The following is a 144,179-nucleotide window of genomic DNA, read 5'->3' on the forward strand; positions in this document are numbered from 1 at the left end:
CCCATTGAGAACCTGTGAGATTTACAAGGAGGGAAAACAGTACACCTCTCTGAACAGTGTCTGGGAGGCTGTGGTTGCTGCTGCACGCAATGTTGATGGTGAACAGATCAAAACACTGCCAGAATCCATGGATGGCAGGCTTTTGAGTGTCCTTGAAAAGAAAGGTGGCTATATTGGTCACTGATTTGTTTTTGTTTTGTTTTTGAATGTCAGAAATGTATATTTGTGAATGTTGAGATGTTATATTGGTTTCACTGGTAAAAATAAATAATTGAAATGGGTATATATTAGTTTTTTGTTAAGTTGCCTAATAATTATGCACAGTAATAGTCACCTGCACACACAGATATCCCCCTAAAATAGCTAAAACTAAAAACAAACTAAAAACTACTTCCAAAAATATTCAGCTTTGATATTAATGAGTTTTTTGGGTTCATTGAGAGCGTGGTTGTTGTTCAATAATAAAATTAATCCTCAAAAATAATACTTGCATATACCCTGTATATAGTGCTGAGAGCAGCCCAAACAATTCAATGTACTGAACACACCAAAAATTAGCACCAAACACATGTATATATAAACATGAAAGAGTCTTTATTTAACATACATTAATTTAACATGTGTAAAAAATAAACTTTATAAAAACAACAGCAAGGAAGGGGGAAACCTTCAGTGAGGAAAAAACAACCCTAGAGGAGGCTGAGGGGGTTAACACACAAGGGTATATCGATTGCAGAGAAAAGTCACACACAAGCAAGCCAGTAAGACAATACAGTAGAAGCCATCAGATATAAAAAATCCCAAAATAAGGCATAAACAGACCTATGTGTGAAAAAGATAAGCAAATAACTACCCAAGAATGTGTGTGGAACCCTCAGCCGCCTCCTCCCAACGTCGTTTCGCCAGTAACAACTGGCTTCTTCTATCTATTCGAATGGTAGTTTTATCCGCTTTCTTCTGCGTCTTTCAGGTTTTGTTTGCCATTTTAAAGCATTTGCGATCATTTTAGCTGAGCAGCCAATCATTTTCTGCACTTCTTGTTTTCCCCTCTCCAATCAACTTTTTAATCAAGATATGCTGTTCTTCTGAACAATGTCTGGAACGACCCAACTCCTCAGAATTTCAGAGGGAAATGCACTGTAACCAGCATGTACAACATTTGCTACCTTCCTTCGTCAAATAAGGGCAATAATTGCCACCTGTTTTTCAAAGAATGAATGACCTCACTCATTGAACTCCACACTGCTATTATTTTGAACATGCCCCTTTCAATTAGTGATTCAATTACACAGAATCAGCAGCATGCATGTCATGACTGTTGGGTCTGTTGGATTTCTATTACTCTACTACACCTGTTAGTAAATTATTTGCCAGGTAGAAATATAATTTCTACTAAAAACAGTGATTGATCAGGTTAGTGATGTCTGACTGCTATTTTTTTGTTGCAAATAAGTGTATATTGGAATCAATTGCAATAGAAATGAATAAGATCTGTGTAATGATTTGTCATTATACATGGAGCTATCCCATTGAAGTGAACGGGGATAGCAGAGTTGTAACTACACCTGCTCATCGCAGCAGTGTCAACGGTCAGCAGGTAAACAGATAAGAGAACATTCTCTTCAAACAGCTGATCAGTTGACCCCCCCCCCCACGATCTCATATTGATGACCTATCCTAAGGGTCATTAAAAAAGTGGATAAGCCCTTTAAAGTAAATTGTTGCTTTAATGTAATGTGCTTTTGTTGCATTAAAGTGCAACAAAAGCTTACCTGTGACCTATCCTCAGGATAGGTCATTAGTATCTGATGGGTGGGGGTCTGACACCCAGGAATCCCACTGATCAGCTGTTTGAGAAAACAAAAAGCTCCTGCGAGCGCCGCGGTCTTCTCTCTGCTTTTCCTACACTGAGTGATGACACTTTCATGTGTCAGGTGGCCTAGGAGCACTCAGCCCCATTCAACTGAATTGGGCTGAGTGCAATACCAAGCACAGCCGCTATACAATGTATGGCACTGTGCTTGGTAAGCTGCAATAAGGCAGCGGTGCTCACTGGAGGGCTGCTGCTTCTCAAAACAGCTGATCGGCGAGGGTCTTATCCAGAGGATAGGTCATCAGTAAAAAAAAAAAATCTGGAAAACCCTTTTAAGGGTCCATTCACACGTCCGTTGTTTCTTTCCTGATCTGTTCCGTTTTTTGCGGAACAGATCTGGACCAGATCTGGACCTATTCATTTTCAATGGGTCCTGAAAAAAAATCAGACATTGTGCTGTCCAATTTTTTTCAGGACCCATTGAAAATGAATGGGTACAGATCTGGTCCAGATCTGTTCCGCAAAAAACGGAACAGATCAGGAGAGAAACAACGGACATGTGAATGGACCCTTAGACTGTAATGATAACGTTATCTACATCCAATTACTATTTTGGGGAAAGGTGGAAAAAATAAGTGTAACAGCTATAATACCTCAAACAATAACTGTAAAGTACAACAAACATAGTGCTAACATATTGCTAACCAATAAGCAAATAATAGTGCCATACAGAACCCACACAATATAATAATGTCAAAATTATACTAGAGCTAGCACCTTGAATCAAATTTAAGATGATATGTGGTGGAAGTTAGCTGCAGAACCGTTGATAAAGACTCTAAATGGTGGAGACCCAGAGCACTTGCCCCTTTTGACCATTCTATGGTCCGACCTGATGAGACAACCAAAACCTATATAAACTCAGTGTAGGAAAAGGTAAAATGGGATGTGAATGGCAGTCCTAATTTTCATGGTTTTAAAATTATTAATATTGATCACTAAACAAATATAAAATCAATGTCTATTTTGCAATTTATCAACAACAGATAATGTATTTGTATTGGTCTACGATAATTACATTGTAATTACAGCATCAGTTTCCCAACTCTGAAAACGGTATTATTAACATTAATACACAGTGGAATAAGGATCTGAGCTTATTATGTTATACAGCACGTAACAAGGCAGTGTAATCCTTGGAGATCTGAGGTCTCGCCTGCTTTCATGTGATTAAAAACGAGCTCCTCACAGAGAGGTGTTAATCACCAGAGATATTATTTGGGATTTATCATTAAATGTGACTAATTAGATGCAGTGTATCTAATTATAGTGAGAAGAAATCATTTCAAAAATGAGATTGCAAATAATTGCTCAAGGGTATACAGCAATTACAGATAGTTACCCTGTTCTAATATAGATCAAGTTTTCCAAATCATTGTGATTACAAATGTGAATTTAAAGGGGTTATCTCATATATCCATTACAAAGGTGAGATGCAACACAGTTCCGTCCACCTTCAAGACAGGAAACAGCAGACCGCTCCGGCGCTCGCTGTTTCACTAGCTCCCATTGTGGTACATAAGAGCTACAGAAACAGCATAGCACAGCAGGGTCAAATGTTTCTGAGATAGGGAACAAGCATAGCATTATGCACCACAATGAAAGCTACTGAAACAGTAAGTGCCGGAGCGCTCTGCTATTTCCCGGCTGGGAAGTGGTCGGGACTGTGTCTCATCTCGCCTTAGTAAGGCGAGATGAGACAATCCCCTTTACAAACTGTATTCCACATCTGAAGTTGCAGCTAAATTGGCCCAAATTATTACTTATTTCATTTCAGATACTGCTTATTCTAAATAGCAATCATTTAAATTTTTGTTTCAGAATGCATCAAATCACAAGTTAAAGCAGCAGGCAAAGTTTAGTAATTATGTTTGTTTTACAGAGATATACAAGTGCAGGATACCGGTGCTAGACAACCTCAAATATAACTCTTATAAATCAGGTTGGGAGTGAGATCTGTTGGTAAAACAAGTCCTGGCTCATATGTGTGGCTGCGATACTGCCCGAGATATATCAGAGGGAAGTAGCCACCACCTTAGCCAGCAAGCCTGGAGGAGGAGAGTACGGGTTGGGCAGAGGGGAATGTGTTGACAGGCTGCAGGAAGAGGAGGAGAGGTATAGATCTTCCTGTCCCTGTGTAACTGTACATGATCCCAGGGGAGGGGTAAGGCTAGGTTCACATTGACATTTTTGAAAATAATGGATTTGAAATTTATGTCAAATGACAGAAATGAATGCCACCTGATGGACCCTACTGACTGTAATGGAATAAGGCATCCAGTAGAAAACTCATGGGGTAATTTATCAAACTGGTGTAAGGCTTAGTTTCATTTTTGACAGCACCTTTGGAAAATGAAAGGTGGAATCTGATTGGTTGGTATGGGCAATTACGCCAGATTTATTTTACAACAGTTTGATAAATGACCCATATGTGTCCCGCAAAAAACAAAGCCTTCATACAGCTTCATCAACAGAAATAAAAAATAAATAAAAAACTGTAATATTTCTATCTATTGTATTTCTAGGGTGGGCCCCCAGAATCGATTCCACTGGTGGGCCCTAGGCACCCCAGTCTGACACTGGATAGGAGGGAGCACCCTGCTTTTGTTGGGGATGGGAGGATGTCCATGGCAGAGAATGTGGAGTAGGCAGATACAAAACATTGACCCAGTAAGCCATTAAATGCACAACAGCTACCCAAGAGTCTATGATGGCATGCAACTTGCCACACAGAATTGCGCAACCCACATTCTTCGACACATGAGTGTAGAAGGCAGTGGCTTTTTAGGACAAATAATGGTGGCTAGGTATCTTACAGCGAGGGTGAGCGCAAGCCATCAGCTCCCTAACGGCAGCAGAATCCACTAAGTGGAATCGTAGCGACTTCACCGCCAGCAACTTTGCCACATGGGAGTTAAAGGGAACCTGTCACTATATAGATGCAAAATAAACTGCAGGTAGTGAGTTACAGAGTGGGAAGAGCTGGGCAGATTGATATATAGTTTTGTGGGAAAATATTCAGAAAAACGTTTCATTCATTTAAATTCCTGCTCATTCTAGGTTTTGAAGTCATGGAGGTGGTCCTATTAGTGATTGACAGCTAGTATACAAGGTCATAGAGGGAAGGCTGTCACTCATTGATAGGACATCCTCCTTGAATTCAAAGCCCAGAATAAGCAGGAATTTAAACAAATTAAACCTTTTGCCACAAATTGATCTTATATAGATATATACAGTGCTGCCCATAACTATTCATACCACTGGCAAATTTTGACTTAAAGTTACTTTTATTCAACCAGCAAGTAATATTTTGACGGGAAATGACATAGGTGTCTCCTAAAAGATAATAAGACGATGCACAAGAGGCATTATTGTGGAAAAAAAAACATTTCTCGGCTTTTATTTACATTTGAGCAAAAAATAAAAGATGTTCTGCACTGTGAAAAATCTCAGAGGACGTGGTTGGAAGACAAAAGTGACACCTGTGCTAGCCAGGAGGATAGTTAGAGAGGTGAAAAAGAATCCAAGGATCACCACCAAGGCCATCCTGGTGAATCTGGGCTCTGCTGGTGGCAATGTCTCAAGGCAGACAATCCAACTGACACTGCACACTGCAGACCAAGGAGGACGCCACTTCTCCAGATAAGGCACACAAAAGCTTGGCCTTTGAAAACGCTCATCTGGACAAAGAGGAAGACTTCTGGTCTTCTGTGTTATGGTCAGATGAAACAAAAATTGAATTGTTTGGTCACAATGATGTTTCCTTCATTTGGTGTAAAAAAAGGAGAAGCCTTCAACCCAAAGAACACCATGCCCACTGTCAAACATGGTGGTGGGAACCTAATGCTTTGGGGGTGTTTTTCAGCCAATGGACCAGGGAACCTAATCGCAGTAAACGGCACTATGAAAAAAGAGCAATACGTGAGGATTCTCAACGACAACATCAGGCAGTCTGCAGAGAAACTTGGCCTTGGGCACCAGTGGACATTTCAGCATGACAATGACCCAAAACACACAGCAAAAGTGGTGAAGAATTGGTTAGCAGACAACAACATGAATGTTTTGAAATGGCCCAGCCAGAGCCCAGAATTGAATCCAATTGAGAATCTGTGGAGGGAGCTAAAGATCAGGGTGATGGCAAGAAGACGCTCCAACCTGAAAGATTCGGAGCTCATTGCTAAAGATGAATGGGCAAAAATACCTGTGGAGACCTGCAAAAAGCTGGTCTGCAATTATAGGAAGCGTTTGATTGCTGTAATAACCAATAATGGCTTTTCTATTGATTATTGAGAAGGGTATGAGTAATTTTGGACTGGACACCTTTTGTTCAAATGCAAATAAAAGCTGAGAAATGTTTTTTTCCCCCACAATAATGTCTCTTGTACATCGTCTTATTATTAATATTATTATCTTTTGGGAGACACCTATGTCTAACTTTAAGTCAAAATTTGCCAGGGGTATGAATAATTATGGGCAGCACTGTATATATATATACAGTACAGACCAAAAGTTTGGACACACCTTCTCATTCAAAGAGTTTTCTTTATTTTTATGAAGGCATCAAAACTATGAATTAACACATGTGGAATTATATACATAACAAACAAGTGTGAAACAACTGAAAATATGTCATATTCTAGGTTCTTCAAGGTGGCCACCTTTTGCTTTGATTACTGCTTTGCACACTCTTGGCATTCTCTTGATGAGCTTCAAGAGGTAGTCACCTGAAATGGTCATCCAACAGTCTTGAAGGAGTTCCCAGAGATGCTTAGCACTTGTTGGCCCTTTTGCCTTCACTCTGTGGTCCAGCTCACCTCAAACCATCTTGATTGGGTTCAGGTCCGGTGACTGTGGAGGCCAGGTTATCTGGTGCAGCACCCCATCACTCTCCTTCATGGTCAAATAGCCCTTACTTTCAAAGTTTTCCCAATTTTTCAGCTGACTGACTGACCTTCATTTCTTAAAGTAATGATGGCCACTCATTTTTCTTTACTTAGCTGCTTTTTTCTTGCCATAATAAAAATTCTAACAGTCTATTCAGTAGGACTATCAGCTGTGTATCCAATTGACTTCTCCTCAACGCAACTGATGGTCCCAACCCCATTTATAAGGGAAGAAATCCCACTTATTAAACCTGACAGGGCACACCTGTGAAGTGAAAACCATTTCAGATGACTACCTCTTGAAGCTCATCAAAAGAATGCTAAGAGTGTGCAAAGCAGTAATCAAAGCAAAAGGTGGTTACTTTGAAGAACCTAGAATATGACATATTTTCAGTTGTTTCACACTTGTTTGTTATGTATATAATTCCACATGTGTTAATTCATAGTTTTGATGCCTTCAGTGTGAATCTACAATTTTCATAGTCATGAAAATAAAGAAAACTCCTTGAATGAGAAGGTGTGTCCAAACTTTTGGTCTGTACTGTATATATATATATATATATATATATATCAATCTGCTCAGCTCTTCCTGCTCTATAAAATGCTGCCTGCAGCTCTGACACCTTGTTCAACGTGACAGCTTGTGCACTAGGGGATTACTGGGCATGTAGAGTTGTTTCCTGGCCTCACATTCCACTATCAATGGCTGACGACGAGCAGAGTAGAAGGAGTAGTCTGAGTGGGGGAAGCAGCAAATGATGATGACAAGGACTGTACTGCATGTGGATGTGGCCTGGCTGCAGCAAATGAGGCAGGGAGAAGGAGGACACTCTCATTGAGCTAGCTGGTGGCTAATTTCCCACAGTAACTAGTGATGCCGCTTCATATGCTGCAATAGAGCCGTGGTGTCTACATTTGTGTTTGAACGCCCATGCCTTATTCTAATCCTGAACACAGCAATGATTTTGTCTTCCAGCACTGTGGAGAAAAACTGCCGGCTGGGAGATACTTGACTAACCATAATAGAAGCAGGTCTGGTCCTAGCATTTTTTTGGGGAGATTATGGCCATATATTGTCTCTGATGTTAACTCCTCCTCAGCAGCCCAATTGGGCTCCAAGGTCCTGTCCAACACAAATGTCATAGTTATACTCAACCTCCACTTTTATCAGTCTATATGTTATTGTGGGCCACTTGGTCCCCTCCCAATTCTTTGCTCTGTATTTTCCCCTAGTGCTACTGTTACTACCACTGCTCCTACCACCACCACCATGGTTAAAGGTGTCACTGCTACCACCACCACCACAGGCAACACAGCTATGTTTGGAGTCCCTGGCCTATGCTTGTCCCTCCGAGGAAGCAGTGAAGACTGTGGATGCAAATGAAAGGATTCTCTGGAGTTGCAATGAGGAGGAGCAAGAGAATGCTGTGGCTCCAAGGCACGGTGTTAGACTCAGAGGTGACATCCACATCATCCCCCTGTGAGGAGTGAACCAACCAGTCCATAATCTTATTCTCTTTGTCCTCAAAAATAATGTGGCATCTACTGGATGCAAGGGAGAACTATGGCCTACTACTACTGGCCAGATGGATGGTGCTGCTACTACCCATATTTTGACGACAAGGCCTGGGTCTTTTGTTTCGCACTCTTCTGATTTCCACATATTTTATTATGAGGCCTATAAATAAAAGGTTACGGGCCTGGGACACAGATTTTTAGAAAATATGAGATCTTGCAAGTTTGTTTTCTGTAATTTAAAAATAACTAAATGTCCCTCTCCTACTATAAAAACAATGCACACTGGTATTGACAATTTACTTTCGTAATAATAAAATTTTTGCAGTAAAATGTTTTTAAACTATGCGTTCAGCAACACAGGTATAAGAAGGAAATTTACGTAGTAAAATAAATTTCTGAACTACACTGTCTGATGCAGTATTGCATTCAATAACACAAGTATAGCAAAGCAATGTTTGAAGTAAAATGTCTTTGAACTATGTGTTCAATAGCACTGGTAGAACTGCAATTTTTGTAAAAATGTCTTTAAAGAGGACCTTTCACTGGTCCTGATATAATATTAGTACCTGGCAATATAGGGTATGATCAGTAGTTGTCCCTGTGATAAGGAGGAGACGGCAGTGTGTCTCTTTCTCCCTTGCTGGGAGCTGCCCAATTGTAGCAGAGAGTGTCACTGCCAGGGAGAAATAAAAGCTCACCTTCTCTCTGGCTGTGACACACTCCACTGCGATTGGGCAGCTCACAGCCAGGGAGAAGGAGACGCCCCTTGAGAAACATGGCAGTCTCCTCCTCCCTGTACCGATGCTACTAATTAGAATACAGGATGGCAAAAAAGAACAAGGGGAACAGCGCCCCAACGGAGCAGCCGATCTGAGAAAAAAAACTAGCACAGGGACATTTACTGATCATGCGCTACACAGTATTATTATATCAGGACCAGTGAAAGGTCTTCTTTAAACTATATGAGCTGATGCAATAAAGTGTTCAATAACACGGTTATAACAATGCAATGTTTGTGGTATAATGTCTTTGAAGTATGAGTTCAATAACAAGGGTATACCAAGACAGTTTTTGTAGTTAAAGGTCTTTGAACTATGTGATCTGATGCATTCATGATCTAAGGCGTTCAATAACAATTACATTTTGCAGTGAAATGTCTTTGAACTACATGGTCTGATTCAGTAATATGTTTGCTAACACGGCTATAACAATGGAATTCTTGCGCTAAAATACATTTGTCACTCTTACCAGTAATCTGTTTTCCATGAGTCCATGACAGCACCTGTGAGAGATCCTCCCGCTTCCGGACAGGAAACAGGAACTTCCCAGATCTTTAAATAGAGTTCTCGACAGTCCATCCGCAGTTTGTGACAATATTCCTAGGACCTTCCATTTTCTGAATAAGAAGAAACTAAAAACCAAAACAAACAATACAAATAAAACACCTGCCTGGCTGGGCTCTAACTAAACATGAGGACTCCCTACCTCACTGAAAGCCCCGTTCAGACACGGGAAGAACATGCGGCTTTCCCCAGCCTAACAATCCAGCACTTCCAGGCTGTAACAAAGTCCAGTACCTTTTGGGGGATTGTGGCCCAGAAGTCCTCCTGACTCTGGCCTAGCGACCGTCGATTCCAAGACCTCGCGGAGTCTCCCAAAGTTCAGGCTAACACCTAGCCCTGTGGCCCCTCAGCCAGCTCAGCTGAGCCCACTTGTTCAGAGCCTTCACAGGCCTCTGCTGCCCACAGACTCTTCCTCCTCCTAACAGTCTGGACTGGGCTCTTATCCCAGACTTATTTTTCCACCTGGTGCGGCCTCTGACCTGCTGATTGACAGCGAAGAAATGTAAACTCCTGCCATATCTCTCCCCTAGCAGCTGTGAGGCCTGTCACTGCCTCACAATATATATATATATATACACAGGGTGGAAATAAAGTAGGTGCTGTCATGGGCTCATGGAAAACAGATTACTGGTAAGAGTAATAAATATATTTCCATTACGCCCCATGACAGCACCTGTGAGAGAATAGACTAGATAACTTTAGGGTGGGACTACTGCCTGCAAGACTTTTCTCCCAAAGGCCAAGTCCTGAGCAGAAGATAGATCTAATCTATAATGTCTATAAAATGTGCTTGGAGAGCTCCATGTAGCTGCTCTACAAATTTGGTCAATTGTGGCACAGCCTTTTTCTGCCCAGGGAGCCGCTATAGCCCTTGTAGAATGGGCCGAGAATCCTGAAGGTACCTGAAGATCTGCAGAAGAGTAGGCTAGACTTATAGTTCTCATTATCCATCTGGCAATCGTACGGCTAGTAACTTTTAGACCTTTGTTTGGGCTCTGGAATTAAACAAATAATTGAGGGGCTTTTCTCCACCCTTTTGTTGCAACTAAGTATTTACACACGCATTTCCTTACATCTAGCGCATTACATTTTTCCTCCACTTCATTTTTGGTATTCCGGCAGAAGAAGGGCAAATTGATTTCTTGGGACCTGTGGAAATCGGAAACTACTTTAGGGAGAAAGGCTGGGTCCGTTCTCAACACAATTCTGTCCTCCAAAATCAAGGTATAATGAGGGGAGGCAGATAAGGCCGGAATTTCTCCTACTCACCTGACTGATGTAATAACTACAAGAAAGGCCATCTTGTAAGACAGCATCTTCAGGGAGATTAAGTCCAATGGTTCGAAAGGACTTTGCGTGAGCATGGAAAGGACAATATTTAAATCCCAGTGAGATGATCTGGGTTTAGGGAATGGATTTAATCTAATTGACGCCTTTATAAATCTTTTGATCCAAGGATGAAATGCCAAAGTACAGTCGAACAATACACTAAGGGCAGAGACCTGAACTTTAAGTGTACTAGGCCTTAATTTCTTATTCAAGAAATTTTAAATCAGAGGGATCTCTAGTGCCCGCAAACCAAATAAAGGTTTTCCAAGTTCTCAAATAAATGTCAGTGGTAACTTTTTTCCTACTGGCTAGTATTGTCTCTACTACCTGATCTGACAATCCCTTGGCTCTAAGGAAATTCCTTTCAATATCCATGCTGTTAAGTGTAGATTCCCTATCTCAGGGTGATGAAGGGGCCCCTGAGACAAGAAATCCTCTCTCTCTGTCCAGGGATCCGCAAGAGACAGCTTCATTAACCAAGTAAACCATACCCTCTTCCGCCAATAGGGGGCTATTAAGATTACCGTTACTTCCCCCTCCTTATTTTCTCGATCACTGGGTAAAAATGTGAGAGGTGGGAATACATACACTAGATTCTTACCCCAAGGTTGTGACAGCGCATTGATCCTTTGGGCCTGATTCATTCGGTTGAGGGAAAAAACTTTTTCCATTTCTTGTTTGTCTGGGAAACAAATAGGTCTATTGATGGGGACCCCCAGAGAAGCACTATCTGATCGAACACCTCCTGGCACAGGCAAAACTAACCCCCTGACTGACCTTGTGCCTGCTCAGGAAGTCAGCCTGGGAGTTTTCTAAACCTTTTTAGATGAACTGCTAAAAGAGAACAGACTTCATAAAAGGAAACAACACGGTAAAAGAGGACAGAATATTTAAAAGAAGAAAAATTGCTACAAGAGGACATAGTTTTAAATTAGAGGGGCAATGGTTTAAAAGTAATAGCAGGAAGTATTACTTTACTGAGAGAGTAGTCGATGCATGGAATTAGCCTTCCTGCAGAAGTGGTAGCTGTAAATACAGTGAAGGAGTTTAAGCATGCATGGGGTAGGCATAAGGCCATCCTTCATATAAGATAGGGCCAGGGACTATTCATAGTATTAAGTATATTGGGCAGACTAGTTGGGCCAAATAGTTCTTATCTGCCGACACATTCTATGTTTCTATGTTTCCCCTTCTAGCGACTAGAAGATCTTGGATGACAATTTTAGAAGTTGAGGAGATCTCGTCCCCCCAGCCTGTTGACGTAGGCTACCGCTGTTGCTACCCCCCTGACAGAATCTTGACATGTCTGTTTTTTCGGGAGGGAAACCATTCCATCAGGGCACAGTATATTGCCCTTAACTCTCTGTAGTTTTGGGATTGTTGGCTTTGGAACACTGACCACTGCACCTGGGAAAACCCCAAAACTGAGTGAACCCCCCACCCTTGGGGGCTGGCGTCGGTTGTGATGATTAGAGGATTGTCCTTTATCCATTCCACCCCTTGACTTAGGTTCTCTGAACTTGTCCACCATATCAGGAAGTCTCTTACCAACAAGGGTAGCGGAACTTTGAGATCTAGAGAAACTAGGTCCTTGTCCCAGAGAGAAAGGATGTGCATCTGAAGAATTCTGGATCTGAACTATGCCCATTTTACCGCCAGGATACAGGATGTCATTGATCCTAGGATTGACATGGCCTCCCTTAGAGTGGTCATTCTGGACCTGCTGAATTCCTCTATCCTTTGTTGAATTGACAGAAACTTCCCCCTCGGGAGGTATGACTTTGGGGATAAGGAATCTAGTTGAATTCCCAGGAAGGTGCATTAGAAACTCTGCGTCAGACACGATTTTTCGGTTCATTAATGTCTTCAATACTTCCTGAACTTGAGCTGAAAGGGATTCTGGAGATTGCCCCACCACTAGCAGGTCGTCTAGATAAGGAATAATTACAGTTCCTTGCAAAAGTATTCACCCCCTTGACTTTTTTCCTATTTTGGTGCCTCACAACCTGGAATTAACACGTATTGTTTGAGGATTTGCATTATTTAATTTACAGAACATGCCCACAACTTTGAAGATGTTTTTTTATTTTTATTGTGAAGCAAACAACAAATAGGACAAAATACCATAAAAAGTCAATGTGCATAACTATTCACCCCCCTAAAGTCAATACTTTGTAGAGACACCTTTTGCGGCAATCACAGCTCCAAGTCGCTTTGGATAAGTCTCTATGAGCTTGCCACAACTTACCACTGGAATTTTTGCCCATTCCTCCTTGCAAAACTACTCCAGCTCCTTCAAGTTGGATGGTTTGCGCTTGTGTACAGCAACTATAAGTCTGACCACAGATTTTCTATTGGATTGAGATCTGGGCTTTGACTAGGCCATTCCAACACATTTACATGTTTCCCCTTAAACCACTCAAGTGCTGCTTTAGCAGTGTGTTTGGGGTCATTGTCCTGCTGGAAGGTGAACCTCCGTCCTAGCCTCAAATCACGCACAGAGTGGTACAGGTTTTGCTCAAGAATATCCCTGCATTTAGCACCATCCATCTTTCCCTCAACTCTGACCAATTTCCCAGTCCCGGATGGTGTTCTTTGGGTGATGTGATGTGTTGCGTTTGCTCCAGACATAGCGTTTTCTTTGATGGTCGAAAAGTTAAATTTTAGTCTCATCAGACCAGAGCACCTTCATTCCAGAGCACCTTCCTCCACATGCCTTTTTGCAAACTCACGACATGCATTTTTGTTTTTTGCTGAAAGTAATGGCTTTCTTCTGACCATTCTGCCATAAAGCCCAACTCTATGGAGCGTACGGCTTATTGTCGTCCTATGTACAGATACTCTAGTCTCTGCTGTGGAACTCTGCAGCTCCTCCAGGGTTACCTTAGGTCTCTGTGCTGCCTCTCTGATTAATACCCTCCTTGCCCGGTCTGTGAATTTTCGTGGGCAGCCATCTCTTGGCAGGTCTGCTGTTGTACCATGTTCTTTCCACTTGGTTATGATAGATTTGATGGTGCTCCTGCGGATCATCAAAGATTTGTATATTTTTTATAACCTAACGCTGACTTGTACTTCTCAACAACATTGTCCCTTATTTGTATGGAGAGTTCCTTGGTCTTCATGGCAGTGTTTGGTTAGTAATGCCTCTTGCTTAGGTGTTGCAGCCTCTGGGGCCTTTCAAAAATGTGTGTATATGTAATGACAGATCATGTGACACTTAGATTGCACACAGGTGGACATCATTTCACTAATTATGTGACTTCTGAAGGTAATTGCACCAGGGCTTTTTATGGGCTTCCTAACAATAGGGATGGATACATACGTACATGCCAATTTTCTGTTTTCTATATCTAAACAATAGTTTTATTTATATATTTTTCTCATTTCACTTCACTAACTTAGACTATTGTGTTCTGATCCATCACATAAAATTCAGATTAACAAAACATTGAACTTAAGGCTGTAATGTAACAAAATATGAAAAAAGTCAAGCAAGGGGGGGGGGGGTGAATACTTTTGCAAGGTACTGTATAATGTCTGACCTCCTTATTTGGGCCATCACTTCCCCCATTAAATGCCAAACAGAAAAGAAGGGGCACACTCAAAAGGTATACACTTGATGAAAATGATGCACACTTTATTTATACTAAAACACAACCCCTAAAATCTATAAAACATACAAAGGGCTCAAATGACATAGATGCCCTCTAATACTGTGAGAAAGGAATCCCATATATCAAAACACCTTTGCCAAGCTGATTGCTACAACTCGATAAAAGCCGCACAATTCTGTGTAATGTGCAGGTCCTATATACAGATGCAGATACTCCTATCCCAAAATGATGATGGCTACACCTTCAATGCTGGCACTTGCCACGTTAATTCACAAAGCCATAAGTCCATCCACATCAATGGTATAGTACTTGGAATAAAGTTCTTAGTCCATATACATCAGTAATATACTACTAGGGATAACGCAGTATGCCACAGTAAATTTCGTATGTTTGTAACAATCGCAGCTGTCAGGGAGCACAGCTCAATTGTATAGCACTGCTCCACCTTTGATTGCACAGCAGAAAAGTCTCCTGGTATGTTAATGTAGACTTCACAGGAGTCGGGTTTTACCCGTCTTCACTGCCTAAATGCAGCGTTGATTCCAGGCGGCCGCACACCAGCGGCGTCCCACGTGGTGTGCTTGACCTCAGCGTGGCATCCTACGTGACCTGGTTGCTTAGGAGACCGACTGGAAGCTGTACTGACGTCACTGGTAGCCGACTGCTTCCTCCGGCACAGGATCCAGATAATTTCCTTTAGTCTTTCTGCTTGTTGCTTGTGACCTGGGAGATGTTTTATTCCTTTTTCTTTGTCACAGATGTGCATATAATGCTCACTCTGTACGCCAGACGCGTTTCGAGGTGCTGTACCCCTTCCTCAGTGGCCAACTGAGTGAGCGTGTCCTTACCACTTATAAATGGGACCCCTATCCCACTCCAGGAATTAGGGAATCCACTCCAGAAATTAGGGAATACACAATAGTGTGAAGCACCATGGGAATAGGGGTCCCATTTATAAGTGGTGAGGACACGCTCACTCAGTTGAAGGTGTTGCCATCATCATTTTGGGATAGGAGTATCTGCATCTGTATATGAGACTTGCGCATTACACAGAATTGTGTGGCTTTTATCGAGTTGTAGCAATCACCTTGGCAAAGGTGTTTTGAAATATGGGATTCCTTTCTCACAGTATCTATGTCATTTGAGCCCTTTGTATGTTTTATAGATTTTAGGGGTTGTGTTTTAGTATAAATAAAGTGTGCATCATTTTCATCTAGTGTATCCCTTTTGTGTGTGCCCCTTCTTTTCTGTTTGGCATTTACGTGGTGATTTTTGTCCTGAGGGTGGGACCTGAAGGTGAGCACCTTATCCATACGGTGAGAGGGTGGGCCGCTGAGTCTTTCAGATTTGTATTTTGTACTTCCTTCCCATTAATTTTGTAAAACTTCGGGGTGCCTGCGATATTCCAAAGGGAAGGGGCCTTAATTGAAGGTGGACAACTGATTCTTTCACCTGTACTGCCACCCTGAGATATTTTTGAGATGAGGGGTGAATGGGTACTGTGAGACAGTGACAGGTCTCACGCAGCTTAGAGGAAAGGAAGGCGTGGATAGTGCGGTCCACACCCCTATTCCACCACAGGTGAGGCAAGCTGGAGATAATAAGGGCTGGCATAAAGCACCTCCCAGGGTGTCAGCAAGGGGGAAGTGTTGTCTTGGGACAGAGACTGTGACAGAGGCCTGGAGGCTCTGTGAGTGTGGTCTCAGCCCGGCAAGGCTAAGGGGCCACGAGGCTGGGTGGTAGCCTGGAGTTGGGGGACGTAGCGACGCCTGGGAGGGTCGCACGGCCATAGTCAGGCAGACTACTGAGCCCAAATCCCCCACAAGAAACAGTTAACTGGAGTTTGTCAGGATGGCCGAGTGGTCTAAGGCGCCAGACTCAAGTGGGACATTGGCTGACAAAGCCGCATGAGTTCACAAGGTGTGAACTCTGACCTAGGTGAGTCAGGAAACTTTGTGTTTAGTTAGAGCCTGGGCGGGCGAGTATTTATTATTTTGTCATTTTTTGTTGCTGGTGTTGCACAATAAATGCAATGTTTGGACATTATATACGTGTCTGGTGAAGTAACTGGTGAAAATGACCCCCGGAGAAGAGCTAAACCCCCACAGTACATTGTAATAAGCGTCCTTGATATCTATTGGCGCCATAACACAGTTGAGAAACAAATGTAGAATTGTTGCCGATATCGATTCCATGCGAAATTTTTGGTATGTTAGATATAAATTCAGTTCTTCTGTTGGAACTGGGACTAGAACTGATTTGTCCATGAGGCTTCTTATTTCGCCTAATAATGCCGTTTCTTTTGGAGAGTGCTGATTTAAGGCCATCATTTTTTACCTTTCTGATGAGAGTCTTTTGAATTCCAGCCGGTAGCCTTCTTTTATAATATCCTTTACTCATGTACTTGATGTTATACTTTGCCAGGCTTGAATATAAGAAGACAGATGACCCCCCCCCCCCACCTGAGCCCTGGCATCATTGTTGAGGAGCATTGGAGGACTGGGGCTTGGACTTGAATAAAAGGTCTTTTGAGTTGTCCCTCCTCTAATCATTGCCTTTCTTTTGAAACCTATCTTCGTTCTTTTTGTCTCTGAAACAAAATGTTCTCTGTTTTGGAAAAACTAGCTACCAGAAATCCCTTTTTCCTATCAGATGCCTTGTCTAATATTTCGCCCAGTACTGGGCCAAATACAAAAAAATGTCCCTGGCAAAGAATGGCACACAACTTTGACTTGAAAGCAACATCTCCTTTCCAACCCTTGAGCCAAAAAAATCTTCTGGACGAGTTTGACAAGGCGGCTACTCTGGCAGATAACCTTAGAGCATCCAAAATAAAATTTACCGCTTTTATCATTGTTGGAATTGCTTCTAGTAGTTGCTCCCTCGGGGTTCTGTTAGAAATGTGTGACTCTAACTCCCTTAACCAGATTTTAAGTGACCGAGGCTGGAGGCTCACCCTTCACAGTCTGTCTCTTTTTCACAGGAAATAGGGATGTATTGAAGGGGCTTTTTATAGGGATTATTAACCCTTTCCCCAACAGATCTTTTAGATAATTTGCAATTGCATCTTTCTGTGAAGAATTTAGTGGGTACTGACGTACACATGGCGGCTTTGTGCCAGGTTTCAGCTGCACAACTACCGGAGTTACTGGTAGTCTGCCCACGTCTGTCTTGGAAGTCGCCCACAAATGTGATAGGACTTCAGACAGCCATTCTGGGAGGCACTAAATATCATTAAGGACATAAGTGCACAGAGTCTCCTTAGCTACAGGGGCTGTGATTTGGGGCTTTCTGAAGAGAAATCCACAGATGCTTTCATGGCACTAAGCACGTCAGTCCCCAGTAAATTGTATGGACTATCTGAGCTTACCAACACACGCATAACAATAGATAAAGCATCATGAATGTTAACCCATAGTCAAGCCAGAGCTGTTATAAAGCTGTGACATACAGTAGTCGGCTACAGTCTTGTGTTTGCATCATAAAGGTATCAGTCAGATTGTCCTGTTGCTCTTTCACCCAGGGTTCAAGGGCCATGATAAATTCCTGGCCAGACTGGTCTGTGGCCTTATCTATAGGGACAGTACCAGGGGCCTTTGCCAACATTTGATTCTTAAGTACCTCCCCTCCTTTTGTCTCTAGAAGACTCTCCAGATCCGCCCAAGTGGCTTTATGCGGTCTGCATACTGTCCAATTTTTATTTTTTAAACTCTTTTATTAACACAAAAGAAGAAACATCAACAACTTACAACCACAATGCATTTCATAGTATACACAGATAAATTGAGTCCAATACGTATATATATATATATATATATATATATATATATATATATTTCAGTTGTTCACTGCATAGTTATAATTTCTTAACCACTATCAAAGGGTGACATAAAACATTTTTGCGACTCCACTAAACCGACTAATCCGGAGGACCTTCGGCTGCCGACAGTGCCTGCTACATTCTTGGAGCTGAGTACAGTGTATGGGGAGAGGTACTCCAGAGGCCCCAAACTTTCTCAAATTTTTTAGGCTTATTACAGCGTGTGAACACCAACACTAAATATGGTATAATTTGGTTACTCTGTGATTTCCACATAGATATGGTTGGTGTATTGGGGTCATACCATCGCAGTGCAATACATTTGCCCGCCATGAATAGCGATTCTCTCAAGAATATCGTCATCTAGTGATCCCAGTTATCATCATCTATGAGTCCAAGCAGAGAAGTCTCAGGAGTGCATTCTATCTGTACCGCCAGCATATTGGAGAGAAAGGCAGTAACCTCTCTACAAAACGCTGCAATTGGACTGCAACTCCATATCATATGCCAGAAATCTGTGTCTAGCTCCCCGAATCTTGGGCATGCAGTAGATGGAACCCTGCCCATTCTATATAGCCTAGTTGGGGTTAAATATGTTTGATGAATGTATAGTTGTATAATTTTGTTATTAACTGCTGGTGATACTTGTAGATGTGATTCCAATAAATCTGTTATGGATTCTTCTGTGAGTGTGGGAATCTTTCTTTTCCACTTATCAATGACTTTGAGAGGGCTATTTTTGACCTTTGCTTGCACTAAGTGGGGCCTCTGGGGCCCTGGGTTTTAACTATCCCTATTAGCTGGTATTTTGAGATGGTGGTATTGGTGTTCGGGATTGTGGCTTGTATGGCTGACCTAAGTTGTAGGTATGAAAAGAAGTGAGCGCGGGGAATATTATATTTTTGAGTAAGTGCTTCAAATGTCATCAGTATACCCTGATCGTATACATCATCAAGAGTTCTTACCCCTGCCGCTCAATAGCTGTTATGCTATATTTATATAGCTCTTGTTAGAAGTGAGTAAAGGTGTGGAGTATCTCCTCTTGTGTGTTGTGCAATTGTCCCCTAGAGTCCCTAACTACGGTACTAAAATTGTTGAGGATGATGAGTCGTGACGGACTAATTGGGCTAATAATTTGGCTGACTGATTTCCCAGTTCACATGCTGTCTGTTTCAGGAAAAATAGTTTCCTGTCAGCCTTTTCTCTAAGTGTTGCTAAATATTGTCTGCCCGCTTGGAGCCACACGTTTCTATTGGTGTTAGATGGGTGATTAATATATCACTGCTCCAGTGTTTTACACTGGGATTCCAGCTCTGCCTCTGAACATTTAATGTTTTTTTTTAAATATAGGATATGCTGGATTGTAAGGTCCCTCTAAGGAACGCCTTTAAGGTGTCCTATACTAACGCCAGATTATGCTCATTTTCATGTGTCATTAGAAACTCTTGCAGTTGGTAAGGGATTCCGTCTGCTAATCGTAAAAGGTTCAACCAGAAGGGATGTACATTCATCCTTTACATAATTGAAGGAGTGCCTCTCATCAGAGTACCCAATATCGGTGAGTGATCCGATATTCCCCTGGGGAGATATCGCCTTCAGATATAACATCATTACTTCATTGCCCAACATATAATCTATTCGGGATAGGGAGTCATGTCCTCCGCTGTGGCAAGAGTATACCTTATGTATCTGTGGGGTACTTAGTTCTCCAGAGGTCTAGCCATCTAAATTCAGTCAGAAATCTACCCAGTCGTGAGGGAATCCCTGTAATTATTGGGTCCGCATTTCTCTGGTGACGGTCGAGTGAGGGGTCTAACATCATATTCAGGTCACCCATGCAGATTACCCTAGCTTGCGGATATGAAGCCACAAATGTAGCCGCCAGGTGAAGGACATGCATAGAGCCTGGGGGTGGATTATATATCCCTATTAATGTATACTGTATGTTATCAATTAGAAAGTGAACAAAGACAAATCTGCCTTCTGAATCAATGACCGAGTTTTTCACCTCCAAGCGCAGTTGCTTGTGTACTAATAGAGACACTCCTCGTGAGGAAGAGGAGTGATACGAATGCGTGGCCCATTGTACCCAGGGCCTCTTTAATACCCGAGAGGTATTTGCAGTGAGATGCATCTCCTGCAAGCATAGGATCTGTGGATTATAGTTTCTAATAAAGGCAAGCGCCATAGATCTCTTTTGCGGTGTCGCCAAGGCCCTAACATTCAGTGAAAGTACTTTTAACTCAGCCATGGATTCAGATGCAGATATGTGTTGACAGTAGTGGAGTCAAATGCAGTGGATGCAGTAATACGTTGCATTGCTACAGAAACAATTATATCTAATGAATAAAACATAGTATTTATAATACCAGAAAAACGTTTAAAGTTATTAACAGTCAACGTTTCCTAACGTTATACTGTCCAGGTATTAAGTCTGTAATCATTTCTTATTCCAGACTAACTGCCAGCAAATCCAGGATGCCTCCATCTATGATGTTGGGTGGCAGAGGCATGCGGGCTGCGGCCACAGAAATAATGTGTCCTTATTAGTAAAGTGCAGGCATATATCAAAGCCCTATATTATTAGCCAAGGTGTAACAAATCCTATAGGGTTTTGCCAGGAAAACTATAATTAACACATATTTTAATGCGAGCAAACCAGTCCGCTGGGATTGCCAGACGGCCACTTCTGGATATGTCAGATGCATCAAAGTCTCGGTGAACGTCGCCGCAGGGCCAGCCATTCGGACCTTCTCCAGGGGAAGTGAAGAACACCGCTCTGTCGCTGTCCACCACTCTAAGTCTAGCAGGGTAGCCCATTGAGTACGGGATATTGGCTTCTCTCAGGCGCCTTTTAACATCCATGAAGGTGGCGCGTTGTTTCTGTAGTTCCATAGAGAAGTCTGGGAAAATGGAGACTCTAGCATTGTCAAATTTAATCTCCTGCCGCCTTCTAGCTAGAGCTAATATCTTATCCCTGTCTTTGTAGTTGAGGAACCTTGCAAGCATGGGGCGAGGCGGTGCCCCTGGTGGAGGGGGTTTTGCGGGTACTCTGTGTGCCCTTTCCACCGCATAAGCCGAGAAGAAATTTGCATCTGGGAAATTTTCATCCAATTTTCTATAAATTCATCAGGCGCCCAGCCTTCAGCTCTTTCAGGCAATTCAATGATTCTGATATTGTTTCTTCGGAGTCTATTTTCTAGGTCATCTGCTTGCTGTTTCCATTGCTTCGCCTTGGTGTTTAGTTCGGAATTGGATCTCGGCATAGTAGCGGTGGAGTCTTCTATACAGGATATGCATTCTTCTGTGTGTTGAACTCGTTCTCGCAAATTCTGTAGATCCTGGCGTAGTAGACCCAGGTCTAGCTTGACTTCATCTAGTTTTCCTGTAAGGGAAGTCTTGCACGCGGTGATGGCTACCAAGATGTGAGTGGTTACTTGTTTGAGCGTGGGTTCTTTCTGGTCATCCTGGGGAGTTGGTTGAGACCGTTTTTCGGCTGCAGTACTCGCTCTAGTGTGCACATTCCTTTGCGGTAGTGGTGACCGCGTTCCATCTTCTGGCTGTCTGGCAAATTCCGTTTTTCAGTGGCACTTTGTTTTTTGCGGCCCCATTGTAATACCAAAATCGCAGAACTATATTAATAAAAGCCAGGTGCAGTGCTCAGTATAGTGTAGCGTACCACGCAGATACAGTGGAGTGGATAGAAATTTCAAGACTTGGCTTCTCTATGGATACTTGGTTGCTGGGTACATATAGGATTGAGTTTGTTGCCGAGTCATATAATTCGACTATGTTGCGAGAGTATCTTATGCACAGAGTTAAATGACAGAATTGCAAGTGTCTGGGGATGTTGTTACATGTGGAGCAGCAGGAGCCCAAGCCTGCATATGTTCCCACCTTCCTCCCCCGGCTCTGCAGAGGATTCCACAAGATGGCATCCTGGCGGGAAACTTCAGCTGGCTGGTTCTTTGCAGCCACGTCTTGCACCCACCGCTTCAGGTATATTTGTAGTGGTCTCCCTGGCTTGACCACATATGTTTCACCACCCGCTACGTAGTGGCAGGTCTTACTGACATTCCTAAGCTAGAGCTGGCATGTGCGCCGCTCATTCTGGTCTCAGAGCTGCGCTCCAACCAGACTGTAAGTGCAGCGCGAGGTGGGGTATGATGCTGGGCTGTCTCAGGGTCTCTGTTTCTCCTAAATGGTCACAAGTGAACTCGCTTCCAGCATGATTTGTCCTATTCTGTGGTCGCAGCCACGGAGCTCTCCTTACATGCGACCGGCCATGTCAGCTGCTGTTCACACCCCCGATACTTTCCAATTTACGAAGTAAAGTACTGGGGATAGTACGGGGGTCTGACAAAGTGTTACACATAGCCAGCAACTCATTTGGAGTCGATAAACATTATAATCATGTGTTTCCACTTGCCCAGCTCTGACTGTGGGGAGGGTCTTATTGACCAACAAGTACAAGCCCACACAGGAGCGTGGCTTGGGCCCCCCACAGGCTGAGCATCTCTCTCGAGCCTGGGTTTTGTTGTCCACACTTAGGAAAGTCCACCCCTCCGGGCCATTATATGGAGGTGGTGCTGTTGGATTTTTGTGGGTTATGGTGATTAATTATTTTGTTGGCAATCTAATCACATCCCATATTTCATATACGGTCCCTTTGTCAGTGTTTTTTGCCTTATGGGCAGTCATAGTCATTCCCTGGGGTACATCAAACCACATTGTAGCCTGGTCATATTTGTTATGGTTCTCCAACCACCCCTTAAAATTAGTGAGAAATTTCTGCCATACTGGTTCATCCAATGTTCTATTCACACCTGCTCCCAGTTTCTTTAACATTTATCTACAGTCGTTGGTTGCTTCAGTGCCCTTTGCGCATGCTACAATATCAATTGCAGATACCCATTTCTCTGCTCCCTTCTCAGAGGAACGCTTACTCTGTGTAGCCCCCATCCCGTGGGTGGCTCCTCGTAATTCACTATCCAGGTACTCACACACTTGGTGAACTACAACAGTGCTGTGGACACACTTCCAAGGCAGCACTATCAGTGGTTCCGTGGGTACACTTCCGAGGCGGCACCACTTTCTTGAACTACCAGTGGTGCTGTGGGCACACTTCCGAGGCAGCACTATCCACTCCTTGGCAACACTACAGTATAGTCTTGCCCACACACAGAGTAACTCACACGTCCTCTCTGGGGTTACACGCTAGAAACCTCTTAAACCCCTCTACGTTCTTTCTATGGCACAGTAAGCAAAAAAACACTGCTATAGAAATTATTATAACTGCAACAACTTAATCCAAGCTGGTATCATAATACCCACGCATGTATACACTATGCAGCACGGGAGTTAGCAGTAGCACAGTAATTCTTACAATGCAATATCAGCAGGCATGTGAAATCACACAGCATGACAAAACATTGGAACAACCCCTGACCTCAGGTGCCTTTTTAAGGTACCAACAAGGAACTGCAGGGCCCCTATCCAATCTTGCTGGACAGCATTATACACTGCCACTTCTCACAGCCTACATTAAGATAAGTCAGTCAACCTGTTTCTCCACCAAAACCAGAGTCCTTCAGAGACACGGATCGAACAAGCCAGTCATTGGGCTCTGGACTTTTAGCTTGGCTCAGGGTCAGACCTTCCTAGATTCAGCTTATTTCAGCCACTCACACTTTTGTGCATTCATACGCCTAGAGACACTTTTTCTCATATAGGGGAAATAGGCAAACATTCACCAGAACACGGTACAGGCATCACGTTCACACACCACACTGCAGAACAGCGTGCAGAGCTCAGCAAACAGGCAGTAACACAATGGGTTACTTACCGCGGTCTTCCTGGGTCCTGGTCTCCGTATCAGAGTCTGCAGGTAGGACCGTTGTTGTGGTGTCCGCATTCTCCACCAGAAAATGTTGTGGCAGACCAAGGGTCAGTCACATGTTGATCGTTGCCACATGTTCAGGTGAATGATGTCGACGGAGGAAAATGACAGAGGTCAGTGCATAGTTCAAAATTCTGCCAGGATCCCAAAAGGGAGTGTCCTAGCTCCTTTATTTATACACAGTTCAAAGGGTGTAACGTCTCAAAGTAAAACATGATTGGTTTACAGATATTTCAATAATGGCTTCTGATTGGTACCGTATTTTTCGCTTTATAAGACGCACGTGATGATAAGACGCACCTAGGTTTTTGAGGAGGAAAATAAGAAAAAAATATTTTGAACCAAAAGGTATGCTTTTGAACTAATGGTGGTCTGTGGATGCTGCACTGTTATGGGGGATCTGTGGATGACGCACTGTTATGGGGGATCTGTGGATGACGCACTGTTAGGGGGGATCTGTGGATGACGCACTGTTATTGGGGGATCTGTGGATGATGCACTATTATGGGGGGATCTGTGGACGATGCACTGTTATGGGGGGGATCTGTGGATGACACTGATGGGGGATCTGTGGGTGACACTGATGGGGGATCTGTGGATGACACTGATTGGGGATCTGTGGATGACACTGATTGGGGATCTGTGGATGACACTTATGTCATCCACAGATCCCCATAAGTGTCATTGTCACGGAAGGTGTACAGGAAACAAGACAACACAAAATGAATATACGACTCACTGGATCCAAAACTAAGGAACAAAAAACTGAGACCCCTGCATAAGACCTGGCACTCTCCCTGACTGCTCAGCCTATGCCAAAATCCCAATGGTAGATGATCGCATATCCTCGTACCTCGACTGTATAACACCTGAACACCCTATAATAGTGAGGGGACACGACCACCGGCTCCCTACACTAGATACGGAGGGAGTCAGGGTCACCTGGGATCCAGAAAACAGAAAAACACAAATGAATGCACAACACTTATCTTGTAGAAGACTGGGAAGTAGGATCAGCATGCACACACACTCCAGGAAGTAAAATAAACCGCAAACTGATGCACTATGGGGAGGAATTTAAAGGGATGCAATCAGTCCAACTACATGACAGCTGAGAGAGGCTAACGAGATGAGGAACTGAAAGCAAAACAAAGGAAGCTCAAGGAGGAGGTTCTGAAAGGCATCTGTCAGAGCTTCTCAGATGTCTGGTGGTGACAGTCATCTACAGATCCCCCATCAGATGCATCAATGTGGAGGCGAAGACACTCATGGCGGGGCCCGGTGCAGTGACTCTACTCTAATACACCGGGCCCCGCAACTGTTAAATACATTCAATCCGATCTATATCTAAATGTATACCGCACTGTTCGGTACTTACTGTAGTACTGTAAGTATAGCATTAAGACGGCGCAGACCGGCAGCTCCTTCGGTCATGCGCCGCCTGCCGCAGCTCCCTCCTCATGCGCCGCCTGCCTGCTTATCTCACTTTATGAATGAACAGGCAGGCGGGGCAGGCAGCACATGACCGAGGGAGCTCCGGCAGGCGGTGCATGAGGAGGGAGCTGCGGCAGGCGGCGCATGACCAAGGGTCTGCGCCGTCTTAATGCTATACTTACGGTACTACAGTAAGTACCGAACAGTGCGGTATACATTTATAGATCGGATTGAATGTATTTAACAGTTGCGGGACCCGGTGTATTAAGAGTAGAGTCACTGCACCAGCCCCGCCATGAGTGTCCCCGCCACTGATACTTCGCTGGCCGCACTGTGCAGCATAGCGGCTAGCGAAGTATCCACTTTATAAGACGCATGGCCATGTTCCCCCGACTTTTGGGGGGGTGGAAAGTGCGTCTTATAAAGCGAAAAATACGGTATATACAGTGTATATAAAAAGTCTATACACCGCTGTTAAAATGTCAGGTTTCTGTGCTGTAAAAAAATTAGACAAAGATAAATCATTTGAGAACTTTTTCCACCTTTAATGTGACCTATAAACTGTACAACTCAATTAAAAAAACGAACTGAAAATCTTTTAGGTAGAGGGAAGAAAAAATATAAAAATAAAATAATATGGTTGCATAAGTGTTTACAGCCTTAAACGAATACTTTGTTGAAGCACCTTTTGATTTTATTACAGCACTCAGTCTTTTTGGGTAGGAGTCTATCAGCATCGCACATTTTGACATGGCAAGATTTGCTCACTCTTCTTTGCAAAAACACTCTAAATCTGTCAGATTGCGAGGGCATCTCCTGTGCACCGCCCTCTTCAGATCACCCCATAGATTTTCTATCGGATTCAGGTCTGGGCTCTGGCTGGGCCATTCCAAAAGTTTAATCTTCTTCTGGTGAAGCCATTCCTTTGTTGATTTGAATATATGCTTTGGGTCGTTGTCATGCGGAAAGATGAAGTTCCTCTTCATATTCAGCTTTCTAGCAGAAGCCTGAAGGTTTTGTGCCAATATTGACTGGTATTTGGAACTGTTCATAATTCCCTCTAGTTTAACTAAGGCCCCAGTTCCAGCTGAAGAAAAGCAGCCCCAAAGCATGATGCTGCCACCACCATGCTTCACTGTGGGTATGGTGTTCTTTTTGTGATGTGCAGTGTTGTTTTTACGCCAAAGATCTCTTTTGGAATTATGGTCAAAAGGTTCAACCTTGGTTTCATCAGACCATAACACCTTTTCCACATGCTTTTGGGAGACTTCAGATGTGTTTTTGCAAAATGTAGCCTGGCTTGGATTTTTTTCTTCGTAAGAAAAGGCTGTCGTCTTGCCACTCTACCTCATAGCCCAGACATATGAAGAATACGGGAGATTGTTGTCATATGTACCACACAGCCAGTACTTGCCAGATATTCCTGCAGCTCATTTAATGTTGCTGTAGGCCTCTTGGTAGCCTCCCAGACCAGTTTTCTTCTAGTCTTTTCATAAATTTTGGAGGGAAATCCAGTTCTTTGTAACGTCACTGTTGTGCCATATTTTCTCCACTTGATGATGACTGTCTTCACTGTGTTCCATTGTATATCTAATGCCTTGGAAATTCTTTTGTACCCTTCTCCTGACTGATAACTTTTAACAACGAGATCCCTCTGATGCTTTGGAAGCTCTCTGTGGACCATGGCTTTTGCTGTGGGATGCGACTAAGACAATTTCAGGAAAGACCAACTAGAGCAGCTGAACTGTATTTGGGGTTAATCAGATGCACTTTAAATGATGGCAGGTGTATGCTGACTCCTATTTAACTCTTAATTCTGAACACAGCTACATCCCCAGTTATAAGAGGGTGTACACACTTATGCAACCACATTTTTTTTTATTTTTTTTTGTTTTCTTCCCTCCACCTAAAAGATTTCAGTTTGTTTTTAAATTGAGCGGTACAGTTTATAGTTCACATTAAAGGTAGTAAAAGTTCTAAAATGATTTATCTTTGTCTCATTTTTTTACAGCACAGAAACCTGACATTTTAACAGGGGTTGTAGGCTTTTTATATCCACTGTATATAGTACTTCTAATTGGTTAGAACTTAATCCATCTATTGATTGGTTAATATTCTGTAGGCCTTTTAATATTCCACTAACGGGTTAATAGCTAAGACTGTATTTTTAGCAAGGAATGCATATTTGGTTATTAGCATGCACACACGCTTATCTTATCTTAGCACACACAGATGCTAACATTGTCTTTCAGCTTAATTCTTGTTTTTCAGCTGTAAGCTGTCACCATTTTCTATTGCGCACACGGAGAAATGGAAACATAAAGTCCTTTATAATATCCACTTTCAGAAAGGCTGGATAATTTATTTAACAGCAGTAAAATGTCTTTGACCTATGGGTTCAGTAACATGGGTATAAAAATGCTATTTTTTTAGGTGAAATATCTTTGAACTACAGTTTGATGTAGTAATGCATTACCTAACATGAAATGTCTGAAGTATACGTTCAATAACACAGGGGAAAAAAATGGCATTTATTGCTGTAAAATGCTTTTGCCATAACTGAACATTATATTACAGTGATATGAAATGTGATTAATAATATGGGTATATTAATGGCTTTGTTGCCATAAAATGATATTTTTTATAGTGCAATGCCTTTAATAACACAGGTATAATGCACTGAAATATAGTTTGCAGCAGAATGCTATTGGGGTGCTGGCAATAGGTGTATGAACTGTATAAACGTGAGCTCCCCCCCCCCCCCAAGTTGTCTATCGCAGTGGCCCCCAACCTTTTTTGCACCAAGGACCAGTTTCATGTAAGACAATTTTTCCAGGGACCAGGTGGGGCTTAGGGGGGTGCTGGTCGGCACTGACTGATTCACGCGCACGACAAAACACAAGGTGCATATTAAAATATATAACACTATATAACGATTACATTTATTATTTAAATGTGACTCCAAAAAAAAGTATTGCAACACCAATTCGATACCATGAAAAAAAAAATACTCACACGTTAAACACATGTTGCATGGGGTTAACGTGTAAGTATTTTTTAATTTTTACTTTTTGCCCATTATGTGAGGAGGTACTTGATGGGGTCACTTACTATTAATGCGAAGCAAATAGAAGTCTAAATTGATAAAGCCATGTGCCTCATATTAATAGTAACACCAGCAAGTACTTCCTGACATAATGGACATTGAGCAGCATGGGGTTAATGTGTAGGCTGGTGTTGGGTACTACAGTATGATAAGGTTACTGGCTATTAATGTGAGGCACATGGAGTCTAAATTGATGAAACCATGTGCCACATATTAATAGCAACCTCGTCAAGTACCCCGCTTAACATAATGGACAACATGGGGTTAATGGCATCAGGTACATGCTGTTAATATGAGGCACATTGTTTTATCAATTTGGACCTGCATGTGCCTCACATTAATAGTAAGAAACCTCATTATGTGTACCTCATATTAATGGTTAACCCAATGTTGCCCATTATTTGATGATGTGCTTGGGGGCCACATACTTTTAATCTGAGGTACATGGGGGTACTAATGTAATAGCACCATGTACATCAGATTAATAATAGGTGACCCCATCTGTGGGACAGTGTGTGTGTACCTGCGCTTTCCAGATCACTAATGGCTGGGGACTGGTCTGAGAACACAAGTCAGGAGGAGGAGGAGGCTGCTGCTGCCGTTTGCCGAGCGCACTAGCTGAGACGGTGCGGTGGTAAACCCTCCCCCGTCCCTCCTCCTACTTTAATATTAGACACATTCATTGGTGGCAGTGGTGTGGCGCCTCAGAGCCCGCTCATTGTATTGGGCTCTGCAGCGGCCGCGTCATGGGAGGGATTTCCTCCGTCTCCACTAATGTTGGCAACATGTACGCGTCAGGCGCGCATGCGCTCCTCTCTCCTCTGCGGCCCGGCAACATATCTCCCAGGGCCCGGTCCTGGGCCGCGGTCCGGCGGTTAGGGACCGCTGGTCTATCGTATACAGAAAAAATGTGCTTCTTTTTCTTCCAGGGGATTTTGTAATGCAGAACTAGCTGCCAGCAACAGCTCTAGTAACACACAACTGGGTGACTGGCACCGCCCTCTGTAATAGCATTTTGTCAGACATTGCCATAAGACACCCTTTCAGGTCATAAGCTGCAGACAGAATGGTCTTAGAATCGTTTAGAATTGATTCACTAATCTCTAGTAGTAATCCTATATGAACTGTCACTTTAGTTCAATCCTATAACTAATATTATAATATATACTACTACTATGTTCACTGAGACAAGTTATTAATATTATGGGAAATATCTTTCAGGCATGCTAACTTCCCAATGTGAAAAAACATTTATTATATCGTGGCCAAATCTGCACTTCTATGGCCAATTTTTACTCCTTTTTCTACCAGCATTCTCTGGCCAAATTTCACACTTGTGACAAATAAAACCCAAGCAATAAAATAATTGATTTTAAACCTTAAAAGGGAACAGGTTCTGCATAACTTTTATTTTATACATTTAAAATATTGCTCATTCTGGGCTTCGAAGTCAAGGAAGCCGTCCTATCAGTGATTGACAGCCTTCTCTCTACGACTGTTCATACATAGATAGCTGCCAATCACTAATAGGACAGCCTCCTTGACGTTAAAGCCCAGAATGAGCAGGATATTATAGGTATAAAATACAAGTTATACAGAATCTGCTCAGCTCATCCTGCTCTATGACATGGCACCTGTAGCTTACATTGCATTTTCATGGTAACAGGTTCACTTTTAAATTATTCTGCAGACACTTGGGACATTGTAAAAATACCAACCATCACTTTACATTAATGAACATCTTTCATTTATAATGTTTGGTAAAACAATACATAATAGTATTGTTGATAAGGAGTTGACCCTAAACCCAATTTATACATATCAGAGTGCCGTGAACTGACTTCTGTTGGATGCTTACATGCACACATCTTCCCAAAGTAGAATTGAAGCGATCAAGGGGGTCATTTATGACCATATATACGCCACTCTTGTGGAGCAGATTCTGTTGCTTTTCCATGGTGCGGCAGAATCTGTGACTTATTCCCCGCTCATGCCAGGTCTAAAAAAGTGGGCGTGGTGTGGGTGGGGATGGGCCGGTAGGCCCATCTCATTCATCATTTTCTGTGTCTGGTTGAGGCATAGAAAATTGTCTAAATGTAAGATAGCAAGGAAGCTGTCTTACATTTGGAATAGGCAGTGGATACACCTGCACCTCTTCATAACTTCGGTGATCCATCCCCAGCTATAGGGCTTATTAAGATTGGCATTTTAATAATTTAATAAACGGACCACCCTATGTATTTCCAGAAAGAAGACAACATGAAGAACCTAAAATTCTTACCTAGTAATTTACAGTCAGGACCACCTTCACTGCAACAAACAAGACTCTGCTGGGAAAAAATGTATATTTCAACTTTATGAGTAAAATTGCTATACAAGCTGAGGCTTACACACAAAATACAGTGTAAAGGCATGTTCAAATAATGTTTTTGCTCTACATCGAGCATATATGTTTAAATATGAAAAAATTTATTTAAACATATTCCTCAACATATTCCTCAACAGACTCTAATTGGCCAAATGTAGTCCAAAGGAGTAGGCAGAGACTAGCTGCTATGATTTCTGCCATATACGAACCACAGAAGAGGAGTTCCTGCTCCCTTATCTTTCTGTAGAATCCCCTCAGAAACAACAGGAGTAAGTAGGAGAAGTGCAGCTATGAATACAGTACTCAAGTCAAATAGAAAACTTACCAGATCTTTCAGAAGGCTCTCTGTGTGTCTGTATTCAACTCTTTCACTCTGCAGCTGCTACCTACAGTCATGGCCAAAAGTTTTGAGACTGACACAAATTGTGGTTTTAACAAAGTATATATATATATATATTTTTGTCAGATGTTTCTAGGGTATACTTAAGGACAACTATAAGCATTTCATGAGTTCTTTAACTTTTATTGTTGACCCTTCCCTTTCAAGACTTCTGCAATTTCGCCCTGGCATGCTGGATATCAACTTCTGGGCCAAATTCTGATTGATGGCAATTGGCAACCCATTCTTGCATAATCTAATTTATTGCAATTTCTGTGTTTTTTGTTTGTCCACCAGCTTTTTAAGGATTGACCATAGGTTCTCAATGGGATTGAGATCTGGGGAGTTTCCTGGCCATGGATCAAAAATTCCAATGTTTTGTTCACCGAGCCACTTAGTCATCACTTGTTTTGTGACGTGGTGCACAATCATGCCGGAAAGAAAACATTGTTTATTACCAAAGTTCTCCTGGATCGTTTGGAGAAGAATCTCTTTGAGGATGTCTCATGGCAGCTTTCTTAGGCAAAATGAGTAAGCCCACTCCCTTGGATAAGAAGCAACCCCACACATTAGTGGTCTCAGGATGATTTACTGTTGGCATGACACAGGACTCATGGGAGTGCTCACCTTTTCTTCTGTGGACAATCATTTTTCTGGATATCTCAAATAGTCTGAAGGAGGCTTCATCAGAGAAAATAATTTTACCCAGTCCTTTGCAGTCCAATCTCTGTACTTCCTGCAGAATGTCAGTCATCCTTCAAAAGTCTTTGCCTAACTGTGCATGCACGTGCGCTCACTCCTGTAATTCCTGAACTCCCTGCACTGGTGGTGATCTGATCCCATAGCTGAGTCCTCTAGGAGACGGTCCTGGTACTTGCTAAACTTTCTTGGGTGCATTTAAAGGGGTTTTGCCATCACAGACAATGGGGGCCTATCGCTTATGCCGGCGTATAAGACGACCCCCAACTTTTACACTGAAAATATAGAGTTTAGGATATACTCGCCGTATAAGACTACCCCTTTTTCAACACACAGCAGTACATTACTGCATCCCACCACCATCCCTGGGTACCTCTGCCATCCCTGAATCCCACCACCATCCCTGGGTACCACTGCTATCCCTGCATCCCACCACCATCCCTGCATCCCACCACCATCCCTAGATACCACTGCCATCCCTGCATCCCACCACCATCCCTAGGTACCACCGCCATCCCATGGTATCACCACCATCCCTGCATCCCACCACCTTCCTTGTCCTCCCTCCCTGCCTCCCAGACCCTAAACATGTGCCACCTATACCCTGAACATGTTTTTGTTATGTTATTCTTCATATTCACATATGCACATCTGCGCCGCACTTAGATACGCTGCACGGAGATCTCGCACATGCGCAGGAGCGAGATGCGAGTGGCCGGGAGGATGGCGGTACAAGGTACAGAGCAGGGGGGAGGCATACAAGGTACAGAGCAGGGGGCGGTATACAAGGTACAGCGCAGGGGGGGCATATGCCGTGGGTTACATCGCAGCTCTCAGCTGCTGGGGATGCAAGGCAATAGCCCGGGCTCTCTCTGTTGATAATTTGGGTGTCCCGGCACTGCAGCGCCCGCCATACCCGGCGTATAAGACGACCCCCGACTTTTGAGAAGATTTTCATGTGTTAAAAAGTAGTCTTATACGCAGGAATATACAGTGCCTAAACGGAGAAAGAAGTGGAGGGCGCACTGCGCATGTGCAGCCGTCCTCCGTTTATTTCTGTGAGGCCTCTGAAAATAGCTGAGCGCTGGCTTGGCTGTTTCCGTTGGCCCCATAGAAATGAATAGGAGCGGGGTCCGCGGTGCGCTCCCATTCACTTGTATGGGAACAGCAGGGAGCAGTGCTTGGTGGTGGCTGGACCAAGGGAAACCTGGGGTCCTCCAGCCACAACTCTCCCTCTGATCTCGATGTAGGTGCGGGTCGCCCTTATGCACGACAGTTCGGCTGGCTTTGCCGAACTGCCGGCTGTCAGTCACAGCGAAGGGGCAGGGAAGGGGCGTGGTTACCGTGACTTGAAGCAAGGAGGCCGCTGCGACTTCAAGCATGTGTGGAGAAGCGCGCCGGCAGGGGATTAAAGATCGTTTTTACAGCTTTTGCTTCATCTGCCTGCAGGAAGAAAATGATTGTTACAAACACGCGGCTGTCTACTCTCAGGTACTGCTGCCGGCTTGGGATTTTTTTGGAGGTGACAGGTTCCCTTTACCTGCCTGGCTTCTTAGATTTGTAAATCCTTACATTAAAAAGTTGATGTCCAGTTGTAAACTCAATCGTATATGTAAGTCGGTACCTATAGGTCATTCTTACTCTACAGTTCTGCCTGCGTATTCACAGGCTCAGCACCCGCTCACCAGCAGGTCAGTGCACAGAGAGATTTTCAGTGCAGGGGGGCAGAATGATTCTAAGCTACTAACTACTGAACCACCAATAAGGAAAAGCTGAACATCAGGTAGTCAGGTTCCCCACAAATACTGAGGGATATTCTCCTAAGTAAAGGGTAAGACAGAAATTTGTAACAAAGACTTTTATTACAGATAATGAAAAAAGTACATGCTATATTTTTACAGTCTGTTCACACACACAAAAAATCATTAACAACAGTATGGATTAAAGAACACTTTTTTGGCAATTAACATTATTAGATTTACTAAAAGCATTAAAACAAATGCTAAAAGCAATGACATAAAATACGAAAATCAACTAAATGCGGAACTTGTTTATTTAAAATCTAAAAGTCTTAACAAAAAGTAAAAATGTGCCTTAAAGGGAACCAGTCACCGGGATTTTGTGTATAGAGCTGAGGACATGGGTTGCTAGATGGCCGCTAGCACATCCGCAATATCCAGTCCCCATAGCTCTGTGTGCTTTTATTGTGTAAAAAACCTGATTTGATACATATGCAAATTACCTGAGATGAGTCCTGTCCCTGACTCATCTCTGGTTAATTTGCATATGTATCAAATCAGTTTTTTTTACACAATAAAAGCACACAGAGCTATGGGGACTGGGTATTGCGGATGTGCTAGCGGCCATCTAGCAACCCATGTCCTCAGCTCTATACACAAAATCCCGGTAACAGGTTCCCTTTAAAGTAATGCTCCAACGTGGAGAAGCTTTAACCATATATTTGGAGATATATTGTTCCCTTAAAAGGGTTATTCCCATCTGGATATTTATAGCATATCCACAGGATGTCTACTAAATGTCTAATAGATGCAGGACCCTCCTTTCGGAAACACAACTAAGGCTACTTTCACGCTAGCGTTTTGGCTTTCTGTTTGTGATGTCCATTCAAGGCTTTCAAAAGCGGTTCAAAAACGGATCAGTTTTGCCCTTATGCATTCTGAATGGAAAAAGATCCACTCAGAATGCATCAGTTTGCCTTCGTTCAGTCACCATTCCGCTCTGGAGGCGGACACCAAAACTTTCAATGGTGTACATGACGGATCCGTCATGGCTATAGAAGACATAATACAACTGGTCTATTCATGACGGCTGCATGCAGTTGTATTATTGTAACGGAAGAGTTTTTGCTGATCCATGACGGTTCCGCAAAAAACGCTAGTGTGAAAGTAGCCTACCTTAAGAATGAGGGTCCCCCAATCCCTGTCTCGCAGCTGCTGTGAGTGGAGAGGTAATTCAGACAATACATTGCAAATAAATCTGTGACATAATAATAGGCAATGAAAATCTGCAAGGATCATTAACACTATTTGTGATTGTCACCTAAGGGCTTATTCAGATGGCCATATGAAAGCTCTATAAGGAAGCCCTGTATTTAAATGGTCACTAATCTTTCACACATCTGTGGACAAACCAATAATACCGGTGAATATAAGAAATGTTGTAATATATTTTACCAGAGGAAAATGGAGCTTTCTCCACTGATCAGCTTCCCCCTTCAAACTAACATTCACTGTCTCAGGAGGGGCTGTCAGTTCACTCCTACTCCCCCTCCTTTTAATATAGACTTGTATAGGAAGCATGCAATTTTACCTCAGCTGACATTCTGTTTCTCCATCTCACTAGACTGTTTAAGAGGGGTGAATAAAAGAGATATTCGGAAACAGACACTTCTTTGATAGGAATTACTCTTTTCGTATTACATGTTTTATTGCTTTATGCAAAGTGGAGTGAAATTTTAGTGATTAAGAACAGGACCGCATGGCATCCTGAGAATTAAAAGTGTTGTTCGAGATAATTCAAAAGCCTCCAATTGTTGTAAAATAAAAAATGAAGCTATACTTGCCCCTTTCTCTGGCGCTGTTCTCTGCACTGCCACTGCTTGTGTACAGACTGCAGCAGTGATGTGCTATAGAAATCAATGAGCCAGCTCCAGACCATTGTGTCTATGACCCATGGTGGCTGCTGCAAAGGATATCCCTAAATACTGTAGGGTTTTGTCACTTCAGTAAATAGCATTTATTATGTAGAGAAAGTTAATACAAGGCACTTCCTAATGTATTGTGATTGTCCATATTGCTTTCTTTGCTGGCTGGATTCATTTTTCCATCACATTATACACTGCTCGTTTCCATGGTTATGACCACTCTGCAAACCAGCTGTGGTGGCCGTGCTTAACTTTCTCTACATAATAAATGTCACTTACTACAGTCACACAACCCCTTTAGAAACAGCCCACGCAAGATGGCAGCATCCATAATCTTGTTCAGGAAACAGAATAAAAAAATGTGCAATCAGAACATAAAACAAATTAGAAAAAAGGGCATGTGTTACTATCTGGTTTTAATTGGCAGAAAAAAAAATTGGTGACACATTTCCTTTAAAGGGGGTTTCCACTGTAATCATTTATTGCTTATATACCTGACATGCTATAAAAGTCTTGGTGAGGATCCTACCACTGGAACATTTACTGTCTATTCTTATCCCCAGTGGACAAGTGGCCACACATAAGCTCTTCCATAGAAGACCTCCATTAATAAGAATAGGACCTGTGCATGATACTCATTGAACGATTGCATTGGGAATTGTAGCACCCCGCATGAGGTAGAGCCTCTTCATTGTCAGAACAGGTAGGAGATCATAAATGTAGGTATGTTTGTATGTATGTTATAAAGGTCACCTGTCAGCAGATTTGTACCCATGACACTGGCTGACCTGTTCCATGTGCTCTCGGCAGCTGAAGGCATCTGTGTTGGTCCCATGTTCAGATGTGCCCGCACTGCTGAGAACAATGCTTTCATACATGCAAATGAGCCTCTAGGAGCAACGGAGACTTATTAAAACATAATTTTTCTCAGCAATGCAGGCACATATGAACATGGATCCAACACAGAGGCCTTCAGCTGCCGAGAGCACATGCAACAGGTCAGTTTTATAGGTACAAATCTGCTGACAGATGCCATTTAACGTAGATTGATCACAGATGCATAGTCTCTTCTACATCAGGTACAAGGATTAGGTATCCTATCTTTGAATGGATGAATGACCCAACAGTAAGATTTTCATGGCATATCTAGTGGATATACCATACAAATATGTCAAAGGGAAAACCCTTTCCACTAAGAACTTAAAGGTGATGGCTGAATTAGTTCAAGGCAGAAACTATGGTAAAATGAAAGAACATATACTCACCTATCTCCTCCCCTGCTGCTCCCAGCGTAACTGCTCTGATCCTCCACATCGCAGTGATGACATTCACGTATAACTTGGACGCTGCTGCAGCCAATCACTGATCTCAGCAGCTGAGCTGATTGGCTGCAGCAGTCACTTGGAGTATGCAGGCACATCATTGCTGCAGCCAAGCAAACAACTCCTTCAGATAAGAGTAGCAGGGGATGAAATATGTATGTAAATATTCTTTCTTTATTGTATTGTGGCCTTGGGGATCATTTTTTTTTATTAAGTCAGACAAACCATTTTAATTAGAAAGCTTTGGTTTTCATGTTGCAAATTCTCTACTAAAAACAAGATTTGAAATGATTAGTTAAGTTTAAGTTCTGTTCCTAAGGCTCCTACACAAAAAAAGGGGAACATTTTTTCAGGCACTTGCATAAAATTAAATGTGTAAAGGTGCTCCAGGTTCAAAGCATTGTAAAAGGAAACATAGCTTTCATCACAGTTCAAGAAGACTCCAACTCTTTCCAGTTGTTCCTTAGGATTCAAGAGAGTATCAGGGTTGGTGAAAGCATAGTATCTATCTGTATACATGCCAAGTAGACCAATTGCCCATATTCCTCTACCTGGTTCAATTCTAAACATTCCTTTTCTGCAAACAGACTGTTTAGCTATCCCAGTGGTCCAGTATATGCCTCCTCCCACCTCCACCTCCCAATAATGTTTTCCTAATTTGAATCCGGTGGTTGCCAAAACACATGGTTTTGAGTCGAACCTCTCTGGACATGGGACCAAATGCAGTGCATCTTCCACATATTTCACACGTTGTCTGTTGCAGGTTACCAGAAGATTTTGGTTGACAGTTTTCAGGTCCAGGGACAATGGAACTAAACGTAAAAGGTTTAAATAGAATAATGTTAGCTGTAATTTTATTTGTGTGTGTTAGCTACAACAACATGCAGGTGATGAAGTATCCTTACCATGTAAAGACATAAAAAAGTCCAGTGTTGCTCTTCTTCCAGTGTGTCTGGGTGTCCTGTGTTTTGGATGAGGAAGTTCAGGAGAATGTCTAAAAGGAAATTAATAAATGTTACACAATACAAAAATCTGTTTTCAGTGGTTCAAATATCTATAGGAAAAAAAAGAAAAAAAAAAAAGACCATATACACAAATTCCTCCAGTGACGCACTTAAACCTGGTAGTCTTTAGGATATGCACCTCAGTGAAGAAAAGAAGTTTGAAATATTAATATTAAGAATTAAAATAGAAAAGGGCAGGATTGCTAATACAACTTGAAGATGTCTATGACTGCAGATAGACTCTGCTAGCTAATAAAGCTACCGTAGGATTGGCACTAATACAAACAGTTAGCCTCTCTCTCTGCTGTTAAGTAGGGCTAGGCAATTTTGCACAAACAAATAATCTCGATAATTTTCAACTTAAATGGTCAATAAATGATCATAAAACTTTGCATAAATCAATAGTACACACGACCACAATAAACTTTGTAATATGTTTTATTAGTAAGAAATATCTGTTTCATCTGTTTACCCCCTCCCAAAAGAGAATTGCTTTTCACTTTAAAGAAATGCCTTTTTCCTGCCCAAGACAGATTACCTCTGCAGGTAATCACATGTTAATACCATTCTACAGGGAGGAGGAGTGAGCAGGAGCTGAGGAGACAAGCACAAAGAGAGACTGCACAGCTATACAGGAAGGTTATATAGCTCAGCACAAGTTCTTCATTCATAAGCATACAGGTCAGTACATCTCTATAATATCATGCATTATATGGGGCTGCTTCTGAGTGACTGTGAGACAGGAAGGAGGTTCTCCTCTACTTTCTGTGTTCGCAGTGCATGGCACACACCATAAGATATTCATTATACACAGAAGAAAACCACAAAAAAAAAGATACAAGTGATATAATGGCCAGAAAAGTGTTATTTCTCATGTACACGCTGTACTATTGATTTATGCAAAGTTTGTCGCTGGCTCAGTAAGGACGATTCTCAATATTTTTTTTCTGGTGATAACCTTTCAATTTTGGCATACATATAACGTATTGATTAACTTGTATTATTTATTTGAAGTGCAGTAATGGAAAAAAAGCTATTCTACTATTGTTTTTTTTGCACACTGAATTTATGATATTCGCTGTGCAACATAATAAGTTACTTTTATTGTATGGGTCAGCATAATAATGGCCATACCAAATATGTATAGTTTTTTTTACTACTGTTACACAATTATAACATGTCTTATGCAAAAATAATTGGTTTTTATGTTGAAGCACTCTAAGATTTAGCACTTATTCATTTTATCAGCCGACATGATTTTTTTTTGCGGGGCAAGATGTAGTTTCATTAGTACCATTTTGGTAACAATGGGACTTAACGATTAACATTTCGTTTTTATGTAGAATAGGAACAATTCCATTATCTTTTGGTTTTTTATCTTTTTATGTAGTTAACAAGGCTTCACAACTCTTAGGCCATCTCTGGATTCCCGTGAGCTAAATCGGATTACTGTCCATGATCCTTACCCCCTTCCTTTGATTCCTGACTTGTTTAACCAGATTGTTGATGCCAAGGTGTTCTCCAAGTTGGACTTAAGGGGGGCATATAATCTGGTCAGGATCAAGGAAATGGATGAATGGAAGATGGCTTTTAATACCCCAGAGAGTCACTTTGAGAACCTGGTCATGCCTTTTGGGTTGACCAATGCTCCTGCGGTTTTCCAACATTTTGTGAATGACATTTTTCATCACCTGGTGGGGAGGTTTGTTGTTGTGTATTTGGCTGACATACTAATTTATTCTCCAGATGTGGAGACTCATCAGGATCACGTTAGACAGGTGTTACAGATCCTAAGAGATAATAAATTGTATGCAAAATTAGAGAAGTGTGTTTTTGCTGTACATGAGGTGAAATTCTTGGGCTACCCGCTGTCATCTTCAGGTTTTCGAATGGATCCAGAAAAAGTCTGTGCTGTATTGGACTGGGTTCACCAACTATTACCGAAAATATATTTAGAACTATTCGACAGTGGTGAAACCCTTAACGGTCTGTAAGGGACGGATGTTTCAGTGTAGTCTGATTCGGCATTGCGAGCTTTTTTTGCGGTTAAGGAGTGCTTCGCTTCTGCCCCTATATTGGTGCAGCCGGATGTATTGCAACTTTTCATTGTGGAAGTTGACGCGTCTGAGGTGGGGGTAGGAGCTGTCTTATTGCAGGGCCCGTTACCTGGTAAATAGCGCACCTGTGCATTTTTCTGTAAAAAACTCTGTGCCGCAGAGAGAAATTACGATGTGGGTAACAGAGAGTTACTGGCCATTAAGTTGGCTTTTGAGGAGTGGTGTCATTGGTTGGAAGGGGCGATTCATCCGATCACGGTGTTCACTGATCACAAAAATCTGGCTTACCTGGAGTCGGCTAAACGACAGAACCCGAGGCATGCCAGATGGCCTTTGTTTTTCACCAGATTCAATTTCATTGTCACTTATCGTCCTGGGGTTAAGAACGTCAAGACAGATGCCTTGTCACATAGTTTTCATGGAGGTGGCGATTTTAAAAATCCTAGTCTGATAATATCGGAGGGGGTGGTTCTTATGGAACACCCTGGGAGTAGATCCACTGCCAACCTCATCTCTCGTAGATTCTGGTGGCAGGGGTTGCATAAGTGTGTTGAGGACTATGTGTCGGCCTGTAGTATCTGTGCACGTGCTAAGGTGACACATACTCGACTTTCTGGATATCTACTTCTATTGCTCATACCGTCCAGACCATGGACTCACTCGTCTATGGATTTTTACTGACCTGCCTAATTTGTCTGAAAAGACTGTTATTCTGGTGGTAGCTGATCGTTTTAGTAAAATGGTGCACTTTATAGCATTGCCTGGCCAACCTAAAGCTAAAACACTTGCGCAAGTGTTTATTGACAACATTGTAAAACTTCATGGCATTCCCTCTGACGTGATCTTGGATCATGGGACTTAGTCTGTGTCCAGATTCTAGAAGGCGTTCTGTACTTGGTTGGGGGTGAAACTGTCTTTTTCTTCTGCTTTTCATCCTCAGATGAATGGACAGACGGAGCGCACTAATCAGAGTCTGGAGTTACTTCAGATGTTTTGTCTCTGAGAACCAGGAGGAATAGTCTTCGTTTTTGTCTTTGGCAGAGTTTGCCATAAACAATCGTAGACAGGAGTTCACTGGTAAGTCGCCATTTTTTGGGGCATATGGGTTTCACCCGCAATTTGGTACATTCTCTGGTTCAGATATTTCCAGTATCCCTAAGGAGGAACGTTTGTCTTCTATATGGCGGAAAATTCTAAAAAACTTGATGAATATGGGCAACAAGTATAAACGTGGGGCTGACAGGAAACGTATGAATGGTCTAGACCTAAGTGTGGGTGATTTTGTGTGGCTGTCCACAAGAAATATTAAGTTAAATGTTCCTTCTTGGAAATTGGGTCCAATGTTTATTGGTCCATATAAGATCACTGCCATCATTAATCCTGTAGCTTTTTGTCTTGAACTTCCTCAGGCTCTGAAAATTCATATTGTGCTTCACAAATCGTTGTTGAAGAGATATGTTGAACCTTTGGAGTCGTCCCCCGCTCCTTTCATGGTAGACGGTAGTTTGGAATTCCAGATCGCCAAGATTATTGACTCTCGAGTTCTCTGTAGATCTCTTCAGTATCTTGTTCACTGGAAGGGTTATGGACCAGAGCAGAGGATGTGGGTATCTGACGTGAATGCCAGTCGTTTGGTAAAAAGCTTTTCACAGGTCTCATCCGGAAAAGGTTGGTCCTGTAGAAGGGGGGTAAGTACTGTTATGGACGTTCCCGCGACAGGTGGCAGGAGATCGGTGAGACACGTGGTTTGATCTGACATGTTTTCCGTTTGGATTAAATCATGTCTGTGTTGTTTCTGGTGCTTGCCACACCTTATTTCCCCAGGTGTGGCTATTATGGTCATTTTTTGTTTTGCGCTCCCTGCCTTCCCAGAGCCATAACTCTTTTATTTGTCTGTTCACAAAGCCATATGAGGGCTTGTTTTTTGCGGGACAAATAGTACTTTCCAACGCCATCATTTAATATTGCATATCATGTAGTGGGAAGTGGGAAAGAAATTCCAAATGGGTTGAAATTGCAAAAAAAAAAAGCATTTGTACCACAGTTTTATTTTTATTTTATTTTTTATTTACGACGTTCGATGTGTGATAAAACTGGTCAGTACGAATCCGGCGATACCTTATATGTATAGTTTTTCTTGTTTCATTTTGTCGCCATATTTTGACCCCTATAACTTTTTTGTAATTATGTTTACAAAGCTGTATGGGGGCTCATTTTTTGGGGGGGCGATCTGACCTTTTCATTGATACCATTCTGGGGTGTTATGACTTTTTGATCACTTTTTTTTTTGTGAAAACGAAGCGATTAAAAATGGCGAATCGGCCATTTGGACGCTTTTTTCAGTTTTGCTGTTTGCCTTATGGGCAATTTATTTTTAGATTATGGGTGTTTTAGAGATTGCGCAAAAATGTGCGACTTTTTCACTCCATTATTTTGACTTGAGCTAATGATAAATCTGGCCCTATATGTACAAAAATGTTGTCAGGCACATCATAATACAATTATGCTTAAAATGCATCCTTATTTTTTACCCCTTAAGGATCCAGCCTAGTTTGGCACTTAAAGGGAATCTGTCACCGGTTTTATGGTGTCCTAATTAAGGGCAACATAAAAAAAGAAGAGATTTTTGTGAACTCACCTGTAAAATCTCTTTCTTGCTGAGTTCATTGGGGTACACAGGACCGTGGGTATAGCTACTGCTGCCGCCACTAAGAGGTGACACTAGGCTGTAAAAAAAAAGTGTTAGCTCCTCCCCTGCAGGCTATACCCCCTCCAGCCTGGAGAGAGCAACTCAGTTTGTGCCCAAGTAGTAGGAGTAGCAGAGAACAAAATACATATAACCGAACTAACAACCGATAACCCCAGTATGTCCGAACCGCAACAGAGGACACCACCGGGAACAAACCGCCCTATCTGTGGAAACAATGGTAACTAATGGATGGGTGCTGGGTCCCCAAATGAACTCACCAAGAAAGAGATTTTACAGGTGAGTTCACAAAAATCTTGTTTTCTCGCTCGTTCATTGGGGGACACAGGACCGTGGGACGTTCCAAAGCAGTCCACGGGGAGGAAAGAACTACACCCCATGGAACGAGCCGTTCAGACACTGCCGACCTGCAAGACTTTGCGGCCCAGAACCGTGTCCGATGCCAAGGAATGCACCTGGTACAATTTGGTAAAAGTGTGTAGGGAGGACCAAGTCGCAGCCTTACACAGTTGCGAAGCAAAAGCGTGGTGCAACAGAGCCCATGAAGCGCCTACCGCCCTGGTGGAATGCGCCGTGATCCGGATGGGCGGTACCTTGCCCCAGGAGTGGTACACACCTCAGCAAAATGATTCCACCTTGCAATGGTAACCTTAGAAGCCGCCAAACCCTTACACGGCCCTTCTGGAATTATGAACAAAGAATCTGTCTGTCTAAAGGAGCTAGAGGTGGACAGATAAATCTTCAGAGCCTGAACAACAGGCGAGAGAAGAAGGCGGGTAGCTTGTGGTTGAATCTGGACGCCATCAAGTCCATGTCTGGCCGTCCCCAACAGTGAAAGATTTCTGTGAAGACCTCCGGGTGCAGGGCCCATTCCCCCGGGTCCACGGTCGTTCCGACTGAGGAAGTTCGCCGCCCAATTCTCCACCCCTGGGATGTAGACTGCTGGTACGTGCTTCTCCGCCCATTGAAGAATCAGCGAGGATTCAGCCATCGCCGCTTGACTACGGGTTCCCCCTTGATGACTGATGAAGGCCACTGCTGTGGCGTTGTCCGACTGTATCCAGATTGGCTGACCCGTCAGAAGGGGGGACCAATGAAGGAGGGAGTGAATGAAGTTCCAAAATGTTGATTAGCAGTTTTGGACTCTGATTTAGACCAAACCCCTATACCGTCCGGGGTGGGAAGACTCCTCCCAAGCCCTGAAGACTGGCATTGGTAGTTATGACCATCCAGGAAATCGGTAGAAAGGATTTCCCCGAATCCAACGTTGGTGTGGAGAGCCACCATCTGTGTGCCGAGCACACCATCGAAGCGAGAACTATGGGTTTGACCAAGGAGTCCACCGACTTGTCCCAGGATGAGAGGAGTGCCTGTTGGAGTGCCCGGGTGTGAAACTGTGTGAACAGCACCGCTTCCATGGTAGCGACCATCATGCCCAGAACCTGCATGCACCGGCGAATGGATGGGGAACGGTGCATGAGAAGAAGGCTGACTGCTAGAGCCGCATTCGAGTCGAGAATCATCCCCAAAAATTTGATACATGTGGACGCGCTAGCGTCTCCAGAGTGATGCGGAGACTGTCCTTGTTGTGGCCGAAGGACGCCGCTTTTACTAAAATGTTGTCGAAAAAGGGGATTAGAGAGATGCCCCTGGAACGAAGGAGGACCAGAACTGGAGCCAGAACCTTTGTGAACAGTCGCGGAGCTGTCGCCAAATCAAAGGGGAGAGTGACAAATTGGTAATGTTGGGAGCCCACTGCAAAATGCAAAAAGCGATGAGGGCAATGGGGAACGTGCAAGTATGCGTCATGGATATCTATGGAGGAAGGGAATTCGCCTTGTTCCAGAGAAGCTATTATGTAACGAAGAGACTCCATCCGGAACCGCTGAATTCGGAGAAACCGATTCAACAGCTTGAGGTCCAGATCTGGACGAACTGACCCCTCCTTTTTGGGAACTGCAAACAGATTTGAATAAAAACCTGTGAAGTGTTCCGTGAGGGGAACCGGGGAAATGAACCCCTGAGCCAGAAGAGCCTGGATCGCCAGAAAGCAGTGGCCAGATCCGCCCTTTTGGGTGGTTGGGATAGGAAAAACCTTTCTGGAGGAGGGGAAGCAAACTCGAGCTTGTAACCTGATGACACGATCTCGAGTGCCCATGCGTCTGCGATGTGGGCCCGCCAATGTTCCTGAAATAAGAGAAGACGACCCCCCACCCAAGAAGATGGGGGCGCCCCATCATGCTGAGGCCTATTTGTTGACTGCGGGTAGGCTGAGCCCGTGGTGGCCAAGTTGGTTGCGGCTTACAGATGGGCTTCTTTCGCTGATCCTGAGAGGCGGCTCTGGAAGAGTTCCCTGCCGCCGGGCGCGTACCTTCAAAGCTACGAAAAGACTGAGCCCGGGAATGGGACAACCTAGCGCGAAAAGTGCACTTATGCTTGCTCTGCGGAAGGTGGGTACTCTTACCTCCAGTAGCCTCAGAGATGATCTCATCCAGGCGAGACCCGAAATAAACAAGTGCCAGAGAAAGGCAGAGCTGTCAGGGAGCGTTTTGAGGATGAATCCGCTGCCCACACCTTGAGCCATAATTCGCGTCGCAGCGTGACTGCGAGAGCTGAAGAGCGGGCGACAAGTGTGCCCATATCCAATGACGCTTCACAGAGGTACTTCCCTGCCTCGGAGATTTGTGAAGCCAAGGCCTGGAGTTCTGTAAGAGGAACCCCCGCTTCCAAGTCCTGATGAAGGCGTAGAGCCCACTCTGAGACCGCCTTCACCACCCATGCGGAAGCAGAAATGGCCCTGAGCGCGGAACCTGGACTTAGCCACAGACTCCATGCGGCGATCTACTGGTTCCTGAAGTGAGGAAATGTCCGCTACAGGAATCGCTGTGTTCTTGGCCAGACATGCTACAGGGGGATCCACTTTAGGAGGAATGGACCATTTAGAGACACAGTCTGCCGGAAAAGTGTACAGCAGATCCAGACGCTTTAAAGAACTAAAGCGGCGATCTGGATGGTCCCTAACCCTAGAGATGACAACGGAAAAGTAGTCATGCAGTGGGAATGTCCCGTTGGACTGCCTTTTGGAGCGGAGAAAAGACACGCTCTGGAGACTCATCCTGCACTTGGAAGGTGTCCCATATAGCGGCAATTAGACTTTCTACCATAGCCGCAACCCTGGGAGAGTACTCCGGATCCGTATCGGAATCTGAGTCTCCAATTTCCCCTTCAGACAGCACTACTGCAGGAAAAGATAACGCGTCCGAGCGTGACCTCCGGAGGGGTTGGGGAAGCAGATGCGTCCGAGGAGGAGGAATGTCCTGCTCTGTGACGTTTTTGTGAAGATCTGCTCTGCAGTAGCTCGCCCAAAGACTTATCAACCAAGCGACCTATTAGAGACAGGGTGGATTTGGATAGCTTGGAGAGGTCCTCCACTGCCCGGGATAGTGCACGGGCCCATTCCGGTTCCATATTGGAAGGACGGTCGGATATATTTGCATAGGCTGGGAAGGGGGGACCTGTTTGGGCGCAGAGCAAGCGGAACAAACAGAGTCCGGGTGGAAATTTAACGCTGCATAAAGTGCAAGCGTAATAGGTAGTGGCCAGAAGTTTGCGAGGGTCACTGTTGGGCTCAGACATGGTGGCCCCCTAATGCTGGACACAAGCTGTTAAAAGACCAAAAGGACTTGTCCTACAGGCCTGTGTCCTCCAGCACCTCAGAGCCGAGCCGAGCAGGATGTTAGGCCCCTCCTCCTTGTTCCAGTAGCGGTGGGAATTCAGGCCACGCCCCCCACAAAAGACGGGGAGGTGCGAACTACCGTCTGGACCTCCTGACTTAAAGAGCCGCGGCCTATTGCGGCGGGAAATGAAGCCACACCCCGGAGACGGGTGCTGGCTAAATGCGGGCTTAACAACAGTAACAGCCGTTTAGATCTGCGGTGGTTAATGCGCCGTAGCCGACCGCAAGTATTGCCGGTCGGCCGCGGCAAGGAAGCCCATGAAAGTCACCAACTACTGGCATCCACTGCACCAGGAAAATAAGAGTGGGGAGGGGAAGGGGCTGGGTCAATCTCCGGACGGTCTCTGTGCCCACAGCGCCGCAAATGCTCCGCTGATAAACATGCCCCCAGTGGGTGAATGCACCCCCTACAGAGGTGCCGACTTCCTGCCGCAAGAGTTGTAAGGTGGGGGGGGGGGGGGTGGGGGGCGGGTAGTAAGAGGGTTAATACTTACCCCATGTGCATACTCACCTCACCTTCTTCCTCTTGTCTTCACCCTCCGGTGGTGGACCAGCAGGGGCACCCCCTCAGCAGCTGGCACATCAGTGGCAGGCACTGGAATGGTGGAGAGTTACCTGATCTGGGTGACCCTTGGCTGGTGGGAAGCAGTGGAGCGATGCTCCCCTGGTCCTCTTTTCTTCTTGGGGGAGGTCGGACGGTGAGGAAACCTGACACCGGACTCGCTCTTTGGGTAGACGGAGTAGCCAGGCTACTCTGTTTCCCATACCTAAAAAAGGAATAAGAAAAATAAAATAATAAAAGCATGATGCCCTGCCAAACAGGGAGGTCTGCCTCCTGCGACACTAAGCTAAAAACTAGAGGATGTATAGCCTGCAGGGGAGGAGCTAACTTTTTTTTTCAGCCTAGTGTCGCCTCCTAGTGGCAGCAGCAGCTATACCCACGGTCCTGGGTCCCCAAATGATCGAGCGAGAAAGTGACAGAACCCCATAGCAAAATATTGGGTCACTTTCTTTCAAAATCTTGTATTGAACAGCTCCAGTGCATATAAGGCTACTTTCACACTTGCGCTTGATCGGATCCGTTCTGAACGGATCCGATCATATTAATGCAGACGGAGGCTCCGTTCAGTACGGATCCGTCTGCATTAATAACTTAGAAAAAATTCTAAGTGTGAAAGCAGCCTGAGCGGATCCGTTCAGACTTTCAATGTAAAGTCAATGGGGGACGGATCCGCTTGAAGATTGAGCCATAGGGTGACATCTTCAAGCGGATCCGTTCCCATTGACTTACATTGTAAGTCTGAACGGATCCGCTCGCCTCTGCACGGCCAGGCGGACAGCTGAACGCTGCAAGCAGCGTTCAGCTGTCCGCCTGTCCGTGCGGAGGCGAGCGGAGCGGAGGCTGAACGCCGCCAGACTGATGCAGTCTGAGCGGATCCGCTCTATTCAGACTGCATCAGGGCTGGACGGAGGCATTTGGGTCCGCTCGTGAGCTCCTTCAAACGGAGCTCACGAACGGACCCATGAACGCTAGTGTGAAAGTAGCCTTAATGAGTTTCAAATATTCATGATCTCCTGGCTTTCCCAGCCCACTTGCTATTGATTTGGATGTAAAAACAGTGTCAGAGGCAGGTGGTGGGGAGAGCCGTGAGCTCATGAATATGGGGACTCATTGGCATGCGCTGGAGCTGTTAGGATTTAAAAGTGAGGGCAGCAGGAAACTGGTGACAGATTTCCTTTAAAGGGGTTTTCCATTAAAACAACTTATTCTCTATCTACAATAACAAAACAAGGTACCTGACAACAGAAGCTTTCTGTTCCTGAATGTGGCAAAAGAAGAAGAAGAAAAAATATTATTTAAAAGTTCACCTGACAAATGCAGTATTATTTTTTAAATACAACCAGACTCATCCAACATAAGCACATTCTTCTACTGTATTCATTTCCTAACCTCTAAACAAGCAGTGTCATACCTGTTCTCTTTTTGGAGACCTTTTAGACAATATTTGTTTCAATTACATTTTTTATGACTACTTCCTTTATAATATGCTGCAAAATATGTTTGTGCTCATTAAAAAGGTAACAGTAAAAAGGTCGAGAAGTGATGAAAAATGTACGACATGAAGCCTAAAGAGGTTGTCTGAAAGTAGTGAAGTTTTAACAGATGCCCACACCACAGTCTCGCCTCTGCTGTGGAACAAACCATACCTGCTCCCTGCCACTCCAGTTCTGGGAGTAGGCTCCTGCCTGCCCATCTTCTGGTACACCACTTGCTTACTACCTTCCCAGCATAGTCACATGGTCCACTGCAGCCAACCATTGATTTCACTGGTGAAGTGTCCACAAGAGATTCAAGCTGACAATCTCAGCTTTAAAACAAGACCAAGATCACGTACCCATGATATGTCACTAATCAGAGTAGTTGGATCAGGAAATTGGGTCAAAAGTGAAAGTAGCAAGTGTATAGAGCTTTCACTGAAACCCGTCGTCTCATTTAAAAGATACAAAGAGCCAGCAGGCATACAAAACACATCCTTGGCTACTGAATTGTCACCTTGCAAGGACATATGAGATACTATGAGATGTGTCCTTGGCAGGGAAAAGGTTAAAGGGATTGTTCACTTTATACTGATGACCTATCCTCCAGATAGGTCATCAATATCAGATTGTCGGGGGTCTGTTTGGACCGAATGCAGTGCTCATACGAGCATGGCCTTCTCTGCGGAAATGCTCTCCACATCAATTGCAGTGGTGCACAGGTGTAATTACAAGTATGGCATCCCCAATCACTTTTATGGGAAGGCTCTGTAGTATTCACTTGAACAGACAGAGCCGTCCCATAGAAATGAATAGGGACGCCATACTTGTAATTACACCTGCTCAACACCGCAATTGCTGCGGCGAGCACGTAAACAGAGCAGAGCAGGCAGTGCTTGTATGAGCGTTGTTCTCTTTAACAGCTGATTGGCAGGGGTGCTTGGAGTCGGACCACCGCCGATCTGATATTAATGACCCAACATGAGGATTAGGGATGAGCAATACCACTTTGAAGCAAACCAGAGTTCGGGAAATGTTTTTTTACAGTAGAAATTGATTTATGAAGTTATTATGCGAAGTCTCGCGAGACTTCGCGATGTAATAACTTTGGCTCATAGGAGCCAATACATTTAAATACTGTACGGAGAGCTCGCAATGGTTATTGTTTTTCATCAACACATTCCAAGAGCCATAGCACCAACATGGCTACAATTGATTAATGTCACTATTTTCAGAGTATGCATAATGAATAATTTTTATGAATAAAATAAAGTTTTTTTTTTAAATAAAATAATTCCACAATTGTTTTTTTAGATTTGTTTTAACCCTTTCTACCCCGGAATTTTTTTTTTTTTTTTTTTTTTTTTTTTTTGCGCTCCCTGCCTCCCCAGAGCCATAACATTTTAATTTGTCTGTTCACATAGCCAAACGAGGGCTTGTTTTTTGCAGGGCAATTTGTACTTTCCAACACTACCATTTAATATTGCATATGATGTAGTGGGAAGCATGAAAATTCCAAATGGGTTGAAATTGCAAAAAAAAAGCAATTCCACCACAGTTTTATGGGTTTTTTATTTACAACGTTCAATGTGCGAAAAAACTGACCAGTTACTTTCATTTTACAGGTCAGTACAAATCCGGTGATACCTTATATGTATAGTTTTATTTTTTCATCGCCATATTTTGACCCCTATACTTTTTTTTATAATTATGTGTACGGAGCTGTGTAAGGGGTTATTTTTTGCGGGCGATCTGAACTTTTCATTGATACCATTCTGGGGTGTGTATGACTTTTTGATCACTTTTTATTTAATTTTTTTGTAGAAAATTAAGCGACTAAAAACGGCGAATCGGACATTCTGGGGTATGTATGACTTTTTGATCACTTTTTATTTAATTTTTTTGTAGAAAATTAAGCGACCAAAAACGGCGAATCGGACATTTTGACGCTTTTTCCGTTTTGCTGTATGGGGAATATATTTTTATATCTTTATACTATGGGCGTTTTCGCCCATGGCGACACCCATGATGTGTGTTTTTTTTATTTTTTTTTAGTTTTTATTTTTATTTTTGGAAAATTGCTATTCTCCAGGAGTCTATGAGAAAATTGCTAGTTTCCTATAGAGCCCTATTACAGGCAAGGGCTCCACAGGAAATACTATGCAACAGCCTCCTGTCATTCACAAAGACAGGGGCTGCTGCACACACTGAGGGGTTAGGGCTGGTTTCACACGGGTGTATTGCGGGAACATGCGCGATTTGTCCACGCGAGTGCAAAACATTGTAATGCGTTTTGCACGCGCGTGAGAAAAATCGGCATGTTTGGTACACAAACCCAAACTTCTTCACAGAAGTTCAGGTTTGGGTTAGGTGTTCTGTAGATTGTATTATTTTCCCTTATAACATGGTTATAAGGGAAAATAATAGCATTGTTAATACAGAATGCATAGTACAATAAGGCTGGGTTATATAAAAAAAAAAATAAAAAAAAATATTAACTCACCTCAATCCACCTGATCGCGCATCCCGGCTTCTCTTCTGTCTTCTTCTTTGCTGTGCACAGGAATAGGACCTTTGATGATGTCACTGTGCTCATCACATGGTCCAATCACATGCTTCATCACCATGGTGAGGGACCATGTGATTGGATCATGTGATGTGACGTCACCACGCCGGCAGCTCAACATTACAGAAGAAGACAGAGATCCGCAACTATGCGATCAAGTGGACTCGGTGAGTTAATTTTTTATAAAAAAAAATTTAACCCCTCCATCACTATTTTACTTTGCATTCTGTATTCAGATTGCTATTATTTTCCTTCTATAACCATGTTATAAGGGAAAATAATACAGATCGGGTCCCCAGCACGATCGTCACCTAGCAATCATGCGTGAAAATCGCACAGCATCCGCACTTGCTTGCGGATGCTTGCGATTTTCACGCGGCCCCATTCACTTCTATGAGGCCTGAGTTGAAGAACGCAGAATATAGAGCATACTGCGATTTTCACGCAACGCACAAGTGATGCGTGAAAATCACCGCTCGTGTGCACAGCCCCATAGAAATGAATGGGTCAGGATTCAGTGCGGGTGCAATGCGTTCAGCTCACGCATTGCACCCGCGCAGAATACTCGCCCGCGTGAAAGGGGCCTAAATGTACACGACCGGCATTACTGCCGGTTACGGACATTAGCCGCAAGTGTCTGCTAAAAGAAACAGCAGGCCCCCTGCGGCTATGGCAACTGCTCCGCTCAGGAATGCGCGCCATCTTTAAAGACCCAGCCAGCGCCTTACTATTACGGCGCTGGTCAGGAAGGGTTAAAGGAAATGTGTCAATAAAAATTGTATCTGTCCATCTTGCCTGAGCAGTTCTTAAGAAGTGGCGCTAATTATTAGACATAGTGGTCAGTGCACAAACTGCAAGATTTTTGGTTTTAGTTTACATATAATAAGTGTCTTTTTTTAGAGATGACAAATAAGTGAAACCCACATGGTTATGGTACAGGGGAAGCTATAAATGCGGCCATAATAGATGTATTTGCTGGAAGTATATGCAACCCTCTAAAAAAGTGACATCTACTGCAAGTGGAAAGACTTTCACTATTAAACACTGAATATGCGGTATATCTAATCATTTGCACTGCATGCTCCTTGCAATATGTTGGGTGCACTACAAATGACATCAAGACTCGTATAAGGAAACATTAGTCTGACATCCCTCACTATCGTACCAGTAATGTATCCGCAGCTACCTTACACTTTTCCACAGTTCACAAAAGAGACACTACATTGTTTGTAGCCCAAAGTGTAGAACGGGTCAGTCCCCCCATTAGAGGGGAAGACCACCGGAAAAAAAAAACTACTCAGCCGGGAATCCTTTTGAATTTTCCGGCTGGGTAGTTGCTTTCCAACTGGTCTAAATAAAAAAATATGACCTGATTCTGCAATGCAATTAATCCTCATGTTATTTTTGGACTTTTAATACCGTATTTTGTATTTTTCCAAATGTCTTCACATGATTTGTGATTGCTGGGGGGGTATATAAGGGTGTAATGTTTACCACAGCACTGTCATGAGTAAGGGACACAAACGCGTAGACACTAACGCTGCGTGTCTGTACTGTGTCATTGGATATTTTATCGTTTTAAAGAATAAAGGCTATCACTTTTTTATGGGAAGCTGGACGTCTCCATTGTTTTCAAATATGAAAAAAATAAAATAAAAGACATGGAAAATTTAAAATAACATCATCAAAATATATTTAAAAATATGTTAAACATATTATGGAAGTGATTTAAACAGCAGTTCATTTTCTGATGACACATGTTTTTTTAAATTATTCTGTGAGTTGCAATTATGATGATACCAAAATTCCATACTGTAAATCTGTATGTGTACACAAATATAAATGATCACTACTGTACCTCACCTGACAATTATGGCTGTTTGAAATGAGAAAACTTTTTTCAAGGTCAGTGATGACTTTTTGGAGCGATGACACCTTTTCATTCAGCCTGCTGACACACTCGTTTCTCCTCTGTTTAATTGCTCTCTCAAGGTTTTCTAAACGGTGATTGATCACCGTTTCTTCATCAGCCAGAAGTTGCCGCAAACCTTCGAAGCCTGCAGTCACCATTTGACGTTTTTGTAAAACTTCAGCCTTCAAGAAAGAATAAGGTCAGTACAACTGTTCTTGCAAAAAAACTACAAAAACTATATTTTCTACTGTTTCTAGATTATAGACTCTGGTGTCATGCAGTGTATGTAATAGAAAATGCATAGTATCAATAGGATTTTTTATATGTTTTAATGGTCACTAACTTTTCACACAACTTAAGTGGACAGCACAGGAGACGATAAGCAATTTTGTAATATATCTGTATATATCAAATAAAAATGTCTCTTTCCTCTCCAGCTCTTTTCCTGTCCTCCCCTACCTCCAAAACTAACTTTTATCTGAATGTTTTACTAATTCTTGTGAAACCAAGAATGGCTGCCTGCTCACTGAAGTGTCAGATTACATCTTCCCATATACGTCTATGAAGGAGGAGGAAGGAGTGACTAGCAGAGTGAGAACCAAGCAAAAACGTTCAGATAGGCAGGCTGATGCAGCTAATAGTATTTTCGTGGTCATCCAACGGCATCACATTAATGAGGTAAAGAAATATCTGACTCTAAATTAGACAGAGGAAGAGATAATTAGCAACACATTATTTGGTGCACCCTATAAAGCTAATCGAGACAATAAACCACATGTGATTTTTTTCTTGTGGCCTGTTAATAACAGGAGTTCTGGTGCTCTATGGCCCCCTGCTGTGATTTTAGTATTGGTTGGAGTATGGCCATACACAGTGAGTGTATCTGTCACTCAACCTCAGTCCGATATGATATTGGACTATGGTATTCCACTTATTGTACAGTAAAGACCGGCTTGACACTGATTTTAGGAGGCTTCTGTAACTACCTTTCAGCTGCCTATTGAGATTTGTGTACCAGCCAGTGTCTATGGTGAGTCCATACACCATCTTTTTGGTGTGTGTACAGTTGGGAGCATGTGGCTACGTATTTGTTACCAGCTAAGTTCCGGTTTGTGGCCGTTATCATTTTGGTATCTAAAAGCTGCTGCTGCAGCTGCTCTAGAGCTGTGGATCTCTGCAGCTCCCGGCATCATGTGTTCCTTGGTTTTCATGATGCTGTTTGATCACTAATGTTCTGTAATAAACCTCGGAGGCCTTCACAGAACAGCTGTAGGTAGACTCTATTTACTAATTAGGTGACTTCTGAGGGCAATTGGTCACACTGGGTTTTATTTAGGGGTATCAGAGTACAGGGGGCTGAATAAAAATCCACCCCAAACTTTTCAGATTTTTATTTATTACAAATTTTGAAAAGTAAGTCTCGTTTTCTTTTCACTTCACGCATACTTGCTACTTTGTTGGTCTATCACACACAATCCCCAAAAACTACATTTAAGTTTGTGGCTGTAATGTGAAAAAATATGGAAAAGTTCAAGGAGTATGAATACTTTTTAAGGCACTGTAAAGGTACACTGAATATTTTCCCACAAAAGTATATATAAAGCTGCCCTGCTCTATAACATGCTGCCTTTAGCTGAGACACAATCTTCAACTAAATGTTCCCTAAAAAAAAAATTTTTCTTTGCACCGGCATATTCTGACCAACATAACTTTTCTATATTTATGTCTTCCGAGCTGTGTGAGGGTTTATTTTATTACTTTTTGATCCTTTTTATTAAAATTTTTTGGGAAGTAAAGAAAAACAACGAATTGTCCATTTTTAGATATTTTTTTTCCATTACGACGTTCACCATACGGGATAAATACATTTATATTTAAACAGGATGGGCATTTTGGGACGTGGCGGTGCTATTGTATTTTTTTTTTTTTATAGTTTTTTTTTCTATATGGAGAAGGGGGGGTGATTAAAAGTATTTTTTTTTACTTGTTTAAGTCCCCTTTGGGGACTTTAACATGCAATTATCAGATCACTTGTTTCATAGACTTCAATGAATTACCACTGGAGTTTATCTATGAGAGATTTATTACATTTCATAGGCAGAGCTCCATAGGAAAATATCTATTGGCAGGCCTCAGAGCGTTCAGAAGGCCTGAGGCAGCCACGGCAACTGAACTGCTTCCCTGACCTTGGCATAGAGGAGCCTTTCAAACCCTGAGAATGCAGCACTCCCGAGGAAAGACCTCTTAGATGCTGTGTTCGCAATTGACCATGGCATCCTATGGTTTAAATGTCTGTGATTGGCACTAATTCCAATCATAGACTGCTGTGTAAAAACAGCAGGCATCGAGGGCTATGGTGCCCGCTCAGCTTCTGAATGGGCGCCACGTTTAAAGACCCATTTTCCACCGGACATGTACGGTGAAGGCTGGGAAGGAGTTACTAAATTTGTGTTATAGTCTCTCAGTTATAGATACTGAGGCTATAAGGCCTCTTTCACAAACAACATCTCCTAGCAACCATCAGTGAAAAACGCATTGCACTTGCTTCCGGATGCAATGCGTTTTTTACTGAAGCCCCTTTCACTTCTATGGGGCCAGGGCTGCGTGAAAAAAGCAGAATACAGAACATGCTGCATTTTCACGCAACGCAGAACTGATGCGTGAAAAAAAAACGCTCATGTATACAGACCCATTGAAATGAATGGGTCAGGATTCAGTGCGGGTGCTGTGTTCACGTCACGCATTGCACCCGCGCTGAAAACTCGCTTGTGTGAAAGGGGCCTAATTAAACACCATTCTTTTTCAATCATCCCAAAAAAATGATTAATTCAACACCTAGTAGGGCCCATTTATTATAGATATATCAAGAAAAACATGCCATGAATAGTACCGTATATCCTTTATTCCAGAGACATTAAAAAACACTGCAAAAATGAGAGTTTTAATATACTTTTAATGGTGAGTGCCACATGATTTTCTTGGAATATAGATTTGCTAAGCTGAGGTGTAGAGCGCCACCTACTTATTACTCAGTGTTTCAGCGTGGATACATAACTGGGATCTTGGTGAAGGAGTGCATGAAGTGACTACCTTTATGTGGACTTGGCATCCATTTATTAGAGTTGTTGCGATACCAAATTTTTTATTCAGTTTCGATACCATAAAAAAGTATTGCGATACTCGATACCACACGAAAAAATAAACCAAAAAAGCCACATGCATTCCGCATTTTAAAAAATGGCGAATCGCGTAGGCGTTCACCGCATAGATTTTTTTTATATTTTAATAGCTTGGACTTTTGTGACGTGGCGCTATGTGATATGTTTATTTATTGTTTATTCATTTTATATGTGAAATTGGGAAAGGGGGTGATTTATACTTAATATTTTGGTGGTTTTTTTGTAAACTTTTTTTTTTTTTTTTTTTTTTTTTTTACACTTTTTATTTAATATCTATTTCCCCCCTTAGAGGTTAGAACCTGGGATTTTTTTTAATCCCTTGTCCTATTCACCCTGATAGAGCTCTATCAGCGTGAATAGGACTTCACACTGTCCCTGCTGCTCGGTGCTCTGTGCACACAGCATCAGGGATGTTACCATGGCAGCCAGGGCTTCAGTAGTGTCCTGGCTGCCATGGTAACCGATCGGAGCCCCAGGATTACACTGCTGGGGCTCCGATCGGAACTGCCACTGAGGAGGAGGGGAGAGGGGACCCTGTGGCCACTGCCACCAATGATTTTAATACTGGGGGGTGGGGGCACTGTGCCACCAATGATTTAATGGGGTGGGGGGTTGAGCGCACTGCGCCACCAATTATAATTACCCCTTAATACAGGAGGCGGGTACCGGCAGATCAGCAGCAGTTAACCTCTCAGGTGCCGCACCTGAGGGGTTAACTGCTGCTGATCGCAGCTCCCTGTCAGGGGCAGGGTGCCGGCAATGCAATTCTGCTGCCGGCATCCGCCTCCTGTATTATGTGCTAAAGTCTGGACCCATATAAAGTAGTCTTTAAGTATTAGGCTACACAGAGCGGCGCCCAGAGATGTCCCAGCACTTACTATTATTCCTGGGCGCCGCTCCGTTCGCCCGCAGTGCCCCATTACTGTCTCCTCTCCTGCTCCATATGCTAATTACGAACGGAGCGGCGCTCAGGAATAATGGTAAGTGCAGGGACATCTCTGGGCACCGCTCTGTGTAGGAAAAGTCCTATCATTGGTGGCACAGTGCGCCCGCCCCTCCTCCGCCCCTCTCCTCATTGGTGGCAGCGGCAGCACAAGGGGAGGGAGACACTGCTTCCTTCTCCCCTGTGCTGCTGAGAGAACATGAGCGCGCTGACAGCAGCGCGCTCATGTTCAGAGATACTAGACTGCGCAGTAGCGCAGCCCAGTATCGAAAAAATGGAAATCCCAGTATCGTATCGATACCGGGACAAAAGTATTGATTGGGTATCGAAATTTCGATACCCGCAACAACCCTAGACTGTACTGTATTTCACTTTACAGCATTTGGATGTGTGTACCTGAAGTTCTTGAGCTCTTTCTTCTTCTTCAGTTTTAAGTTGCACACTATTGGTAAGCTCCTTTCTTAATGCCTGCAGACGATTTTGAACTTCACCCTGTTTAAAGAAGATTAATAATGCTGACACAGACTCAGCAACATAACATTAGTTTCACAACAATTATCATTACTTCATTGTTTAAAGAGGACCTTTCACTTGTATAAACGATGTGAACTGAGTATGCTGCCATAAAGAGCGGGGCCCGGGGATCTCACTGCACTTACTATTATCCCCGGGCGCCGCTCCGTTCTCCCGTTATAGGCTCCGGTACCTTTGCTCCTTAAGTTATAGTAGGCGGGTCTTCCCTTGTCCTGTGGGCGTCTCCTTCTCCTAGGCTGCAGCGCTGGCCAATCGCAGCGCACAGCTCACAGCCTGGGAGGTTTTTTTTCTCTATATGGCAGCATACTCAGTTCACATAGTTTATACAAGTGAAAGGTCCTCTTTAAATAACTGATTTCTATGGCAGGCTCGTCTACGTCAAGGGAACCCCGCCCTTCGAAGAGCATGGTGACACACTTTGTGTATATCCATATGGGATGTAGATTTGCTGCACATATTGTAAAGGATAAAATACACAGTATAAACTGACATGGTACATTCAAAATCAACACTGCAGGACAATTTCTGCTGAAGCTTTTTTTCTGCATTGTGGGGCTGACATTTGGTAAAATCCCATTAGGGCAGGTTCATATCTGTGCGGAAGGCTCTGTTCAGGGCCTCCATTGCAGAATCTGTCAAAAAGAACAGACAAAAAAGTCCTGCACTAACAACTCCAAAAAGGACCCCGTTATGGGCAGTGGGGTCTGTTCAGCTCTGTTGTCTGCCAATTACGGCCCATCTGTTATTTTTATTGTTCTGCTCCTCTAACTGAGCAGAACAATGGAAATAACTAGTGCTGGTGTGAACATGCCCCTATTCGCCATGTGCGAACACAACCCAATGGAAATATTCACATGCAGTAGATTTGTTCCAGAAATTTCAGAAGCTGAAAATCATTTCTATAATAAGTGGTGTTTGTAGAGCATGGGCATTGATTTCTGTAAGCCCCATTCCGACATATGGGACAGTTGTAGATATTTTGCAATAAATTTACTGCATGTGAAACTTTTGAGATCGTAGGGTGTCCTAGCTCACCAAACTCAGCTATTATTATTTAATGCACTTATATAGCATTATTATATTCCGCAGCGTTTTACAGACATTAGCATCAAGCTGTCCCTAATGGGGCTCGCAATCTAGGTTCCCTAAGGCCCCTTTCACACGGGCGAGTTTTCCGCGTGCAATCCGTGAGTTGAACACATTGCATCCGCACTGAATCCGGACCCATTCATTTCTATGGGGCTGTTCACATGAGCGGTGATTTCCACGCATCACTTGTGCGTTGCGTGAAAATCGCGGCAAGCTCTATTTTGTGTGTTTTTCACGCAACGCAGGCCCCATAGAAGTGAATGGGGCTGTGTGAAAATTGCAAGCATCCGCAAGCAAGTGCGGATGCGGTGCGATTTTCACGCACGGTTGCTTGGAGACGATCAGGATGGGGACCCGATCATTATTATTTCCCCTTATAACATGGTTATAAGGGAAAATAATAGCATTCTGAATACAGAATGCTAAGTAAAATAGGGATGGAGGGGGTAAAAAAATAAATAAAAATGTAACTTACCTTAATCCACTTGTTCGCGCAGCCGGCATCTCTTCTGTCTTGTTCTGTGAGGAATAGGACCTTTGATGAGGTCACTACGCTCATCGCATGGTCCATCACATGATCTTTTACCATGGTGATGGATCATGTGATGAGCGTAGTGACCTCATCAAAGGTCCTATTCCTCACAGATGAAGACAGAAGAGATGCCGGCTGTGTGAACAAGTGGATTAAGGTGAGTTAAATTATTATTTTTAACCCCTACAGCCCTATTGTACTATGCATTCTGTATTCAGAATGGTATTATTTTCCCTTATAACCATGTTATAAGGGGAAATAATACAATCTACACAACCTTGAACCCAAACCTGAACTTCTGTGAAGAAGTTCGGGTCTGGGTACCACATTCAGTTTTTTATCATGCGCATTGCACCCGCGCGATAAAAACTGAACGGAACGCAATCGCAGACAAAACTGACTGCAGTTGCGTACCCACTCGCACGGGTTTGCCGCAACGCATCCAGACTTTATCCGGACACGCTCGTGTGAAAGAGGCCTAACAGTATGTCTTTGGAGTGTGGGAGGAAACTGTAGAACCCAGAGGAAACCTACGCAAACACGGCGAGAACATACAAACTCCCTGAGACACATCAGAAAACTGAGCCACAGTCCCTTTATGTAATGCTTATGAAACTTCCTAAATGTAATAAGTAGCTATTCACTGGACTTTACCTTAAATTCTTCAGTTGTTTCTTCTACTGGCATTACTGTATGGCTCCTGTGATAGACGGACTCTCTGCACACTACACAGATTTCCTCAGAGTCATCCTTACAATAAAGTTTCAGTGGCTCTAGGTGCTTCGGACACTGCTTCTTAGGTCCTTCACTTTCTACAGCTGTAAACATTTGAGCTGAAATTTCCAGCACGTTCCCCACAACACGATTAGGTCTTAGAAACTTCCATTTGGATACCTTCCGACACACAGGGCATAAAAAATTGCTGCGGGTGCCTTTCCATGTTTGGGAGATACATGCTCGGCAAAAGTTGTGACCACACTGTATAGAGACAGGGTCTTTAAACTTATCAAGGCAAATGGAACAGGTCAGTTCTTCCTGTAGATCTTTAACATGTTTGGTCCGTGCACTCGCCATGACTATAGGAAAGAAAGGCACACAGTTATTTCACATCTTCAAAACGTTATATCTGTATAAGTTTAAAGGGTACCTCTCATGTCAGAAACTTTGACTGGTGGGGCCCCAAGTCCTGGACCACCACCAATCACTAAAGCAAGGGAACAATAACGTTATCTTTCCGTTCACAGAGCTGTACAAGTTTTTTTTTTGTGAGACAGTTTGTTCTTTTCATTGGTACATTTTGGGACAGTTACAACTTTTTGATCGCTATTTATTCAATTTTTTTAACAAAAAACAGCAATTTAGGAACTGTGGGGGTCATATTATTAAGACCGGCGGTTTAGACGCCGGTCTTAATACCCTTTAGCTGGTGGTGGATACACTGAACTGTGGATGCGGCGTCTACATAACCTACGTGTATCCACTGCCTGTCTATATCTATGCCAGCTACCTTGTACGCCTACAGTAAAACGGGTGTAGAAAATGAGGAGACAGGCCAGCCGGCCAGACCCTTCCCCGCCAACTCCACTCCCATTTTTTATTTTACACCTGGCGTGAGCGGTGAAAAGTCGCAGATTGCTGCGCAAATAACCTTTGCGCTGCAATCTGCGACAGATATATGCCAAAAAGTGGTGTAAATAGGTTTCTTTATTTCCACTGTGTAGTGTTAATGCGATAGCTTTCATATAACAAAGCATTTATAATAGTGAAAAGAAGGGTTAGGCTACTTTCACACTAGCATTTTCAATTCCGCTATTGAGATCCGTCATAGAATCTTAATAGCGGAAGAAAACTCTTTTGTTTTGTTCCCATTCTTTGTCAATGGGGACAAAACTGAACTAAACTAAACGGAATGCACCAGAATGCATTCCATTCCGTTTGGTTGCGTTCACTTCGTGGACAGAAAAACGTTGTCTGCGATGTTGATGAAGTCACTGCTCTCATCACATATGATGGACCATGTGATGAGCGCAGTGATGTCATCAAAGGTCCTTTAGCCAGGTCCTGAAGAAAGTAGAAAGAAGAGGAGATCCGCTACGTGACCAAGTGGATGGGGTGAGTTAAATTTGTTTATTATTTTTATCCCCTCCAGCCCTATTGTACTTTGCATTCTGTATTAGGAATGCTATTATTTTCCCTTATAACCATCTTATAAGGGAAAATAATAAAATCTACAAAACACCTAACCCAAACTTCTGTGAAGAAGTCCAGGTTCAGGTCTGGGTACCAAACATGCCGATTTTTCTCACGCGCGTGAAAAACGCATTAAAACGCTTTGCACTTGTGCTGAAAAAATTTAGCATTTTCCCGCAACGCACCCACATCTTGTCCGGCCCCCACACGCGAAGCCTGTGTGAAAGAGGCCTAACAGACTCTATTATTGTCACAGAACCTGTAATTTCACAGAAACAATCATTTCCATTTTTTTTATGGTGATGTGAACAAAGTCTAAGGGCAGGTTTACATGTTGCTTTGGTGTTGCATCAATAATTGTGCGCGTTTTCAAAACAAGAGCATTTTACAGGTGAAATCAATGGCGGATATTTATAAAAAAAACAATGCTTTACGCATCAGAGGCGCAGGCCATAATTTAGGCGCATCCTCTTATAAATGATAAATGACCCCATAGGCAATTACCACACTGATTTAACATTTCTCACCTGTAAAAATGCCTCTTTCACACTTGCGTTGTCCGGATCCGGCGTGTACTCCACTTGCCGGAATTACACGCCGGATCCGGAAAAACGCAAGTGAACTGAAAGCATTTGAAGACGGATCCGTCTTCAAAATGCGTTCAGTGTTACTATGGCAGCCAGGACGCTATTAAAGTCCTGGTTGCCATAATAGTAGCGGGGAGCGGTATACTTACAGTCCGCGCGGCTCCCGGCGCCCTGACGTCACTCTGGAGCGCCCCGGGAGCCGCACGGATGGTAAGTATACTGCTCCCCCGCTCCCCACTACACTTTACCATGGCTGCCAGGACTTTAGCGTCCCGGCAGCCATGGTAACCATTCAGAAAAAGCTAAACGTCGGATCCGGCAATGCGCCGAAACGACGTTTAGCTTAAGGCCGGATCCGGATCAATGCCTTTCAATGGGCATTAATTCCGGATCCGGCCCTCTCGGCAAGTGTTCAGGATTTTTGGCCGGAGCAAAAAGCGCAGCATGCTGCGGTATTTTCTCCGGCCAAAAAACGTTCCGGTCCTGAACTGAAGACATCCTGATGCATCCTGAACGGATTTCACTCCATTCAGAATGCATTAGGATAAAACTGATCAGGATTCTTCCGGCATAGAGCCCCGGCGACGGAACTCTATGCCGGAAGAAAAGAACGCAGGTGTGAAAGAGCCCTTATGTAGTTTGGATGCATTTTTAAAAGACAGTACAAAAGCAATGTTAAAACCCACAATAAGGGTCCATTCACACGTCCGTTGTTTCTTTCCTGATCTGTTCCGTTTTTTGCGGAACAGATCTGGACCAGATCTGGATCCATTCATTTTCAACGGGCCCTGAAAAAAAATCAGACATTGTGCTGTCCGATTTTTTTCAGGACCCATTGAAAATAAATGGGTCCAGATCTGTTCCGCAAAAAACTGAACAGATCAGGAAAGAAACAACGGACGTGTGAATGGACCCTAAGTGTACTTTCACACTTGCGTTTTTCTTTTCCGGCATAGAGTTCCGTCACAGGGGCTCTATACTGGAAAATAACTGATAATTTTTTATCCCCATGCATTCTGAATGGAGAGCACTATGTTCAGTTTGCATCAGGATGTCTTCAGTTCAGTCGTTTTGACTGATCAGGCAAAAGAGAAACCCGCAGCATGCTACGGTTTTCTCTCCGGCGAGAAAAACTGAAGACTTGCCTGAACGCCGGATCCGGCATTTTTTCCCATAGGAATGTATTAGCGCCGGATCCGGCATTCAGAATACCGGATCCGTCTTTCCGGCATGCGCAGATCACAAATGCTTTTAGTCAGCGGCAGATAGGCGGATCCGGCGGCCAGTTCCGACGACGGACCTGCCAGCCGGATCACACTGCCGCAAGTGTGAAAGTAGCCTAAGGCTCAGTTCACATGACCGTTTAATTTTTCCATTCTTCTGATCTGTCAGAAAAACTGAAAAATAAGGAAAAAAACAGATCCTGTATTTGAAGCATCTGTTATGTTCCATTATGCACATGTGGCATCCGTTTTAGCCATTTCCATCTGAACTATGTTATTTTAGACGGAAGAAAAGGTCCTGCATGCAGAACTTTATTTTTCTGTTCCTCTGAAAAACTGAAAAATAAAGGTGATGTGAACCCAGCCTAAAACCTCATGTATTTTGCGGTCCGCAAAAAACTGATTTGCAAAAAATATGAATGACATCCGTGTGCATTCCGTATTTTGCAGAACAGAACAGCTGGCCCGTAATAGAACAGTCCTATCCTTGTCTGTAAGGCCTCATGCACACGACCGTTGTGTGCATCCGTGGCCGTTGTGCCGTTTTCCGTTTTTTTTCACGGACCCATTGACTTTCAATGGGTCCGTGGAAAAATCGGAAAATGCACCGTTTGGCAGCCGCATCCGTGAGCCGTGTTTCCTGGCCGTGAAAAAAATATGACCTGTCCTATTTTTTTCACGGCCAACGGTTCACGGACCCATTCAAGTCAATGGGTCCGTGAAAGAACACGGATGCACACAAGATTGGCATCCGTGTCCGTGATCCGTGGCCGTAGGTTAGTTTCATACAGACGGATCCGAAGATCCGTCTGCATAAAAGCTTTTTCAGAGCTGAGTTTTCACTTCGTGAAAACTCAGATCCGACAGTATATTCTAACACAGAGGCGTTCCCATGGTGATGGGACGCTTCTAGTTAGAATACACTACAAACTGTGTACAAGACTGCCCCCTGCTGCCTGGCAGCACCCGATCTCTTACAGGGGGATATGATAGTACAATTAACCCCATCATATCCCCCTGTAAGAGATCAGGGCTGCCAGGCAGCAGGGGGCAGACCCCCCCCCCCCCTCCCCAGTTTGAATATCATTGTGCGGCCCCCCCCTCCCCTGTTGTTAACTGTTGGTGGCACAGTGTGCGCACCCCCCTCCCTCCCTCCCTCTATTGTTTTAATACATTGGGGCCAGTGTGCGCGCGCCCCCCAACCCCCCCTCCCTCCCTCTATTGTTTTAATACATTGGGGCCAGTGTGCGCGCGCCCCCCCAACCCCCCCTCCCTCCCTCTATTGTTTTAATACATTGGGGCCAGTGTGCGCACCCCCCCCAACCCCCCCCCCCCTCCCTCCCTCTATTGTAATCATCATCGGTGGCAGCGGAGTAGAAGATTTTCATACTTACCTGGCTGCTGGCTGCTGCGATGTCTGCGTCCGGCCGGGAGCTCCTCCTACTGGTAAGTGACAGGTCTGTGCGGCGCATTGCTGTCACTTACCAGTAGGAGGAGCTCCCGGCCGGACGCAGACATCGCAGCAGCCAGCAGCCAGGTAAGTATGAAAATCTTCTACTCCGCTGCCACCGATGATGATTACAATGGGGGGAGGGAGGGGGGTGGGGGGGTGCGCACACTGGCCCCAATGTATTAAAACAATAGAGGGAGGGAGGGGGGGTTGGGGGGGCGCGCGCACACTGGCCCCAATGTATTAAAACAATAGAGGGAGGGAGGGGGGTTGGGGGGGCGCGCGCACACTGGCCCCAATGTATTAAAACAAGAGAGGGAGGGAGGGGGGGTTGGGGGGCGCGCGCACACTGGCCCCAATGTATTAAAACAATAGAGGGAGGGAGGGGGGTGCGCACACTGGCCACCAACGAGTTAACAACAGGGGAGGGGGGGCCCACTGGCCACCAATGAGTTAAAAACAGGGGGGGGGGGTCTGCCCCCTGCTGCCTGGCAGCACCTGCCAGGCAGCAGGGGGCAGTCATGTACACAGTTTTTTTGTATATTCTAACCTGAAGCGTCTCCATCACCATGGGAACGCCTCTGTGTTAGAATATACTGTCGGAAATGAGTTTCACGATGTAGCTCATATCCGACAGTATATTCTAACATAGAGGCGTTCCCATGGTGATGGGGACGCTACAAGTTAAAATATACCATCGGATTGGAGAAAACTCCAATCCGATGGTATAACAGAACTCCAGACTTTACATTGAAAGTCAATGGGGACGGATCCGTTTGAAATGGCACCATATTGTGTCAACATCAAACGGATCCGTCCCCATTGACTTGCATTGTAATTCAGGACGGATCCGTTTGGCTCCGCACGGCCAGGCGGACACCAAAATGACTTTTTTTTTCATGTCCGTGGATCCTCCAAAAATCAAGGAAGACCCACGGACGGAAAAACGGTCACGGATCACGGACCAACGGAACCCCGTTTTGCGGACCGTGAAAAAAAACGTCCGTGTGCATGAGGCCTAATGCAGACAATAATAGGACATGTTATATTTTTTTGTGGAATGGACATACGGACACTGAGTGCACATAAAGTAACTTTCATGTTTTTTTGCAGACCCATTAAAATGAATGGGTCCGCAAAAAAAAAAACGGAACGGAAAGAAAATACGTTTGTGTGCATGAGCCCTAAGCTAAACCTTCTGGAAATGATACAGAGATGGCTCTGCAGAAGCTTCTGATATCTAATCTCACAAAGCATCGCTTAGCCTGGTTACAATTGTATTCAGTTTGTCAGCTGAAAAGAGGACTCTGAATGTAACAACAGCGTTCACGCACAGCAAGCTAAGGCCAAGTTCACACTTCATTGTTTAGCAGTGGTTTCCATCAGTGATTGTGAGCCAAAACCAGGAGCGGGTCAAAAACACAGAACAAGCACAAATCTTACCATTAGGGCTCATGCACACGGTCCGCAATGCACGGGCACTGACCGTCGGGCCGCCAGATGTGGATCGCTGGCACATTCACTTAAAAAAAGTAGTACTTCTGTGGGCTTCCGATTCGTGCCTCTGTTTTGCACCGCACCTCAAGTGAATGGGTCCGCATCGGTGATGCGGGGTGCACACGGCCAGTGCCCGTGTATTGTGGACCTGCTGTGTGCGGGCCGCAATATGGCCACGGCCGGGCAACGGCCGTGTGCATGAGCCCTTATATTTTTTCTCTGTAGGCTTCACTTATGGTTTTGGCTCAGAATCACTGATCAAGACCCTTAAGGGTCAAAGTATATTAGAAAATTGTAGAACTTTTCACTTGTGCAGTTTTAGGCCTCATGCACACAACCGTTTTTTTTAAGGTCCGCAGGTCCGTGATCCGTGACCGTTTTTTCGTCCGTGGGTCTTCCTTGATTTTTGGAGGATCCACGGACATGAAAAATGAAAAAAAAATCTAAGTCAAGTTTGCCATTGAAATGATAGGAAAAAACGGACACGGATCACGGACACGGATGACAATCTTGTGTGCAACCGTTTTTTTTCACTGACCCGTTGACTTGAATGGGTCCGTGAACCGTTGCCCATGAAAAAAATAGGACAGGTCCTATTTTGTTCACGGCCAGGAAACACGGATCACGGATGCGGCTGCCAAACGGTGCATTTTCCGATTTTTCCACGGACCCATTGAAAGTCAATGGGTCCGCGAAAAAAAACGGAAAACGGCACAACGGCCACGGATGCACACAACGGTCGTGTGCATGAGGCCTTATCTGAATACAAAAAAAACATTTAATTGTTTACAGCTATAGAAAACCTAAAAAACATTAAACTGTTAGGATAGTTTCTGTCACGACCATGGTCATGACTCCTGAACCGCAGGCTGTTGCCTGCGGTTTGGTTGTTAAACCACAGGTGAGGGCTGCTAGTATGTTGCCTCACTTGTGGTTGCCGCGGGCAACAAGTTGTTTTGTATTGTCGCAGTATAGCAGCCTGAGCTGGTGCTAGGCAGCTTGCTGCAATGTGCATGCGGTTGCACCTGGCAAACTGTCTTTGTTAGGTGTGTCTTTTGTATGTCTGGTGTGCACAGGGTTTTAGTTATGTGTGCACTTTCCCCTTTAAGTGGCTGTCTTCCCTTCCCTGGTCTGAGAAGGGTTAATTCCCTTCCTAGTCTGTGAGCACTGGGTGTGTCTGATTGTGGGTGTGGCTACATGGGCTATTTAACCTCAGTTGAGACCTGATGTCTGAGGGGGTACTCCAGCCTTGTTTGTAAGCTGGAGGCACCCTCCTGGTCCCTTATACTATCTGCCAGTGAGGGCCACCCTTGTGGTCATAAATGTTTTATGTGATGTTTAGTTGAGGTTGTTTTCCTTTTTATATTTTATGCACCTACGGATCTGGGTTCCTGTGTGTTTGTGTGTGTGCTGTGTCCATTTATGTTTGGGTGTGGACACTAGTTTGTATTGCACGGGATCCAGTCAGTGGCAGGTAGGTATGGAAGTTCACCATCACTTTTCTGGTCTAGGGTCATGTTCTCACTGATGGCATAGGTTTCTATTACCATTTTTGACTTATGGATCCATGGATCCATTTTTATAAAGTTACAATATATATATTTTTTTTTGTGTTCTAGCAATATAGAAGGTATTTTGTATGGGGTTGTGCATATATTGTTAATGGTGAAGGCTATATGGGGCTCTATACTATGCTGCTCTGCCTGTATATATTACTCTGATATGCTGTATGATTGAGCTGACTATTGGCAATTTTGATCTTTGTGCCCCCCATATATTGTCCTTCACATGTGGTTATCTTTCCACTGTCCTCTATACATTGTCTCCACCTGGCATATGCGCATCGCTTTGGTGCGCTGTCTGGCTGGCATTGTAGGGACGCTCCTATACCTGGCTGTCTCAGGGCCGGCCGACGTGTGTGTCATGTGATCGGACCCGGGGCGGGGAGGTGTGGCTGCATGACGTTAGATGCGGCTCCCTCCCTCCTCCTGGTCTGGTCATGTGACACGGTGGGCGTACCTTGCTCTGTAGGCTGGGTGGCGCGTCTTTATGATGTCATCCCTGCAACACTGGGCGGATGCGCTAATCAGCTGCCAGCTGTGGACCACACCATTTAAAGGGAGTCTGTCACCACATTTCAGCATATTAGACTGATCAAATAGGGTTATATGATCCACCCAGAACATAAAAACTGTACCTTTGTTGTAGAAAACAGACTTTTCTTTTAGCCGAAAATGAACTTATAAGATTATGTTATGAGCCCTCTCAAGTGCCCAGGGTGGTGTCTCAATCCTCGGAGCCCCAGGCAGCACCTCCTAAACGGCTCATAACCCCGCCCTCCGTGCGCCTCTGCCCGCCTGTTTACTCCCCTCCCCTTTTTCCACTGCGGCTGTGCGGTCCAAATCGTAGCGGGCGCATGCGCAATGCGATGCCTGCTCCTGGCAGGGCATCGCAATACCTACTGCGCATGCGCCCCCGCTACAATTTGGACCACACAGCCGCAGTGGAAAAGGACAGGGGAGGGGAGTAAACGGGCGGGCAGAGGCGCACGGAGGGCGGGGTTATGAGCCGTTTAGGAGGTGCTGCCTGGGGCTCCGAGGATTGAGAGACCGCCCTGGGCACTTGAGAGGGCTCATTAACATAACCTTAAGTTCATTTTCGGCTAAAAGAAAAGTCAGTTTTCTACAACAAAGGTACCGTTAAGTTCTGGGTGGATCATATAACCCTATTTGATCGGTCTAATATACTGAAATGTGGTGACAGACTCCCTTTAAGGACGAACTCAGTTTGTTACTTTACCTCCTGACGAAGCCTCTCCAGGTGAAACGTACGTCGAGGTGCAGCTTTTGGTCACACGCTCTGGGTCCAGCATATCATGGGTAATACATGTTTTGTTGTTTAGCTCAGTTAGTTGTTACATTTCTTTTTATATCTCTATTGCAACCTGCACTTGGCACACTTGCCTCTGTCTGTATTGTACAGTTCAATGGCTATGTGCATATCTTATGCAGCCATCCCAGGTCTTTGGGTGGGCTAGTTTGCCTTGTGCTATTTGTACATTTTTTCATTTATCTTTCTGTGCATGCAACATACATACCAGTACATGTTACTTTGAGTGAACCTACAGTTATCACAATTTTCATGCTGATGTATACCTAGGGCTGTGACATCTTTTTCCCTGCCAGTTGGGTGTTTGGGAGAGAGGTTGTATCTGACCTCCTTACATGAGGTCTCCCCCCTCCTGTACACTTGTGCCTTATGTTTCATATATTGTTTGCTATGTGATCATGTCTCAATAAATTACATATATTTTATATGTGTGTCTCCCACTTTTCTTTGGGGTTATTGGTTCTGTTTTTGGGTTGGCTCAGTATATTATACTAGACCCCAGTGTAATCTATACATTATATGTGAGTTTTTTTCTTACAGGTTGGTCTAAATGGAAGTTCTTTTCATCCTCCTGCCATATCCATAGGCTGTTCATGTTCCTATCCCCTTGCAGCTTGGCCACTTTAGACTCCTGTTTCTCTGCATCCAGGAGGAACGGGCTGTCTACCCAGCTCCTAGCTCAGGGATCTGCAGAGGGTCAGTAGGGATCCGAGGTTCCTGAGCATGAGCCCTCCTACCTTCAAGGTCGGCTCATGTAGCTAGGAGTCAGGGTCAGATTAGGGAAGCTCTTGGAGGTGACCTGCTCCCTAATTCTGTGGTCCTGGCTAAGTAGCGACCTACCATCTTCTGGCATCGCATGGCTAAGGGTTTTCCCCATCCTCAGCCGTGACAGTTTCACACTAGTGGCGCAGCCTTTCGGCATAGAATGCCGGGAATCAGCCGGACAAAAACAGGGTTCCAGCCGGATCTCATTATAGTTAATGGGGCCGGACCAGCCTGCTGCATCTGTAAATGCTCGTGCGAAACTAGCCTTATATGAAATGTTATATTCTGAGAATTACAATATCATCAGCATCTAGCAATTCATTCACCATAATATGTCGCATAGAAAGGCAAATCTCATTCAATATTTGGTAACTCGCCCCTTACAAAGGTTAAAAGGAGTCCTGTCTCACTTTCAAGTTATATTCAGACTGACCAAAACAGGATGCTGGGGCCCACACACAGCAAAGTTAGAGATTTCAGGTGGCTGTTCAGTGGGTGCCACTGCGCCCCCTAGTTCATCATCTGTAGGGCTCAGTTCCAATCACCATATTCCTCAATACAACAAATGTTTACTATATATTAGTAGTTTTATATTTTATAGCTATAAAGCCACATCTAGACTACAACTTATTCGAAAGCAGTTTGTATTTTTATTTTCTATTTTTGCAGATGACACTAAGCTATGTAGAGCTGTACAGTCTATGGAAGATGTCCATAAACTACAAGCTGACATGAACACTCTGAGTGATTGGGCATCAAATGAGGTTCAATGTGGAAAAATTTAAAGTTATGCATCTTGGTAGTAATAATCTGTGTTTCATATGTCCTAGGTGATGTAACACTGGGAGAGTCACTTATAATGAAGGCTTTGGGTGTCCTTGTAGATCGTAGACTAAATTACAGCATACAATGTCAATCAGCTACTTCTAAGGCCACCAGGATATTGTCATGCATTAAAGGAGGCATGGACTCGCGGGGCAGGGATGCAATACTACCACTTTACAAAGCGTTGGTGCGGCCTCATCTGGAATATGCAGTCCTGGGCACCAGTACATAGGACGCACTGCAGCTGGAAAAAGTACAGAGGAGAGCGACTAAACTGATAAGGGGCATGGAGGGTCTTAGTTACTAAGGGGGGACATGATTAACCTATGCAAATACAGTCATGTCCATAAATATTGGGACAGACACAATTCTAACATTTTTGACTCTATACACGACCACAATGGATTTAAAATGAAACAAACAAGATGTGCTTTAGGCCTCATGCCACGATCGTTCCGTTTTATTGCGGATCCGCAAAACACGGAAGCTGCCCATGTGCCTTCCGCAACTTGCGGAACGGAACAGGCATCCCGTTGTAGAAATTCCTATTCTTGTCCGCAAAACTGACAAAAGGACATTTTTTATTTTTTTTTTGCGGCGCCACAGAACAGAGCAACTGATGCGGACAGCAGTCCATGTGCTGTCCGCATCTTTTGCGGCCCCATTGAAGTGAATGGGTCCGAACTCAAGTTGCAAAAACTGTGGCTCGGATGCGGACCAGAACAGCGGTCGTGTGTATGAGGCCTTAACTGCAGACTGTCAGCTTTAATTTGAGGGTATTTACATCCAAATCAGGTTAACGGTGTAGGAATTACAACAGTTTGCATATGTGCCTCCCACTTGTTAAGGGGCCAAAAGTAATGGGACAATTGGCTTCTCAGCTGTTCCATGGCCAGGTGTGTGTTATTCCCTCATTATCCCAATTACAATGAGCAGATAAAAGGTCCAGAGTTCATTTCAAGTGTGATATTTGCATTTGCAATCTGTTGCTGTCAACTCTCAAGGTGAGATCCAAGAGCTGTCACTATCAGTGAAGCAAGCCATCATTAGGCTGAAAAAACAAAACAAACCCATCAGAGAGATAGCAAAAACATTAGGCGTGGCCAAAACAACTGTTTGGAACATTAATAAAAAGGAACGCACCGGTTAGCTCAGCAACACCAAAAGACCCGGAAGACAACTGTGGTGGATGACCAAAGAATTCTTTCCCTGGTGAAGAAAACACCCTTCACAACAGTTGGCCAGATCAAGAACACTCTCCAGGAGGTAGGTATATGTGTGTCAAAGTCAACAATCAAGTGAAGACTTCACCAGAGTGAATACAGAGGGTTCACCACAAGATGTAAACCATTGGTGAGCCTCAAAAACAGGAAGGTCAGATTAGAGTTTGCCAAACGACATCTAAAAAAGCCTACACAGTTCTGGAACAACATCCTATGGACAGATGAGACCAAGATCAACTTGTACCAGAGTGATGGGAAGAGAACAGTATGGAGAAGGAAAGGAACTGCTCATGATCTAAGCATACCACCTCATCAGTGAAGCATGGTGGTGGTAGTGTCATGGCGTGGGCATGTATGGCTGCCAATGGAACTGGTTCTCTTGTATTTATTGATGATGTGACTGCTGACAAAAGCAGCAGGATGAATTCTGAAGTGTTTGGGCAATATTATCTGCTCATATTCCAAATGCTTCAGAACTTATTGGACAGCGCTTCACAGTGCAGATGGACAATGACCCAAAGCATACTGCAAAAGCAACCAAAGAGTTTTTTAAAGGAAAGAAGTGGAATGCTATGCAATGGCCAAGTCAATCACCGGACCTGAATCTGATTGAGCATGCATTTCACTTGCTGAAGATAAAACTGAAGGGAAAATGCCCCAAGAACAAGCAGGAACTGAAGACAGTTGCAGTAGAGACCTGGCAAAGCATCACCGGGGATGAGACCCAGCGTCTGGTGATGTCTATGCATTCCAGACTTCAGGCTGTAATTGACTGCAAAGGATTTGAAAACAAGTATTAAAAAGTGAAAGTTTGATTTATGATTATTATTCTGTCCTATTAATTTTTGGTCCCTTAACAAGTGGGAGGCACATATGCAAACTGTTGTAATTCCTACACCGTTCACCTGATTTGGATGTAATTACCCTCAAATTAAAGCTGACAGTCTGCAGGTAAAGCAGATCTTGCACGGTTCATTTCAAATCCATTGTGGTGGTGTATAGAGCCAAAAATGTTAGAATTGTGTCGATGTCCCAATATTTATGGACCTGGCTGTATATAAATGGGCCATACCAAAAATACGGTGAAAATCTGTTCCGTGTAAAATGCCCTCAAAAGACAAGGGGGCACTGCCTCCGACTGGAGAAGAAAAAGTTCAGTCTCCAGAAGTGTCAAAGCTTCTTTACTATAAGAACTGTGAATCTGTGGAATAGACTTCCTCAGGACGTGGTCACAGCAGGAACAGTGGACAGTTTTTAAAAGGGTTTAGATGGATTCTTAAAAAGTAAATGACATTAATGCTTATGAAAATGTGTAGAAATCTGAGTCTCACTTCCTTCTGGGATTCGCGTCCCCACTGATCCCTTGGTTGAACTTGATGGACTTACCGTATATACTCGAGTATAAGACGAGTTTTTTGGCACATATTTTTGTGCTCAAAAAGCCCCCTCGTCTTATACTCGAGTCTAGGTCTGTATTATGGCAACTTACATTGCCATAATACAGACCATGACATGTTGGGGGCCGGAGAAGCTGTTACTTACCTTTACAGCTGCTCCGGTCAGCTCCCAGCACGTCCGCGCGGCATCTCTGTTAAGCTCCCAGTGTAAATCTCGCGAGACACGCGGGCCGCGAGATTTACACCGGCAGTAAGTACCGGCCCCTGCACAGCCTCCCCTCCGCCTGGACATCCCCCCCTCCCTGGCCAAGTATGAAGTAGGGGGAACAAAAAAATAAATAAACAACCTGATAAATATAAAAAATAAATAAATAAATGCCCAGTTGATGGGAGTCTCTCCCACTCATCCTCTGCAGCCTCTGTGGGTGGTCCCTAGTCTTATACTCGAGTCAATAATTTTTCCCATTTTTTGGGAGTAAAATTAGGGGCTTTGGCTTATGATCGGGTTGGCTTATACTCGAGTATATACGGTATGTCTTTTTTCAACCATATTAACTGTGTAACCTGGTCCCCATTCACTTCTACCAGAACACGACTGACAGAATGCATCTGCACATTGTGCAATGTTGTGCATTTATATGGATGCGGCTGATGTTGGCAAGACCATAGAAACAGTACTATCCGCCATATTCATTATTACGCCCACATTACCATGACGAGACCTTCATGTATTTAATATGGTTTATTTTAAATTTATATATTTTACTACCCGCCCCATAAATTTATATTTTACTACTGCTTCATACATTTATATATTTTACCGTCCACCTCATACATTCTTATTTTTTTTTACTGTCCATTTGTCATAGTTATATATATTTTACCCTCTGTCACACATTTTAAATAAATAAATGCAAAAAAAAAAACAAAAAAAAAACAAGGTCAGAATATGTAGGGCCACTAAATGATGGTAATGGGGTGTTGGGCACTGGGGATCAAGAGAAGGCAGAGCTCTTAAATGGGTTTTTTAGCTCTGTATATACAAAATAAGAGAGGGCATCTCATGAGGGTGGAGCCACTGGTTTAAATACCTCAGAAAATGGTGGCATTGTACCTACGCCGAGAACAAAGCCGGAAGAGCGGTGGCTGGAGGACACTCGGTTTCCAGGGGTTCGGCCACGGCCAAGCGCTCTCCCCGTAGTAGTAAATGGGAGCGCACCTTGGCCACCGGTTCCATTCATTTCTACGGGGCTGACAAAAATAGCCGAGCCAGTGCTCAGATATTTTCAGCAGCCCCATAGAAATGGATGGAAGGCAGCTGCACATGCACAGTGCACCCTCCACCACCATTCCCTGCTCCGTTCTCGGTGTAGGAAGAAGAGGTGGGACCCGCACGATATGCCCCCATTGTCTGTGATGGGAAAATCCCTTTAACTGGCTGACTGTAGATATGGTCCTTAAAAAGGACCTTTCATTGATTTTTTATTTTTTTTTTGTTCCATTAAATACTTTTCTTTGCCGGGTGCCCCTGCTGATGCTGCCTCCCTGCCTGTTTTTTTTTTAAATATCGCTTGTACGCCCCGCTGTGCCCCCCTGCTATTTTCCCGCTCAGTATGTATATACTGAGCATCGGAACAGAGAGGAGGAGACGCCAGGGTTTCTCAATGGGCATCTCCTTCTCCTTGGCTGTGCCCCGATCCAATCACAGCGGAGAGCGTCACAGCCAGGAAGAAGGTGAGCTTTTTTTGCCTACCTGCCTATATATCTAAGTAGGGTATACATGAATCAGGTGACAGAGCCTCTTTAAATGTGCACTACAGAATGTTCACACCACATACACATAGAGAAACAAAGTCCATCTCTCACAGTTATCTGCAAAGTCGCGTGTGACTTCGTTGAATAACTTTGGTAGTTGATATTTACAGTGGAGGAAATAATTATTTGACCCCTCACTGATTTTGTAAGTTTGTCCAATGACAAAGAAATGAAAAGTCTCAGAACAGTATCATTTCAATGGTAGGTTTATTGTAACAGTGGCAGATAGCACATCAAAAGGAAAATCGAAAAAATAACTTTAAATAAAAGATAGCAACTGATTTGCATTTCATTGAGTGAAATAAGTATTTGAACCCTCTAACAAAAAAAGACTTAATACTTGGTGGAAAAACCCTTGTTTGCAAGCACAGAGGTCAAACGTTTCTTGTAATTGATGACCAAGTTTGCGCACATTTTAGGAGGAATGTTGGTCCACTCCTCTTTGCAGATCATCTCTAAATCCCTAAGGTTTCGAGGCTGTCTCTGTGCAACTCTGAGCTTGAGCTCCCTCCATAGGTTTTCGATTGGATTAAGGTCCGGAGACTGACTAGGCCACTCCATGACCTTAATGTGCTTCTTCTTGAGCCACTCCTTTGTTGCCTTTGCTGTATGTTTTGGGTCATTGTCGTGCTGGAACACCCATCCACGACCCATTTTCAGTTTCCTGGCAGAGGGAAGGAGGTTGTCGCTCAGGATTTCACGATACATGGCTCCGTCCATTTTCCCGTTTATGCGAATAAGTTGTCCTGTGCCCTTAGCAGAAAAACACCCCCAAAGCAAAATGTTTCCACCCCCATGCTTGACGGTGGGGACGGTGTTTTGGGGGTCATAGGCAGCATTTTTCTTCCTCCAAACACAGCGAGTTGAGTTAATGCCAAAGAGCTCTATTTTGGTCTCATCAGACCACAGCACCTTCTCCCAGTCACTCTCTGAATCATTCAGGTGTTCATTGGCAAACTTCAGACGGGCCTGCACATGTGCCTTCCTGAGCAGGGGGACCTTGCGAGCCCTGCAGGATTTTAATCCATTGCGGTGTAATGTGTTTCCAATGGTTTTCTTGGTGACTGTGGTCCCTGCTAATTTGAGGTCATTAACTAACTCCTCCCGTGTAGTTCTAGGATGCTTTTTCACCTTTCTCAGAACCATTGACACCCCACGAGGTGAGATCTTGCGTGGAGCCCCAGAGCGAGGTTGATTGATGGTCATTTTGTGCTCCTTCCATTTTCGAACAATCGCACCAACAGTTGTCACCTTCTCTCCCAGCTTCTTGCTAATGGTTTTGTAGCCCATTCCAGCCTTGTGCAGGTCTACAATTTTGTCTCTGACATCCTTGGACAGCTCTTTGGTCTTTCCCATGTTGGAGAGTTTGGAGTCTGCTTGATTGATTGATTCTGTGGACAGGTGTCTTTTATACAGGTGACTAGTTAAGACAGGTGTCCTTAATGAGGGTGACTAATTGAGTAGAAGTGTCTAACCACTCTGTGGGAGCCAGAACTCTTAATGGTTGGTAGGGGTTCAAATACTTATTTCACTCAATGAAATGCAAATCAGTTGCTATCTTTTATTTAAAGTTATTTTTTCGATTTTCCTTTTGATGTGCTATCTGCCACTGTTACAATAAACCTACCATTGAAATGATACTGTTCTGAGACTTTTCATTTCTTTGTCATTGGACAAACTTACAAAATCAGTGAGGGGTCAAATAATTATTTCCGCCACTGTATATTACCTTACAGTGCGGCCCCAGTGATGTCTTTCCGCTTTTTTTTTTTCCAAAGGACCCCCCCTTTCATCCGCTGTGGTCCCCGTTTGTTTTGGCGCCTCATATGCTAATGAGACTTTAATTTGTCCTGGGCACGGTTATCTTCGCCCTGGCTGCGAGCACATCCAATAAGAGTGCCCCACTCTTAGCCAGGGAGAAGGAGCTCAAGTTCTCGCAAGAATCGCAGCTCCTTCTCCCTGGCTAAGAGCGGGGCGCTCTGATTGGATGCGCTTGCAGCCAGGGAGAAGATAACTGCGCCCAGGACAAATTCAAGTCCCCGCCTAGTTAAACCGAATGGCCTTATTAGCATATGAGGCGCCAAAACAAACTGGGACCACAGCGGATGAAGGGGGGGGGGTCCTTTGAAGAAAAAAATGCGGAAAGACATCAGTGGGGGCCGCACTGTAAGGTAATATAACTATTACAATACATGTATCCTGGTGAAAGGTCGTCTTTAAATATCGACTACCAAAGTTATTCAACGAAGTCACACGCGACTTTGCAGATAACTGTGAGAGATGGACTTTGTTCACACCACATACACATAGAGAAACATTCTGTAGTACACATTTTTGTCCACAAGATGGCCGCAAGCCAGATGTTAGAGCCATGTTTGGATTCTTTTGTTTAAAGGGAACCTGTCACCGGGATTTTGGGTATAGAGCTGAGGACATGGGTTCCTAGATGTCCGCTAGCACATCCGCAATACCCAGTCCCCATAGCTCTGTGTGCTTTTATTGTGGAAAAAAAACAATTTGATACATATGCAAATTAACCTGAGATGAGTCCTGTACGTGAGGTGAGTCAGGGACAGGACTCATCTCAGGGTAATTTGCATATGTATCAAATCGTCTTTTTTCCACAATAAAAGCACACAGAGCTATGGGGACTGGGTATTGCGGATGTGCTAGCGGCCGCCCAGCAACCCATGTCCTCAGCTCTTTACCCAAAATACCGGTGACCGGTTCCCTTTAAGGTAAATAGGGTAGGGGAAAAATGGGGATTACATCGCAGTGTTCAAATCTCCCTATGAAATCGGAGTTGAAGTTGCAGAAACCACTCCTATCAGGTTAAGGAGCCAATAGTCTCTTCTTAAGGAAACACCCCTTTTGTGATGTCATGTCTGCTATTTAAGTCAATGTAATGTGAATAAAGTGTAGCTCTTCTACCATGGCGGGCGGGGGGAATGAGAAGATGCTTTCATGAAACCACCTAGTGCGTCTGGTCCAGGGGCAAGTTAGGCTTGGGCCCCTCTTCCCTCAGTGCTTTGTGTGTCTTCTTATGCAGCACAAGGGTCTTTGGGCCCCCTCAGGCTCCTGCGCCCGATAGCGACTGCTACCTCTGGTCTGGTCTCATTACGAAAGCAGTCTGGCACGTGCATACTTATACTTCTAATTCATTGGGCACCACACAAACAGGATGAGAAGCGCATGAACTGACTTAGGCTCATCAGAGCCCATACATTCTAGTACTGTAAGGAGACGAATCTCCGCGCGGTATTATTCCGAAGTTTTGAATGAAGCGACTTCGGATGTAGCATCACTTCGCTAATCACGGTTATTATTTATAGTTTCACGGTAAGTCTTTATGTATACTTCACTGTCTGCCCCATCTACCAGTGTACTTTGACACATCTCTATATTTTAGTGTACATTGATATAGGTTACAGTCTGCAGTCACATTACATATGCGCCTATACTCCGGCCTAGCTGCCAGACACATGCACGCTCTAAACCCTGCGGCACACAGAACATGCACACAGTAATGCAGAGCCAGAACCTGCAGACCACAGACGTATACACTGCGCTTCATCCCCAGCAAGTGACGCAGCGAAATATACAGTCACACTGAACGTCCTATACCTCTGCTCTCCGATGTATCTGGCGGCTTTGATGACGTAGTAGTCACGTGCTAAGGTCTCAGTCATGTGACTTACCTTCTATCGTATTCCTTTACAGTAGCACGGTCCTTCTGATCACGTGACATGCGAAGTCACGTGGTACCGGATCCCAAGCTGGCTGTTGTTCGGGGCTTTGCTGCTGCCGCTCTCTGCTGTGGCGTGGGTAATGGGGTGGACGGGGATTTCTCGGGGTGGCTGCTAGTTTGTTTGCTGCAGAGGACACTGAATTAAGAGCAATTATCAGTTGCTAGTTTGCAGTGACTAGCTCGCGCTGTGTATACCCCAGTACAGTGTGCGGAGACTGGGGAGGTTTATGTCACTGCTGGCCACAGCGACCTGTCTGCTCTGAACAGTGAGAGCTGTGCTCTGATTGGTCGCTGGTTTTCTTTGAGACCAGACATATCAAACCAGTGGCCCTCCAGCGGTGGCAGAACTACAACTCCCAGCATGCCCTGGCAGCTGTAGGCTGTCCGAGCATGATGAACGTTGTAGTTTAGACCGTTTCATAATTCTGTCCCTTAGGGCGAGCAGTGCTAGAGTCATCATCGGGACAGAACCAGCGCTAGGCCAGACCTGGCATTGTCTTCTGCCTCTTTTCTATGTAGGGTGGTGTCGGGTGTAATAGAATTTGTGTGTGTGTACAATGTTTGGCTTCTGAAGTGCCGTCATCACATATATATATAATGTATGGACGTATATATGTGTGTATGTATTTCCACGATCACTCAAAAACGCAACCATCGATTTCAATGAAACTTGATATCCAAATTCCTTGCTACCTGGAAATAAATTTTGTGGGGGTCTCAGCTCTCTAGGACGTACCGTTCCTGAGATATTCCCCAAAAATGACCTGCATTATCAAAGCTGGCAAGTCTTTTACTCCTATCCCAACTGCCATACACACAGGCACATGTCCCTTATCAGCCAATAGAAGCTCTCAGGCCCTTAGTCTCCACATACACCAAGTTTTACTCCAGGTTTCCATAACAACCCAGCCATTTTTCTTCACTGCTGTAGGTCATCTTTAGGCTAGGGCTACACGGCGACAATAAGTCACCTGACACATAGGGCACAACTACACAGCTACATGCATCCATCTTGGATGGATTTTTGGCGACTGTCAATTCATAGTTGTAGCATGTCGCAGTGCGACACCATAGCCTATTATAAAAACTGTTGTGCGACATTGGTACAACAAAATGTCGTGCGACACATGTCCTCATGTAGCCCTAGCCTTAAAGGGGCAGGGCGCTGTGGAGGTCACTGTTAAGGGGGCGGGTCACTGAGGAGGTCACTCTCAAGGGAGTGGGGTGCTGTGAAGCTCACTGTTAAACGGGAGGGCTGCTGGGAAGGTCAAAGTTAAGGGGATGGGCTGCTATGGAGGTCCCATTTTAAAATGGTGGGGCACTGTAGGGGGGGGGTCAGTGTTAAGGGGTGGGGGACTGTGGAGTTCACTGTTAAAGGGGCGGGGTGCAGTAGAGGTCACTGTTATGGGGGATCCTGTCGCACACACAAACATTAAATTAAATAGATGAAATATACCCGTGCGAAGCCGGGTCCTTCTGCTAGTAATCTCTATATGAAATTTAATTTCTCGCCCAGTTTCCTTGGGGGACACAGAAGACCTTGGGTATAGCTCATCTCCATAGGAGGCGTGACACTAAGTAAGAACTGTTAAGCCCCTCCTCCACAGCTATACCCTCAGCCTGGAGAGAGAGACTGCCAGTTTTTTGCTTAGTGTCCAAGGAGGCAAGACACACGCTCTTTTCTCCTTGTTTAATTTTTGATTTTTACTTTTTCTTTTCTTTTTGTTCCAGATCATCAGGGACAACAGAGACGCACTAGACCTCTCTGTTTCTCCCGGGGTCGAGCTGCGCCAGTGCCGGTCACCCGCACTGCTGCCTCCCCCACAGAAGGCAAGGAGGACCAGGGCAGCCCAGCTCCCCTGTATCCCGCCAGCGCAAGGGTCGCCCGCACGCCAAGCCCCTCTTCCAGCGTCCTGCCACTACGGTGCCAGTAGCTGAAGGGGCGACCCTGCTGGAATGGACCGAGGGTGAAGACGGCTATGGTGAGAGATTGGCTTCTCCAGCCCTACGTCCCCCCCCCCCCCCCCCTTTCCACCACCACCACCACCCCCCGGTCTCCTGCGGGCCTGACCCCCATACTGTGCCTCTCTGAACAGCTTTCATAGCTGTGAGGGTGAATGCCTTGCCTCTGATGGCAGAGGTCATGAGTTCGAATCCCTGGACAAACCTTAACCCTTCCACTGCTGGATCTAGGCTGGCCCCTGGGGTGTCGCAGGGCGGCAATCTGCTCCCTGCTTCCCCCCCCCCCCCCCCCTGGCCCCCATAGGACAGGCAGCTGCTGTCCCCCTTTATCTTTTGATGTCCCGCCGGTATATAATACTGCGCGGGCACCCGATCTCAGGGTCCCCCCATCTCCTTACCGGAGCGTTGCTCAGGGCCTGGGGGCCCGCTCCTGACAGACCTCGCCTCCGGCCGGCATGGACAGTCCGGTGCGGCCGGGCGCCGCAATGACCTGCGGGGCCGCAATTCCGGCACTCCATTTGGGCCCCTGACTCTTCCGGCCTGCGGGGTGGCCTCCCGCGGCCGGTTTAATGCGCCGCTCCGCCTCAGTCCCGGCGGTATATAATACTATGCGGCCCCGGTCGGCCGGGCGCCGCACAAATTTAGGCCCCCGGCTTTACGGCCTACTAGGCCGCGAAATTCTGGCCTTTGTTGGAGGGGGCGGGTACTTCTCCCGGCGCGAATTCTTCCCGCCTGGGGCTTCCTCCGCCCCAGTGGATCGCAGCGCCGGCCCCCAGGCCGGCTCCCTGTTAACACTTTGGGTGCAGGCCGGCTCCCAATGGGCCTGTATGATTGGCCACCCCTTTTTTTCTTGCCTCAAGAGAATCTGTGCCCCTATTTGGTGGTTCCCCTTTAGCCTCAGAGAGGCTGTTTAAAAAAAAAAAATAATAATAATAATAATAAATAAAAATAAATAAATAAAAATAAAATAAAGAAATAGATAAAATATGAAATAATAATGAATAAACAGATGTCTAACAGATTCTTGTGGGCTGCGCAGGACGCTGCAGCCTCATCGCAGTAGTGCTGCCTGTCTGCATGCCCCCCTTCCATAGGCGGCATGGTTTCGCGCTCCCAGCCTGCGTCGCTGCCAGGTGCATTTCCCCTTTTAGGCGGTTTCTTGCCCTCTCCCGGGATGCAGCGCGGGCCAAGTGCATGCGGTCAGTTCTGTAGGCAGCATTCGTCACCCTCTCCAGGTATGGTGCCTGCCATGGGTATGACCCCCCCCCCTCCTAGGCGGGATACTGCACTCTCCCTGGCTGCGGGCTGGCCCTGTGTATGACCCACCTTCTTAGGCGGATTGCTGCAGTTTCACCGGATACGGTGCTGGCCATGTGCGCGACCCCCTTCCATAGGCGGAACGCTGCACTCTCACTGGATTCGCTGCCAGCCGTGTGCGTGACCCCCTTCCATAGGCGGAATACTGCACTCTCACCGGATACGGTGCTGGCCATGTGCACGTCCCCCTTCCATAGGCGGAACGCTGCATTCTCACTGGATTCGCTGCCGGCCGTGTGCGTGACCCCCTTCCATAGGCGGAATACTGCACCCTCACCGGATACGGTACTGGCCATGTGCACGTCCCCCTTCCATTGGCGGAACGCAGCACTCTCGCTGGATTCGCGGTCGACCATTTGCGTGACCCCCTTCCATTGGCGGAACGCTATACTCTCACTGGTTTTGTTGCCGATCATGTGCATGGTCCCCCCTTTGTCTTAGGCGGAAATCTGCACTCTCACCGGATGCGGTACTGGCCAGGTGCACGACACGCTTCCATAGGCGGAACGCTGCACTTTCACTGGATTCGCGGCTGGCCATGGGCATGACCCCCTTCCATAGGTGGTATGCTGCACTCTCATTGGATTCGCTGCCGGCCTTGGGCACGCCTCCTTCCCTCAGGCGGCATACATACACTCCCTCTGTCTGTGGTTGTTCTCTCGCCGGTGCGTTGCTGGCCATGTGCATGAACCCCTTCCATGGCGGGGTGCTTGCACTCTCGCTGGATCCGCTGTCGGCCATATGCATGGCCCCTCTTCCGTGGGCGGTGTACGCACTCTCACTGGATTCGCTGCCGGCCATGGGCATGCCTCCCTTCCTCAGGCGACATACACACTTTCTCACTGACTGTGTTTGTCTCTCGCCAGTACGTTGCTGGCTATGTGCATGATTCCCGTACATGGCAGGGTGCTCTCACTCTCCCTGGATGAGATGCTGCCCCCCCCCCCTTTTTTTCCGGGCGGCATACTGCACTCTAGCCGGATACGTTGCTGGCCATGAGCATGGCCTCTAACATGGGTGGAACGCTTGCACTCCCATTGGATTCGGTGCTGGCCTTGTGCGTGACCACCCCATTCCATGGGCGGACTTTTGCACGCTCATGAGATTCACGGCTGTCCTTGTACGTGCTGTGCTGGACTTGTACATGTCCCCTTCGTTGGCGGAGTGGTTGCACTCTCACAAAGTTCGGTGTTGGGGGAATTATTGCACGCTCTCTTAATGCTAGGATCACCCTGTGCATGTCCCCCTTTCACTAGGTGGACCTCCTGCTGGATTATATGGTATGTCCTATGTCTCTGGAGTAGGTACGGCCTTAGGCGTCATCCCCTTTTTGGGGTGGGCCTTTGCACTCTTGCCGACTGCAGTTTGCCAGGTACATTCCCCCCTTTCGGGGCGGACTGCTTACGTTCCATCGCGTGCCATGCTAGGCTTGTGCATAACTCCCTTTCAGGTTGCACTTTGCACTTCCATAGATGCTGGGGCACTCTGTGGCTGGCCCTCTTCTCTGAGTGGCTTTTTTGCAGGGAGCGGCCGTTCTTGTGCGTTGTTTGGGCCGTTTATGCCTTCTCCTCCCGTAGGTGGGTTGGCCTTCTCACTGCTTACGGGGCTGCTCGTACGTATGCCTCCCCTCCTTCCTGCGACATCCCTTTGTTCTCTTGGGTTACTTGCCGCAAGCCTTGCACTCGTCTCTACAGAGATCGTTCTGTCCACCTGACCCGGAGGGCTCTATGCTCTCTACTGCACCGAGCTGGGTGGTACTCATTCATTTCGTTGGCCCTTCCCCCCGGGAAGTGTTCGTGGTTCCTAGATGCGTGCTGTTGTCTGCAGCGCCCCTCGGATTCTTCGTTGGCTCTGTCGGGACTATGGTTCCTTCGCCTACTACCATTTCCTCCTCTTCGGATGCAGTGTGGTATGAGTCCTTCCTCTTGGCGCCCTCTACGCTTCGGTCTGATCTGCTACCAGGTTCGGGCCACTCTTCTCGGGAAGATCACCCAACTTCTCTTGGATGCTCGATTACCCAGGTCCGGAGGACCTCCACCTTGGGTTCTTCAGGGTATTTGCCTTCTGCGAGGCGATGAACCGGGCGTCTCACAGTGTAGCAGGGTTCTGCTTTTGGGCTGTCCTATGGCTTCCCTGCTGCCCACTCCTCCTTTCGGTTGGAGGGTGTGATGCCGGCCTCTGTCTCGACTACCTTGTCTCGCCGGCTCTGTTTGGCTCCCCGTTCGGTACAGATCACTCCGATGTGGCTTCTGCCCCGGCCAGGCTTCAGAGGCTGTTCCTTCACTGTCCTCCCCTCTGGGGGGAGCATGGTTGTTCATGTGGATGGTTCCGGTGTTCCTTTGGTCTCGTACTGTCTCCCTTGTTCACACTGGCTGTATTAGCTGTGTGCCTCTTGCTGGGTCTACCGCGTTCTGTCCTCCCGCTGGGTGCAGATTGCGCTTTCCATTCTAGGCTATGGTCCTGTTGTAGACTTACCTTCTGGTAACTTGGGGGGACTGCCCTTCGGTCCAGATCGTCCTTAGATCTCCCACACCAGGACTGTAGATAGTCTTCCTGTGATGGCTACATCAGCATGGACTTTAGCCTGTCTTGTCCTGGCATCTGGCGGCTGCTGGGCGGACCCTTCGGTTCCCTTCCGTCTGTCCTTCTGCTCCCCCACTCCGGGTGGATACGGGACAACGTTGCTCGGAGGCCGACGGGACCAGTTTTGCCGACCCTTCTGCCCGTGTTACTGGTCTGCGCCTGGTCACATTGGGTTTTTACCAGCTTGCCCAGGTGACTCCAGCGGGCTCGCTACTGTTCGCTCCTGGCTGTGTTTCGTCCAGGATCTGTCGTTGGACTTAGGGTTTTTTTGTCTGGGTGTCTGTGGGTAGCTGGGCATTCCCCACTCTGCCCTTCTCCCCCCCCCCCCCCATGGTTCTGTCTTTCTCCAGTCCGGCCTGGACCTGGGACTGGGACTCTTTTGCTTGAAGTGTCAAGTGTCGGCGCTGTCCTTCCTCTTCCAGCGTTCCCCGGCCCTCGGGGCCTGTCCAGACCTTCTTCCTCGGAGTGGCTCTTTGGTTCCTCTGTACTGTCCTCCGGTACCGCCCTGGGAGCTGCATGCTGAGTTCTCGGCGCTCCGATCCTTCCCTTGGAGCCGTTACAGAAGTTCTCTCTACCTCTTCTGTCCTGTACGGTTGTTTCCGTAGCCGTCGTGTCTCGGACGGGTGCCTGAATGGCGGCCCTTCTTGTTCCGAGCCTTCTGTCTTTCCCCAGGTCAGGGCTGTTCTACATCCCATGTCTTCCTTCCTTCTGAAGGTGGTGTTTGCCTATATGTTGTTTGGGCTTTGCAGTTTTGGTTGGAGATCTCCGACTCTTGTCGACGTTCGGTCTCTTGTGTTTCCAGGCGGTCCGTGCTTAGGGTTGACTGCCTCCGGGATGGCTTTTCTCAGCTTTATCAGTTTGGCTATTGCTGAGGTTGCCGCACCAGGGGCAGGGGTCTGCCTTTTGATGTCACCATTCATTTCACCAGAGCGGTCGGTGCCTCCTGGGCCGGAGGCATTGGGCTTCGGCCATGCATTTGGGCAAGGCGGCCACTGGTCTTCCTTGCACGCCTTACCGAGTTCTGCAGGGGGCTTACTCTGGCTTCTGCGGATGCTGCCTTGGCCCGCCTGGGTGTGCGGGCGGCGGTTCCTGGATGCCTTCGGGTGCTTCGCCTTGGTGCTGTGGTCCCTCCCCTTTTGGACTGCTTTTGAACGTCCCAAGGTCTTCTGTGTCCCCCAAGGAAACTGGGCGAGAAAACGAGATTTTTGTATAACTTACCAGTAAAATCTCTTTCTCGCTCTTTCCTTGGGGGACACAGCACCCACCCATTCATTTGTTTTTCTCTACACGGTTTCCGAGTTTGTGTTACCCGTTGGGTAGTTGGCTTGTTGGTTCCACTTTTGGACTTTGCCTTTTTTCACTACTTGGACACGCAACTGGCAGTCTCTCTCTCCAGGCTGAGGGTATAGGTGTGGAGGAGGGGCTTAACAGTTCTTACTTAGTGTCACGCCTCCTATGGAGATGAGCTATACCCAAGGTCTTCTGTGTCCCCCAAGGAAAGAGCGAGAAAGAGATTTTACTGGTAAGTTATACAAAAATCTCGTTTTTGTGATGTAATTGAAAACTAATGTTGTCCTTCCGTTGGTGTTCACAGAATGAAGCTACAGCGAGTGCAACTGAAGTGCAAGAATCTGCATGAATTTCTTCAAGAACTGAGCCCGGGTATCCTTGATCGACTGTACAATCATCCCGCTACATGTCTGGCTGTTTTTAGGTGAATTACCAAAGTATAACGAGTTGCTGTGATTGATTTTCTTACAGTGACTGATCTCTAATGCCATACTTTAGAAAATAGGTAGACTCAGATTTAGGGCTTGTGCACACCATATGTATTTTTCAGTCCGCAAATTACATATTCTGTCCCTTTTTTTTTTTTTTTGCAGACCCATTGAGTTTAATGGGTCTGTGATCCACATTTTGAGGCCAGGTATTGGACATATTCTATCTTCTCGCGTAACGGACATATGGAAGCGGAAAGCACATGGATCATCAAAAGATAGAATATGCCAGCAAACTGCAGACCACTGACACACTGAAGTCAATTGGTCTGCATAAACAAAAGCGGAAAGGCACACGGAATGCATCCATATTTTGCAAATCCCGTGTGAATGTCATATGCATGAGGCTTAAAAAAGGAGAGGATTACACACATGCATGACCACCCCTCTATCCTTTCTTAGGCCTCATGCACACGACCGTATGTATTTTGGTGTCCACAAAAAACGGATCCGCAAAAAAAGGATGACGTCTGTGTGCATTCCGTATTTTGCGGAACGGAACAGCTGGCCTTTAATAGAACAGTACTATCCTTGTCCTTAATGCGGACAATAATAGGACATGTTCTATTTTTTTGCGGAACAGAAACACGCACATACGGAAACGGAATGCACACAGAGTAACTTACGTTTTTTGCGGACCCATTGAAATAAATGGTTCCTTATACGGTCTGCAAAAAAACGGAACAGACATGGAAAGAAAATACGTTCGTGTGCATGAGGCCTTACTCTGGATCTGGCCCCAGCCTTGTATGATGGAGCAGGATTCGGAGGATTCTGTACTCCAAGTAGGTTGGAGTCCAAGAGAATATCCTTTGTATATGCAATACAGTAGAAAACCCTTTTAAGTGACACTCTGGGAATGTACAGGGCTGTATTGGTAGATAACCTCAGCTTTTCACACGGTTTAAAGGGCATCTGTCAGCAGATTTGTTCCTATGAAACTGGCTGATCTGTGCTACCTCTAACCTTGTGGGTGCACGGCCGCGCAGCAATTATTGTGCCCCGGCTCACAAGTTTATAATGTCCACTCAACGCGCCTCTCACCCTGCTGGCAAAATGCCCACACTCATGATGACTTACATTACGTCCTCGTTCTGTGTGCGACTCATCAGGATTTGGAGAATTGGCAGAGGGATAGCAGAGCAGAGAGAGGCTGGTGCTGCTACTGGGGGGCTCATACCATGGGGAGATCATGGAGCAGGAGCTGGACAGGTTGGTCATTGGCTAGTGTCAGGACATTCCTGCGCGGCGCTCCAAGCGGGCCACACCTTCTTCCTCATGCCTCACTGCTGCTACAGGAACAGGAGAACATGTGCAGATGGGACTGCATCTTCTTAGACCTAGCCCCCCAGACCTCTCCAAATTGTTTAAACGGCGTGTGAGATCCCCAAGGGCCAAGCCATGTAATTGTAAGTATTCATGGGCAGTATTTTTCATGTCAGAGTATGCATAGACTGCTGCACAATATACAGTACATCTCTACACTGTGTAGGGGTTATAGAATATATTGTACAGCATGGCGCAGGGGTTATATTTTCCGGCATCGTGTAACCTCCATACATTTACTGTACAATATACATTATAATCCATACACCATGCCATACAATATACAGTATAGTTCATTCATCATGTTGTACAATATACAGTATAACACCTAAACTGTGGGGTTATGCTATATATTGTATGGATTATAATGTATATTGTACGACATGGTGTATGGATTATAATGTATATTGTACGACATGGTGTATGAAATATAATGTATATTGTACAGCATGGTGTATGGATTATAATGTATATTGTACAGCATGGTGCAGGGATTATACTGTATTGTACGGGATGGCGCAAGGGTTATACTGTATATTGTACAGCATGGTGTATGGATTATAATGCATATTGTACAGCATGGTGCAGGGATTATAATGTATATTATACAGCATGGCACAGGTTATACTGTATTGTATGGGATGGCACAGGGGTTAAACTGTATGCTCTTTAATGTGACAATTAAGTTTTCATATCACCCACCTTTGACGGTGCTGTGCCCAGCTCTGAGCAAACCCTGCTCAGCAGCTGCCAAGTCTTAGAGGTAACACTGCCTGTTACATGTGCTCTCGGCAGCTGAAGACATCTGTGTTGGTCCCATGTTCATATGTGACTGCATTGCTGAGAGAAATTATGTTTTAGTATATGCAAATGAGCCTCTAGGAGCAACGGGGGCGTTACGGATACTCCTAGAGGCTCTGCTCTCTCTGCAACTGCTGTGCTTTCTGCACTGTGATTGACAGGAGTAATGATGTTTTCACTGCCTGGTGCCATTGATCAAAGTGCAGTGGGTGCGGCAGTTGCAGAGAAAGAAGAGCCTCTAGGTGTAATGGTAACGCCCCCGTTGCTCCTAGAGGCTCATTTGCATATATTAAACATCCTGTTTCTCAGCAATGCGGGCACATATGAACATGGGACCTACACAGATGTCTTCAGCCGCCAAGCGCACATGTAACAGGTCAGCCAGGGTCATAGGTACAGATCTGCTGACAGATGCACAAGGTTATAACTCTGTAAACAGACAGCACATTTCTATAGCAATGAAATCTAAAATGCAAACAACTGTGCCACTAATTTTGTATTTCATATGTTATCTGTTTACAATGTTGGAGAACGATTGTTTTCTTTAGTCATAATTCTTTGATTATAAGTTTTCACGGTTTTACGTTTCTCAGGGAACTCCCAGGCCTTGCCAAGAACTATGTGATGCGCATGCTGTTTCTTGAGCAGCCATTGCCCCAAGCAGCTGTAGCTTTGTGGGTGAAGAAAGAAAGTCATAAGTAAGAAATGTATACTGATTGACTAACACAAAGGGCTTTTAGTTTGCAGTTTTGGTTTGTTATAGCATGGCAGTTGGCAATGCATGATTGAGGCCATATATAGGTTTTGAATGTTTTTATTAGGTTATTCAGAGGCTAGTTTAGCTACAATGCCAACAAGACCGGAGGTGGTCTGGGCCTCCCTGATATCAAACAGTATTACATAGCGCTCCACCTGCAAAGATGGCTCGAACTGGCAGCCACCACCCCGACAGATCCATGCCACATATCAGATTTAAGGATGTTGGGCCCTACATACTCAAAAATCCTGTGGTTACCAGACCACAAAGATATCCAGGCCCTCTCCTAATACATTGGTACAAGGCACTGTTATGGTACGGAAATCCCTTCAACATTCCAATACAATCCTAAAGGGTATCTCGCCACTTCTACCGGCTCGTCTGATCCCACATGCCGTAAAAAGAGACACGATAATTATGAGACCATTCTGGTAAAAACTAAAAGATGTGAGTGTAGCTACCAGACTTCACTAAACTACTAACAGTCATTACACCATCAGAAGTCAATTTCCTGCAATTTGAACACTTCAAAGCCACACTATATCCCATATTCAAGTCAACAGACCATTATCATTGTTTGAACAATTAATCCTCCTCCACGAAAGCAAGAAGCAAAATCTATCTTCTCTCTACTCGCATCTTTCACTCACTAGTTCAGCGGACCCTCCTCCTTTTCTGAAGGCTTGGGAAAAAGAATTGGACATAACGCTATCCGAAGAAGATATAAGATTTATACTGCTGCGCTGTCTCGGCTTCTCAACATGTGTTAAAATACAAGAAAATCATTACAAGCTCTTATCCAGATGGTATAAAACCCCTGACCTGCTATGTAAAATGGGATTATCAGTCTCGAATAAATGTTGGAGATGCCAGTCGCAAGTTGGAACCTTGAGCCATATTTGGTGGTCGTGCCTGGTGGTTAGCTCCTTCAGGACAGAAATACAAAAGTATATACGGGCACTTGACCCATCAAACATAACTGACAGCAGGATTGGTACTATTGGCTCTACCTTCACAACATCATCGACCTTCCAGAGGCTCTTTGATAACGTACTTATTAGCAGCGGCTAAAAGCTTAATCCCACCATTATGGCTGCAACCCCAACCACCTTCTGAACAACGATGGTTTCAAAAAACACACCAAATCTGTCGTACGGAGGAGCAGACCAATAGGCATGATTCTTTCCTAAAAATATGGGACCCCTGGTTGCAATACACCAAAATGGCTAACTGACTCAGTATCTACATTCTATATCATTATCTATCCAGATGTAATGGCATATTAGGTTGACAGGTGTACAGTACCTGACTGAAATTGGGCATACAGTTATGATGGAGACATCTCACGTCACAGATTGCAATAATTTTTAGGAGAGTCGTGCATATAGCAAGGGATATTAATATAACGCCATATAGTTCCACGACATATCCACAAGAACTGACCCATTTCTCCTCTACATGTAGAAGGAACTCAGAAGAATAGTGAAATAAGGCAAAGTTTTTCTATTGTTTTCTCCTGTTCCTCTTCCACTAATCGCCCAGATCTGCCCAGAACTGTCATATGTAGTATGCAGTATTACCATCTCATAGGTTATCTTTGTGGGAACCTGAAACGCTATGCATCGTCATCTTACCATAATGTGCATGAATGGGTCTTGAATAAGGCATAAGGAAGACACTGACAAGGCAACGTTGGACAATGTTTAATTTTTTACTTTGTTCTATTTTACCTTCTTTTATCACGAATTCTCACAAATGTCTAATTCCTATTTGATTTACACATACAACATGATTGTCTATTGTTTTGTTTAAAAACAGATTTGACAAAAAAAAAAGAATAATGCATGGCTTTATTTCATTTAATGCCCTAGGGAACATGAGGAGAACACACAGATTCTGTCTGGACTGCGACTGTGGCACACGCAGCAACTTCCTGGGGGGCTACAAGGACTCATTCTAAATCCAATTTTCAGAGAAAATCTGAAAATTGCTCTGCTGGGCGGGTAAGGACAATTACCTTTCTTACACTCGTTTTCACATATTCATGAATTTGCGGATGATTGTCAGCTTTCTTCCTAGCGTAAAAGTGGCGACCTATCCCCTTTTACACAGAAAGTTCATACAACCCGGCATAAATGTTCTATGTTCCACCCTGCGGCCGTCCAGCTGATTCAAAACTACAACTCCCAGGATGCCCGGACATCCTACAGCAGGGCATGCTGGGAGTTGTAGTTTTACAACAGCTGGAGAGCTACAGGTTGAGCATCCCTGTTCTAGGAGAAATACCCAAGGTTATTCCTGATATGCATGGAGGCATTCGACACTCACAATGTCAGTCCAGTATTACAAAGCCAACACAGCAATGTTTTGCTCCCTGGCCCATATGGGCATTATATACTTCGTTTACCTTGTTCTGCAGTATAGAGATTGCTGATACACTTGTACTGTACACTCTGGCATGTGATATTTCAATTATCAGTATGTTCAGTGAATTAAAGGGGTTGATCCATCTTGGACATTGGGGGCATATCGGTAGGATATGCAACCAATGTCTGATGTCCTTAGAACAGAGCCCGCAAAGTGCAGGAGTGCGCACAGCACGTGTGCCTCCGCCCTCCATAAGTTTTTACAGGAGTGCCGAAAATAGACGAGTGGTGCACTTGGCTATTTTTGAAAGTCCCATTGAAATGAATGGAAAACGCATCACGCAAGCGCCGCCACCGCTCCATTCACTTCTATGAAGCTGACGGAAATAGCCTAGCCAGTGCTCAGCTATTTTCATTGGTCCCATAGAAATGAATGGAGGTTGGTCGCCCATGTGGAGTTCGCCCTCCTGCGCTTTGCAGGCTCTGTTCTAAGGATAGTTGCTGGGACCTGCACCTATCAGACATTGGGGCATATTGCTAGGATATGCCCCAATGTCCATAAATGAGCCAACCCCGTTAATTCCAATATTGGTAAATGCGGTTGCATCACAACAGGATATAAGTCGGGAACCTCTTCTATAATTCCAACACTTTATTGGCTTATATTATAGAGACATATGGTAATAAGAAATCAGGAAATGAGATGAATCTAGAAAATAACAATGCAGTAACTTTTGACTATTATTTTCAAGACATTTTTTTAAAATGACTACAATAATACTTGTGATTTAATCTTGCATGTTGGCCTCCAACCAGGGGCTCAATACCCCGGTTCACCCTCGAATATGGCCATATGCTCTTATCATAATGCAGCATCCACAGTGACAATATTGCGGACATATCCTAACCTCTCAATGGTGTCCGTTTGGATATTATAATTCAGCGTGTCAAATCTCTCAATAAAATATCTGCAAATTTCTTCACGTGTCCCTATCTGTATCTTTTTAATTAAATGTGGCTTCTAACCACCCCTTAAGAGTTGAATATGTCTGACAAAGTCCAAAAGGTTGAAGCCCGTTAATCAAAAATCTCTTCTAGGCTCATGCACACGCAGCAGATTACATGTGGATTTTCAGCAGACCCACAGAGTAATGCAGTAACGGCGAAACCTATGAGTTTTAAAAATATTAACTTGAGTTTGCGAACGAAAATTCACGTGCTGTGCGGCTTTTCATGTTGAGTTGCATTGCAAAGGGTAAAATCCGATGCAAATCCTTGACCAAATCAGCATGTCGCATTCTAATTTTGATCTGGATTTGTCACGGAAACGCACATTGCATGTAGCCGAAGTCCTTTATTTATTTATTTATTTTATTTATTTATTTCTAATTAATAATCATTCATTATGTTCTCTCTTCATAGAGGAAAAGCTTGGTCAGATGATGGCAGTCTTCTCGGTCCTGATAAACATGGAAAGGATGTCCTTTCTCTGGATAAATATGCAGAGAGCAGATGGGAGGTGAAGTGACATGCTAAGTAGACTTGTTCTGCTGATCGTACTCTGACATCCAACCACTGTACTGTTCATAGTACAAATTCATTTGATTTTCTTCTCTGGAGAATCTCTATACAGATGCATTGATGGTTGGATGTATTAGCAATGACTTGGTTCAGAGAGATTGTAATGTAAGTTTATCATAATGAATTGGATCCCTACTGTAAATGGCCAGTAGGACACACATTAAAAAGTATGTATTGCTACCCGAAATCATATACTAACGATGGTGACGAAAGTTGTACCTTATGCTTTGTACACTCCTGCTTTCTGCTTATCGATAATCGTAATGTTTAACGCTTACATCCTATTATTTGTAGGTTATTTTGCAGTTCATGGTTGGGTCACCTAGTGCTACCGTTAGCCAGGATTTGGCACAGCTCCTCATTCAAGCTGGTCTCATGAAAAGGTAGTCCTGTGTTTTGGCTTTGTCCGTGGCTAACAAGTCTCTTCCTGTGGCTACCACAGCCACAGCACTTAGGCAAAGGCCAAAGGTTAACCTGCAGTCTATTGACTTACACTGACCTAAGGCTGTCAGGGGAAATTCAGTAAATTCCACATCTTACAGCGACACACAGCCTTATAAATCATTAACGCTGTGCGATCCAGTCAGTGGAGCAGGGTTCAGAATCTAACTCCCTTCCAGACGCAGTGAGTTTCTTGCACTGAACTCACTGTTGTGTCTGCCCTTACATTGTCATCTTGGGTCCATGGGGCTTGAGGCAGGCGGCATAAAGCTGAACAGGGCTGCTGGGGCCAGGAAGGAGCACACTTCATTTTTTGTCTCTTCCTTGTGAGTATTTGTATAACACTGATTTATAATGCTGTGTAACCCTGAGAGTCCTGGAATCTATTCCAGGACTGAGTCGCACAGTATTATAAATCATTATAATGGTGTGTGATCCTGTCAGAGGAGCGAAGGTCAGAACGAGACCTCACACTGACACACGCTGTGAGTTTCTCACATTGAACTCGCTCGTGTGTCTGGCCTAACACATCAGGTCCCCGTCACAGTAGTAAGTTAATCACCTGGACAGACCCTATCAAATTGCAGAAAACACATAAGAAGGAATACACAGTTCCTACTGTAGGTTAGGTTAAAGGGATTCTACACCTTTTTCTTACTGATGACCTATGCTTTGGATTGGTCATCAGCATCTGATTGGCGGGGGTCCGACACCAGGGACCCCCACCGATCAGCTGTTTGAGAAGGCAGTGGCGTCCGCAGTATCGGCATGGCTTGTTGCTGCTTCCAGCAGGCCAGTGACTTCACGACTATGTCATGTGGCCTGGGTGGAGCTCAGCCCCAATGAAGTGATTGCCGGGGGTCATCTGTAACAAAAAAGTTATCTGAGTTGCTCCTCGATCCCATTCCGCACGTGATCCTAGCCTGGCTTTAGAACCTGCAGCTAATCCATGAGTTTGAATCTCTCTCTATCGCTTTGAGTTCTAAAACCAGGCTAGGAACACATGCCCAATGTACGGCACGTGATCCTGGAAGTGGCCGCCGCATGGGATTGAGGTGCAACCGGGATAAACCCTTTAACAATTGTGACAAATGATACCTTTTTATGTTTTGTGTTATTTCTGCAGTGACGCTGGAGAAGCACCTAGTATTTCTTCCGCCGGATTTCAATTTTTGCTTCTGGACACATCATCTCAGCTGTGGTATTTTATGCTTCAGTACCTTAAATCAGCAGAGGCAAGTATAGACCTCAGTTTGTGTTATAGTATTGTGCATTGATTGCATTCATAGTTAAAGGGGTTGCCTGAAATTTTATAACCTTTCTAGGAGTTGTGATAAAAAAAACTAATGCTCACCATTCAATCCCTTGCCGCTCCAGCTCCATCATTCTGGTGTCCCCACCAATCCTGCAACAATGATGTCACGTACATCATTCATTACTCCAGTGCAGTCAGTCACTGCACATGTGAGTGTCACGGCTGAGGCCAGTTATTGGCACAGGGGTCACATGTGTTATATACGTGATGTCATCATTGCAGAACCACCAGTGCAGCAGAGGTGATTGAAATGATGAGTAAACGTTTGTTTGTTTTATTTAGTTTTTTTTTTTATGACTTTGCCTGTCCTTAGCCACATTTTCGGAAAATGTTTAGAATTTTTACAGTGAATATACTATAAAGACATGTAAAATCAAAATCTCCCCACTGACTTCTTGTTTGTGTAGTCCACTTATAAACCCGTAAGGACATTTGTAAATGTTCTGCAGGATTAGCAAGCTGGCAAACATTTATATAGCCACACTAAGCTGGCCACTATCGACAGGATGTGCCGCATGAAGATGCAATCACCCGATGAACGAGCTTATCCATTCGGCCCGTTTAAAAATCTTCATGTACAAAAATTGCTGCTGATTGGACTTGCAGAACAGAGTAGTCGGCAAATGGATGAGTTTTTACATATCTCATCCATGTGCTGTGGACATTTCCTGCGTTGAAATTCACCTGCAGGGCAGATTTTTTTAATCTGAGTACACGCTACCATCAGCAGAGACATGTTGTTGTAGGGTTGTGGCCATGCAACAGTTGAGAAGTGTCCATGGTGTGGCAAGAACCGCACAGACCTGCATACTGAGGCGGTATTCACGCTACTCAATAAAAATGTTTAGCTTTTCATTGGGCATTGTTAATAGCCACACAGTTCTGTGGGTTACTTTACGGCCATTAACAATGCACAGTGAAAAAGCAATCCATGTTTAATGAGTTACAATAAGGAATACTGGCGCAGCTTGCAGGGTCGCATGGTTCTCGGGGCACTGTGGGCAATTCTGGGCACTCGGGGCACTGCGGCTGTACAGCTACACCCCAAGGCTAATTTCACACATGCAAGTTTTCTGTCTGGATGCGTTCCATTTAAAAAAAAAAAGGTCAGCATCTAGACTTAACCCCGACTGACTTTATTTCAGTGGGTTTATGTACATGAGCATTGTTTGTTTTTTGTTTTTTTCACTGTCCATCTGTCCATTCAGGAAAAATCGCAGCATGTTCTGTCTTCATCCGTTTTTCATGCAGGACTGGTCCATTTATGTCAGTGGATCAGTGAAAAAAAGTAACCGCACACGGATGGCACCCGAAAGCCATTTTTCACTGATGGTTGCTAGTAGATGCCGGGTGTTAAGTTTTGAGCCAGCACGCCAAAGAGTTGATGTTCAAAAATTCAGTTTTTATTCATTCAAGTTTCAACACCAGTGGTACATTCTTAATACTTATTGCAACGTTTCGGGCCCAATTTCTGTGCCTTTCTTCAAGCTGTACATGAGGGAGTCTGAATCCACAGCATGGATGTACAGCTTGAAGAAGGGCACCGAAATTGGGCCGAAATGTTGCAATAAGTGTTAAGAATGTACCACTGGTATTAAAACTTGAATGAATAAAAACAGAATTTTTGAACATCAACTCTTTGGCGTGCTGTCTCAAAACTTAATAGGAATGACTTATGCAGATTTCTATGATGGAAGGAATCAGTTGAGGATGCGCACTAATAAAAGCCATTTAGTGGATGAGTGCCGTGGCCGTACTTTGTTTGCTAGTAGATGTCGGGTGTTATTCTTCATACGCGTGAAAAACGGATGTAAAACATCTGCAATCCTGGCCGTAAAAACTGAAACACTGAACACAATTGCAGAAAAGTTGATTTAACTTCCATGCATAACCATCACTTTTTTTTTAACTTTCAAGTAAAAGAGGCCTAAGTGTGATCTTAATGAAATTGCCGTGTTTGCAGGTCCTAATCTACAAGTTCAGTAGCCTTTATGTGAGCTGTAGAGCATAGTCCACTGAAAGTACCATTCAAGCTAAATAAATAAAAAAACATACAAAACTGCACCACGGAATTATTACTTCATACCTGCTAATTTCCTATCACTTTTATATTTGTTTTATACCTTCAGTCTCGGGGAATGAATCTGGTGGAAATACTGTCCTTCATGTTCCAGCTAAGCTTTTCTACGCTTGGAAAGGTAAATTGTATTGGAATAAACAGCTCTTGATGTTTTCTCCAAAAGAAAGCTTGTGCCCGAGACATTGCATGCTTTCTGCATTACAGGACTACTCTGTGGAGGGGATGAGTGACTCACTTCTGACTTTTCTACAACACCTACGAGAATTTGGACTGGTATTTCAGAGGAAGGTAAGCAGTTCTGTATCACTGGCATTTATATACCTCCGCCATTCTAAAATGAGATACTGACAGCAAATGCCGTAATTGAGTCCTGTAATATTGGCCATAAAAAGTTTAGGCATTTTTTAAATATATCCTTCCTGCTATCATAGTCCATAACTGGTTACAAACTGAAGAGGCATTTCTCGTGTCATTTTCAGAGGAAGTCTCGTCGCTACTATCCGACACGTCTGGCGATAAACCTGGCTTCTGGAATCTCTGGGACTTCTCTTGACAGCCATAAGCAGGGATTTATTGTGGTAGAGACTAACTACAGGGTATATGCATATACAGGTTAGTAACTGTTGAAGCTAGTATCTTATTGACCCTTTGAAATAGTCATGTCTATATTTTCAAACTTTCCGGGATGACATTTTTCACTTCTATTTGCAGTAACTAATGGACCCTGCAAAAGTGTCAATACAAAATATGATATGAGCTTTTGCAGTTTCTGCACATAGAGCCAAGCTGTGTGGAAAAAAAAAATCACCATATGCACTGAAGATAGGAAAATATTTTAAAAAGCACCTAAGTGCACAAATAGTCCATGTGCAGATAGGGTCGGCAAAGACAGATTTCACTGGATTCAGAAGTGTAAAAGTCCAAATAATGCCTTATTTTCCGTCCAACACAACATAGTGGCATTCAAGTTTAACCCTTTTGTGACCACCAATGCGCCTTTTTACAGCGGTGCAGTCTAAGAGCGGCATGGCTGTTGAAGCCGCCGTACTTAAGGCTCGGGGGTTTTCGGATGCAGTGGTCCAGACTATGATTCGTGCCAGGAAGCCGTCGTCTTCCAGAATCTCCCACCGGACTTGGAAGTCTGACTTTAGTTGGTGTGAGTGGAGACAGCTGTCTCCCGTTCGTTTTTCTTTGCCGTGACTTTTGGCTGTCCTGCCGTCGGGCATGGACTTAGGGCTAGCTCTCTGCTCTCTCAAAGGGCAAGTGTCGGCTCTCTCCATTCTTTTTCAGCGAAATTTAGCTTTGCTTTTGGAGGTTCAGACTTTTCTGCAAGGGGTGGCGCATGCTGCGCCCCCCTTCCGTCCTCCATTGGATCCTTGGGACCTTAATCTAGTGCTCAACGCTCTCCAAACTTCTCAGTTTGAGCCTTTGCAGCAGGTGTCGCTGCGCTTCCTGTCTTATAAGGTGGCAATTACTTCTATCCGTAGAGTGTCAGAATTTGCGGCTCTGTCATATCGATCGCCCTTCCTGATCCTCCAGGATAAAGTGGTCCTTCGCCCTGTGCAGTCCTTCTTGCCCAAGATGGTGTCGACATTCCACCTAAATGAGGATATTATTCTTCCTTCATTTTGTCCAGACCAGTCTCATTCTCGAGAACAGTCACTCCATACTCTGGATCTGGTGCGTGCAGTGTGTATCTATCTGTCCCAGACCGCATCTTTCAGGCGGACGGATTCCCTGTTCGGAATTCCAGAGGGGCCAAGACGAGGACTGGCAGTGTCAAAAACTTCCATTTCCAGATGGCTTCGTTTGGCTATTGTGGAAGCGTACCGCGTTAAGGACCTGGCCCCACCCTTCCTGGTGACTGCTCATTCGGCTAGGGCAGTGGAAGCCTCTTGGGTGATGCATCACGGGGCGTCGGCCCTTCAGGTGTGCAAGGCGGCAACCTGGTTGTCTTTGCATACTTTTTCCAAGTTTTACCCTAAGTTCACACCTGAGCGTTTTACAGCGCGTTCCTACGCGCTGTAAAACGCTCAACAAGGAGAAACCAATGCTTCCCTATGGGAATGGTTCTCACCTGGGCATTTTACAGCGCGTACGATCGCGCTGTAAAACGCCCGACGCTCAAACAAGTTCTTGAGCTTTTTTTGGGGCGTTTGTCGCGCGTTCCCGCACATAGATATTCGGGAACGCGCGACAATGTGTGCACGCCTGTCTCTGTATGCGCGATTGTAAACGCCCGTACAATCGTGCATACAGAGCGCTCGTTTCAGAACGCTCAGGTCTGAACCCAGGGTTACAGGATGCACACCTTTGCATCTTCTGACGCTTCTTTGGGGCGTAGAGTTTTGCAAACAGCGGTTCCTTGATTGGCAGGGGGGTTGTAGTTAAGCCCACCCCCAGGGACAGCTCTGGAATGTCCCATGGTCAATGCCTGTGTCCCCCAATGAGACAGATGAGAAAACTAGATTTTTGTACTTAACGTAAAATCTATTTCTCTTCAGCTCCCAACCATTTTTTTGTTTATGGGCCTTTTCGGGCCTGTGTTGTTCTGGGTTTGCACATAATGTGATTTTCTTATGTCTGGCTTCTCCTACTGCTTTTACATTAAACTTATTAGCTTGGTCCCTGCAGGAAGGGATATAGCTAAAGAGAGGAGCTTACACTTTGTGTGCTTAGTGTCCGCCTCCTAGTGGCAACAGCTATACCCATGGTCAATGCCTGTGTTCCCCAATGAACCGAAGAGAGACAGATTTTACAGAGAGTCCAAAAATCTAGTTTTCAAGCAAGAGAGATCAATGTATATGGCGTAAACAGTGTAGAAGCTCAATTTTCCATCAGCACACGTATTATAGACCATATACAGTATTTGAATGTATTGTATGCAGCGTACCATGGGCAAACTGACACAAGTAATATATGCTTGCATCCATTGCTTATTCATTTTTCACTGTCTACAGTTTGATTGGTTCATTGATATACTGCATGCTATACATTTATCTATATGATGTGTGCGGATGGATGATTGTGCTTTTATACTGTATATCGTTTTTGCACCATATTGATCTATGGTGGGTGTAATACATTCTGTTAGTGTATACTGTATTTGTTATACTTGACTTTTAATAATGTAATATGATTGTACAGTCGGGGCCAAAAGTTTTGAGAATGACACAAATATTAGTTTTCACAAAGTTTGCTGCTAAACTGCTTTTAGATCTTTGTTTCAGTTGTTTCAGTGATGTCGTGAAATATAATTACACGCACTTCATACGTTTCAAAGGCTTTTATCGACAATTACATGACATTTAGGCCTCATGCACATGACAGTATTTTTTCACGGTCCACAAAACAGTGTTCCGTTGCTCTGTGATCCGTGTCCGTTTTTTCCTCCGTGTGTCTTCCTTGATTTTTGGAGGATCACCAGACCAGAAAAGTGAAAAAAAAATTTGCCTTGAAAATGATAGGAAAAAATCAGACACGGATCACGGACGCGGATAACAATCTTGTGTGCCTCCGTGTTTTTTCACGGACCCATTGACTTGAATGGGTCCGCGAACCGCTGTCCATCAAAAAAATAGGACAGGTCATATTTTTTTGACTGACGGACAGGAAACACTGATCACTGACGCGGATGACAAACGGTGCACTTTCCGAGTTTTCAAAGTCAATGAGTCCGCAGAAAATCGCGGAAAATGGAACAACGGACACGGATGCACACAATGGTCGTGTGCATAAGGCCTTATGCAAAGAGTCAGTATTTGCAGTGTTGGCCCTTCTTTCAGGACCTCTGAAATTCGACTGGGCATGCTCTCAATCAACTTCTGGGCCAATTCCTGACTGATGGCAACCCATTCTTTCATAATCACTTCTTGGAGTTTGTCAGAATTAGTGGGTTTTTGTTTGTCCACCCGCCTCTTGAGGATTGACCACAAGTTCTCAATGGGATTAAGATCTGGGGAGTTTCCAGGCCATGGACCCAAAATGTCAACGTTTTGGCCCTCGAGCCACTTAGTTATCACTTTTGCCTTATGGCACGGTGCTCACCAAACTGTTGGCAGAAGTTGCTGTTGGAGGGTGTTTTGGTACCATTCTTTATTCATAGCTGTGTTTTTGGGCAAAATTGTGAGTGAGCCCACTCCCTTGGATGAGAAGCAACCCCACACATGAATGGTCTCGGGATGCTTTACTGTTGGCATGACACAGGACTGATGGTAGCGCTCACCTTTTCTTCTCGGGAAAAGCCTTTTTCCTGATGCCCCAAACAATCGGAAAGAGGCTTCATCAGAGAATATGACTTTCCCCTAGTCCTCAGCAGTCCATTCACCATATTTTCTGCAGAAGATCAATCTGTCCCTGATGTGTTTTTTTGGAGAGAAGTGGCTTCTTTGCTGCCCTTCTTGACACCAGGCCATCTTCCAAAAGTCTTCGCCTCTCTGTGCGTGCAGATGCGCTCACACCTGCCTGCTGCCATTCCTGAGCAAGCTCTGCACTGGTGGCACTCCGATCCCGCAGCTGAATCCTCTTTAGGAGACGATCCTGGTGCTTGCTGGACTTTCTTGGATGCCCTGAAACCTTCTTAACAAGAATTGAACCTCTTTCCTTGAAGTTCTTGATGATCCTATAAATTGTTGATTGAGGTGCAATCTTAGTAGCCACAATATCCTTGCCTGTGAAGCCATTTTTATGCAACGCAATGATTGCTGCACACGTTTCTTTGCAGGTCACCATGGTTAACAATGGAAGAACAATGATTTCAAGCATCACCCTCCTTTTAACAGGTCAAGTCTGCCATTTTAACCCAATCAGCCTGACATAATGATCTCCAGCCTTGTGCTCGTCAACATTCTCACCTGAGTTAACAAGACGATTACTGAAATTATCTCAGCAGGTCCTTCAAAGGGGTTATCCGAGTTATGGGAAAAACAAAACAAAACTTATAATACTCATCAGGACATACATATACATTAGTTAAGCTTGATTTATTAAGAGAGAAACCCATACTTGCACCTTTTTATAGTTCTGTTATTGCTGTGTTTACATGCTGATGTACATGCTGAGGGGGCGTGTAACAACAATGCCTGAGCTCTCCCTCATGAATATTTTGTGGGCGTGAATAATCTGACCTTCCCTTTACCCTGCTCTGCACATCCTAACTTTGCATAAAATTAAAAAAACAGTCACATGATCACGAGTTACCTGGTCCCTAAGAGGCTGGGCCCCTCCAGGAGGTCGAGAGATTTCTCCGGTTCGCAGTGGGTCCTTTTCACTTCCAGTTTGTAGCCCTCCCGTTCGGCCTAGACCTCTAACAATCAGATATTGATGCTCTATCTTGAAAATAGGTTAATCAATATTAACAGTTGGACAACCCCATTTAAGGACTCATGCACACGACCGTTGGATGTTTTGCAGTCCGCATCTGCAAAACACTGATGCTGGCCGTGTGCATTCCGCATTTTACGGAACGGCCGGCCCCTAATAGAACGGTTCTATCCTTGTCCGTATTGCGGCCAATAATAGGACATGTTCTATTTTTGGGCGGGATAGTCATGCGGACATGCACACAGTCATTTCAGGGTTTTTTTGAGGCCCCATTGATGTGAATGTTTCTGCATGCGGGCCACAAAAAAAAAAACTAATGGACACAGAAAAAAACATTTGTATTTATTAGCCCTAAGCCTTACGCTGGGTTCACACCTAGGCGTTTCTCAAACGCGCGTTTCTATGCGCGTTTTTGTCGCGCGTTTTATGCGCGTTTTTTTTAATAGTGAACGCGCGTTTGGGTGATTGACAGCATTGTTGTCCAAAGAGTCTATGGCCCAAATGCGCATCATACGCGCCAAAAAAAGCTCCTGTACTTGTTTGAGCGTCGGGCGTTTTACAGCGCGATCGTACGCGCTGTAAAACGCCCAGGTGTGAACCCTTCCCATAGGGAATCATTGGTTCTTGCCTGTTGTGCGTTTTACAGCGCGTAGGAACGCGCTGTAAAACGCTCAGGTGTGAACCCAGCGTTAGGCTACGTGACCAGCAGCATCTTCTCTTCACACCATATACTGTGTTACACTGTTCTGATATACTGATGTCCTATTTTATTTAAAATTTCCTTTTGTATAGTGGCTTCATTGCAGGTGTACTTTTGCTGGCTTAATGTGCATTCAGGGTTTGTTATATGTGAGGACAGGAGGTCTGGGTGTACCCCCTTCTACCACTTCTGCACTTTGCGCTTTTTAAAAATGTTTTAACTTTTTCCTGCTTGTTTGATTCAATAAAAAGTGTATATTTTCCTATCCCACTTGCATATGGTGAGTTTTCGCACACAGCTTGGTTTTATGTGCAGATAGTGATTATTGGTGTGCGGCACCTGTTGCAACATATTGTCCATTAGCGGCACCATTTCTATTTTTGTGAGATATTGCAATGGTTACAATTGAGCATATTGTCCAATTCTCTACTTCTCCTCTCTATGCTCCCCTGTTCACGTAACACATTATATATTCTCAGATTCAGAACTGCAGATTGCTCTTATTGCTCTGTTCTCTGAAATGCTGTATCGCTTTCCCAACCTGGTGGTGGCACAAGTGACTAGAGAAAGTGTTCAACAAGCTATTGGAAATGGCATCACTGCTGAGCAGGTAACAGGACCTGAGAGAACAGGAGGTATACTGTATTTTTAGTTGCAAGTGAATAGATTAACAATTTTAAAAAAATGGAATATGTACTATACTAATTGTATGTTACGAAGCGTCAGCATGTGTCCAGGATCTAGGCTGACTCTTCTGCATCTCCTCTGACCCAGCTTTTCTGTGCTGGGAGGCTAGGTTGCCAATCATCCGGATTGCTGACATTTGTATTTTTAGAGCTCTTTCCTTGGCTTGCTTTGGACTCTGTTGTTCTCTTTGCCCTGGTTCTTTCTCTGACCTATTGTTGCTGATCTGTGTCTGTTACTGTACTATGTCTGCTATTGTCTCATCACCGTCTGCAATCCGAGACCACTCGGGGTGAATTTTTAACTTGGGGATTCACTACTGGAAAGTCCATCCCTCTTTGCTGGGACATAGGGTGAAGGATCCCTTCAACTCTACATTCCAGTTTAGCCTATGCCAGTTGTATTATGGCTTATTTTTGCGGATCAGATGCAGACCCATTCATTTCAAAGGGGCCACAAAAATGCAGACCGTCTGCTGCCCACATCCGTATGTCTGTTCTGCACCCCTGCAAAGAAAATAGAACATGTCCTATTCTTGTCCGTTTTCACATAGATACCTCATCTATAGAAATATCTGAGTAGAATCATTTTTTTTATATTTCCAAATCCCTAGATAATCCATTTTCTTCGGACCAGATCCCACCCAGTAATGTTGCAGCAGGTAAGATGGTGTTTTTGTAGCTGTAAATGTCTGCATGATTTTTAGTTTGCAATCATGAGTTGTCATAGTTGGAGGGGACTTAGCACTGATGGCACAGTTAATATTGTTACCTGTATCTTTTGCAGAATCCAGTGCTTCCCCCAACCATCACTGACCAGATTCGTCTTTGGGAACTAGAGAAAGATCGCCTCCGTTTCTCTGAAGGTGAGGATTTAAAAAATATTTTTTTTATATAATACTCATTGTTGCAACTGCTATGTTTTTCCATTGCATAATTAAAGGGGTTGTCCGGGTTCAGAGCTGAACCTGGACATACCATAATTTCACCCAGGCAGCCCCTTTGATGTTAGCATCGGAGGATCTTGTGCTCCGATGAGCTGCCTTGACACTGCCGGGCGGCAGTGTGTTCTGTGATGTCACCGGCTCTGATGGGCGGGCTTTAGCGCTGCCCTAGCCGTTTTACAGACTAAGGCAGCGCTAAAGCCTGTCCATCAGTGCCGGTGACGTTACTGGGCTTCTTGGCAGCCCCATGGAGAGCCCGGTACGTCACCGGAACTTCGGAAAATGCCTTTACCCTGCGCGATTAAGCGTAGGGCAAAGGAGAGCATCGGAGCATGATCTGCTCTGATACTCAAGTCAGGGGGGCTGCCTGGGTGAAAATGGGGATATGTCCGGGTTCAGCTCTGAACCCAGGCAACCCCTTTAAATGTCCCCATACACAGTAGACTGTTCAGAGCCAGACCAGCCTACAATATAATTAGAGATGAGCAAATTTCTAAAAATCGATTCGGCTGGTTCGCTGAATTTTCCGAAAAAAATTTGGTTCGATACAAATTTATTTGTGGCGAATTGCGTAAAAAAAAACCCTGCTATTTCCTGGCTTCAGAGAGCCTTTACCCTAAGTTAACACTTGAGCGTTTTACAGCGCGTTCCTACGCGCTGTAAAACGCGCAACACATGAAAACCAATGCTTCCCTATGGGGCTGGTTCACATTTTCGCGTTTTACAGCGCGTTTGAACGCGCTGTAAAATGCCCGACGCATAAACAAGTTCAGGAGCTTTTTTTGGGGCGTTTGACGTGCGTTTGGGCCATAGACTCTTTGGACAACACTGCTGTCAATCACCCAAACGCGCGTCAAACGCGCGTTTACTATTACAAAAAATGCGCATAAAAACGCGCGTTTGAGAAATGCTTAGGTGTGAAACCAGGGTTATAGTGGTGTAGAACACTGTGCGTTGCAGTAACACGCATAGGGAGTCTGCTGTGGTAGTGAAACAATACTGTGAGTCAGTATGACAGGCGTCGGTATTAGAATCACTGCACACTTCACTTATTTGGGCAGTTACGGGGCCAAAACTGACCAAATAACTCAAGTGTGAACTCAGTCTTATAGGTCAATGTTGGCACCAGGTGTCAAGGACATTGCAGAGGCCCAAGATTCTACTATAGCGTGAAAGAGCGCACTCCTTTTACACCAATTCACTGATTCCACATAGATTTCTATAGAACCTGTTCTATTAAACGTTTATACAAGTAGAGCCCCCCTGACAGTGGGGAGGGTGTCAGCAGTAAGTTTGTGTTGATGTCACAGATTTATTTTCCCCTTCCTCTGATCCGTCAGAACAATAACCCCAAAAAACGGATTCTGTCTGTTGAGCATCCGCCTTCACTCGGTCAGCATTTGGTCAGTAATTCCTCAGTATTGCTAAAGCCCCAAAAAAACAGGAGTGGATCTAAAATAGAGATGACACATGAATGGAATATTTGCAAGTCTTCTGTGTTTTGTACCAACACCTGCTTTTGGCTACCAAATCATAAGCCAATTCTGATGCAACATAGGAACCATGTCATACAGGCCTTACAGCTGTTAAATAGACAGGATCCGTTGTGCGTCTCATTTTTCCTTCCTTCTGACAGATCAGAAGAAGGGTCAAATAAATGATGTCAGCCAGGCCGAAAGGCAAAATAGTGGCCCAGTCATGAAGTGAGGAGGGTGGGAACAGCATGAGAAGTCCAGAGAGTGGCCCTATGACATAGTGGTGAGGTGGAAGCAGCATGAGGAGACCACAGAGTCGCCCAATTGCAGAGTCTGAAGGTGGCGGCAGTATCAGGAGGAGGCCACAGGGTGGCACAATGACATTGTGGAGGTGGCAGCAGCATCAGAAGGCCACCGAGAGGCACAATGACAGTGGTGAGGTGGCAGCAGCATCAAGAGGAGGCCACAGGGTGGCACAATGACAGTGTGGAGGTGGCAGCAGCAGCCTCAGGAGACCTGAGTAGTGAGGTGGCAGCCGCATTAGGAGACCACAGAGTGACCCGTTGACAGAGTAGGGAGGTGGGTGGAAATACCAGTACCAGCTGAAAATTGTGGGTGAAAGAAGGAGCACTTGGCTCAGATGTGTGGCATCAGAATAGTAGCTGAGGCAGGTAGCCAGAAGAAACTGGTCTCTTTTGTCAAAGTGTTGGTGTGGCACCATGGATGATCTAGTCTGATGCATCAGGCGTTGGTGGGTGGAAATCACGCCTGATTTATCTTGACAAAGGTCAGTCTGATTCCACACTAGTGGATGGGCAGGACAGCTTTTCCAGGGCAAACTCTGCCAGTTGCGGCCACAAATCCAGTTTGGCTGCCCAGTAGTCCAGCCGATCTTCAATGTGGGGTGGCAGGGTGCTGTCAAAGTATGCCATCACCTGCTGGTTCAGGTCCTGCTCCAGGTCTAACTGCTGCTGATGAGTCGTTTCTTCATTAGGCGGGTGAAGAAAGCTGCTCATCTGCGACTCTAGACTCAAGTTGCTGCTGATTGAGCTGGAACTGCTCCTACCCCCCACCCTGCCAGAACAGCCATGGCAGAGGAAGGTGAGCGCAGAGGGCCTGCGAGAGGATGGACAATGGCGCAGATCGGCAGCGGCCAACTGACTACATAGGATGTCTCTATAGTAGTTCAGTTTGTCCTCCCTCTCAGCGGGTGGAAAAAAGGCCCCCATTTTGGACCGGTAGCGAGGGTCCAACATAGTGGAGAGCCAGAAGTCATCCCTCTGCCGAATGGTGACAATTCATCTGTCACTACGCAAGCAAGTGAGCATGTATCGGGCTATTTGTGCAAGTGACTCAGAGGGACTCCCTGCCTTCATCTCCACTGCATACTGCCACAGTATGTCTGGGTCCTCTGCCTCATCTTCCTCATCGCCCTGTAGTTCCTCTGGCTGCTCCTTCTCCTCTTCTTCTGTCACCTGTGTAGAAAAAACACTTTCGCTACACATTGCTTGTGCTCCAATGTCCTCCAGTTCAGCCCCCACAGGGCTCATATGGCCATGAGATCTAGGAGCCACGTCTCCAGTCCCCTGACCAGCCAGATTTACCAGCATCTGTTCCAGGACATGAAACAGTGGAATGATGTTGTTCATCCCGTAGTCCTGGCGACTGGCAAATAACGTGGCCTCCTCAAGGCGCCTGGGCAAACGGCAGGTGTCACGCATGAGCTGCCACTGGCTGACATCAGTTACACAGGAGAGTACTCCTGTCCTCTTGGATCATCAGGAAATCGTTTATGGCCTTTCTCTGTTCGTATAGTTGGTCCAACATATGGAGGGTGGAAACTTTGCATATCAGCCTATGTTGGGGAATGCCATTCTGCCGCTGCAGATCAAGAAGGGTGTGCTTTGCGGTGTACGAGTGGCTGAGGTGCATTTAAAGTTTCCTGGGCATTTTTAGGAAGTCTTGCAGATGGGTGGAAGTCTTCAGGAACCGCTTGACAACCAGATTTAATTTGTGTGGCATGCATGGCGCATGGCTCAGCCCTCCTTGACGCAGCGCCGACACAATGTTCTTCCCGTTATCAGTCAGCATGGTTCTAATTTTAAGTTGTCGCGGAGAAAGCCAGGATTCGATTTATTGATGATGGACACAGAGTAGTTCCTCCCCTGTATGACTCAGTTCGCCCAGGCAAACGATGTGCAGAACAGCGTGACCCTGCCGTGCCCTGCACATGTGGTATGCTGAAGGGGCACTCTGAATTGTCCCTGCAGTGGAAGCTGAGGACACTGTGGAGGAGGCAGAGGCGGACATTGTCACAGGACCCAATTGCTGGTGTGGCTGTGCAGGAAACGCATCACTCAGTGGGCTGTAACGGACATGTAACGGCTCCCATGCCACTCTACTCATCACTACTTGCCCACTTACTGGATGCTGCGGCGGATGTCTCCTCCACATCTTGGCTGGCCAGTAGCTGCTGACTGTCCTCTAGTAGCTTGTCCTTGCTGTATAGTTGAACTGAGCCCACAGCATATAATACTTATCTGGCTGAGGGAACAGAAAAGGACAGAGGCAGGTTGAGGACAGGTGAAGGCACAGGGCCTGCTCCCGGGCCATGCCAACTAAGGGTTGTCTGACAAACCCACCGACTCTTGGCTGGGGGTGTCTGATGTCATTTGGGACGAAGTGGATGACCGAGTCAACCATTCAAGAACCTCTGGGTTGCTCTTCAAGACACGACCGCTAGATGACACCAGGAGCTCAGACCTCACTGCGACTCCAGATGCCACGCCTTTTACTCTGCTGCGACCTGTGCCTGCGCCAGAAACATATAAGCCTCTGCCACCCCCCCTGTGCAGGGCCTGGCACTTCTCTGTCTGACATACTGTTAGATCAAATGAATAAATAAAAAGGAAATTAAAACACCCAAAAAAAAGTCTGTAATTTTCTCACTTTAGCACACAACGGCTAATAAGTACTTTTTTCCCCCACTAATACACGCCAAAAAGTGCTTTAGAACATATAACTGCACCGCTGAACGGCAAATAGGCCCTTATTTTTTTTCCACTTTTACACATTACAAAAGGCTTTAGAACATATAAGTGCACCACTGAACGGCAAATATATATATTTTTGCCACTAATACGTGGCAAATAGGGCTGTAATTTTCTCACTTCACCACAAATACTTTTTTTGTGCCACTAATACACGCCAAAATGGCCTTTAGAACATATAATTGCACCGCTAAATGGCAAATAGGCCCTTTTTTTTCCCACATACACTCTACAAAAGGCTTTAAAACATATACTGTAACTGCACCGCTGAACGGCAAATATATATTTTTTGCCACTAATACTCGCCAAAAAGGGCTGTAATTTTCTAATTTCACCCAAAAACGGCAAATACTTTTTTTTTTGTGCCACTAATACACGCCAAAAAAGGCTTTAGAACATATAACTGAACCCCTGAACGGCAAATATTATATATTTTTTTGCCACTAATACACGCCAAAAAGGGCTGTAATTTTCTCACTTCACCATACAACGGCTAATAAGCCCTTTTTTCCCAGTAATACAAGCCAAAAAATTCTTTAGAACATATAACTGCACCGCACAAGGGCACATATAACTGCACCGCGCAAGAGCACATAAGACATAGAAGCCTTATGTGCCCTTGTGCGATGCAGTTATATGTTCTAAAGTATATTTCCTAGTAATGCACCCTGTTAATGGCTGTATCACACAAAACTTGCATAACACAAAAGGTTTGCTGGAATTAGAGGTATAATCTATTCCAAACCAGAAAGCAGCAGTATAATGGCAATTTGGATCCCCAGTCAGTGCAGCAAGATGTAATAGAATTGTTCCTATTACCCAGGCTGTAAACTCCCCTACTGGACCCTGTTCTTCTTCAATACTGTGGAATGATTCCTCCCTATCCTTTCCATGAACTTCTATACAGCAAAATAAAATTTTTCAAGTCTTTCCTAACACTGTCCCTAGCGCTTACTGACATCTCTTCCTGCACTAAGTACACTGGAAAATGGCTAAATCCAAGATGGTTGAGGCTATTTATAGGCCTGTGACATCACAGGGCTGGCTGCTGATTGGCTGCATGCATGGCATTGTGGGTAATCCCTCGTTCCCAGAGTTCCTTGCTCCATGTTCTAACATGTGCAGCAGCCACTTTAGGAAAAAATGCGATTCGTTGCCACGAAGCGTGAGGAAATTAGTATTTGGTGCGAATCAAATTTTTTCCTGAACTTCAGGTCGAATTCCATTTTGTCAACTTTGATTCGCTCATCTCTAAGAGTAACATTCTATAGGGAACTCTCAAATAATCTGCCAGAACCTTTATTTTATTTATATTAAAGGGGTTGTCCAATAAAGACAATCCCTGTCCATGTGGCTTTTTAGGCCATATGAACACCGTACAGGGTGTCCTCCACTCAGGACCCACAACTGAGAGCTTTGCTGATCAAGCAACTCTCATTTTGGTGGACTTGTGACATCTTTGTATTGCTGTATGCAATATTCAAACCATGTAAGGCTACTTTCACACTTGCGTTCGGGGTTCCGCTTGTGAGTTCCGTTTGAATGCATCAGTATGGCTCCGTTTCGCCTCCGTTCCGCTCAGCAGGCGGACACCCGAACGCAGCTTGCAGCGTTTTGGTGTCCGCCTGACCGTGCGGAGCCAAACGGATCCGTCCTGACTTACAATGCAAGTCATTGGGGACGGATCCGTTTGACGTTGACACCATATGGTTCAATTGCAAACTGATCCGTCCCCTATTGACTTTCAATGTAAAATCAGGAGTCCCTATTAATATACCATCGGATCGGAGTTTTCTCCAATCCGATGGTGTATTTAAACTTGAAGCGTCCCCATCACCATGGGAACGCCTCTATGTTAGAATATACCATTGGATTTGAGTTAGATCATGAAAACTCAGAACCGACAGTATATTCTAACACAGAGGCGTTCCCATGGTGATGGAGACGCTTCAAGTTAGAATATACTAAGAACTGTGTACATGACTGCCCCCTGCTGCCTGGCAGCACCTGATCTCTTACAGGGGGCTGTGATCAGCACAATTAACCCCTCAGGTGCGGCACAAATACATAGAACAATCCGTATTGGTGCAGTGTGAACAGAGCCCAGTTCTGTTTATTACATTTTTCTTTTGTGTCTTCTAGGTGTACTGTACAATCAGTTCCTCTCACAGGTGGACTTTGAAGTATTGAGAAATTATGCCCGTGATCTCGGAGTACTTGTGTTTGAAAACCCGGCAAGGCGCGTAATGGTGGTTACACCAGCAGGCCATTCAGATGTTAAACGTTTCTGGAAGAGACAAAAGCACAGCTAGTGAGCTACACGTTTTATATTTAAAATGAGAGATATTATCCTCTACCATTTGGACCCATGTTTGTTATTGATATGCTTTTTGTACCACCTTTTAGTTAATAGTCACTTGAATACCTAGTGACATTCACAGGACTTGCTGCCTTAAGAGACACATTTTTACATCTATTTTTTGTCCCTGTTTTTGGTATCTTCACTGGGATTTTTGTTCAAGCTCGAGTGATATTATTCGTCTGTCTCCTACTTGGATTCAATAGTGTTATTATCTAGAAAGATTTTACTATTTATTGAATAGAAATATAACAATTACAGTCATAAACATTGCCAACTGGATGGGATCTATGAAGATAACCTCCGTTTTTCCCTGTGATTGCTCACTTCATAAATAAAGCGTTCAGGAGGTGGATTGTGTTTTTGCTTTTCTATAGAAGATGGTGCTTTTGTGAAACTGAACGTAACGGTTACTGCAAATGCTAAAAGTTTTTTTTTCCTTCTCCACGTTTATATAGGTTATGAGATCATTTTAGTATCGGTAATATTGCAGGGCTTTTAAGGTCTTCTACATTATAATATCTAGTTAAAAGGATTGGCCACTTTAACTGTTTAGTGACCACCAACGCGCCTTTTTTACGGCAGTCACTAAAGAGCATTTAATACGGGCTGAGAATCGCACACATTATCGCCAACGAGCATTTAAGTAACACTTGTTAGTGATGATCAGGTGGTGTAAATCTACTGCCGATTACCTGATGAATGAGGGAAACGCTCATTCATTGGGTAATCCGATCATTTGTGCGCAAACAAAAATGCTGTGTAAACACGATCTTCTGCCAGCAAACAACGAGTCCTTATAGGGAAGAGCGATGGCATTAGCCATTGCTCCTACCCATACTCTGGAGAAGATTGCGTTTTTCCCCGATAATCTGCTGTAATATCGTCCTGTGTAAACGGACCTTAAAGGTGTTTTCCAGGAGTTAAAAAATGAAAATACTTAAATATTATTTTATAATAAATACATTCACAAATACCTTTCATTACTTAGAATGGCTTGTTTTGTCTAGGGAACAATCCTTAAGAGAAATAAAATGGCCGCCGTGCTATCAATACACACAAAACCTGTCCTAATCACACAGCAGGACAGGTTACTTCACCACAATGAGCCATAGCGCTGCCTCATCCTCCTCTCTGCTTGTCAGGAATCATGATCCTGAATTCAGGTGAATTTCTGTGGGAATGGAGAAGATGAGGAGACATGAGAGGAGGGTGAGGTGTGGCTAATGAGCAGCAGCACTTGTATGCAGTCTACATTACCACAGCAACACATTACCACAGTCTGTCCTGTCTGTCCTCTCTGTACTTCATGTCTCCTCAGGAGCTAAATTACCTTGAGATTCAACTGAAGTTCTTATCTGTATTCAGGATCATAATCCCTGACAAGCAGAGAGGAGAAGAATAAGGCAGCTCTTTACCTCAGTGTTGTATAGTAACTTGTCCTCATGTGTGATCAGGACAGGTTTTGTGTAAACTAATGGGACAGCGGCCATTTTCTTTTCCCCGATTGATTGCTCCTCAGACAAAACGAGCCATTATAAATATTGAAAGGTATTTGAGAATATATTTATAATGAACCAATATTTAAGTATTTTCATTTTCTTAATTCCCAGAGAACCTCTTTTTTTAAAAGGGCTTTTTTACCGCAGCCCAGTCTAAGCGCTGCATGGTTCTCGCATACAGCGGAGAGTGTTCTCGGCTCTCACATGAGAGCCGGACCGTGAGGAGTGCCGATCCGGGCTATCTCAACCCCTAGAGGCTATGGTCAATAGCAACTGCAGTATTAAGGCGGCTACAGAGGGAGCTGACTCCCTCTGTGTTCCATTGGCACTGCACAAATGAAATTGTAAGGTGCCAATGTCTTGGCATGGCTGTCTAGAGCCTAATGAAGGTCTCCCATTGGCACCCTACAAATGAATTTGTGAGGTGCTGATGTTTTGGCATTGCAGTCTAGAGCCTCTCTGGTGCAGCATGCTGGTGTATGTTAATATAGCACTGACAGAATAATGCATTGCATTGTATTATACATAGAACTGAATAATAAATCGCCTGCTAAGATGTTATGTTAAATAAAAAATTCCAAGTCAAAATATACCCCTTTTTTCATATAAAACTTTTTTTCAATGTAAAAAATTGCTAAAATTCCCCTGCACATATTTTGTATTGTTGTGTCCGTAACAACTCACACTACATAATTATTATGTAATTTATATTTTAAACACCACCAAAAAAAAAAAAACAATGCCAGAATTAGTTTTTGGGTTTATTTGCCGACAAAAATAAAACCCGATCAAAAAGTTACGTACCCCAAAATTATATAGATAAAAAGTTGTCCCGCAGAATTAAAACCTCAAACGGCTCCGTAGAAAGAAAAATAAAACAAAAAATAAAATAAAACTTGATGTGGCAATGCAAAAAAAAAATCTATTTAAATTTTTTTTATTTTTTTTATTGTGCTAAAGTAGTACAACGTTAATTATATATATATTTTTTTTATCGCCTGGGCACTAATGATGGGTGGGGGGGGGTTAAAATAATACAGGCTAACTGGCCACGTAAGTTCATGCAATGGGACAGTAATTGGACATGTACATTTTAGCTGACCTGAGCTGCATGTCACAAGGGACATGGATTTCCATACCTGGGGTCTTTTTAACCCCTTCAGGACCTTGAATGCTCATCCTAACTTGCATGTACTTAACGCACTAGGATGAGCATTCTCGCCCTAGGGTTAACGCGCTGCCCCACAACTGCTGCCGCGATCAGCAGCAGGGGCACGGCTGATAGTGACAGCCGGGCCCCTGCTGAATTTACCAGCATCGGTGAAAACACAGATGCTGGCAGATTAAACCTCTGTATGCCGCGGTCACGCTGACCGCAGCATACAGGGGGTTTGAGGCAGCTTGTACATCCCCATTGGGTCCCCGTGCTGCAGTGACTGGGAACCGAGTGTTGCTATGGCAGCCCCGATTCTTTGAAGAGGCATCAGGACTGCCAGCTATGAAAGCCTAGGAGATCCAGCCCCAGGGCTGGATCTCCTAGGCAACTGTTAGCGTCTTACACACTGACGGTTCAATACAGATGTATTGTGCTGTATTGAAACGGATCAGACCCTGTCCCATAGTGGGACAAAAAATAAACTTAAAAAAGAAGTTAAAAAAATAAAGTTTTACAAAAAAAATAACGTTTGAAGTAAAAAAAAATAAAGCACCCTTTCCCCAAAATAAAGTAAAAAAAAAATTGTAAAAAATAGGGAAAAAAATAAAAGTAGATATAATATAAAAACTGTGTAAAAACAATTTTTCTGTTGATGTAAAGTGACCAAAAGTGTAATAGCAAGCGATCAAAAAGTCATACGCACCCCAAAATAGTGCCAATCAAACAGTCATCTCATCCCGCAAAAATCATACCTCACCTAAGATAATCGACCAAAAACTGAAAAAACTATGGCTCTCAAACTATGGAGACACTAAAACTTTATTTTTGATTGTTTAAAAAATGAAATCATTGTGTAAAACTTACATAAATAAAAAAAAAGTAGACATATCAGGTATTGCTGCGTCCGTAATAACCTGCTCTATAAAAATAACACATGACCTAATCCCTCAGGTGAATGCCATAAACTATATACCATAAACTACATCACAAAAAGTGTAATAGCAAGCGATCAAAAAGTCATTTGCACCCTATAAGGCTGGGTTCACACGGATGCGTCCCGGTGTATTGCGGCGAACCCGCGCGATTAGGTATGCAATTGCAGTCAGTTTTGACTGCGATTGCGTTCCGATGTTCAGTTTTTATCGCGTGCGTGCAATGTGTTTTGCACGCGCGTGATAAAAAACAGACTGTGGTACCCAGACCCGAACTTCTTCACAGAAGATGGCCCATGTGATTGGAGCATGTGATCTGACATCACCACAGGTCCTTTAGCCGGTAGTTCATCATTTAAAGAAGTAAAGAGACCGGGAACTACGCGATCAAGAGGAGAAGGTGAGTTAATTATTTGTTGTTTTTTTAACCCTCAATTGATCACCTACTAAACATTCTGTATTCAGAATGCTATTATTTTCCCTTATAACCATGTTATAAGGGAAAATTAATACAGTGAATAGACTGTCACCTAGCAACCATGCGTGAAAATCGCACCACATCCGCACTTGCTTGCGATTTTCACTCAGCCCCATTCACTTCTATGGGGCCTGCGTTGCGTGATAAACGCAGAATATAGAGCATGCTGCGATTTTCACGCAACACATAAGTGATGCGTGAAAATCACAGCTCATGTGCACAGCCCCATAGAAATGAATGGGTCCATATCCAGTGCGGGTGCAATGCGTTCACCTCCCGCATTGCACCCGCGCGGAAATCTCGCCTGTGTGAACTCAGCCTTATAGTACCAATCAAACTTTCATCTCATCCCGAAAAATATTAGCCCCTACACAGGACAGTTGCCCAAAAAATAAAAACTACGGCTTTCAGAATGTGGAGACACCAAAAAAATCATTTTTTTCAAAAAAAATGCTTTGTTATGTAAAGCTGAAACAAACTAAAATATTTTGGTATTGTCGTGTCTGTGACAACCTGCTCTATAAAAATACCACATGATCTAACCTGTCAGATGAATGTTGTAAATAGCAAAAAAATTGAAACTGTGCCAAAACAGCTATTTCTTGTTACCTTGCCTCACTAAAAGTGTAATATAGAGCAACCAAAAATCATACATACCCTAAACTTGTACCAACAAAACTGCCACCTTATCCCGTAGTTTCCAAAATGGAGTAACTTTTTGGGAGTTTCTACTCTAGGGGGGCATCAGGGGGGCTTCAAATGGGACATGGTGTGAAAAAACCAGTCCAGCAAAATCTGCCTTCCAAAAACCATATGGCATTCCTTTCCTTCTACGCAATGCCGTGTGTCCATACAGCAGTTTACGACCACATATGGTGTGTTTCTGTAAACTACAGAATCAGGGCCATAAATATTGAGTTTTGTTTGGCTGGTAACCCTTGCTTTGTAACTGGAAAAAATGGATTCACATGGAAAATCTGCCAAAAAAGTTAAATTTTAAAATGTTATCTCTATTTCTCGCCCAGTTTCCTTGGGGGACACAGAAGACCTTGGGTATAGCTCATCTCCATAGGAGGCGTGACACTAAGTGAAGACTGTTAAGCCCCTCCTCCACAGCTATACCCTCAGCCTGGAGAGAGAGACTGCCAGTTTTTTGCTTAGTGTCCAAGGAGGCAAGACACTCCCTGCTCTGCAGGGCTGTTTTCTCCTTGTTTAAATTTTAGATTTTTACTTTTTCTTTCTTTTTGTTCCAGATCATCAGGGACAACAGAGACGCACTAGACCTCTCTGTTTCTCCCGGGGTTGAGCTGCGCCAGTGCCGGTCACCGCACTGCTGCCTCCCCCACAGAAGGCAAGGTGGATCAGGGCAGCCTAGCTCCCCTACATCCCGCCAGCGCAAGGGTCGCCCGCACGCCAAGTCCCTTTTCCAGCGTCCTGCCACTACGGTGCCAGTAGCTGAAGGGGCGACCCTGCTGGAATGGACCGAGGGTGAAGACGGCTGTGGTAAGAGAGTGGCTTCTCCAGCCCTACGTCCCCCACCCCCCACCCACTGGTCTCCTGCGTGCCTGACCCCCCATACTGGGCCTCTGGACCCTTCCCCTGCTGGACCTAGGCTGGCCCCTTAGTGCGGCAATCTGCTCCCTGCCTCCCCCCCCTTTTTTTCCTGGCCTTCATAGGACATGCAGCTAGTGGCTGTCGGCCGTCGCCTGCCTTCTCCTCACGGGCATCCCGTCTCTGGGTCCCCCCCCCCCCACATCTCGCCTGATCACATTGGGCCTTACCGGAGTGTGCAGGACGCTGCAGTGGAGTAAGGCCTCGCCTCCGGCCAGCACTAATATTCCGATGCCGCAAAAATTTTTAGGCCCCACGGCAAGCCGCCATTCCAGGCCCCCTTACTCTTCCGGCCGGCGGGGTGGGCTCCCGCGGCCGGCAAACCGCCATTCCGGCCCCTGTCTCGTCCGGCGGCGGGGTGGGCTCCCGCGGCCAGCAAACCGCCATTCCGGGTCCCTGTCTCTTCCGGCCGGCCGGGTGTGCTCCCGCGGCCGGCAAACCGCCATTCCGGGTCCCTGTCTCTTCCGGCCGGCGGGGTGGGCTCCCGTGGCCGGCATTGGGCTTGACTTTGCCCCAGCAGGTGCCGGTCGGCGGGGCTCCGCAAATTTGGTCCCAGGCTTCGCGGCCTGCTGGGCCGCAATTCCGAGCGGCCCGCGGGGTGGGCTCCCGCGGCCGGTTTGAGGCGCCATTCCGCCTCAGGTCCCGGCGGTATAACGGGCCGGGCGCCGCAATTTAGCCCCCGGCTTCACGGCCTACTAGGCCGCAATATTCCGGTCGCCTGCCTTCTCCTCACGGGCATCCCGTCTCTGGGTCCACCCCCCCATCTCGCCTCATCACATTGGGCCTTACCGGAGTGTGCAGGACGCTGCAGTGGAGTAAGGCCTCGCCTCCGGCCAGCACTAATATTCCGGTGCCGCCGGGCGCCGCAAAAATTTTTAGGCCCCGCGGCAAGCCGCCATTCCAGGCCCCCTTACTCTTCCGGCCGGCGGGGTGGGCTCCCGCGGCCAGCAAGCCGCCATTCCGGCCCCCTGTCTCTTCTGGCAGCGGGGTGGGCTCCCGCGGCCGGCAAACCGCCATTCCGGCCCCTGTCTCGTCCGGCGGCGGGGTGGGCTCCCGCGGCCGGCAAACCGCCATTCCGGGTCCCTGTCTCTTCCGGCCGGCCGGGTGTGCTCCCGCGGCCGGCAAACCACCATTCCGGGTGCCTGTCTCTTCCGGCCGGCGGGGTGGGCTCCCGTGGCCGGCATTGGGCTTGACTTTGCCCCAGCAGGTGCCGGTCGGCGGGGCTCCGCAAATTTGGTCCCAGGCTTCGCGGCCTGCTGGGCCGCAATTCCGAGCGGCCCGCGGGGTGGGCTCCCGCGGCCGGTTTGAGGCGCCATTCCGCCTCAGGTCCCGGCGGTATAACGGGCCGGGCGCCGCAATTTAGCCCCCGGCTTCACGGCCTACTAGGCCGAAATATTCCGGTCTCTGGTGGAGGGGGCGGGAACTTCTCCAGGCGCGAATTTTTCCTGCCTGGAGGTTCCTCCACCCCCAGGGGATCGCACGCCGCCCTCCAGGCCGGATCCCTGTTAACCCTTTGGGTACAGGCCGGCTCCCAAAAATGGGTCTGTATAGTTGGCCCCCTTTTCTCCTGTCTCTCAGGTGCCCCTATATGGTGGCTCCCCTTTAGCCTCAGAGGCTGTGTTTAAATAAAAAAAATATATAATAACTAGAAAAGGTACAATTTCTGGGGAAATTGTGTGATGTGTTCTTGCCTCCACCAGTAGCTCACAACTGGAGTGGGCGGAGTAACTGGGTGGAGTGTAGACTCCGCCCACTTTTATAAATTTTGACCTTTGTCTCACACTGACCCACCCTGCCGAGTTTGGGTGCTGTGAGAATGACAGCTGTTTAAAGGTTTCTTATAGAAGTCAATAGGGAAAATCTGATTGGTTGTTTGTGGCTCCGCCCACTTTTTAGCATCCCCAAAATGAGATATACATTGGCACAGTCCTCCAGTGACCAACTGTGCCAAGTTTCGGGAACCCTGCCATTAACAGTCTAAGAGCAGCGGCAGTTTGAATTTTTCCCATTTAAACAAATGGCTGAAATTTGATTGGCCGTTGTAGACCCCGCCCACTTTTTAATTTTTTTTGACCCCAGTCACCCAATGACCTACGGTGCCTAGTTTGGGTATTCTGGCTTAAATACTGTGAGAATGACAGCAATTTAAAAGTTTCTCATTGAAGTCAATAGGGAAAATCTGATTGGTGGTTTGTAGCTCCGCCCACTTTTTAATGTCCCCCAAAATGTGACAGAAATTTTCAGGTTGACCCCATGACTAAGTGACCCAAGTTTGGTGACTTTAGTTTAAAATCTGTGCGACTGGGAGAGATTTGAAAATTGTCCCTGTCAAAGTCAATGGGAAAAACGTGGATTTTGGGGGCCCTGTCCCAGGGGCCCGGAGGGTGGGATCGGGTAACAAAGCAAAAGCAAGGTACTTGGGTGGGTGCCGACCAAGTCTGCAAAGTTTGGAATTTGTACTCCTAAAAATGTGGGAGAAGTAGCAATTTGAAGGTCTCATTAAAGTCAATGGGGAGATTTTGATTGGTTCTGTGTTGCCCCGCCCACTTTTTGGGGTCCCCGAAATGTGCCCAAAGTTTTCGGGTTGACTCCATGACTAAGTGACCCAAGTTTGGTGACTTTAGCGTCAAAGCCTGGCGAGTGGGAGCGATTTGAAAATTTACCCTGTCAAAGTCTATGGGAAAAAAGGGGGCTTCCGGGGCCCGCCACGGGGGCCCCGGGGGTGGGATCGCTCCACAAAGTAATAGCAATCCGATCGGGTACAATCTGCACGTTTTGGTAAATTTTTGTCTATGTAGTGTAAAAACTGTGGGAGGAGTTAGGGTGGCAAATTTGGCTATAATAATAATAATAACTAGAAAAGGTACAATTTCTGGGGAAATTGTGTGATGTGTTCTTGCCTCCACCAGTAGCTTACAACTGGAGTGGGCGGAGTAACTGGGTGGAGTGTAGACTCCGCCCACTTTTATAAATTTTGACCTTTGTCTCACACTGACCCACCCTGCCGAGTTTGGGTGCTGTGAGAATGACAGCTGTTTAAAGGTTTCTTATTGAAGTCAATAGGGAAAATCTGATTGGTTGTTTGTGGCTCCGCCCACTTTTTAGCATCCCCAAAATGAGATATACATTGGCACAGTCCTCCAGTGACCAACTGTGCCAAGTTTCGGGAACCCTGCCATTAACAGTCTAAGAGCAGCGGCAGTTTGAATTTTTCCCATTTAAACAAATGGCTGAAATTTGATTGGCCGTTGTAGACCCCGCCCACTTTTTAATTTTTTTTGACCCCAGTCACCCAATGACCTACGGTGCCTAGTTTGGGTATTCTGGCTTAAATACTGTGAGAATGACAGCAATTTAAAAGTTTCTCATTGAAGTCAATAGGGAAAATCTGATTGGTGGTTTGTAGCTCCGCCCACTTTTTAATGTCCCCCAAAATGTGACAGAAATTTTCAGGTTGACCCCATGACTAAGTGACCCAAGTTTGGTGACTTTAGTTTAAAATCTGTGCGACTGGGAGAGATTTGAAAATTGTCCCTGTCAAAGTCAATGGGAAAAACGTGGATTTTGGGGGCCCTGTCCCAGGGGCCCGGAGGGTGGGATCGGGTAACAAAGCAAAAGCAAGGTACTTGGGTGGGTGCCGACCAAGTCTGCAAAGTTTGGAATTTGTACTCCTAAAAATGTGGGAGAAGTAGCAATTTGAAGGTCTCATTAAAGTCAATGGGGAGATTTTGATTGGTTCTGTGTGGCCCCGCCCACTTTTTGGGGTCCCCGAAATGTGCCCAAAGTTTTCGGGTTGACTCCATGACTAAGTGACCCAAGTTTGGTGACTTTAGTTTAAAATCTGTGCGACTGGGAGCGATTTGAAAATTTACCCTGTCAAAGTCTATGGGAAAAAAGGGGGCTTCCGGGGCCCGCCACGGGGGCCCCGGGGGTGGGATCGCTCCACAAAGTAATAGCAATCCGATCGGGAACAATCTGCACGTTTTGGTAAATTTTTGTCTATGTAGTGTAAAAACTGTGGGAGGAGTTAGGGTGGCAAATTTGGCTATAATAAGAATAAGAAGAACTAGAAAAGGTACAATTTCTGGGGAAATTGTGTGATGTGTTCTTGCCTCCACCAGTAGCTTACAACTGGAGTGGGCGGAGTAACTGGGTGGATTGTAGACTCCGCCCACTTTTATAAATTTTGACCTTTGTCTCACACTGACCCACCCTGCCGAGTTTGGGTGCTGTGGCTTAAATACTGTGAGAATGTCAGCTGTTTAAATGTTTCTTATTGAAGTCAATAGGGAAAATCTGATTGGTTGTTTGTGGCTCCGCCCACTTTTTAGCGTCCCCAAAATGAGATATACATTGGCACAGTCCTCCAGTGACCAACTGTGCCAAGTTTCAGAACCCTGCCATTAACAGTCTAAGAGCAGCGGCAGTTTGAATTTTTCCCATTTAAACAAATGGCTGAAATTTGATTGGCCGTTGTAGACTCCGCCCACTTTTTTTGTAAATTTTTGAATCCAGTCACCCAATGACCTACGGTGCCAAGTTTGGGTATTCTGGCTTAAATACTGTGAGAATGACAGCAATTTAAAGGTTTCTCATTGAAGTCAATAGGGAAAATCTGATTTGTTGTTGTTGGCTCCGCCCACTTTTTAAATTTTTGAATCCAAAGTAATCTATCGCCTGATTTCAGAGATTTGAAGCCCCTGACATCAATCATGGCAGCATTTTTCAATTTTCAGAATTATTATTTTTTCCATATTGAAATCAATGAAAGAAATCTGATTGGTTGTTTTTGGCCCCGCCCACTTTTCAAAATTTTAATCCTAAATTGTCCAACTGTACCATTTTTGGGGAGCCTGCCATTAACAGTCTAAGAGAAGCGGCAGTTTGAATTTTTCCCATTTAAACAAATGGCTGAAATTTGATTGGCCGTTGTAGACCCCGCCCACTTTTTAAAAAATGTTGACCCCAGTCACCCAATGACCTATGGTGCCAAGTTTGGGTATTCTGTCTTAAATACTGTGAGAATGACAGCAATTTAAAGGTTTCTCATTGAAGTCAATAGGGAAAATCTGATTTGTTGTTGTTGGCTCCGCCCACTTTTTTAATTTTTGAATCCAAAGTAATCTATCACCTGATTTCAGAGATTTGAAGCCCCTGACATCAATCATGGCAGCATTTTTCAATTTTCTTAACATTTTTTTTTCCATATTGAAATCTATGAAAGAAATCTGATTGGTTGTTTTTGGCCCCGCCCACTTTTCAAAATTTTAATCCTAATCCTAAATTGTCCAACTGTACCAAGTTTCAGAACCCTGCCATTAACAGTCTAAGAGCAGCGGCAGTTTGAAGTTTTCCCATTTAAACAAATGGCTGAAATTTGATTGGCCGTTGTAGACTCCGCCCACTTTTTCATAATTTTTTGAATCCAGTCACCCAATGACCTACGGTGCCAAGTTTGGGTATTCTGGCTTAAATACTGTGAGAATGACAGCAATTTAAAATTTTCTCATTGAAGACAATAGGGAAAATCTGATTGGTGGTTTGTAGCTCCGCCCACTTTTTAATGTCCCCAAAATGTGACAGAAACTTTCAGGTTGACCCCATGACTAAGTGACCCAAGTTTGGTGAGTTTCACTCCGAAGCTGTACGAGTGACAAACGTTTGCATTTTTCCAATAAAACTCTATGGGAGAAAAAAAGAGGTTTTCGGGGGCCCGCCCCAGGGGCCCGGAGGGTGGGATCGGTTAAGGGTACTTTCACACTTGCGGCAGGACGGATCCGACATGCTGTTCACCATGTCGGATCCGTCCTGCGGCTATTTCGCCGTGCCCGCGGACCGCCGCTCCGTCCCCATTGACTATAATGGGGACGGGGGCGGAGCTCCGGCGCAGCACGGCGCTGCACGGAGAAAGGCCGCCGGACTAAAATTACTGCATGTCAGGCTTTTTAGTCCGGCGGCTTTCTCCGTGCACCGCCGTGCTGCGCCGGAGCTCCGCCCCCGTCCCCATTGTAGTCAATGGGGACGGAGCGGCGGTCCGCAGGCACGGCGAAATAGCCGCAGGACGGATCCGACATGGTGAACAGCATGTCGGATCCGTCCTGCCGCAAGTGTGAAACTAGCCTTACAAAGCACAAGCAAGATCCTCGGGTATGTGCCGACCAAGGGTGCAAAGTTCGGTATTTATACTCCTAAATCTGTGGGAGGAGTAGCAATTTGAACGTCTCATTGTAGTCAATGGGGAAAATTTGATTGGTTCTGTGTGGCCCCGCCCACTTTTTCGGGTCTCCGAAATGTTCTAACAAATTGCGCGTTGACCCCATGACTAAGTGACCCAAGTTTGGTGACTTTAGTTTAAAATCTGTGCGACTGGGAGAGATTTGAAAATTGTCCCTGTCAAAGTCAATGGGAAAAACATGGATTTTGGGGGCCCTTTCCCAGGGGCCCGGAGGGTGGGATCGGTTAACAAAGCACAAGCAAGGTACTCGGGTGGGTGCCGACCAAGTCTGCAAAGTTTGGAATTTGTACTCCTAAAAATGTGGGAGGAGTAGCAATTTGAAGGTCTCATTATAGTCAATGGGGAAATTTTGATTGGTTCTGTGTGGCCCCGCCCACTTTTTGGGGTCCCCGAAATGTGCCCAAAATTTTCGGGTTGACTCCATGACTAAGTGACCCAAGTTTGGTGACTTTAGCGTCAAAGCCTGGCGAGTGGGAGTGATTTGAAAATGTACCCTGTCAAAGTCTATGGGAAAAAAAGGGGCTTCCGGGGCCCGCCACGGGGGCCCCGGGGGTGGGATCGCTCCACAAAGTAATAGCAATCCGATCGGGAACAATCTGCACGTTTTGGTAAATTTTTGTCTATGTAGTGTAAAAACTGTGGGAGGAGTTAGGGTGGCAAATTTGGCTATAATAATAATAATATATATGTGAGATAATAGTATGTGGTCTTGCTATGCAAGAACACATAATAAGAGCTTACAACTGGAGTGGGCGGAGTAACTGGGTGGAGTGTAGACTCCGCCAACTTTTGTACATTTTGACCTTTGTCTCAAACTGACCCACCCTGCCGAGTTTGGGTGCTGTGGCTTAAATTCTGTGAGAATGACAGCTGTTTAAAGGTTTCTTATTGAAGTCAAAAGGAAAAATCTGATTGGTTGTTTTTGGCCCCGCCCACTTTTCTGAATTTTAATCCTAATCCTAAATTGTCCAACTGTACCAAGTTTGGGGATCCTGCCATTAACAGTGTAAGATCAGCGGCAGTTTTAAATTTCCCCATTGAAATAAATGGCTGAAATTTGATTGGCCGTTGTAGACTCCGCCCACTTTTTAATAAATTTTTGAATCCAGTCACCCAATGACCTACGGTGCCAAGTTTGGGTATTCTGGCTTAAATACTGTGAGAATGACAGCAATTTAAAGGTTTCTCATTAAAGTTAATAGGGAAAATCTGATTTGTTGTTGTTGGCTCCGCCCACTTTTAAATTTTTTGAATCCAAAGTAATCTATCACCTGATTTCAGCGATTTGAAGCCCCTGACATCAATCATGGCAGCATTTTTCAATTTTCTGAATTTTTTTTTTCCATATTGAAATCAATGAAAGAAATCTGATTGGTTGTTTTTGGCCCCGCCCACTTTTCAAAATGTTAATCCTAATCCTAAATTGTCCAACTGTACCAAGTTTGGGAAACCTGCCATTAACAGTCTAAGAGCAGCGGCAGTTTGAATTTTTCCCATTTAAACAAATGGCTGAAATTTTATTGGCCGTTGTAGACTCCGCCCACTTTTTCATTATTTTTTGAATCCAGTCACCCAATGACCTACGGTGCCAAGTTTGGGTATTCTGGCTTAAATACTGTGAGAATGACAGCAATTTAAAGGTTTCTTATTGAAGTCAATAGGGAAAATCTGATTGGTTGTTTGTAGCTCCGCCCACTTTTTAATGTCCCCAAAATGTGACAGAAATTTTCAGGTTGACCCCATGACTGAGTGACCCAAGTTTGGTGAGTTTCACTCCGAAGCTGTATGAGTGACAAACATTTGCATTTTTCCAATAAAACTCTATGGGAGAAAAAAAGAGGTTTTCGGGGGCCCGCCCCAGGGGCCCGGAGGGTGGGATCGGTTAACAAAGCACAAGCAAGATACTCGGGTATGTGCCGACCAAGAGTGCAAAGTTCGGTATTTATACTCCTAAATCTGTGGGAGGAGTAGCAATTTGAACGTCTCATTGTAGTCAATGGGGAGAATTTGATTGGTTCTGTGTGGCCCCGCCCACATTTTCGGGTCTCCGAAATGTGCTAACAAATTGCGCGTTGACCCCATGACTAAGTGACCCAAGTTTGGTGACTTTAGTTTAAAATCTGTGCGACTGGGAGCGATTTGAAAATTGTCCCTGTCAAAGTCAATGGGAAAAACATGGATTTTGGGGGCCCTGTCCCAGGGGCCCGGAGGGTGGGATCGGGTAACAAAGCAAAAGCAAGGTACTCGGGTGGGTGCCGACCAAGTCTGCAAAGTCTGGAATTTGTACTCCTAAAAATGTGGGAGGAGTAGCAATTTGAAGTTCTCATTAAAGTCAATGGGGAGATTTTGATTGGTTCTGTATGGCCCCGCCCACTTTTTGGGGTCCCCGAAATGTGCCCAAAATTTTCGGGTTGACTCCATGACTAAGTGACCCAAGTTTGGTGACTTTAGCGTCAAAGCCTGGCGAGTGGGAGCGATTTGAAAATTTACCCTGTCAAAGTCTATGGGAAAAAAGGGGGCTTCCGGGGCCCGCCACGGGGGCCCCGGGGGTGGGATCGCTCCACAAAGTAATAGCAATCCGATCGGGTACAATCTGCACGTTTGGTAAATTTTTGTCTATGTAGTGTAAAAACTGTGGGAGGAGTTAGGGTGGCAAATTTGGCTATAATAAGAATAAGAAGAATAATAATATATATGTGAGATAATAGTATGTGGTCTTGCTATGCAAGAACACATAATAATAACTAGAAAAGGTACAATTTCTGGGGAAATTGTGTGATGTGTTCTTGCCTCCACCAGTAGCTTACAACTGGAGTGGGCGGAGTAACTGGGTGGAGTGTAGACTCCGCCCACTTTTATAAATTTTGACCTTTGTCTCACACTGACCCACCCTGCCGAGTTTGGGTGCTGTGAGAATGACAGCTGTTTAAAGGTTTCTTATTGAAGTCAATAGGGAAAATCTGATTGGTTGTTTGTGGCTCCGCCCACTTTTTAGCATCCCCAAAATGAGATATACATTGGCACAGTCCTCCAGTGACCAACTGTGCCAAGTTTCGGGAACCCTGCCATTAACAGTCTAAGAGCAGCGGCAGTTTGAATTTTTCCCATTTAAACAAATGGCTGAAATTTGATTGGCCGTTGTAGACCCCGCCCACTTTTTAATTTTTTTTGACCCCAGTCACCCAATGACCTACGGTGCCTAGTTTGGGTATTCTGGCTTAAATACTGTGAGAATGACAGCAATTTAAAAGTTTCTCATTGAAGTCAATAGGGAAAATCTGATTGGTGGTTTGTAGCTCCGCCCACTTTTTAATGTCCCCCAAAATGTGACAGAAATTTTCAGGTTGACCCCATGACTAAGTGACCCAAGTTTGGTGACTTTAGTTTAAAATCTGTGCGACTGGGAGAGATTTGAAAATTGTCCCTGTCAAAGTCAATGGGAAAAACGTGGATTTTGGGGGCCCTGTCCCAGGGGCCCGGAGGGTGGGATCGGGTAACAAAGCAAAAGCAAGGTACTTGGGTGGGTGCCGACCAAGTCTGCAAAGTTTGGAATTTGTACTCCTAAAAATGTGGGAGAAGTAGCAATTTGAAGGTCTCATTAAAGTCAATGGGGAGATTTTGATTGGTTCTGTGTGGCCCCGCCCACTTTTTGGGGTCCCCGAAATGTGCCCAAAGTTTTCGGGTTGACTCCATGACTAAGTGACCCAAGTTTGGTGACTTTAGTTTAAAATCTGTGCGAGTGGGAGCGATTTGAAAATTTACCCTGTCAAAGTCTATGGGAAAAAAGGGGGCTTCCGGGGCCCGCCACGGGGGCCCCGGGGGTGGGATCGCTCCACAAAGTAATAGCAATCCGATCGGGTACAATCTGCACGTTTTGGTAAATTTTTGTCTATGTAGTGTAAAAACTGTGGGAGGAGTTAGGGTGGCAAATTTGGCTATAATAAGAATAAGAAGAACTAGAAAAGGTACAATTTCTGGGGAAATTGTGTGATGTGTTCTTGCCTCCACCAGTAGCTTACAACTGGAGTGGGCGGAGTAACTGGGTGGAGTGTAGACTCCGCCCACTTTTATAAATTTTGACCTTTGTCTCACACTGACCCACCCTGCCGAGTTTGGGTGCTGTGAGAATGACAGCTGTTTAAAGGTTTCTTATTGAAGTCAATAGGGAAAATCTGATTGGTTGTTTGTGGCTCCGCCCACTTTTTAGCATCCCCAAAATGAGATATACATTGGCACAGTCCTCCAGTGACCAACTGTGCCAAGTTTCGGGAACCCTGCCATTAACAGTCTAAGAGCAGCGGCAGTTTGAATTTTTCCCATTTAAACAAATGGCTGAAATTTGATTGGCCGTTGTAGACCCCGCCCACTTTTTAATTTTTTTTGACCCCAGTCACCCAATGACCTACGGTGCCTAGTTTGGGTATTCTGGCTTAAATACTGTGAGAATGACAGCAATTTAAAAGTTTCTCATTGAAGTCAATAGGGAAAATCTGATTGGTGGTTTGTAGCTCCGCCCACTTTTTAATGTCCCCCAAAATGTGACAGAAATTTTCAGGTTGACCCCATGACTAAGTGACCCAAGTTTGGTGACTTTAGTTTAAAATCTGTGCGACTGGGAGAGATTTGAAAATTGTCCCTGTCAAAGTCAATGGGAAAAACGTGGATTTTGGGGGCCCTGTCCCAGGGGCCCGGAGGGTGGGATCGGGTAACAAAGCAAAAGCAAGGTACTTGGGTGGGTGCCGACCAAGTCTGCAAAGTTTGGAATTTGTACTCCTAAAAATGTGGGAGAAGTAGCAATTTGAAGGTCTCATTAAAGTCAATGGGGAGATTTTGATTGGTTCTGTGTGGCCCCGCCCACTTTTTTGGGGTCCCCGAAATGTGCCCAAAGTTTTCGGGTTGACTCCATGACTAAGTGACCCAAGTTTGGTGACTTTAGCGTCAAAGCCTGGCGAGTGGGAGCGATTTGAAAATGTACCCTGTCAAAGTCTATGGGAAAAAAGGGGGCTTCCGGGGCCCGCCACGGGGGCCCCGGGGGTGGGATCGCTCCACAAAGTAATAGCAATCCGATCGGGTACAATCTGCACGTTTTGGTAAATTTTGTCTATGTAGTGTAAAAACTGTGGGAGGAGTTAGGGTGGCAAATTTGGCTATAATAAGAATAAGAAGAATAATAATATATATGTGAGATAATAGTATGTGGTCTTGCTATGCAAGAACACATAATAAGAATAATATATTGTGAGATAATAGTATATAATAATAATAAGAACTAGAAAAGGTACAATTTCTGGGGAAATTGTGTGATGTGTTCTTGCCTCCACCAGTAGCTTACAACTGGAGTGGGCGGAGTAACTGGGTGGAGTGTAGACTCCGCCCACTTTTATAAATTTTGACCTTTGTCTCACACTGACCCACCCTGCCGAGTTTGGGTGCTGTGAGAATGACAGCTGTTTAAAGGTTTCTTATTGAAGTCAATAGGGAAAATCTGATTGGTTGTTTGTGGCTCCGCCCACTTTTTAGCATCCCCAAAATGAGATATACATTGGCACAGTCCTCCAGTGACCAACTGTGCCAAGTTTCGGAACCCTGCCATTAACAGTCTAAGAGCAGCGGCAGTTTGAATTTTTCCCATTTAAACAAATGGCTGAAATTTGATTGGCCGTTGTAGACCCCGCCCACTTTTTAATTTTTTTTGACCCCAGTCACCCAATGACCTACGGTGCCAAGTTTGGGTATTCTGACTTAAATATTGTGAGAATGACAGCAATTTAAAGGTTTCTCATTGAAGTCAATAGGGAAAATCTGATTTGTTGTTGTTGGCTCCGCCCACTTTTTAAATTTTTGAATCCAAATTAATCTATCACCTGATTTCAGAGATTTGAAGCCCCTGACATCAATCATGGAAGCATTTTTCAATTTTCTGCATTTTTTTTTTTCCACATTGAAATCAATGAAAGAAATCTGATTGGTTGTTTTTGGCCCCGCCCTCTTTTCAAAATTTTAATCCTAATCCTAAATTGTCCAACTGTACCAAGTTTGGGGAACCTGCCATTAACAGTCTAAGAGCAGCGGCAGTTTGAATTTTTCCCATTTAAACAAATGGCTGAAATTTGATTGGCCGTTGTAGACTCCGCCCACTTTTTATAAATTTTTGAATCCAGTCACCCAATGACCTACGGTGCCAAGTTTGGGTATTCTGGCTTAAATACTGTGAGAATGACAGCAATTTAAAGGTTTCTCATTAAAGTTAATAGGGAAAATCTGATTTGTTGTTGTTGGCTCCGCCCACTTTTTAAATTTTTGAATCCAAAGTAATCTATCACCTGATTTCAGCGATTTGAAGCCCCTGACATCAATCATGGCAGCATTTTTCAATTTTCTGAATTTTTTTTTTTCCATATTGAAATCAATGAAAGAAATCTGATTGGTTGTTTTTGGCCCCGCCCACTTTTCAAAATTTTAATCCTAATCCTAAATTGTCCAACTGTACCAAGTTTGGGAAACCTGCCATTAACAGTCTAAGAGCAGCGGCAGTTTGAATTTTTCCCATTTAAACAAATGGCTGAAATTTGATTGGCCGTTGTAGACTCCGCCCACTTTTTCATTATTTTTTGAATCCAGTCACCCAATGACCTACGGTGCCAAGTTTGGGTATTCTGGCTTAAATACTGTGAGAATGACAGCAATTTAAAAGTTTCTCATTGAAGTCAATAGGGAAAATCTGATTTGTTGTTGTTGGCTCCGCCCACTTTTTAAATTTTTGAATCCAAAGTAATCTATCACCTGATTTCAGCGATTTGAAGCCCCTGACATCAATCATGGCAGCATTTTTCAATTTTCTGAATTTTTTTTTTTCCATATTGAAATCAATGAAAGAAATCTGATTGGTTGTTTTTGGCCCCGCCCACTTTTCAAAATTTTAATCCTAATCCTAAATTGTCCAACTGTACCAAGTTTGGGAAACCTGCCATTAACAGTCTAAGAGCAGCGGCAGTTTGAATTTTTCCCATTTAAACAAATGGCTGAAATTTGATTGGCCGTTGTAGACTCCGCCCACTTTTTCATTATTTTTTGAATCCAGTCACCCAATGACCTACGGTGCCAAGTTTGGGTATTCTGGCTTAAATACTGTGAGAATGACAGCAATTTAAAGGTTTCTTATTGAAGTCAATAGGGAAAATCTGATTGGTTGTTTGTAGCTCCGCCCACTTTTTAATGTCCCCAAAATGTGACAGAAATTTTCAGGTTGACCCCATGACTGAGTGACCCAAGTTTGGTGAGTTTCACTCCGAAGCTGTATGAGTGACAAACATTTGCATTTTTCCAATAAAACTCTATGGGAGAAAAAAAGAGGTTTTCGGGGGCCCGCCCCAGGGGCCCGGAGGGTGGGATCGGTTAACAAAGCACAAGCAAGATACTCGGGTATGTGCCGACCAAGAGTGCAAAGTTCGGTATTTATACTCCTAAATCTGTGGGAGGAGTAGCAATTTGAACGTCTCATTGTAGTCAATGGGGAGAATTTGATTGGTTCTGTGTGGCCCCGCCCACATTTTCGGGTCTCCGAAATGTGCTAACAAATTGCGCGTTGACCCCATGACTAAGTGACCCAAGTTTGGTGACTTTAGTTTAAAATCTGTGCGACTGGGAGCGATTTGAAAATTGTCCCTGTCAAAGTCAATGGGAAAAACATGGATTTTGGGGGCCCTGTCCCAGGGGCCCGGAGGGTGGGATCGGGTAACAAAGCAAAAGCAAGGTACTCGGGTGGGTGCCGACCAAGTCTGCAAAGTCTGGAATTTGTACTCCTAAAAATGTGGGAGGAGTAGCAATTTGAAGTTCTCATTAAAGTCAATGGGGAGATTTTGATTGGTTCTGTATGGCCCCGCCCACTTTTTGGGGTCCCCGAAATGTGCCCAAAATTTTCGGGTTGACTCCATGACTAAGTGACCCAAGTTTGGTGACTTTAGCGTCAAAGCCTGGCGAGTGGGAGCGATTTGAAAATTTACCCTGTCAAAGTCTATGGGAAAAAAGGGGGCTTCCGGGGCCCGCCACGGGGGCCCCGGGGGTGGGATCGCTCCACAAAGTAATAGCAATCCGATCGGGTACAATCTGCACGTTTTGGTAAATTTTTGTCTATGTAGTGTAAAAACTGTGGGAGGAGTTAGGGTGGCAAATTTGGCTATAATAATAATAATAATAACTAGAAAAGGTACAATTTCTGGGGAAATTGTGTGATGTGTTCTTGCCTCCACCAGTAGCTTACAACTGGAGTGGGCGGAGTAACTGGGTGGAGTGTAGACTCCGCCCACTTTTATAAATTTTGACCTTTGTCTCACACTGACCCACCCTGCCGAGTTTGGGTGCTGTGAGAATGACAGCTGTTTAAAGGTTTCTTATTGAAGTCAATAGGGAAAATCTGATTGGTTGTTTGTGGCTCCGCCCACTTTTTAGCATCCCCAAAATGAGATATACATTGGCACAGTCCTCCAGTGACCAACTGTGCCAAGTTTCGGAACCCTGCCATTAACAGTCTAAGAGCAGCGGCAGTTTGAATTTTTCCCATTTAAACAAATGGCTGAAATTTGATTGGCCGTTGTAGACCCCGCCCACTTTTTAATTTTTTTTGACCCCAGTCACCCAATGACCTACGGTGCCAAGTTTGGGTATTCTGACTTAAATATTGTGAGAATGACAGCAATTTAAAGGTTTCTCATTGAAGTCAATAGGGAAAATCTGATTTGTTGTTGTTGGCTCCGCCCACTTTTTAAATTTTTGAATCCAAATTAATCTATCACCTGATTTCAGAGATTTGAAGCCCCTGACATCAATCATGGAAGCATTTTTCAATTTTCTGCATTTTTTTTTTTCCACATTGAAATCAATGAAAGAAATCTGATTGGTTGTTTTTGGCCCCGCCCACTTTTCAAAATTTTAATCCTAATCCTAAATTGTCCAACTGTACCAAGTTTGGGAAACCTGCCATTAACAGTCTAAGAGCAGCGGCAGTTTGAATTTTTCCCATTTAAACAAATGGCTGAAATTTGATTGGCCGTTGTAGACTCCGCCCACTTTTTCATTATTTTTTGAATCCAGTCACCCAATGACCTACGGTGCCTAGTTTGGGTATTCTGGCTTAAATACTGTGAGAATGACAGCAATTTAAAAGTTTCTCATTGAAGTCAATAGGGAAAATCTGATTGGTGGTTTGTAGCTCCGCCCACTTTTTAATGTCCCCCAAAATGTGACAGAAATTTTCAGGTTGACCCCATGACTAAGTGACCCAAGTTTGGTGACTTTAGTTTAAAATCTGTGCGACTGGGAGAGATTTGAAAATTGTCCCTGTCAAAGTCAATGGGAAAAACGTGGATTTTGGGGGCCCTGTCCCAGGGGCCCGGAGGGTGGGATCGGGTAACAAAGCAAAAGCAAGGTACTTGGGTGGGTGCCGACCAAGTCTGCAAAGTTTGGAAATTGTACTCCTAAAAATGTGGGAGAAGTAGCAATTTGAAGGTCTCATTAAAGTCAATGGGGAGATTTTGATTGGTTCTGTGTGGCCCCGCCCACTTTTTGGGGTCCCCGAAATGTGCCCAAAGTTTTCGGGTTGACTCCATGACTAAGTGACCCAAGTTTGGTGACTTTAGTTTCAAATCTGTGCGACTGGGAGCGATTTGAAAATTTTCCCTGTCAAAGTCAATGGGAAAAACGTGGATTTTGGGGGCCCTGTCCCAGGGGCCCGGAGGGTGGGATCGGGTAACAAAGCACAAGCAAGGTACTCGGGTGGGTGCCGACCAAGTCTGCAAAGTTTGGAATTTGTACTCCTAAAAATGTGGGAGAAGTAGCAATTTGAAGTCTCATTATAGTCAATGGGGAAATTTTGATTGGTTCTGTGTGGCCCCGCCCACTTTTTGGGGTCCCCGAAATGTGCCCAAAATTTTCGGGTTGACTCCATGACTAAGTGACCCAAGTTTGGTGACTTTAGCGTCAAAGCCTGGCGAGTGGGAGCGATTTGAAAATTTACCCTGTCAAAGTCTATGGGAAAAAAGGGGGCTTCCGGGGCCCGCCACGGGGGCCCCGGGGGTGGGATCGCTCCACAAAGTAATAGCAATCCGATCGGGTACAATCTGCACGTTTTGGTAAATTTTTGTCTATGTAGTGTAAAAACTGTGGGAGGAGTTAGGGTGGCAAATTTGGCTATAATAATAATAATAAGAACTAGAAAAGGTACAATTTCTGGGGAAATTGTGTGATGTGTTCTTGCCTCCACCAGTAGCTTACAACTGGAGTGGGCGGAGTAACTGGGTGGAGTGTAGACTCCGCCCACTTTTATAAATTTTGACCTTTGTCTCACACTGACCCACCCTGCCGAGTTTGGGTGCTGTGAGAATGACAGCTGTTTAAAGGTTTCTTATTGAAGTCAATAGGGAAAATCTGATTGGTTGTTTGTGGCTCCGCCCACTTTTTAGCATCCCCAAAATGAGATATACATTGGCACAGTCCTCCAGTGACCAACTGTGCCAAGTTTCGGGAACCCTGCCATTAACAGTCTAAGAGCAGCGGCAGTTTGAATTTTTCCCATTTAAACAAATGGCTGAAATTTGATTGGCCGTTGTAGACCCCGCCCACTTTTTAATTTTTTTTGACCCCAGTCACCCAATGACCTACGGTGCCTAGTTTGGGTATTCTGGCTTAAATACTGTGAGAATGACAGCAATTTAAAAGTTTCTCATTGAAGTCAATAGGGAAAATCTGATTGGTGGTTTGTAGCTCCGCCCACTTTTTAATGTCCCCCAAAATGTGACAGAAATTTTCAGGTTGACCCCATGACTAAGTGACCCAAGTTTGGTGACTTTAGTTTAAAATCTGTGCGACTGGGAGAGATTTGAAAATTGTCCCTGTCAAAGTCAATGGGAAAAACGTGGATTTTGGGGGCCCTGTCCCAGGGGCCCGGAGGGTGGGATCGGGTAACAAAGCAAAAGCAAGGTACTCGGGTGGGTGCCGACCAAGTCTGCAAAGTTTGGAATTTGTACTCCTAAAAATGTGGGAGAAGTAGCAATTTGAAGGTCTCATTAAAGTCAATGGGGAGATTTTGATTGGTTCTGTGTGGCCCCGCCCACTTTTTGGGGTCCCCGAAATGTGCCCAAAGTTTTCGGGTTGACTCCATGACTAAGTGACCCAAGTTTGGTGACTTTAGCGTCAAAGCCTGGCGAGTGGGAGCGATTTGAAAATTTACCCTGTCAAAGTCTATGGGAAAAAAGGGGGCTTCCGGGGCCCGCCACGGGGGCCCCGGGGGTGGGATCGCTCCACAAAGTAATAGCAATCCGATCGGGTACAATCTGCACGTTTTGGTAAATTTTTGTCTATGTAGTGTAAAAACTGTGGGAGGAGTTAGGGTGGCAAATTTGGCTATAATAATAATAATAAGAACTAGAAAAGGTACAATTTCTGGGGAAATTGTGTGATGTGTTCTTGCCTCCACCAGTAGCTTACAACTGGAGTGGGCGGAGTAACTGGGTGGAGTGTAGACTCCGCCCACTTTTATAAATTTTGACCTTTGTCTCACACTGACCCACCCTGCCGAGTTTGGGTGCTGTGAGAATGACAGCTGTTTAAAGGTTTCTTATTGAAGTCAATAGGGAAAATCTGATTGGTTGTTTGTGGCTCCGCCCACTTTTTAGCATCCCCAAAATGAGATATACATTGGCACAGTCCTCCAGTGACCAACTGTGCCAAGTTTCGGGAACCCTGCCATTAACAGTCTAAGAGCAGCGGCAGTTTGAATTTTTCCCATTTAAACAAATGGCTGAAATTTGATTGGCCGTTGTAGACCCCGCCCACTTTTTAATTTTTTTTGACCCCAGTCACCCAATGACCTACGGTGCCTAGTTTGGGTATTCTGGCTTAAATACTGTGAGAATGACAGCAATTTAAAAGTTTCTCATTGAAGTCAATAGGGAAAATCTGATTGGTGGTTTGTAGCTCCGCCCACTTTTTAATGTCCCCCAAAATGTGACAGAAATTTTCAGGTTGACCCCATGACTAAGTGACCCAAGTTTGGTGACTTTAGTTTAAAATCTGTGCGACTGGGAGAGATTTGAAAATTGTCCCTGTCAAAGTCAATGGGAAAAACGTGGATTTTGGGGGCCCTGTCCCAGGGGCCCGGAGGGTGGGATCGGGTAACAAAGCAAAAGCAAGGTACTTGGGTGGGTGCCGACCAAGTCTGCAAAGTTTGGAATTTGTACTCCTAAAAATGTGGGAGAAGTAGCAATTTGAAGGTCTCATTAAAGTCAATGGGGAGATTTTGATTGGTTCTGTGTGGCCCCGCCCACTTTTTGGGGTCCCCGAAATGTGCCCAAAATTTTCGGGTTGACTCCATGACTAAGTGACCCAAGTTTGGTGACTTTAGCGTCAAAGCCTGGCGAGTGGGAGCGATTTGAAAATTTACCCTGTCAAAGTCTATGGGAAAAAAGGGGGCTTCCGGGGCCCGCCACGGGGGCCCCGGGGGTGGGATCGCTCCACAAAGTAATAGCAATCCGATCGGGTACAATCTGCACGTTTTGGTAAATTTTTGTCTATGTAGTGTAAAAACTGTGGGAGGAGTTAGGGTGGCAAATTTGGCTATAATAAGAATAAGAATAACTAGAAAAGGTACAATTTCTGGGGAAATTGTGTGATGTGTTCTTGCCTCCACCAGTAGCTTACAACTGGAGTGGGCGGAGTAACTGGGTGGAGTGTAGACTCCGCCCACTTTTATAAATTTTGACCTTTGTCTCACACTGACCCACCCTGCCGAGTTTGGGTGCTGTGAGAATGACAGCTGTTTAAAGGTTTCTTATTGAAGTCAATAGGGAAAATCTGATTGGTTGTTTGTGGCTCCGCCCACTTTTTAGCATCCCCAAAATGAGATATACATTGGCACAGTCCTCCAGTGACCAACTGTGCCAAGTTTCGGGAACCCTGCCATTAACAGTCTAAGAGCAGCGGCAGTTTGAATTTTTCCCATTTAAACAAATGGCTGAAATTTGATTGGCCGTTGTAGACCCCGCCCACTTTTTAATTTTTTTTGACCCCAGTCACCCAATGACCTACGGTGCCTAGTTTGGGTATTCTGGCTTAAATACTGTGAGAATGACAGCAATTTAAAAGTTTCTCATTGAAGTCAATAGGGAAAATCTGATTGGTGGTTTGTAGCTCCGCCCACTTTTTAATGTCCCCCAAAATGTGACAGAAATTTTCAGGTTGACCCCATGACTAAGTGACCCAAGTTTGGTGACTTTAGTTTAAAATCTGTGCGACTGGGAGAGATTTGAAAATTGTCCCTGTCAAAGTCAATGGGAAAAACGTGGATTTTGGGGGCCCTGTCCCAGGGGCCCGGAGGGTGGGATCGGGTAACAAAGCAAAAGCAAGGTACTTGGGTGGGTGCCGACCAAGTCTGCAAAGTTTGGAATTTGTACTCCTAAAAATGTGGGAGAAGTAGCAATTTGAAGGTCTCATTAAAGTCAATGGGGAGATTTTGATTGGTTCTGTGTGGCCCCGCCCACTTTTTGGGGTCCCCGAAATGTGCCCAAAGTTTTCGGGTTGACTCCATGACTAAGTGACCCAAGTTTGGTGACTTTAGCGTCAAAGCCTGGCGAGTGGGAGCGATTTGAAAATTTACCCTGTCAAAGTCTATGGGAAAAAAGGGGGCTTCCGGGGCCCGCCACGGGGGCCCCGGGGGTGGGATCGCTCCACAAAGTAATAGCAATCCGATCGGGTACAATCTGCACGTTTTGGTAAATTTTTGTCTATGTAGTGTAAAAACTGTGGGAGGAGTTAGGGTGGCAAATTTGGCTATAATAAGAATAAGAAGAATAATAATATATATGTGAGATAACAGTATGTGGTCTTGCTATGCAAGAACACATAATAATATATATGTGAGATAACTAGTATGTGGTCTTGCTATGCAAGAACACATAATAATAATATATATGTGAGATAACAGTATGTGGTCTTGCTATGCAAGAACACATAATAATATATATGTGAGATAACAGTATGTGGTCTTGCTATGCAAGAACACATAACTAGAAAGGTAACAATTTCTGGGGAAATTGTGTGATGTGTTCTTGCCTCCACCAGTAGCTTACAACTTGGAGTGGGCGGAGTAACTGGGTGGAGTGTAGACTCCGCCACTTTTATTAAATTTTGACCTTTGTCTCACACTGACCCACCCTGCGAGTTTGGGTGTGATGAGAATGACAGCTGTTTAAAGGTTTCTTATTGAAGTCAATAGGGAAAATCTGATTGGTTGTTTGTGGCTCCGCCCACTTTTTCAAATGAGATTTAATCCTGCACAGTCCTAATTGTCCAACTGTACCAAGTTTGGGGAACCTGCCATTAACAGTCTAAGAGCAGCGGCAGTTTGAATTTTTCCCATTTAAACAAATGGCTGAAATTTGATTGGCCGTTGTAGACCCGCCCACTTTTATAATTTTTTTGAATCCCAGTCACCCAATGACCTACGGTGCCAAGTTTGGGTATTCTGGACTTAAATACTTGTGAGAATGACAGCAATTTAAAGGTTTCTCATTGAAGTCAATAGGGAAAATCTGATTTGTTGTTGTTGGCTCCGCCCACTTTTTAAATTTTTGAATCCAAATTAATCTATCACCTGATCTCAGCGATTTGAAGCCCCTGACATCAATCATGGCAGCATTTTTCAATTTTCTGAATTTTTTTTTTTCCACATTGAAATCAATGAAAGAAATCTGATTGGTTGTTTTTGGCCCCGCCCACTTTTCAAAATTTTAATCCTAATCCTAAATTGTCCAACTGTACCAAGTTTGGGGAACCTGCCATTAACAGTCTAAGAGCAGCGGCAGTTTGAATTTTTCCCATTTAAACAAATGGCTGAAATTTGATTGGCCGTTGTAGACTCCGCCCACTTTTTTATAAATTTTTGAATCCAGTCACCCAATGACCTACGGTGCCAAGTTTGGGTATTCTGGCTTAAATATTGTGAGAATGACAGCAATTTAAAATTTTCTCATTGAAGTCAATAGGGAAAATCTGATTGGTTGTTTGTAGCTCCGCCCACTTTTTAATGTCCCCAAAATGTGACAGAAATTTTCAGGTTGACCCCATGACTAAGTGACCCAAGTTTGGTGAGTTTCACTCCGAAGCTGTATGAGTGACAAACGTTTGCATTTTTCCAATAAAACTCTATGGGAGAAAAAAAGAGGTTTTCGGGGGCCCGCCCCAGGGGCCCGGAGGGTGGGATCGGTTAACAAAGCACAAGCAAGATACTCGGGTATGTGCCGACCAAGAGTGCAAAGTTCGGTATTTATACTCCTAAATCTGTGGGAGGAGTAGCAATTTGAACGTCTCATTGTAGTCAATGGGGAGAATTTGATTGGTTCTGTGTGGCCCCGCCCAAATTTTCGGGTCTCCGAAATGTGCTAACAAATTGCGCGTTGACCCCATGACTAAGTGACCCAAGTTTGGTGACTTTAGTTTAAAATCTGTGCGACTGGGAGCGATTTGAAAATTTTCCCTGTCAAAGTCAATGGGAAAAACTTGGATTTTGGGGGCCCTGTCCCAGGGGCCCGGAGGGTGGGATCGGGTAACAAAGCACAAGCAAGGTACTCGGGTGGGTGCCGACCAAGTCTGCAAAGTTTGGAATTTGTACTCCTAAAAATGTGGGAGGAGTAGCGATTTGAAGGTCTCATTATAGTCAATGGGGAGATTTTGATTGGTTCTGTGTGGCCCCGCCTACATTTTGGGGTCCCCGAAATGTGCCAAAAATTTTCGGGTTGAGCCCATGACTAAGTGACCCAAGTTTGGTGACTTTAGCCTCAAAGCCTGGCGAGTGGGAGCGATTTGAAAATTTACCCTGTCAAAGTCTATGGGAAAAAAGGGGGCTTCCGGGGCCCGCCACGGGGGCCCCGGGGGTGGGATCGCTCCACAAAGTAATAGCAATCCGATCGGGCACAATCTGCACGTTTGGTAAATTTTTGTCTATGTAGTGTAAAAACTGTGGGAGGAGTTAGGGTGGCAAATTTGGCTATAATAAGAATAAGAATAATATATATGTGAGATAACAATATGTGGTCTTGCTATGCAAGAACACATAATACTAGAAAAGGTACAATTTCTGGGGAAATTGTGTGATGTGTTCTTGCCTCCACCAGTAGCTTACAACTGGAGTGGGCGGAGTAACTGGGTGGAGTGTAGACTCCGCCCACTTTTATAAATTTTGACCTTTGTCTCACACTGACCCACCCTGCCGAGTTTGGGTGCTGTGAGAATGACAGCTGTTTAAAGGTTTCTTATTGAAGTCAATAGGGAAAATCTGATTGGTTGTTTGTGGCTCCGCCCACTTTTTAGCATCCCCAAAATGAGATATACATTGGCACAGTCCTCCAGTGACCAACTGTGCCAAGTTTCGGAACCCTGCCATTAACAGTCTAAGAGCAGCGGCAGTTTGAATTTTTCCCATTTAAACAAATGGCTGAAATTTGATTGGCCGTTGTAGACCCCGCCCACTTTTTAATTTTTTTTTGACCCCAGTCACCCAATGACCTACGGTGCCAAGTTTGGGTATTCTGACTTAAATATTGTGAGAATGACAGCAATTTAAAGGTTTCTCATTGAAGTCAATAGGGAAAATCTGATTTGTTGTTGTTGGCTCCGCCCACTTTTTAAATTTTTGAATCCAAATTAATCTATCACCTGATTTCAGAGATTTGAAGCCCCTGACATCAATCATGGAAGCATTTTTCAATTTTCTGCATTTTTTTTTTTCCACATTGAAATCAATGAAAGAAATCTGATTGGTTGTTTTTGGCCCCGCCCACTTTTCAAAATTTTAATCCTAATCCTAAATTGTCCAACTGTACCAAGTTTGGGGAACCTGCCATTAACAGTCTAAGAGCAGCGGCAGTTTGAATTTTTCCCATTTAAACAAATGGCTGAAATTTGATTGGCCGTTGTAGACTCCGCCCACTTTTTATAAATTTTTGAATCCAGTCACCCAATGACCTACGGTGCCAAGTTTGGGTATTCTGGCTTAAATACTGTGAGAATGACAGCAATTTAAAGGTTTCTCATTAAAGTTAATAGGGAAAATCTGATTTGTTGTTGTTGGCTCCGCCCACTTTTTAAATTTTTGAATCCAAAGTAATCTATCACCTGATTTCAGCGATTTGAAGCCCCTGACATCAATCATGGCAGCATTTTTCAATTTTCTGAATTTTTTTTTTTCCATATTGAAATCAATGAAAGAAATCTGATTGGTTGTTTTTTGGCCCCGCCCACTTTTCAAAATTTTAATCCTAATCCTAAATTGTCCAACTGTACCACGTTTGGGAAACCTGCCATTAACAGTCTAAGAGCAGCGGCAGTTTGAATTTTTCCCATTTAAACAAATGGCTGAAATTTGATTGGCCGTTGTAGACTCCGCCCACTTTTTCATTATTTTTGAATCCAGTCACCCAATGACCTACGGTGCCAAGTTTGGGTATTCTGGCTTAAATACTGTGAGAATGACAGCAATTTAAAGTTTCTCATTGAAGTCAATAGGGAAAAATCTGATTTGTTGTTGTTGGCTCCGCCCACTTTTTAAATTTTTGAATCCAAAGTAATCTATCACCTGATTTCAGCGATTTGAAGCCCCTGACATCAATCATGGCAGCATTTTTCAATTTTCTGAATTTTTTTTTTTCCATATTGAAATCAATGAAAGAAATCTGATTGGTTGTTTTTGGCCCCGCCCACTTTTCAAAATTTTAATCCTAATCCTAAATTGTCCAACTGTACCAAGTTTGGGAAACCTGCCATTAACAGTCTAAGAGCAGCGGCAGTTTGAATTTTTCCCATTTAAACAAATGGCTGAAATTTGATTGGCCGTTGTAGACTCCGCCCACTTTTTCATTATTTTTTGAATCCAGTCACCCAATGACCTACGGTGCCAAGTTTGGGTATTCTGGCTTAAATACTGTGAGAATGACAGCAATTTAAAGGTTTCTTATTGAAGTCAATAGGGAAAATCTGATTGGTTGTTTGTAGCTCCGCCCACTTTTTAATGTCCCCAAAATGTGACAGAAATTTTCAGGTTGACCCCATGACTGAGTGACCCAAGTTTGGTGAGTTTCACTCCGAAGCTGTATGAGTGACAAACATTTGCATTTTTCCAATAAAACTCTATGGGAGAAAAAAAGAGGTTTTCGGGGGCCCGCCCCAGGGGCCCGGAGGGTGGGATCGGTTAACAAAGCACAAGCAAGATACTCGGGTATGTGCCGACCAAGAGTGCAAAGTTCGGTATTTATACTCCTAAATCTGTGGGAGGAGTAGCAATTTGAACGTCTCATTGTAGTCAATGGGGAGAATTTGATTGGTTCTGTGTGGCCCCGCCCACATTTTCGGGTCTCCGAAATGTGCTAACAAATTGCGCGTTGACCCCATGACTAAGTGACCCAAGTTTGGTGACTTTAGTTTAAAATCTGTGCGACTGGGAGCGATTTGAAAATTGTCCCTGTCAAAGTCAATGGGAAAAACATGGATTTTGGGGGCCCGGAGGGTGGGATCGGGTAACAAAGCAAAAGCAAGGTACTCGGGTGGGTGCCGACCAAGTCTGCAAAGTCTGGAATTTGTACTCCTAAAAATGTGGGAGGAGTAGCAATTTGAAGTTCTCATTAAAGTCAATGGGGAGATTTTGATTGGTTCTGTATGGCCCCGCCCACTTTTTGGGGTCCCCGAAATGTGCCCAAAATTTTCGGGTTGACTCCATGACTAAGTGACCCAAGTTTGGTGACTTTAGCGTCAAAGCCTGGCGAGTGGGAGCGATTTGAAAATTTACCCTGTCAAAGTCTATGGGAAAAAAGGGGGCTTCCGGGGCCCGCCACGGGGGCCCCGGGGGTGGGATCGCTCCACAAAGTAATAGCAATCCGATCGGGTACAATCTGCACGTTTTGGTAAATTTTTGTCTATGTAGTGTAAAACTGTGGGAGGAGTTAGGGTGGCAAATTTGGCTATAATAATAATAATAAATAACTAGGGAAAAGGTACAATTTCTGGGGAAAATTGTGGATGTGTTTCTTGCACTCCACCAGTAGCTTACAACTGGAGTGGGCGGAGTAACTGGGTGGAGTGTAGACTCCGCCCACTTTTCTAAATTTTGACTTTGTCTCACACTGACCCACCCTGCCGAGTTTGGTGCTGTGAGAATGGACAGCTGTTTAAAGGTTTCTTATTGAGTCAATAGGGAAAATCTGATTGGTTGTTTGTGGCTCCGCCCACTTTTTAGCGTCCCCAAAATGAGATATACATTGGCACAGTCCTCAGTGACCAACTGTGCCAAGGTTCAGAACCCTGCCATTAACAGTCTCAAGAGCAGCGGCCAGTTTGAATTTTTCCCATTTAAACACAATTGGCTGAAATTTGATTTGGCCGTTTGTGACCCCGCCCACCTTTTTACTTTTTTTCTGACCCCAGTCACCCAATGACCTACGGTGCCTAGTTTGGGTATTCTGGGCTTTTAAATACTGTGAGAATGACAGCACATTTAAAAGTTTCTCATGAAGTCAATAGGGAAATCTGATGGTGGTTTGTAGCTCCGCCCACTTTTTAATGTCCCCCAAATGTGACAGAAATTTTCAGGTTGACCCCATGACTAAGTGACCCAAGTTGGTGACTTTAGTTTAAAATCTGTGCGACTGGGAGAGATTTGAAAATTGTCCCTGTCAAAGTCAATGGGAAAAACGTGGATTTTGGGGGCCCTGTCCCAGGGGCCCGGAGGGTGGGATAGGGTAACAAAGCAAAAGCAAGGTACTGGGTGGGTGCCGACCAAGTCTGCAAAGTTTGGAATTTTGTATCTAAAATGTGGGAGAAGTAGCAATTTGAAGGTCTCATTAAAGCAATGGGGAGATTTTGATGGTTCTGTGTGGCCCCGCCCACTTTTTGGGGTCCCCGAAATGTGCCCAAAGTTTTCGGGTTGACTCCATGACTAAGTGACCCAAGTTTGGGTGACTTTAGTTCAAATCCTGTGCGACGTGGGAGCGATTTGAAAATTTACCCTGTCAAAGTCTATGGGAAAAAAGGGGGCTTCCGGGGCCCGCCACGGGGGCCCCGGGGGTGGGATCGCTCCACAAAGTAATAGCAATCCGATCGGGTACAATCTGCACGTTTTGGTAAATTTTTGTCTATGTAGTGTAAAAACTGTGGGAGAGTTAGGGTGGCAAATTTGGCTATAATAAGAATAAGAATAATAATAATAATAATATATGTGAGATAACATATG

General features: G+C 44.7%; 2 protein-coding genes across 3 annotated transcripts; one reads left to right on the forward strand and one right to left on the reverse strand.

Annotated features, from left to right (window-relative positions):
• Positions 1 to 36,890: 36,890 nt before the first annotated feature.
• LOC122932309 (E3 ubiquitin-protein ligase TRIM39-like) lies at positions 36,891 to 79,078 on the reverse strand. The gene is made up of 7 exons (XM_044286653.1): positions 79,033 to 79,078; positions 60,202 to 60,623; positions 57,789 to 57,884; positions 53,222 to 53,452; positions 48,553 to 48,575; positions 38,157 to 38,245; positions 36,891 to 38,063 (listed from the first exon to the last, which is right to left on the reverse strand). The coding sequence occupies exons 2-7, from the start codon at positions 60,619 to 60,621 to the stop codon at positions 37,543 to 37,545; spliced, it is 1,380 nt and encodes a 459-aa protein (XP_044142588.1). The 5' UTR covers positions 60,622 to 60,623; positions 79,033 to 79,078; the 3' UTR covers positions 36,891 to 37,542.
• Positions 79,079 to 79,140: 62 nt separating this feature from the next.
• Positions 79,141 to 112,343, forward strand: LOC122931251 (general transcription factor IIH subunit 4-like). Of its 2 annotated transcripts, none has more exons than XM_044285300.1 (14): positions 79,141 to 79,229; positions 86,613 to 86,732; positions 89,517 to 89,621; positions 91,552 to 91,683; positions 93,469 to 93,565; positions 93,922 to 94,010; positions 95,195 to 95,303; positions 97,513 to 97,581; positions 97,668 to 97,751; positions 97,943 to 98,075; positions 103,965 to 104,095; positions 104,783 to 104,830; positions 104,956 to 105,034; positions 111,780 to 112,343. In XM_044285300.1, the coding sequence occupies exons 2-14, from the start codon at positions 86,614 to 86,616 to the stop codon at positions 111,947 to 111,949; spliced, it is 1,365 nt and encodes a 454-aa protein (XP_044141235.1). In that variant the 5' UTR covers positions 79,141 to 79,229; position 86,613; the 3' UTR covers positions 111,950 to 112,343. The 2 variants fall into 2 exon arrangements, with proteins under 2 accessions (XP_044141235.1, XP_044141236.1); XM_044285301.1 differs by having other exon boundaries at positions 79,164 to 79,233.
• Positions 112,344 to 144,179: the final 31,836 nt, after the last annotated feature.

This window comes from Bufo gargarizans, chromosome 3, assembly GCF_014858855.1.
Source record: "Bufo gargarizans isolate SCDJY-AF-19 chromosome 3, ASM1485885v1, whole genome shotgun sequence".
Lineage (NCBI taxonomy): Eukaryota > Metazoa > Chordata > Amphibia > Anura > Bufonidae > Bufo > Bufo gargarizans.

Bases quoted from the DNA above. Each gene is read 5' to 3' on its own strand.
- LOC122932309 (XM_044286653.1), bottom strand. From the start codon at position 60,621: ATGGCGAGTGCACGGACCAAACATGTTAAAGATCTACAGGAAGAACTG. The intron at 48,576-53,221 runs GTGAGGTACAGT...TGCCACATTCAG, and splicing joins CAAACAGCCATAATTGTCAG to GAACAGAAAGCTTCTGTTGT. The intron at 38,064-38,156 runs GTAAGGATACTT...TTTTACGTTTAG, and splicing joins CTTTTTTATGTCTTTACATG to TTCCATTGTCCCTGGACCTG.
- LOC122931251 (XM_044285300.1), top strand. From the start codon at position 86,614: ATGAAGCTACAGCGAGTGCAACTGAAGTGCAAGAATCTGCATGAATTT. The intron at 93,566-93,921 runs GTGAAGTGACAT...TATTATTTGTAG, and splicing joins ATGCAGAGAGCAGATGGGAG to GTTATTTTGCAGTTCATGGT. The intron at 98,076-103,964 runs GTTAGTAACTGT...ATATATTCTCAG, and splicing joins CAGGGTATATGCATATACAG to ATTCAGAACTGCAGATTGCT.